This window comes from Pristis pectinata, chromosome 4, assembly GCF_009764475.1.
Source record: "Pristis pectinata isolate sPriPec2 chromosome 4, sPriPec2.1.pri, whole genome shotgun sequence".
NCBI lineage: Eukaryota > Metazoa > Chordata > Chondrichthyes > Rhinopristiformes > Pristidae > Pristis > Pristis pectinata.
Window position 1 is genome coordinate 103,602,378 of NC_067408.1, and position 144,179 is coordinate 103,746,556.

Genomic DNA, 144,179 nt, shown 5'->3' on the forward strand with positions numbered 1-144,179 from the left:
TGTCACAATCTATTTTATTCCCTATCCATCCTCTCCTTTCTCTGCCTGACAATTATCAGTAATTGAACCAGGCCTTTTAACATCTTGGTGATACATTAGACCTAAGACTGAGCTTCAGACCCCATAAGACCACTGAATTCCACCACGGTAATTCAGTTGACTATGCAGACGCAACCCTAGCCCCCGTCCCCACCCCAGCTCATCCACGACTGATTCCTTTGTCTCTACTATTGCTACCTTTGGACTTGACTAATCCGTTGCAACACTGATCGGCTTTCCTCAGAATTTTGAAATAATTCTGAACTTTGATGCCCCTGTCTGAACCGTCCAAGCTGTAGTCAAGCATCTTTTATAGTGTTTGATAAATTACACTGGCTTTTGGTTAAGCAAACCCTTGGTTCAAATCCCACCTTGGTCTCACCCTCCCATGCCTGTGTGATAAGAGATTATTACACAGTCCTGTAAAACCCCAAAATATCTGCATTCCTCCAGTTCTGATTTCTTAAGCATTCCTACTTTTAATGCTCCACCATCAAAAGGCCAGACTTTCAACTGGTAAGACCCTGAGCTCTTGGATTCCCTCTCAAAATCTTTCCACCTTCCACTCAACCTTTAAGACATCACTTAAAACCAGCCTCCTTGCCCATCATCTCAAATAAATATTATCTTTTCCTTTCCCACCATCCAAGGACTCAAACAGTTCTTCCAGGTGAAGCAGTGACCTATTTCCTCCTCTTCCCATCCAGTGTACTGCATTTGGCGTTCAGAATATGGACTTCCTCAACCAGACATAGCCACACCACCCCCCCACCTACTTCCCCTTTCACCATTCTGAAGGGACTGTTTCTTTGAACTCCTTGGTCCCCCCAGTCACTCCAAACCAAACACCAATTGGGCATTCACTTTGTGGAGCACCTTGTCTGCAGAGGCAACCATAAGTGTCCAGTTGCCTGCCTCTCTAATTCTCCAAACTACTCTCACTATGAACTACCTGTCTGTGGTCTCCTGCAATGCAAGAGTCCTTGAGCACAGAAACAGGACCCATGGCCCACTGTGTCCATGCCAACCATCATGGACCCAGTCACACTAATCCCATTCTTCCATCAATGCCCCCAGATTCTACCCCTCACCAGCACACTAGGGACAATTTACAGTGGCCCATTGATCTTTGGGGAATAGCACCTCACCTTCTGACTGGGCATGTTGCAGCTTTTTGGACTAAGTATTAAATTCTCCAAATTTAGGTAACTTATTTCTCTATTTGTACTGGATGGTTTTCCATAGGTCATCCATCCATAATATTAACTCAGTTTTTCTCTCTCCACAAAGTCGACTTGATGTAGGCATTTGCTACAACTCAATATTTTACATCTCTCACGTTCCTTTTTTATGTTCTCTCCAATTTCCCTCATTAATCTATCAATCAGATGGCTCTATCAACAGCTTATCACTATGCCAACCCTGCCCTCACCCAATAACAGATATTCCCTTAGTCTTAACTCTCATTTCTCCATCCTCTCTCCAACTTAAAGCTGGTTGTTTTCTCTCGTTCTTAAATCTGACAAAGGGTTTTTGATCTGAAACATTAGCTTTGTTTCTCCCTCCATAGATGCTGCCTGTTTCCAACATTTCCTCTTTTCCTTTCACTGGACAAATGAGTCAGGAGGACTACACGGGTAAAGTGAGTCAGGCTGAAGCTTTCTAGTGTTTTTCCGGAGTAAACAAGCAGAAGTTATTTTGGTGAAGGATTAGTCTGGGAGCCGTAGTATCCACTTCAGTTGGATGCGATAGATTTATTCAACCATTACAATGTCATTTGCTGCCTTGGCCAGCCTTTCCTTTCAGCTTAAAATTAAATTTAAGATTGACAATGTTAAATTCTATCATTTCATGATCATTCCTATCCAAAAGGTCCTTTACTGAACCATCTTCTCTGGTATAAAAAATGCCTGTCCGGTCAGTGGCTCCCCAAAATATCATCCTAAAAAATTATCCCAAATGCAATACATTCCTGTTCCAAAATTGCTTTTCCTGCTTTCGACTGAAGGCCCCTGGGGCTATTGCACTACGCTTGTTAATGCTTCTCTAGTAAGTAAGTTGTAGAAATTTGTGATATTGTTCAGCAATTTTCTTCTATTACACCTCAGGTGTTGTTCTATGCACTCACCTGTCCACCTCGGTTTCTCCCCTCCCATCTGGTCCCAGCTATCATCTACCAGCATCTCTTCTCTACCCCCCCCCCCCCAACCCCCATTGTACTGATATATATTGGCAGTCTTTCCTCTTCCTTCTGTCCTGATGCACGGTCTCAATCTGAAATGTCAACATACATCTTTTTTTCCTCCACAGATGCTTCTTCACCCACTGCGTTCCTCCAGCCTTCTGGTTTTTATGCAGTCTCATTTTTCTTCATTTCACTAAATGATATGTGGACAGATTTGAGTTAGGAAACAATTATGTGACATTCCCTAAGGCATTGTAGGTGCAGCTGTTGCAAGTGTCTCATGAAGGTACATGCTGTTACCAAACATTTCAATTAAATATAGAACACATGCATTGCTCTTGAAATAGTTTCTAAATTACAAATCATGAAAATTTAAGAATGAAACCCCTCTGCAACTTAAAATACACGTTTTTAACTTTTCAAATTCTGATGGTCTTTTGACCTGAAATATTAACTCTTTCTCTCTTCACAGATGTTTCCTGACACACAAGCATCACCAATATTTTCTGCTTTTATTTCAGATATCCATAATCTGCAGGTTTTTTTAAGCAAGTCAATTAAAATACTTTTATATTAGCTTAACCCTCATGCTGGCTAGCAGCAATCTTGGCCTAAAGCACATTTCCTGAGGCTTGTGAAAATTTGTCTCCTTAACCATGTGCTTTAAGTGAAACCAGTATATTTGTTTTGGTGTTGCCTCTAACAGTGAAACTCATGGCCTGAGTTTCAAATCATGAGTTGAATCAAAGTCATAAATCTGATACATGTTTCTCTTAGCTCTTGCATACTCCAGTAAGTCTTGTGTTTTTGCATACATGTACTCACACTGATATTCTTTTGCACACCGTAACCTAAAGAATTACATAGCTCTGCATGGCATTGAAAGTGATGAATAAGCTCACTTCCTATTTTGTTTTCAAGCTTCTCTCACTGCTAAATATCAGAACGGCAAAATTAAATCATGAAATACCGGCAAAGGAAGAAGGAGTAATTCTGGTATCTTTCCTTCTCTCTAGAGAGAGGGGAGACAAAACATTGGCTTAATGCCTCATTCAAAGGATGGCATTTCTAACAGCACAACATTCAAGGATAATGTTAGATACCAGCCGTAGATTTTAAATATTGATTGCCCTCGCAATGCCATGAATTGAGTAGGAAGGTATAATTTTTTTAGTCTGTAAAATAACATTTTCATTCCCTCTGGGTTTAAAAGAGAAAAGAAACTGTTAGCATTCCTAATCTTAATTGTGAGAGAACTCCACAGCCAGCTTTCAGAGCAAGCAGCCTTCCCACACAAAGATGACTCTCATAACCCTGGCTCCAAGTTTTAAAGAAAGAACTTGCACAGAAATGGCACTGTTTCCTTGATATGATGCAACAGGTTCATAGCCAATGACATGTTTTAAAAATATAGTCAAAATTAAGCAAACACAGAAGCTAATGGGAGCACAGCACAATCCCAGTGCATTCATCCAGGGTAATTTGTCGGAGCAAGATTAGTTAAGGGGTAGATATTGGCCGAAGCACTGGGGAGAGCTGTTGCCCTGGGGTCTTTAGGTCCACTTGAAAGCATAGATGCACCTTTGATTTAACAGTTCATCTGAAAGATGACACCCCTGAAGATACAACGAACCCTTCATAGCAGCGTAGATTTTTGTGCTGAAGCTTTGGAAGGAAAGAGATACGTGGTTGAACCATCAGAAGTTGTGTCCGCTGAACCGTGGTTGAAACTACTACAGCTAAGAGTGGGGATGGTAGGCAGGAGTCACCCAGATTTCGGTTACCAAACTTTATATGAAGTTAGGTGATCTTCCTCGCAAAGTAGGAAACGGTTGTTTTCTTCATTAAAATCCAGTGCACGCAGAAAAAGCACACAGAACTTCCCCAATACATTTCGTGTACACTCAGGTCTAGAGGCCCCAGGAGCAGGATTAGAAAACAAACCTCAAGGCTGCAAGCCTACGTCAAATCACTATTAGAGCTCAACGTCCTTTGTGCTGTCCCTCAGCATCAAGGGCGACTTGTTTCCACTCCAATTCATCATCAATTGTACACTGAAGTATACAAAAGAACATTCCTTACACTAAACATCCACAAAATAAAAGTCCTCTGCTGTGCAACACCAGTCACCCCAACAATAAAGTTTGCAATGAGACCCTGGGAAACGAGAACCACTTCCCATATTTTGGGAATTACCTCTTAGAGAAGGCAGTCATTGGTAATGAAATTCACCATCCCCTTCAGACTTCCAGCACAGCCTATGGCCATCTGAGCTCAAGAGTGTTTGAAGATCCTGACCTCCAACCCAGCAAAAAATTCACGTCGTACAGGGCAGCAGCAATCCCTGCAAAAGCCGAGATGCAAAATGCGTGTTTTCTTCTTGAATGCATCAAGTTCTGGTTTTGTGTAACACCCACAGTGAAAGGAACATTCAGAATGCGACTGAGAACCTTGAGGCCATGCGTCAGGAGCACAGAGATCCTGGATAAAGGACGGAGCAAAAACACCTCTGCATAAACTACCCAGCTGCCTGCCCCATCAGCCACCCCCTTGTCCCATTTATGGAAGTGTCTACAGAGTCCACATTGACCTCATTAACCAGCTCAGAACCCAGAAAACTGGTGCGGAAGCAAGACACCCTTCATGGTCCAGCGATTCCCAAGTATAAGTGCGGATTTGCATTTCATCAAGGAAGCTCCGAGCACATCCTTGAATCATTTTCTCTGTCCACACGATAATCTGGAATAGATAGGGGATTGGCAGGCAATACAATTGCAACAGCTGTAGAGGGGGCTTACCTGTTGTCTGTCACAGGGAAGGCCATCACTAAGGTATTCCTCAACCACTTCTTCCTCCCAGTGGCAGTGTGGATTCAATCCATATAGCTACACAATGGATGTGATTGTCCCCTACCAAACTCAAGGAATAGCATCAACTATATGTGCCTTTTTCAATCCCACAGAAGACTTTGCCTCTATAAATTGAGAGGTACTGTGGAACATTCCTGTCAAATCTGACCACCGACAGAAAATCATTCAATTCATCTTATGCCTGTGACAAGATGGGATACAAGCCAAAATCTTACCAATAGGTCCAGAACAGACCCAATCCCAGACCCAGCCTTGGTGAAGGGTCTTGACCAAAAATGTCGACTGTTTCTTTGCCTCCATAGATGTTGCCCGACCTGCTGAGTTCTTCCAGCACATTGTGTGTGTTGTGCTAATCCCAGAGTTGACTGGTCTCAATCAATGCTATGCCATTGTTCCAACACTATTCTCAATCTTTCTCACCAGGTTACTGCACCTCACTTCCATCAAGCTTCCCACTAGGAGCGGATCTAACAAACAGGACAAAGAAACTAGTCAATCGATGTCATCTCCACTCCAGAACCAAGGTCACCCAAACTTCACTTATCGAGTTGCAGTATGCAGACAGTGCTGACGTACGTGAAGGGCAAGCTTCAATTCATCATCGATTGTACATTGAAGCAATATAAAAGAAGGTGCCTTTCACTAAACATCCACAAAATAGAAGTCCCCTACCAACTTGCCCCTGCTGTACAACGCTAGTCACCTCGACAATAAAATTTGCAATGAGACCCTGGGAAACGAGAACCACTTCCCATACCTTGGGAATTACCTCTTAGAGATGGTAGTCCTTGATAATGAAATTCACCATCACCTTAAGACTTCCAGCATAGCCTATGGCCACCTGAGCTCAAGAGTGTTTGAAGATCCTGACCTCCAACCCAGCACAAAGTTCACGGTGTACAGAGCAGCAGTAATCCCTGCAAAAGCCAAGTTGCGAAATGTGTGTTTTCTTCTTGAATGCATTCAGTTCTGGTTTTGTGTAACACCCACCGTGCTAGCATCCAAGGATAGGACACTAGCTTGGAAAACTGGACTGGTTGTGGAAATTCCTCTTTGGAAGCTTTTGAGCTTGAAATGAACACTACTGAAAGATCCAATGCTAATCCAAGATTGCCAAATACCTACCATTAAGTAGACAAGCAGTTGGCATCTGTCCTTCTCCACAGATATCTCACATATTTTTGGAAAACTAAAAATTAATTGCTTATTTTGCCATCGGTTCAAATGGGATGAGGAACAAGAGATGACTAAAAAAAATTGTCCAACTCACATTGGTTAGGGACCTTTAAGCCTGACTTTTTTTTGCTTAGGGAATTAATACCCAAGATTGGACTCAAATGTAATGCGATGATATACAACCTTCAGTAAGAATGTGTTAATCACAGAATCGTTTTCCTTTGTCATACATTTAGCAGTAGGGGTTATGGAAGGGGAAGTTACTGAAAGGAAGGCTAAGAGGGCGGCACGGTAGCGTAGCGGTCAGCGCGACGCTATTACAGCGCCAGCAATCGGGGTTCACTTCCTGTCGCTGTCTGTAAGGAGTTTGTACATTCTCCTGTGTCTGCGTGGCTTTCCTCCGGGTGCTCCGGTTTCCTCCCACGTTCCAAAGACGTACGGGTAGGTTAATATGGGTTTAAAATGGGCAGCGCGGACTCGTTGGGCCGGAAGGGCCTGTTACCACACTGTAAATAAAAAAGGCTCATGGTTGGTCACATGGGTGATGTATACTCTTGGAACATTGAGGCAAATGCTGTAGCAAAGAAATAGGATTTAAACAAGAATTTGATAATGGTCTAAATCGAGAAAGAAAGCATGACTTCAGATAAGTGTGAGGTGTTGCATTTTGGAAAGACAAATCAGGGTAGGACTTGCACAGTCAACAGTAGGGCCCTGGGTGTGTTGTAGAACAGAGGGACCTAAGAGTACAAGTATATGGTTCCCTGAAAGTAGTGTTGCAGGTAGACAGGGTGGTAAAGAAGGCTTTCGGCATGCAGGGCTTCATCAGTTATGGCACTGAATATAGAAGTTGGGATGTTATGTTGCAGTTGTACAAGACATTGGTAAGGCTGCATTTGGAATATTATGTTCAGCTTTGGTCACCCTACTAGAGGAAAGATGCTATTAAGCTGGAAAGAGTGCAGGGGAGATTTACGAGGATGTTGCCAGGGTTCGAGGGACTGAGTTATGGAGAGAGGTTGAGCAGGTTGGGATTCTTTTCATTGGAGCATAGGAGAATGAGGGGCATAGATGGGGTCAATGCACAGTCTTTTTTCTGGGAATCAGGAACTAGAGGGCATAGGTTTAAGCTGAGAGGGGAGAGATTTAATAGGAGCCTGAGAATCAACTATTTCACCCAAAAGGGTGGTCAGTATATGGAATGAGCTGCCACAGGAAGTGGTTGAGGCAGGTACATTAATGACTTTTAAAAGGTACTTTGACCAGTACAGAGAGATATGGGCCAAACATGGTCAAATGGGACCAACTTAGATGGGAATCTTAGTCGGCATGGACCAGTTGGGCCAAAGGGCCCGTTACCGTGCTGTATGACTCTATTATTAAAACAAATGGAATAAATTCAGAAGGCTTGGGTGAAATCAGTGATAAGAAAATACTGTCCCTGAACATAGGAAATACAAGATACTCAGAAATGAAACTCTTGGTAGGAATTTCAAAGCTAAATCAAAATCCTTAGGACAAGAATATCAATGCTATGGGAAGAAGTGGATGGTGAACAGGATGAAAACAAGAATTTTAGACAGGAGAAAGCAAAAAAAGAAAGAATGGAGACAAGCTGCAACTATTTTGAGACGTAACTGAATTACAACGCTGACGTGGCAAATTTCGAGAAGGACTGGCTGATGAAAGGGAAGAAAGTGATCAGCTATTTACAGACTGCATTGATTTAAAGATAGCCTTCATGTTGTTGCTAGGCAAGGAATCTGGAGCATGAGCTGATCGCCCTGTGTGTGAGCGAGAGAGTGAATGGCTGCAGAAGAAGTTACAGAGACACAGGGTTTCTGTTTGCGAATAGATTTAGTGTTAATGATCATCAGGGAAGCAACTCCTGCCGTGGGGAAGAGACTGTCACCCACCTCTTTGCAGATGGTAGATTTACTAAGAGGATGTGAAGGAAGATGCAAGGGTCCGTGTCCCGGTTTATCCCCAGCAGGTGCGCAACAGAGGACTCTCTGATCTACAGGCTGTTCCCAGGGACACACACACCGAGACAGACATCGAGTGCTGCTGGAAAGTCATCAACTCAGTGAAAGGCGTCCTTTGGTCTGCCCGAAACTTGTTGGTCTTCCGGCACAGCGAGATGTCCATAAGGGAATGCTGCCGACTGACACGGTCCCGGCTGCAGGAGTACAGGCTGAGGGATGCACTGAAGCTCGGTGCAGCCAATGGTAAAGCTCCATGGAGAAGGACCACCATCTAGGGTCCTTCTGCTACCGCACATGGAGGGGCTGAGTCGGGTGGGGAAGCCCCTCAAGCAATGACAGGGTGCATCACCCTAGGGTGCCACATAAGTGGTAATGGTGTTATGATTTTTTTCTTTTAAAAAGTTACACTACTGAATGTAATAACCATGAATGTAGAAGTTTTGCAGATTTTTCCTTTATGTATATTTTAATATGAATAAAGTCTATTTCTGAAATTAAAGAAGCACCTCCTATACAACAGGATGTTCACCCTACGAGTTAATGGCAGGGAGATCCATCAGTACATTTGTTAGTAGCAACTCTGACTGGGGGTATGAGAAGGAAGTACAGTAACTCAGGATATATTTGTACAGAATCTGAAAGGACATTTGGGGGAACTTTATAAACAAAGTACAGGGAATGTTGCTGGGAAACATAAAACCATTATGGAAATGAATTATGGAAAAGGTAATGGTGTTCAGACCACTGCCTAAGAGATTAAAAGCTAGTCCAATGATTTATGCTGTGCAATGACCCAAAAGGATAAAATAGATTCACATCAGGTAAAACTGCCTAAACCTCAAAAGATGCAAGAGAGAGTAAAAGGGACTGTTCTGAGCGTGGTTGATTAAATGGTGGCAGTACTGCCACCAGCCTTTCAGGGAGCAGGTAGGAGAAGTGACTGGAGGCGGTGTATGTGCCAGGGAGACGTATACAAATTTTGTAAACAAATTAGTAGTTAATATGGTCGAACAGATCTGTGCAACCCGAATTCATCTTGAGCTAGTTGGAAATGTGTGAATGCTCTGAGTTTAAGTGTCAAAGCTTTAATTCACTGTGGAAATATGTATTGATTTTGAGGTTCTGCCATTTTCTCAAAAATAACTGGTTTTGATTTAGTTACAGTGCTTCTGTCTTCTAAAATGCTAATGAGCAGCCAGAAATGGAAACTTTGTCTCAAAGAATGGAAATGTATGGGATTGAAAAGTATTTGCTTCCAAAATGAAAGTGAAGAGTTCTGCTGAGTACGGATTAGAACAATTGCTACAAAAGCTGGATAACTGGGTTTGGGCAATAGGCATTTTTTGAATTTTTTTTTTCCTGAAAACATGTTAGTATAAAGTGGAATAAAACGAGGATGAACACAGGGAACTGTGAAATAATAGTTAAAGTTGTTGGGCGATTATCTGCAATTGTTGATTCAGTATTGACTCCTGAGGGCTGCTTTATGCCTAGGCTGTTCCTTGACTTTATGTTGAACTTCATCTGAAAAATGTAAGAGGCCAAAGACAGGTTAGAATGGGAGCGTGAAAGTTAAAGTGATGGGCAACTGGAATCTGTGTCACCCTAGCGGACTGAAGGAAGGTGCGCTGTAAAATGGTCACCTAATAACACCCACAAATATGCAAAGATACAAACCAGGAGAAGGAGTAAACTACTCAACCCCAGAGCCTGCCTCATCATTTAATAAGATTTTTGCTGATCTGATCATGACCTCAACTCCACATTCTTGTCTCATCTGGTAACCTTTCACTCACTTGCTTATCTAAAATGTTCAGACCCTGCTTCTATCGCTTATTGAGTAAGAGTTCCAAAAGCTCACATCAACCTGAACAGTGCCCTGCATCATCATAGTTTTGCTATGACAGTTAGTAAGCCTGCTATTCCCTGGTTTCCATCTCTATTTGAATATAGTTACCAGGACTTTATCCAACTACTCTAAAACTTAGTTAAGGCTTCTACCTCCTGCCCATTTCACGCAGTGAGCTACAGACCCCAATCTACACAGAGAATGTTTCCCCTGTACCAATTATCATAAAACTATGTCCCCTGGTTACTGGCCCCTCTTTGTAGGGATACGTAGGATATTCATGTTCACCATGTCTAGGCAGGTTATATATTTTTAGAAATTGGCAATAAATGCTGACCTTGCTAATGGCCACATCCTGTAAAGAAAAAAAGAAAGAATACCTGAATGTAATCTTTAATCAGCCTCCATCGTACCAGAGGAAAACAAACAGTCGACCTTTCCACACCAGCATTCCTCGAGGCTGCCAACATCCTTGGAAATGTCCCAGGAAATCTTCTCTGCACCTTCTCCAGCACATCACATCCATCTAGTAGTGGGGTGGCCCCACCCATACACAGTACTCCAGCTGTGGGCCAAGGAATGAACTTCAAGAGAATGGAGCCCATGCTAGAGCTAGCATGGGCTCCTCTTGAATTTCATTCCATGGTCAATAATGGCAAATATCTTGCATGCCAACTTATCATCTTATCTACCCATTTGCTACCCTCAGGGATCTGTTCCTCTATTATTATCCATTGCCTTGGCTGTCCTCTCCAAATGCATACCCCAGACTTCATGGAATGAATTCCATTTAAAACCATGAGATATAGGAGCAGAGTTATGCCATTGGCCCATCGAGTATTTCCCTCTCAACCCCATTCTCCTCCCTTCTCTCAGTAATCTTTTATGCCCTTACTAATCAAAAACTTATCAACTTCTGCTTTAAATATACCCAATGGCATGGCCTCCACAGCCATCTGTGGCAATGAATTCCACAGATTCACCACCCTCTGGCTAAAGAAATTACTCCTCATCTCTGTTTTAAAGGGACATCCTTCTATTCTGAAGCTATACCCTCTGGTCCTAGACTCTCCCACTACTGGAAACATCCTCTTCACGTCCACTCTATTCAGGTTTTTCAATATTCAGTAGGTTTCAGTGAGATCCCCCCCTCATCCTTCTAAACTCCAGTGAGTACAGGCCCAGAGCCATCAAATGCTCCTCATACATTAACCCTTTCATTTCTGGGATCATTCTTGTAAACCTCCTCTGGACCCTCTCCAATGCCAGCACATCCTTCCTTAGATATGCGGCTGAAAACTGCTCACAATACTCCAAATGTGGTCTGACCAATGCCTTTTAAAGTTTCAGCATTACATCCTTGCTTTCATATCCTAGTCCTCTTGAAATGAATGCTAACATTGCATTTGCCTTCCTTACTACTGACTCAACCTGCAAGCTAACCTTTAGGGAATCCTGCACTAGGACTCCCAAGTCCATTTGCACCTCCGATTTCTGAACTTGGTCCCCATCTAGAAAATAGTCAACACCCTATTCCTTCTACCAAGTGCATGACCTTACACCTCCCTACGCTGTATTCCATCTGCCATTTCTTTGCCCATTCTCCCAACCTGTCCAAGTCCTTCTGCAGACTCCCTGCTTCCTCAACACTACCTGCCCCTCCACCTATCTTTGCATCATCCACAAACTTGGCCACAAATCCCTCAGTTCCATCATCGAGATCATTAGCATATAACGTGAAAAGTAGTGGACCCAACACCAACCCCTGCGGGACACCACTAGTCACCAGCAGCCAACCAGAAAAGGCCCCCTTTATTCCCACACTTTGCCTTCTGCCAGTCAGCTAATCTTCTATCTATCCTAGTACCTTTCCTGTAATACCATGGGCTCCTATCTTGTTTAGCAGCCTCATGTGCGGCACCTTGTCAAAGGCCTTCTGAAAATCCAAGTAAACAACATCCACTGAGTCTCCTTTGTCTATCCTGCCTGTTACTTCCTCAAAGAATTCCAACAGATTTGTCAGGCAAGATCTCCCCTTAAGGAAACCATGCTGACTTCGGCCTATTTTATCATGAGCTTCCAAGTACCCCCAAAACCTTATCCTTCATAATGTACTCTAACATCTTACCAACCACTGAAGTCAGGCTAACTGGCCTACAATTTCCTGTCTTTTGCCTCCCTCCCTTCTTAAAGAGTGGAGTGACATTTATGATTTTCCAGTCCTCTGGAACCATTCCTGACTCTAGTGATTCTTGAAAGAGCACTTCTAATGCCTCCACAATCTCTTCAGCTACCTCTTTCAGAACCCTGGGGTGTAGTCCATCCAGTCCAGGTAACTTACCTGCCTTCAGACTTTCACCTTCTCCTTAGTAATAGCAACTACACTCACTTCTGCCCCTGACTTTCTCAAATTTCTGACATGTTGCTGGTCTCTTGCACACTGAAGACTGATGCAAAATACTTATTTAGTCCATCCGCCATTTCTTTGTTCCCCATTATCTCTCCACTGTCATTTTCCAGAGGTCCAATGTCTACTGTTGCCTCTCTTTTACTCTTTATATATCTGAGAAAAATCTTTTGTATCCTCTTTTATATTACTGGCTAGTTTACCTTCATATTTCATCTTCTCTCCTTTTTAGTTGCCTTCTGTTTATCACACCTTCGCCCAGCTATGGAGTCTATTGATCTCCCCATGCAGATGAGACTTTCCTCCTCACTACTAAACACTACCAATTTTGATACCATCTGCAAACTTCTTAATCATGGCATCCACAGTTAAATCCAAAATCAGTGACACAACTATGAGGAGCCTGTCTCAGCACCACATACATCTCCCCACCCCATCACTGAAGCTTCCATTGACAAATCCTTTTCGCTCTCCACCACTGAGCCAATCTTGGGTTCCATGAATATAAACATATGAAATATGAACAGGAGTAGGCCATAGAGGTCCTCGTGTCCTACCATTCAGTAAAGACCAATCAGATCATTCCACTTGGCTATCTGTTTTCCAATAACTCTGGATTGCTCTGTAGTCCAAAAATCTACCTTAGCAATATAAACACTGACTCCACACCCTTAGTTCCCTGGACAGAGAACACCCATTTTCACAATCTCTGGCAGAACTTATTCATTCTCATCTCAGTCTTAAATGGGTGACCCTTTACCCTGAGTCAATGTACCCTAGTTTGAGATTCTCCCACCAGGAGAAATGACTGTTCAGCATCTCCCCGCTAAATTTACATGTTAAATCACTTCTCATTCTAAATTCCAGAGAGAATCATCCCGTCTACTCAGTCTTTCATGATAAGACAACCCTCTCTGTTCGGGCAACAAAGTGAACCTTCTCTGCACTGCCTTGAAGGTAATTTTAACCTTCCTTAAATTAGGAAACCAAAGAATGTACGTATATAGTACTCCAAATATTTTCTCACTTAAGCCCTGTTGCGAGACTTTAGTGTTGTACTCCACCCTTTTGCAATTAAGACCAGCATTCTATTTGCCTTTTTCAGTACTTGCCATACCTGCATGGTAACTTTTTGTTCCTTCATTGAGCTACCCAAATCTTCCTGAACATTATGTAAAATTCTGGTTTTCTATTCATTCCCCCAAAGTGGAAAGCCTTACAGGTGCTTTTATTTTCCTGATCAGTCTGCCATGGAGAACTTCATCAAGCACCTTGCTGAAATCCATGTAGTCCACATCAAACACTTCACCCTCCTTGCAACTCCCTCAATCCAGTCAACCAAGTTATGACCTTCTCTGAGCAAATTCATATTGCTTCGAATGCTGATTTTTTTTTTGTCCATCCCTAATTTCCTTGCTGACTTCCAGTTAAAAACTGGTCATGAAACTTGGATACGTGCCTCACATTTAAAATCTCCCAAGCATCCTGTCACCAGTGCCAAAAATTATTTGAGCTCCAGTGACCTGGTTGCATAGAAGTGCAAAAGCCAATTTTTCCAAAGTGTGCAATTTCATCCAGAATTGATTGCTAGTGCAATCTCCCACAGGTAAAACCACTTCCACGTGTGATTTGTGCATTAAAAACAAATGTGCAAAGGGATCCAATTTCTAGGTCACTGGGTCTCTATACAGTTTGGGTTGCACCCTGAGTATTGTCTGAGTGAACAAGATCAGGGGTGCTTACAGTCACAGCTAAAGATCATTCTTGGGAACGTGAACATTTAGCTGACCCTGAGACCACTCAGACCTAGAGTCCAACTTGGAGCATGTGCGCGCGCACACACACACGCACACACACAGAGCTACAACATTTACTGCACATGTGTGGCTCTGGTGGTTGAGGGGAACACAGTATGATCTTCCAGACATTTGCCCATGTGCAGACTCTTATGTTTCATCCTAGCATGTGTTTCAGTACCTCACAACATAGACCACACCAACCTTCCACCTGCTTAACCTTCACAACACAGAGCCACACACACACACACAAAGTTATTGGAATAGCATTATTGATCATCCAGAAAGGGTTCTTTTTTTGTTGTATAAACTCATCTGTTTCTCAGGGATCTTCCAGCCTTACCTGCAGTGGACCAAACATGCCTCCTGACCACCAAAGCGATTGACTCTTAAATTACTCGAGAATGCAGGTAGATACCTAAACTTACACAGGTTATGCAAGCATTCACCTTTTTTTTTCCCCCCAAAGAATATTTTATTTTTACACAGTATGCTGTAATGATCTGGAGTGCTTTGAGATGAAGATTATAGCAGATTCAACAGTAATGTACAAAAGAGATTTGGATAGATATATGAAAAGGGTATATTTGCAGGGCAGTGGGGCAAGTGGCTTCTTTCTGTGCAAGAACATTTCATGGCCCATCCACAAGAGTGCAGCTGAAGCAGTAAAAGGCCACCCTGACCAGTAGGAGCAGAGCAGATTGGTGGCAGGAGCACACCACATACGAGGATGGATTTGGGGTTAGTGGGGATGAGATCCTAGTGTCAGGGTTGAGAGAATTGGCTGAGAGATGTATACTGCATGGGTGGAGATTGGTGCGGACTAGGGGTTGTTTGGTAGCTTTTCACACTGGGCCCAGGACTTCTTCATAAGGAGGTGTACTCTTTCCTTACTAGAGAACTGGAACAAGTGTTACCTGCCACCTGGACCAAAACAGAGCCACAAAAGAGAGAAAGGGAGAAAGAGAAGAGAAAGGGACGCTTACATTTTCACAATGCTGGGATGCTTTTGAGTACTGTTGGATTATTATCATTGTTGGACAGCAAGCTCCCACAAATAGCAAAGCCAGATGGTAATTTTTTTGTGACATTAATTCAGGGCCAAATATTGGTCAAGATACAGATTAGGACAGGGATCTGAAAGCTTGGTCAAAGACTTTAAACAAGGCAAGAGAGGGAGAGGGGTGCACAAGTTTATTCAGATAAAAGATCAGCCATGATAGTATTGAATGATGGAACAGGCTGAAAAAGATCTGAATTGCCTAGTCCCTCTATTCTTCTGTGTTGATGGGGGACTTCCAGAACTTTGGACAGCAAAAATCTTTTGTATTTTAGGGCTCATAATGAGGGTCTGGGTATCCCTAAGTTGACTACCCAAATCCCCATTGCATTTATTAGAAAGTAAGAAGGCTTTAGAAGGGCTAGGGACACATGTCCATGTGTCCTTTATATATGCAGGATTTGATTTATAGAATACAATTTCTAGGTACAAGGAAATGAAGTATCTCAAGGATCATAGTGGCAGGATGTTGATACATCTCTTGAAGACATTAGTAACATAAGGATAGGGGTTAATGTTAGTTGAAGGGAGGAGGAATTCTTCCAGTATGGTAGCCTCCTGGCACAGAGAATTGGTGGTGTTTATATTAAGGGTGATCCTAGCTTCAATGGGTGGATTAAGAGGTTTGACTTGTTTTCTCCTACCTTAGGGAGGTGAAGGTATGACTGCCAATAACGAAGCAAGGAAAATAAAAGTCAGCACTGCACACAAAGCCAGTATTGCAGGAGTATGGAAATCTAACAAAGCTGTAGTGACAGGAGAGGGAGGGATTGTCTGAACACATTTTGCCCAAAATCACATTGAAAGAGGCGGATAATTGACAGGGATTAAAGTGATTGGGTTTTCTACAACAGTCCTGGTCATGGCAGCTTTCCCGCATTATCCTGGTTACTGTTTCGACATCGTCAGTAGTTGTCAAAAGCCTGGTAGTTCGGGCCAGTGGGCTGAGTAGTGAAGCTGTGGCCCCGCCGGGTGTACACCGTCATCATAACTGCAGATATTACCACGAGCATCAGGCAGAGGAGAATTCCGAGACCCACCACTGCCCTCAGCGCCGAGATATTTTCATCCAGCTCCACCACAGGTTCATCATCTGTTAGAAGATAAAAGCACAGACGTTCTTCTTAAGCAGTTTAATTACTTTGATATCATTATGGGCTAGAAAACTGTCCTTGAAGTAGTTAGTGAGGAATTTACTGGGGCTACAACAATGTATTGGTTAATGGTACAGAACTGGTGAAATAGTGCTTTATTCACAATTGTTCTGCTCTTTTCTCCCCATAACATCTAGCATCACCTGAAAATATAGACATCCATAGTCTCATGCAAAAGAATTCATTACAGAAGGAGCCATTCGCCCCATTGAGTTTTGGCCAGCAGTTTGCACAGCAATCCAGTCAAACTAGATAATGGGAACTGGAAAATGCTAATTGAAGTATAAATATTGGAATGATAGCACGGTTACCTCCATTACTTGTGATGCAGCATCTTTTACATTGTGCAGGGTTTTAGTTTAATGTCACATCAAAAGGATGGTGTCCTCTGGTAATGCAGCACTCCCTCTGGATTGCAATGGGAGCCTTGGTGGGGCTGAAGAAGTACTTAAACCCTCAATTTTTCAAGATTGCTACCAATGCAGCTTCAGTCCACACAACAGTAAATGCACTCCAGGTCAAATCAGCTGCTTCTTAAATTTACAATCAGTTCTTAGCCCTGATTTCACCATCCTCAATGTCAGTTTCCATCCAGATCCCCGAAATTATTGCAAACTATATTTGCTGAAATGAAGAAGCCTAGTGTTATGTAAAGAGAGACCTCTTCAATTCCTAATATCAGATTAAGTGGCACATATCAGGATCATCTGTTAATATTTTTGTGAAGTATCTTCACTGCAATAAAGATTCTGGCTAAAGGAAAAATTATTTTATCACTGAAGTGAGTGTTTTTGAAGCTCCTGCAGTTCCAATCCAAATATATGTCATTGCTACATCATGTCTGCATAATGTTTGACAATGGATCTTGCACGTCAAAGCCGATATAATTGCAGAGTTACATGGAATCAGTGACAAAACACCTACTTCCTCAATCATGGCAAACAATGCATATCTCAGTTTTTGGCTTGCATTGCTGGTAGATGGTTTGGATTATTTTGACATCATTAAGTGTTTAACTTGATTAGGCAGCAAAGGTCATCATTGTTCACTCACCCGTGTGCTGCCTTTGACTGAAATGTTTTGGGCAATACAGAAATCGCCATCACTTACCGTTGCGGTATCTGCGATACAGGGGCCCAAGTGACACAGTCCTCTCTGCAACAACTTCAGCACCCTCGATTGAATGCAAGCCACTGCACGACTGGTTAAAGAAGACAAACATGAATTAATGAGAATCAGTGTCAGCTCCATTCAGGAAGCTTGACTCTGTCTAAGACAAACAGCATAATTGATGGGTATTCCCTCCACCACTGGCATACCGTGGCCGTGGTATCCACAAATGCACTGCAGCTATTTGCCATGACTACTTTGACAACCCCTTCCAAACTCATAATCCTATCCACAAGGTTTCCCTCCAAGTCACATACCACTCTGACTGGAAATATATTGGATAAAAAGGGTGGAGGGCAGGGATTAGCGTGTTCCTTCAGAGTCAGTAGAGATTTGTTGGATTGACTAGCCTGTAAAAATTCTTTGACTACGAGTAGCGTCCCATTGACTAGTTTAAAACTTCACATTTCAGCCTAGGTGCAGGAAGTGTGAAAATGCATGCAGTAACCCACCAAGCTAACTTCAACAGGACCCCCCTAAACCTGCAGCCTCTCCCATCTAGAGGGACAATCAGAACACCATTTCCTGCATAATTCTGTAGTACCAGACAGACTGCAGCTCATCATTTGGGAGATTAGCATTTTACTTCCAGACTACTTAAATTATCTAAATTGAATTCTACAGTTGAAGTGGGATTTGAATTCACGCCTTCCTAACTGTGATCTTTAGTCCAGGCCTCTCCATGTATTTAACTGCACTGCTATCACTCCCCAGTATGAAGATTTCCACATGAAGAACTAGCTTTAGTATAGTAGCTTTCATAGCCAAAGGTTTTTCACAGCCATTGAGGTACTTTTGAAATCTAACCACTGTTACAAGGCTGCCAACTTGCACACAAGATCACACAAAGAGTTTTGAGTAGATTATGGTCTAGAAAACCACCTGCCCAGCAGAGGATCAGTACAGGCTCATTGTGTGGCATGACAGCAACCACTTGATTATTGGCCCACCACATCAAATTCTGCAGGATTCAAGACCCAAGTGGGCCAAAGTTGTCCAAAATGACAGCTATGGTTTCAACTATCCAAATCGATCAAGCCCCAGTCCATTATAGCAACTGAGTAGCAAACATCAACTAATTTAGAGCCTAACATGGAGGCAGTGGAAACCGAGACTGTGTATATTGTTTGATTGCAAGAAAAGTCAATGTGCCATTTGCAGATTGTCATGTCATGTAATGAAATGGCCAAAGGAAATAAAGTCATTCATTGCCTTTACTCTAGATTAATAGAACTGGACCTACCGGCTGGCAAATGGACCCATTCAGTTCCAAGCAGACCTGAGTCTGGCAGTGTATATAGACAAAAGGCATGCTAATGAGTGAAAACACTTTCAGAGTAAAATTTGCACTAGTGGAGTTTCCATTTTCAGACATTTTTATCTGTGATCCTGGAACTGGGCATCTGTAATGGGAAAAAGCAAGAGAATGTATTAAGAATTAAGCAGTTAAAATTTATTTAATAAGACTCGTTAGTGCCGGTCCTGAACCTCAGTTATTCGACAAATTCATAAGTTCTGCAGTGGTGAAGAGGAGGAAATGGATCTTGTCATTTTCATTGAAGAATAGATTGCCTTGAGATACATGGATAAGACAAATCACATGTACACAACCTGGGGTATGTCAAGTGGACTGATTCCTGTGGCCATACAATGACCATATTTGCTCTCATTGCTCAGAAGGAAAATAGCAGGGATATTTCCTGTCCTCAACATCGTACTGATGATGTGTGCTGAACCGGGCGCCTGGATGGACAATTTAGTCAAAGCAGGCACACACACTATATCCATTGGGCAAAGTGTCTGAGAACAGTCCATCTGGGAAGAGGAGAATATTCCAGGGGACCTTGTCTACACCAGACAGGAGTCACTGCCTTTAAGTTGGAAGAGGATGGTGAGTTGGACACAGGAAAGAGGGAAAATTAGAACTTCAAATACAATAAACAGATTACATTTCAGTGTATGATGAATTCATACCTTGATTTTATACATAAAAGATAATCAGTGGTTTTTCACAGAAAACCCCACATTAATCTTCAAAACCAGGCTACCTGGCATAATTTGAGCACTCCTTCCATCTTCTTTCCCAAACTCCAACCAATATCATCCAATAAAACTGATTTCCATCTCTCTCCATCCTCCATACATCTTCACTTACCCAGTTTTGATAATTGTATACAAAGAGTCGCTAGTTGCGTTGTTGCTTGGTGTTGCCCAGCACTCTGCAAGGATCAACTTGGCTCTGTTGTCTGCTGTATCAATTGATACTTGTATGGACACTTCATCTTCAGGGTCCAGAAGGGGGTCTTCCAATAATGTCTGGTTTCCATTGAAGGTTTCAATGCTGGCCATGTAGTTTTCAGTTCCTTCCAGGCTCATTCGATTCCTCCTTGAAACAAAATATTTGAATTGTTAAGAGCCTACAACAGAAGCAAAGTTTTAACAAGTGTTCTGATTCTAGATGAATGTATGAAGTCAGCTATGTTTCCACAGGACCACCAGGTCAAGGAGACACAGGGTCAAATTGACAAAAAGCAAACTTGATTCAGGAATATTTTCTTCAAATGCCTTGAGAGACATATTGACAATAATAAATGGATGGAATTAAATACAAGGGGTAGAAATTCAGCCTCATTGAGTACATCTAAACATGCAGTTTAGGAGAGGCTGCATGTTGTACTCTGCTTTGAAATTTGAAGTCAATAAACAATTTACAACTGATATTATAATCGAGCCATAGAGTCAGAGAGTTACACAGCATGGAAAATAGGCCCCTCATCCCAACTCATCCATGCCAAGCAAGATGCCTAACTGAGATAGTCCTATTTGCCTGCATTTGGTCCATGTCCCTCTAAACCTTTGCTATCCATGTACCTGTCAAATGTCTTTTAAACGCCGTAAGTGCTTACAACTACATTGAGCGCTTATGAGTGAAGACAAAGTTCTGCTCCAGCTGCTTTGAGGATCTACTACTACTACTTATTGACTACAGCTCCACCTTCAATACCATAACTCCAAGCAAACTCAAACTCATCAAACTCCAAGACCTGGGTCTCAACACCTCCTTTTGAAACTAGATCCTTGACTTCCTGACCAAGAGACCACAATCAGTGAGGATAGGCAGCAACAGCTCCACCACAATTATCCCCAACACTGATACCCCACAAGGTTGTGTTCACAGCCCCCTACTTTACTCGTTATACACTCATGACTGTGTGGCCAGATTCTGCTCCAACTCCATCTACAAGTTTGCAAATGACACTACCATAGTGGGCCAGATCTCAAATAATGACGAGTCAGAGTACAGGAAGGAGATAGAGAGCCTAGTGGCAAGGTGTCATGACAACAACCTTTCCCTCAATATCAGCAAAACAAATGAGCTGGTCATTGACTTCAGGAAGTGGGGCGGTGCACATGCTCCTGTCTACATCAATGCTGCTGAGGTTGAGAGCTTCAAGTTCCTCGGTGTAAACATCACCAATAGCCTGTCCTAATCCAACCACATAGACGCCATGGCCAAGAAAGTGCACCAGTACCTCTACTTCCTTAGGAGGCCAAGGAAATTCACCGCATTGACCCTCACCAATTTTTATAAATGCATCGTAGAAAGCTAATGCATCACGGATCTATAATGGCAACTGCTCTGCCCAAGACTGCAGGAAACCGCAGAGTTGTGGACATAGCTTAGCACATCGTGAAAACCAGCCTTCCCTCCATGGTCTGTGTCTACAGATCACTGCCTCAGTAAAGCAGTCAAGATAATCAAAGAGCCCTCCCACCTTCCGTTGCACAAAATTCAGCATTATTGTGTGGGAGAAAGTGAAAAGGATTCACTTCTACATCCACATCAGTCCTACCACCATTCCTCCCCTACCTCAACCGCATTCCTACACCAGCAGCCACCTCACCATACACGAACAACCTGATCTCAGAAACCCGCTGGACTGGCAGCCTCGAAAATAAACAAACATTTTTGAAGAATGCAGTTGCTGGAAGTCTGAAATAAAAACAGAAAATGCCAGAGATACTTAGCAGGTCAGTCAACATCAATGAAAAGAGAAAAATAGTTAATGTTTCAGATTGCAGATCCTTCACATTTCAGGTGGAAATTTTCAACAGAAACATTAACTCAGTTTCCCTCTCCATCGATGCTGCCTGGCCTGCTGAGTGCTTCCAGCGTACGAAGACACAAGAGGCTGCAGGTGCTGGAAACCTGGAGCAAAAAACGAGCTGCTGGAGGAACTCAGCAAGTCAGGCAGCATCTGTGGAGGGAAATGGACAGTCGATGTTTCTTTCAGACCAGATGAAGGGTCTTAACCTGGGTCCATTTCCCTCCACAGATCCTGCTTGACTCACCAAGTTCCTCCAGCAGCGCATTTTTTTTCCCCAGCATGTTCTAATTTTATTTAGAACAGGCAGTCTCATTCATCAGGTACCACTGAGATACTGGACGGCAGTACTACAATTGCCAGGGTGTCTCAGTGGTACCTGAGGGAGTAGTGAACAGCCTACTGTTGGACTTTCTAGAGGTAAAGGCTCAACGTCTGCTCATAGACCTTTGCTCATTTCCTTGACCAGCCTGCTTCTTGATGGCAAGGACCACAGCAGAAGTTCACCCAACATTACTAGTGAGCATTAGTCCAGGAAGATGGGTTAGGGCTATCATGGCATTTAGAAAGGATGGCAGTTCTGTGCAGACTCCAAGGAAGAACAAAAATTCTTCCTTTATTTTATAGGGTGAATTGGAATAAAGTGAGAAGAAACTGATATAGATTATAAACAACTGCACATACCTGACTGATAGATTGGCCTGATTCTGTGCTGTAAACTTTATACACTTCCATGTGATTATAAAATAAGATACACGAGATATCTTTATTAGTCACATGTACATCGAAACACACAGTGAAATGCATCTTTCACGTAGTGTGTTCTGGGGGCAGCCCGCAAATGTCGCCACGCTTCTGGCGCCAACACAGCATGCCCACAACTTCCTAACCTGTACGCCTTTGGAATGTGGGAAGAAACCGGAGCACCCAGAGGAAACCCACACAGACACGGGGAGAATGTACAAACTCCTTACAGACAGCGGCCAGAATTGAACCCGGGTCGCTGGCGCAGTAAAACGTTATGCTAACACTACACTACGTGCCTGCCCAGTAACTGCTCAGAAAATCTGAGTTCATTGAAGTTTTCTACCATCCCCATCTTTATCACACTCTGCAACTACCTAATTGTTCACCTATTTATCCTTCTTTCTCCAAAAGTTAGCCAAAAGATTTTGCATTAATATTAAGGCAATTTATGAGAGGTTATTGTCTGATTTCATTTCAGCCTCAGTGGATGAAAGCTGATAGACAAGCCTAATTTAGCACGAGCCCCTTAACTCAGATTGAAACAGGACACCTTACCCATTTGGAGCATAGCCAGCAGGAAGTAAGAGGCTGTTGTCAAACGTGCAATTTACAGGGACCTCAAGGTTACCATCAGCAGAGACTGTGCTCGATGAAACAATGTTCTGTAGTGTTGTTTTCACAACTGTGTGAGTGTCATTCTGGAATAAATAATTACAACCATCAAACAGTTGTCAACAAATAAAAGAACATCACTTAATTTAACACATTTGCAGAAATTAAATGTCACAAGGCACCTCATGGGAGAATAATCAAAGGGAATTTGATACCAACCCACATAAGTAGAACAAGTGATCAAGGATTTGATCAAAAGCACATGGTACAAGGCAGAGAGGGAGATGCAGGGAATTTTAGGGAAAGAATTCCTAGGTGTAGACTCTAGAGATCTGCAGCATGGACACCAGTGTGGTGGAACTAAGAATATGCTAAATACCAGAATTAGGAAAATTCGCAGCTTTTATAAGGCATTTTTAGGACAATAAGAGCCTATTGGTTTGACTGCTTGGGGGCCAGAATAATGATAGAAACTTGTTGAATTTCCCACACAATTCAAGCCAGCAACAATGTGATTCTAAGCTTTGTTTTATTCTCTCCCATTCTCTCATCTGGGCAGCAGTACAAAGCTTGGTTCCAGGAACAACACTGATGAACATTCATGAGAGAAGTCCTCAATGAAGATTGATGGCTCAGGAAGGAGCTACGTCCATTTCCAAATCCAACTGAAATTCAATTTCAGCAGGTGTCACTGGGAAGCTGAACCTTCGGATCTCCTTTTTGTTCCTTGGCTTGGGAATACCAGACTAATTACGCCATCCACTCAAGTTGAGGTTGTAGGCCTGGATTTTGTGATCATAATGATAGCAAATTTATTTGTTTAGAAGTTACTTTCTGAAACTGGCAGTGACTTCCAGATTTCTGTCCATACTTAGTTTAACACCAAAATCCCAAAGCTGCAACTGGTGAATCAGTACACTTCCAGAGGCTACACTGTCTCTTTCATTGCAATTATGTCAAAATCCCTTGTACTGACATGAATTAAGCTATCAAGCTATTGCAGCCATTAGACCTGCAGCTAAATTCTTTGGAAATCTTATTTTTAATTATGAGGTCCAAATGAATATTTAAGTGTTCTAAACCTGAATAAGACATAAAAAAATTTTGTGGTCTTAAAAAAAATACTTTTATGCATGCTGTTTGAAATTTCAGAACATGAATATTTCAAAATGTAGGGGATCAGATTTTAAATGTTTACTTTTAATATTTCAGTTTCTATTTAGATTCTATGTTTTATCTTTAGTTAATGCTCTATAAAAGGTTTTGAAAATTAGTTTAAAATTGTGCTTTTTCCCTATGATTTTCTGTCTGGGAATTCTTCACTGTGATTGGCTACTTAGAGAGCGTGATGTCACAGCTGCCAGGCATTTTCTTGAACTCACCTAATAACAATAGGTATTGCAAAAGGGGAAGTTCTCAACTTGATATGTTAGGGTCAAAAGGTTTTCTGAGTAGTATTTATGGCTTGAAATACATTTAAATATTCACTTGGATCTCATGTCATTAAAGAGATATTCAATTACAGAGATCACTAGATCTTGGCAAGAGACTTTCTTCAACAGCAGCAGCAAGGGCTGTTGCTTCACCATTTTAATCATTTTCTTGGCTCTTGTGTACACAGAAGGTCTGTTTTTGAGTAAATACCAAGGGAAAACTTCTTTGGCACTTACGTTGGAAATTTGAGTTCCGCACTCAGTCCATCCGACCTTTAAGGCAACATGGGTCAAGTTTCCGAAGCTCCTATTGCAGTGCGAGTTCCCCAGATAAAGCGATGATGCTGGTATCTGCCTCGCTTCCAAAAATGATCGCTCCATTATGACAGAGATCTCATGGAGGTTACAGTTTATCATGATTGATTCAGCAGCTGCTGTAGTTGTGATCGGGTTGGCCACTATGGGTTCTACATTGAACATTGGAAGTGGACATAGAAAGTTGAAGACAGTTAGCCAAAGTATTTACACAGGTATCCTGTCAACTTCAAGCTTGGTTATGTTGTGTAGAAATAGGCTGGCTGTCTTCAAAGATCCAGTGGTGTGCTGCAGGGATGGGTGATTGGTCCTCTGATGTTTATCATATATATTAATGATTTGGATGAGAATGTAAGTGGCAAGATGACTAAGTTTGCAGATGACAGAGGGCAGGCACCGTAGTGTAGCGGTTAGCGTAACGCTATTACAACGCCAGCAACCCGGGTTCAATTCCAGCTGCTGTCTAGGAGTTTGTATGTTCTCTCAGTGTCTGCGTGGGTTTCCTCCAGGTGCTCCGGTTTCCTCCCAAATTCCAAAGACGTACAGGTTAGGAAGTTGTGGGCATGGTATGTTGGTGCCGGAAGCGTGGCCACCCCCAGAACACTCTACGCAAAAGATGCATTTCACTGTGTGTTTCAATGTACAGGTGACTAATAAAGAGATCTTATCTTAAAATTGGATGTATAGTTGGATCGTGAAGGTTGTCCAAGGTTTCAACAGGATATAGATCAACTGCAAAGGTGTACAAGAGAATGGCAGATGGAATTTAACCAGACAACTGTGAAGTGATACATTTTGGGAAGTTAAACCAGGGCAGGATATATACAATGAACGGCAGGGCCCTGGGGTAGGGCGTTGCTGGACAGAGAGACCTTGGAGTACAAGTGCATAGTTCCTTGAATAAGGGTGGTGAATAAGGCATACGGCATGCTTACCTTCACTGGCCAAGGTATTGAGTACAAGAGTTAGGTCGCCACGCTATAGTCGTACAAAACATTGGTTAAGTCGCACTTGGAGTATTGTGTGCAGTTCTGGTTGCCACACTACAGGAAAGATGTGATTAAGCTAGGGAGGGTGCAGAAGAGATTCACAAGGATGTTGTCTGGCTTGGAGGGTTTGAGTTTAAGGAGATCAGACAGAAGCTCAGAGTTAACATGACAGAGGTATATAAAATTATGAAAGGCATAGATAGGGTAAATAGCCAGAGCCTGTTTCCCATGGGAGGGTATCTAAAACTAAAGGGCATGGGTTTAACAGCCAACAATAAATCTACTGGTGTGTCCTTTTAACACTGCAGACATCATTCCTTAATTTGTAATGAGCCATTTGGCAGCTAATTACTTTTAAGCAAACTCAAACAGATTAAAGGTCAGAGTGGCTTTCTTTCATTTGATTTATGAAGCTGTGCTTGTGGGTAACAGAGTGCTGCAGCAAGTAAAGATGCTGGCTCAGTTCTAGTGACCTAGGTTCAATCCTGACTTCAGGTGCTGTCGGTGTGGAGTTTGGATCTTCTCCCTGTGACCATGTGGGTTTCCCTCATGTACTCTGGTTTCCTTCCATATTCCAGCCTTCTGGTTAGTAGGTTAATTAGACAGTATAAATTGGCCCTAACGCAGAGGTGGAGTCTCATTAAAAGTCCATCTGGTTCAATAATTTCCACCAGGGAAGGAAGGAAGTTATTAAGAATAATTTAAAGGAAATTAATAGAATGGGATTGCTCTGATGATCGGATGAAATGACCTGTCATCAACAAATATATTCTTATGCCAGAGACAGGTGTTAGTGACATTGGAAAGGATTCATCGTTTATCTCTATAAAAGCTGGACAAATTTTTACAACCATAATATTATGGCAGTGAAACTTTGACACACACAGATCTAAGAATTAATCTAATGTCTGAAAACTAATCCTAATGCTGCTGATAGTGAGTTTAGAGGTGGACCATATTGTAACACCAAAGTGTCAAAAAATTATCATCTCCAACAAGAGAGAATCACCTGCCCTTGATATTCAATGACATTACCATTGCTGAGTTCCCCATGATCAACATCCTGGAGGTCACCATTGACCAGAAACTTGATTGCACCAGCCACATAAATACTGTGGCCATGAGAACAGATCAGAGGCTGGGTATCCGATAACAATCAACTCACTTCCTGATAGCCTATAGCCTTTTCATGAGGCATATGTCAGGAACCTAATCGCCATATGCCTGGATGAGTGCCACACCAACAACGCTCAAGAATCTTGGCACCATCAGGGAAAAGTAGCTCACCAACATCCTGCTCATTCATAACCCTTCACCACCAGCACACCAGTCACACTGCACAGCCTTTGCTCACCTAACCTACCCCTACAGCACCTTCCAAATGGTGACATCTGTCACCAAAAAAAACAATGGCAGCAGCACTTGGAAACACTACCATTGGCAGCTTCCTCCCTACTTTGCTGTGTTATGACCTGGAAGTATATTGCAATTCTTTCATTAACAAAAGTCTTGTAACTCCTTACTCAACAGCACTGTAGGAGTACTACCACCAGAAGAGCTGCAGCTTTTTAAAGCAGGCAGCTCCCCACCAACTTCTCTCAAAGACAATTAAGGGATGGACAATAAATACTGTCCTTACCAGTGATGCCCAGGTGCTGAAAAATTGTTACTCTTTTAAAAAAAAGGGCAGAAATTAATGAATAATGTCCCCTCTCACAGCTGACTAACGTGGTCAACTTCAGTTGAAAATGATGATCAGTAACAGGGAAATGAAAATAAAACAGAAAGCTGTTCATGCACCAAATGGATTTGCTGAAAGTTATTGAACCTGATGGATTTTTAATGACAATCCTTGCCTTTCATGGATGCCATTACCGATACAAGCGTTTTATTGCCGATTTACTTAACCACTTGAATTATGTGATTCAGCTATGATGTGGGATTTGAATTCATGTTGTGAGACCAATGGTCTATGTGCTAGTCTAAGTGTAGCCTGCCTGCTATTATTAATGACCAGAACAAATGAAATGAAACAACTGCTTAGAATTGTTAAAGTGTCTCACTGTTTCAGGACAAAAACATTTACCTCTGCAGTTTCTGCCAGGTTGAACAGGGTTTGCATCTACAAAACTGTCAGAGCAACTACAGGTGTAGGACCCCTCTGTGTTGATGCACTTTGCATTGAATGAACAGTCATTGTCTTCAAGTGAGGCACACTCATTGTAATCTGTGATGAAAAGGCGAGAAGAAAATGATTGTATAACCCACCATTATTTACCATTGGTACTCTTACACCTATAAAATTGTAGAAATAAATATAAAGTCACAAAAATGTTGCAAATATGTTAGAAATGCATGTACTATACTGAAATCAGGCTTAATCCTAGGGTAAATCATACCCCTGTATGAATGTTGGGTAGAGGGAATCCCTGTTCCCCTGTGCCTCAGCATCTATCCAAATCACCAGAACAGACAGGCAGGACCTTTGTTTCAACATCTTATGCCAATAATTTCACATGTACATCCATTTCAATTGACATTTTGTTCATAAACTTAATGACATTGTTGTTTAGAATTAATAGGCTGAACACAATATTGTCAGTGATTCCACTGCATTATCCTGGATTAATATGTCATGGAAGCACAGTGTCTGTTCACTCATCACAAGCCCATGAAGCACACAAACTGGCTCGTCGTTTCCTATATTACTATTATGCATACATATCAGAAGTACTTTAGGACATGCCTAAGCATGTTGCAGTCAATAATCTCCTAACATAAATGTGGGCTATAAAAATCAAAACCTCTCTTTGTTGCAATGCATTGCTGAGGAGGCAAGTTAGATCTTGAGACAAAGGACTGCAGATGCTGAAATCTAGATGAAAAACATGATGATGCTGGATGAACTCAAGCATCATCCAGAGTTCCTCCAACAACATCCTGTTTTTCATGAAGTTAGATCTTGTTTTGAGCATTCCAATCACACAGTACAACATGCAACATTTGAGTTGGACCACCATAAAAATGACTTGTATTTGAATAATCCAAATTCCTTCCCCTACAATCCATCCAAAAGATGAATTTGTGAAAGCGCACATGGAATGGGGAAGTAGTGACACAGTTCTGGGCATACGTTAGAAATGCGTGTACTGTACTGAAATCAGGCTTAATCCTAGGGTAATTCATACCTCTGTGGATAGATTCTTGGATTGCCCCTGCAGCTAAGATCAATTTGTGAGGGCATTTCCCTAATGGAGGGAGCAAGACGGCTTTAAATCATCTGCCAAAATGCCTCCAAAGAAGCACTTCAGCTGTCTAATTTCTCACAGAGAGAATGGTTTTGATACCATACTTGTACATGTTAAGATTCAGTGTCCTATCTTGGCACCTCACCCCCATTGTTTAATGAAACATTATCTTTTCCCAGGTGCTGTCTGACCTGTTGAGTATTTTCTGTTTTTATTTCTAATTTCCAGCATTTGCTATCTTCTGCTTTCCCATTACCTGAAATGTCTGTGCTGTCAGGATCAAAAATAAAAACTGAGCCATCCTCTAATGAAGCCACAAGGTCCCAGATAATTTCGGAAACATCGGCCGCCAGCTCTTCATCAAAGACCACTTGAAAGTCCACATTCACACTTCCTTCTTGGAGTGATTTAACCACAATCTTGAATTTCCCAGAAGCTAAAAGGTTGGCAGTGTAGTTGGGTAAAGATTTCAAGATCTGTAATCATAAACAAAGTACATCAGTTTCAAACAAACAATACTTTTTTGACTCCTAAAAGTACAGAATGTGGCCAATATACTGAGAGTGTGCTAAACTGTTAAAGTTACCAGCTTCGTTTTCTGACCGAGTGATATTATTCAATCAATATCACTAAAAATGATTATCTCATCATTACCACCTTGAAACTTTGTGGGGACTTGCAATGTACAGATTGCCAATCCTCCTACTTATGCAATACACTTAAGTGACTGTTTTTGAATGACGCCTTTGAAGTGAAGGACACTTTTGAATTGACTACACTTCATTCTCTGTAAAGCTGTTTGAGATGTCCTGAGGCAATCAGTCCCATCTCTTCCTTCATTTCAATTGGAAACAGAACCATTTTCCTATTTCCTTGTGCTTTCTGAACACTTGGCTCTGCCAGTGAGGTACAGCGTGACATTAAAGGTGGTGTTAATTCCAACCTCTTACCAATACAATCCATCAGTTATGTACCTTTCTATTCCGCCTTCTAATGTGAGTGCTAATTCATATCAAACTACACGTGGCTGATCTTTCATCTCATTTCTTAGCCTTCTTTTGAGGTTAAACCTATCAAGCATATAGAATATTAAAAAAGAGACTTCTTGCTTTTCTACCAAGTCCTTCATGACCTCAGGATGACAAAAACACAAATACAAACAATGAAGTACTTTGGTAATGTCATCACTGTTGTAATTAATCAAGCTCCTAACAAAAAAATAGCAATGTGGTAAATGACCATAATAGTTTGTGATTTTGGTTGGGGGATAACTTGGAAAAACTATATGCACCGAATTCAAAAAGAGCCATGAGACCTTTTAGATCCACCAGAGGGAGGAACAAGACATCAGTCTGAGCCCATTCACACAAGCCTTTGGTCCATCATCTCTGCACCAACATCCGTCTATGTTAATACCATATTTTCCCCTCTTGCATCCCCATGAACTTCACCCCCACCCTTCTGTCACCCACCTTCACCAGAGGTAATTTACAGTAACCAACCAGCATATCTTTAGAATGTGGAAGGAAACTAGAGCACCAGGAGAATGGTCAGAGAACATGCAAACTCCACACAGACAGTAAAAAGCAAATCCAGTACAAACAGACAAGACTACTGCGAAATATCATCATACCTCTGCAACAAATTGCTCTGTAAAGGCCTTGAACTGATCACTGCTGCTGTTTCCCAGCCCTTCGTTGAACATTAAATTCATTATCCTCACTCGCCCTTCCATGATACGTGCAGCTATGGGATGGTACAAAAAGTCAGTAAGTACTTACAATGCTGACTCTCAATTTGGACTGGTTAGTTGGATAGAAAATTGGCAAGCTGCATTGAGCCTGGAGAACAGTGAGGCAATGTATTTGGGGGAAGGCAAACAAGTTAAGGGAATACACAATAACTGGAAGGATACTGGGAACAGGGGGATCCTCAAACGTGTGTCCATGGGTTCCTGAATGTAGCAGGATGGATAAATAAAGTAGTCAGAAGGAAAACAAGTTACTTTCCTTGTTGGGCCAAGATCAAGGGAGATCATGCGAAACTGTTTAAAAACACTAATTCAGCCACAGTCAGAGGACTCAGTCCAGTTCTGGTCTCAGCAGTACAAAAAAGATGCAATAGAACTAGAGACAGTGCAATTAAGAGAGACATAAGAAAAGATTGACTAGACTGTGGTTTCTTTCTTTAGAACAGAAAAGCCTGAGGTGAGATTTAATTGAGGTGCATATAATTATCAGAGGTCAGATTCAGTAAATGAAAAAAGACTTATTTCTGGAAGAAGTGAAGTGAATAACAAGTGGGTATAAATTTACAGTGATTAGTTGGAGGAACTTATGGAGAAATGTTTCACCCAAAGTATCAATGGAGCAACAACCTGCAGGAAGAACTCAGCATCCTGATGCAGGGTTTCAACCCAAAACGTCAACAATTTCTTTCCTCCCACAGATGCTGCTCAACCTGCTGAGTTCTTCCAGCAGATTGTTTGTTGCTCTGGATTCCAGCATCTGCAGTCTCTTGTGTCTCCAAAATATTGTTTGACCCTGAAACTCACTGAAAGGGCAGTGGAGAGAGAAACCCTCATCACACTTGAAAACTATCCATCTAGGCGAGCTCTCGATAAGACCTAGCCTGTAAGGCAACAGGTTGAAAGTCTCAATAGTTTTCTCAGGCCAGCATGGACATAATGGGCCAAATGGCCTCATTCTGAGGCACAAATTTTCCGTATGATTAAGTCTGTCAATGTCTGGAGACCCAAGTGCATTTGTTTTGATTAAACAGAATTAAAATTTTAGGTTTATTCACTAGAATTGAGTTAGCCTGAAGTGAGACTGCATAAAAGCAATGCTATGTGTGAACCAAGGGACTGTAAAACCTGCATAATTTCTCCCAAGTATGAAGGAATTAGGGTTGGAAATAAAAAAAACTGCAGACATTGGGTTGGGCCTCTGGCAAACACAAACGAATGAAGACCCGGTATTATAATCTGTCCTCACTGGATTCTTCTGCCAATTATCATGAATATCACAGTATAATCAGGAAGTGTCAGCTAGAGTCTTTAAGGAATTAGAAAGACAAAGAAAAATGATAATTGCAGGAAAATCACTTCTATGGGAACATAACACTTTGTACCTGTTTTGACTTCTTGTACTTTAGCTTTGCCCTCTGTCCCACAGAGCCAAGATACAACCCTCACAGTGTACAGCACTCCAGCCTCCAAGTTTGACACGGTCCAGTTTTGTTCCTTGGTTTTTGCCTCAACCACTATACGATTATCCTTCCAAAGTTGCACAAGAAACTCTTGGTTGATTGCAGCATCGGCTTCCCAAATGACCTTCAGACTGTTGCTCGTGACATTAATAACAATGAGGCTTTTGATCAATGATGGAACTAGGGGATAAAAATGGTAATTGGTTAATTATTGTCACATGTACTAAGATACAATGAAAACCTTTAGTTTGCATGCCATCCAGACAGATCATTCCATATGTAAAGTACATTGAGGTAGTACAAAAGGTTAAATAATAAACAATGCAGAATATAGTGTTACAGAGAAAGTACAGTGCTGATAGGCAAAATAAAGTGCAAGGACCATGGCAAGGAAAATGGAGAGATCAAGAGTTCATTGTTATCATACAAGAGGTCCATTCAAAAGTCATAACAGCAGGATAGAAGCCATCCTTGACCCTGGTGGTACGCGTCCTCAAGCTTTTACATCTTCTGCATGATGGGAGAGGCGAGAAGAGAGAATGACTGGGGTGGGAGGGGTCCTTGATTATACTGGCTGCTTTCCCAATGTAGCAGGAAGGAGGGGAGACTGGTTTTTGTGATGGTATGACATGTTTACTGAAATAAAAATTTGTCAAAGGATTTTTATTTAAATTCTCTTGATAATTTTCCCTAAGGTACAGCAACATGAAATGTATTCAAATCTAACTAGTGGGAAACAGCTGAGCTTACCACAAGCTGTGGATGTTTGTGTGGAAGATGAAGTAAATACTTGCACAGAGTTGGGTATGAACAGATCCAAGTCATCAGATAAGGACGTTCCTGTCACAGTCGTGGTTGGACTAAGAGCTGTAAGACCAGGAAGATGATTAGTTCTCCAACTCTATCAAACAATTAGCGTCATACATTACAGAAACAGACCCTTCAGCCCAACTGGTCCACGCCAGACAAGATGCCCACCTAAGCTAGTCACAATTAACTAGCTCCATGCATATACCATTTGTCAAGCTTTCACCTGATTTGCTATCTATTGACCTTTAGTACAATGTGGTTAAATTACTCGCATTCAAATCCCATCATGGCAACTGTGGAGCATAAATTGGGTTAATAATCTGGCATTTACAAAAACAAACTAATCATTTAGAAATGAAAATCAAAAATTGCAGATGCTGGGAAATTGGGAAAAAAAACAACAGAAAATGCTGGAAACACTCAGCAGGTCAGGCAGTATCTGTGGAAGGAGGAGCAGAGTTAATGTTTCAGGTCAAAGACTGCTTGGCATTCCCTACTGCTCAACATCCTGCAGCTTTTACATTGCTGTGTTTTCCTCTAACTGCCCTCATCACAATGCTCTTTAATATCTTTACTTGTACTGCTTCTCTTTAACTGCCCCCTTTGATCTATCAACTAAATTACTTCAAAAGATTATCCCACAGCAACCCTGACCTCAACCGATCAGAGATGTTCCCTTTGTTCTACCAACCCCTCCTCGACTCTCTCTGTTACTTAACTTGTTTTCTCTCTTTTCCACTTCTAGCCTGGAACATTAATTCAGTATTTTTTCCCCACAGATGCTGCCTGAGCATTTACAGCATTTTATTTTAGTCATTTTGTAATGATGACCATAGGAACCATCAGATCTCTTCACTGGTCTGTATGTGACTCCAGACGCACCAACGTAGTTGATGATCACATACCCTCTGACCTGACCTGACCTGACCTGACAAACCACTCATTTTAGCGACAGCCACTACGTTGAAACAGATGGAATAGAATCGGATGGACCACCTGGTGTTGACCTGGGCACATGTTTCTTCTTCAGGAACATCAGGGGATTGATGTCTAAATTGAGAGAACTTTCCCTACAGGATTTAGTAAGTGCCATTGATTTTTTTTTCCACCCTGACCCAGAAGCAATTTTTCAGGGCCGGACAGTCAGGCAATAGCCATCTCCAAGAAGAAAATCTAGCAACCTACCCAGGATATTCAATGGCATTATCATCACTGATTCTCTCATTATCAACATCCTGAGAATCACCATTGATGAGAAACTCAAATAGATCAGTTTGAAGGCTAGTATCCTGACGTGGGTTACATCCCTAAGCCTTCCCACCATCTACACATAATGAGAGTAATGGAATACTCTCCATTTGCCTGGATGACTACAGCTGCAGAAACATTGAAGAAGCTTGACTCCATCCAGAACATTCTCTTTGGTAATCCATCCACCAGCCATTACCAGTGCACTGTGGCTGTAGTGTATACCATCTATGACATGCACTGCAGTTACTCACCCAGGCTACTCTGACAATACCATCCAAATCCTAGATCTCTACCACCAAGAGACTGGAAAGGCTGGGTCTGTTCTCCTTGAACCAGAGGAGGTTAAGAGGTGCAACAAACAATGTGCTGGAGGAACTCAGCAGGTGGAGCAGCATCTGTGGGAGGAAAGAAATTGTCGACGTTTCGGGTCAAAACCCTGCATCAAGACTGAGAGTGGAGATGGCCGGCATAGAGAGAGAAGGGGAGTGGCAAGAAAGGAGTCCGAGGCAATTGGTGGACTGAGGAGGGGTGTAAGATGACAGCCAGGTAGTGCCAGGTAGGGGAGGTGTGTGGGGGTGGAGTTGGGATACTGGGCAAGTGAATGAAAGATGGGGGGGGGGGGGGGGTGGAAGGGGGAGAAGAGAGAAAAAGAAAAACAACAGATGGTGCAAGGTGGGCAGGGAGGGGAGTGTGAAGATGGGAGACGGCTGCCGGAGGGAGATAAGCAGGAACACAAAGGGCTCCCGGTGCTGGACTTGGCTAAGTAAAGGATGTGAGAATGGGAACCATTAGGGGACAGTTGAAATTAGATGGAGGGTGAGGGGTGAAACCTGGAGAAAAGTGGGTGGATGGAAACCAGGAGGGGGAAGGGGGACAAAAATGGCATGACTGGAGGATAGGGAGAGTGGGGAAAGGGGAAAAATAAAGGGAAAAAAGAAAAGGGGGGGGGGGGGTTACCTAAAATTGGTAAACTCAATATTCATGCCATTGGGTTGTAGACTACCCAGGCAGAATACAAGGTGTTGCTCCTCCAGTTTGCGTTGGGCTTCATCCTGGCAGTGGAGAAGGCCAAGGATGGACAGGTCAGTGTGGTAATGGGAAGGGGAGACGGAATGGTCTGCAACTGGGAGCTCGGGATGGGCATTACGGACTGAGCGTAGGTGTTCTGCGAAATGGTCGCTGAGTCTGTGCTTGGTCTTGCTGATGTAGAGGAGGCCACATCGGGAGCACCAAATGCAGCAGATGAGGTTGGAGGAGGTGCACGTGAACCTTTGCCTCACCTGGAAGGGCTGTTCAGGTCCCTGGATGGTGGTGAGGGAGGAGGCGGAAGGCCAAGTGTTACATCCACTGCGAGGGCAGGGAAAAGTGCCAGGGGTCAGGGAGGGATGGGTGTGGAGGGATGAGCAGACTAGGGAGTCATGGAGAGAGTGGTCCCTGTGGAAGGCGGAAAGGGGTGGGGAGGAGAAGTGGCCGGTGGTGGGATCTCTTTGCAGCTGGCGGAAATGACGAAGGATGATGTACTGGATGCGGAGGCTCATAGGGTGAAAGGTAAGGACCAGGGGAACTCGATCTCTGTTCTGTCTGGGAGGAGGCAGGATGAGAGCAGAAGTACAAGACACAGAGGAAATGTGAGATCGGGCTCTATCAACCACAGCAGAAGGGAAGCCATGCTTCCTGATAAAGGACATTTCAGATGTCCTGGAACTTCACCATCCTCTTCACCCACAGGTCTCCCAGCTCCATCCACCCACTTCATACACAGGTTTCTCCCACCGTCCCCTCCCCACCTCGTTTCAACTCTCCTTCACCTCTCCCCTAATGGTTCCCATTCTCACCTCCTTTACCTATCCAAGTCCAGCACTGGGAGCCCTTTGTGTTCCTGCTCATCCTACCCTCACACTCTCCTCCCCATCCACCTTGCTCCATCTGTTGTTTTTTCCTTTCTCCTCTTTCCGTCTGCCTCCAGCTATCGTTCACCTGCCACAGTCTCCCAACTCCGCCCCCACTCACCTCCCCTACCTGGCCCGACCTGCCTGTCATCTTACACCCCTCCTCAGTCCACCAATCGCCTCAGGCTCCTTTATTGGTGCTCCCCTTCTCTCTGTGCCGGACATCTCCCCTCTGAGTCCTGATGCAGGGTTTTGACCCAATACGTCGACAATTCCTTTCCACCCAAGAATGCTGCTCAACCTGCTGAGTTCCTCCAGCAGATTGTTTGTTGTTCCAGATTCCAGCATCAGCAGTCTCTCGTGTCTCTGAGGTTAAGAAGGGATATGATTATGGTATATACAGTTATGAGGAATACAGATAGGATACACTGCAGGAAACTTTTCCCCATATCAGAGGTGGATAAAACTAGAAGACATAGATTTAGGGTATAGGGTAAGAGGGGATCTGAGGGGGACCTTTTTCACCTAGAGAGTGGCGAGTACCTGGAAGTGACTGTCGGAGAGAGTGGTGGAAGCAGAATCACTGATAGCATTTAAGAAGTGTCTGGATGAGCACTTGAATCACCTAGGCATAGAAGTCCATGGGCTAAGTGCTGGAAGATGGGATTACTACAAGTGGGTGCCCACTGGTCAGTGTGGACGTGATGGGCCAAATGGCCTGCCTCCATGCTGTATGACTATGACCAAGTAGGACAAGGACTACAGCCACATGGGAACACCACTTCTATGATCCCCTTTAAGTCACCCACCATAAATGACATTGCCAGTCTGTCATTGTCACTGGGTATTTGAACTCATTCCCCAGCAGCACTTATTCCCCAAAGGACTACAGCAGTTCAAGTAGTCAACTCAGTTCTTCTGAAAAACCATTAGGATGAGCAATAACACTGGCCTTGCCTGCAATAAACACTGGCCTGGCCTTCCCAGATCACTTGGGAAAATGAATAACTATATATTTGAAGAGTCCCATGGCTGGGTTACTATTGACAAAACCAATATGGGCTCTCCCGCTCAAGGATACCTATCAAGATTAAAAACAGTACTTGTAAAGGGATGGGTAAGCGCTGTGACATCTTTGGTTATCCATTACCAGGGAGGAAAACAGCCTCACCTATGACACAAAGCAACTCAACTAATCTCACCTTGGATTGACCAAGTCCTGGGTCAGCATTGAAGGATGACTGTGACACCATTGAAGGTACCCAGACAGTCACAGTGCCTTGGGACTCAAAGCTTGACTGTATGTAAAGGCTACATTTGTTTCAATGTGGTTGATTCATATATGGTGTCTGAGATGGCCTACCAAGCAGTTTTGTTCAAAGGTGATTCCTGCTAACCATGCCACCCATATCCCGAGAGTGAATGATTAAAATGAATCAGAATCCTTGTGTTATTACCTGTTCTCACATTTTGCTCCACAGTAATGCTCTCTTGCTCGCACACTCTGGACACCACGGTTACAGTGTACTCAGTCCCAGGCTCTAGTCCTGATGTGATCCACTCCAGTTCCTGTGTCTCCGTCTCACTCACGATGATATTATCCTTCCACACCTTCACGACATAGGTCTGCTCTTCACTTGTATCTGTTGTCCAAGTTACTTGAAAGCCATCACTGGTGATACTGGATACAGCCAAATTGGTGACTGCAGATGGAGCTGTTACCAAATTAAAGAACCGGTTAATTAGCACCTTATAGCAGCAGTGTTTATTGCCCATTCCAACTGTCAGGACCAAAGAATGAAGGGAGTTACAGTTTCCTTAATTTGTTTGAGGGAAGGCCAGATTTATTGCCCATTCCAACTTACCTTGAGATGGTGGTGATGCTTTCCCTTTGAACAGCATTCCTATAGGTTTGGATTTAGATAAAGCATTCCAGGTTATTGACCCATTAAAGATGAAAGAATGCTACAGGTCCAATGCAGAATTTTGACACGTGCAGAATTTTGATCCAGTGGTGATCTATCCAATTCATACATAGCTTAAATTTATCTCAGATCATGGGGTTTCCCCTGAATGCACTGAAACAGGCTACAGAGAGAACTTAGGTTTTCTAAGAACACTGAATGACTGACAGCTACTTTGAGATAAGAACCAAAAGCTACAGATCAACATTTTTGCTTTGTACTTCAAGTAGTTAGATCTGAAATGCACTGCCAGTAACAGTAGTGGAAGCAGATTCAATTCTGGTATACAAAGGGGTGCTAGATAAGTACTTGAAAGGTAAAAGGGGAGAGGGCAGGAGAATGGGCATCATTGATTGTTCTTGCTTAGAACCAGTACACACTGGGCAAGCCAAATCGCCTCTGCATGCTGTAACTTTTGTGTGGTATCTGTGAATTACACATGCACAGAATTACTAAAGCTGCTTCTGGGCAATGACAGTAAATACAGACAAATTCACCAACTTTACCGCTGCAGAAATGTGAGCCATGATACAAACACAGGTTCTACAGCAACAGTTATTATTATCAAAACTAACAAAAGTTATCACATACTATTTTAAGGTTGTTCTGTTTACATCTCGAAACCTAACAACAGAACTGTATGAACACACCAGCACACAATTAAGCACTCAAAGTGAATCCATGCATCAGTGAAATTCAGGGGCAGAAACATACAGCATAACGGCACGTCCGGGTATGGAAAATCCGCTGCAAATCCAGGCCTATTCAAGTAGACAGTCATAGAAGAGACAAAATCCATGGCAGACCGTTTTGTTCTGATGTTTGTGGTTTCTGCTGATTAAAAAAAAAGTTTTACCATTCACTCCAAGGCAAATGAGGGTGGAGGAGCTTGTAATCAACCACATCAATATTTGTGGGGCTTCCCTCCAAGTCCTGCCTATAATGTATTAATGAACATTCACCTGCTAATCTTTTACCACTAGAGCAGTCCAAGGGACTTGCAGAAACTCACAAATCCCATAAATATGTACAAAAAAATCTTGATTTTAACCATTCTATTATGTTTATCCATAACTATGAGTCCTACCCACTCCAGCTTTAACATAATTGCTCGATGTGTTCAACTATCAACTGGAGCTGAAGTAAAGAGGAACAGCCAGTCAAGATTGCACTGTCCTCTCATTGAATACATGGAAAATTTGAGCAGCGTGTTTAGCAGGCAGCCAATCCACTGCCATGCATTTTGCACTTCCCCCTAAACTGAGAGCTCAGCCCACAAGTTTATCCTTGCCAGAACACCTTGCAGGTTTGTTCAGCTCTTTTGTACCTTGTGATTTGTTTGCTCTTCTGGATGAGGAATGACACTGCTGGGAAAAAGGAACATTTTGTGTGAGCCAGCCAGTGCCATAGAAAAGGTAGACACATAGAAATTCATGGTACAGGAGGAGGGATTCAGCCCACTGTGGCACCGCTGCATGCAAATGGAATTTCGGTTAATCCTAGTTCATAGTCCATAATCCTGCAAATTATAGCTCCTCAAATACTCAAACAGGTACTTGTTTTAAAAAAAGTAGTAGTAAGAATTTCTTCCACCACTGCCCTTTCAGGCATCCTTTCCTCATTGCTATAGTTCACCTACCCCGACAGTATGCTCAGTCTCTTCTGCACCCTCTCTTGTGCTATCATAACCACAAGTGATTAATTGTGGCCCAGTTAAGCCTCTTATCACCATAACTTAACTTCACAATATGCCTCAACTTCACAATCACATGCTCATAAGTAGAAATTTTCCAACAACCACATTGAGGACTTTGAGAATGAGACTGCCAATTTGGGATTAACAGCAATTAGTGAACTAAGGCCCATTTAGTGCTATTACCTGTTTTTACATTCAGCTCAGTGGCAATGCCATCTTGCTCACAAGATCTCGAGGCGACGCTCACAGTGTATTCAGTCCCAGGTTCCAACCCTGATATAGTTAAAGCCAGCTCCAGGGTTTCTGTTTCCTTCACAACACTATCATTCTTTAACAGCTGGACAATAAATGTCTGCTCTTCGTAGTTATCGGTTGTCCAGGTTATGTGAAAACTCTTGGTGGTGATATTGAAAACTGTCAAGTTTATAATGGGTGAAGGAGCCGCTGGGAAGATAAATAGACAGTCATTACACAAAATGCCTGTCAGGAACAAAATGCATTTGAAAGACAACTTTCCAAAAAAGCAATTACACAAGCATTTGAAACTATGACTATAAATGTTCTCTAAAGAACAAAGCAGATAAAAGTAGCCCAAGTTATAATAACACCACTAATTGACGGCCAGTCAATAGTCACAAAGAGGAGAATACTAAAAAACTTTACAGTAATAAATTAGCAAGTATAAATCAATTCTTTTTGCAAGGCAGGTGATTTTGAAGTAGATGATTGTGATGAAAGAAAAGCAAGCACGTAGTATTGTAATATAGTGATCATGTTACAGAGTCAGTGATCTAGAGAGCTAGACTAATGAATTCAAGATGCAGTCCAAATTCCATCATGGCAGCTGATGAATTTCGATCTCATCCATTAAATAAATCTGGGATGGGGGTGGAGGAACCCAGCATCAATAATAGTGACCAACAAACCATTGAAGTTGTAAAAATCCATTGAATTTGTTAATCTTTAGGGAGGAAAATTTGCTGATCTGACCCAGTCTGTCCATTTGTGACCATGGCCAAGAAAGCTCACCAGTGCCTCTACTTCCTCAGAAGGCTAAGGAAATTCAGTATGTCCCCATTGATCTTCACTAATTATTTTTATAGATGCACCATAGAAAGCATGCTATCCAGATGCATCACAGCTTGGTTTGGCAACTGCTCTGCCCGTGACCGCAAGAAATTGCAGAGAGTTGTGGACACAGCTCAATCCATCACAAAGACCAGCCTCCCCTCCATGGACTATGTCTACACTTCTCACTGCCTCAGAAAAGCAGCGAACATAATCAAAGACCCCACCCACCCCAGACATTATCTCATCAGGCAGAAGATACAAAAGCTTGAAAGCATGCACCACCAGGCTCAAGGACAGCTTCTATCCTGCTGTTAGAAGACTCTTGAGTGGACCTCTTGTATGATAAAGATGAAATCTTGACCTCACAATCTACCTCAGCATGGCCTTTGCACCTTATTGTCCACCCGCACTGCAATTTCTCTGTAAATCTAACACGATATTCTGCATTCTGTTATTGCTTTCTCATTATACTACCCTGATGTACTTATGTTTTGAAATGATCTGTAGGGATGGCATGCAAAACAAAGTTTTTTTCACCGCATCTCAGTACATGTGACAATAATGAACCAACTACCAGACCAACAGCAAGATAGTTGACTGTTAACGGTCCCATCAAATGATTCCAGCATTCTAGTCAGATCAGGGGAAATTTGGTGTAGGCAATAAATGTTCTCTTTGAAAGCAATGCTCATGTGGTATATGAATAAAAAATGTAATGTTTATACATGATTCCCAAAATTCAATACAGTAATTATAAAGCTATTGTTCCACCAGAATTCATGAGGTCTAAAACCATTGCATAACAATACCAATATCACCCTGACTGAGACTGCAAAGAGGTGGTTAAGATTGTAGAACAGTACAGCACAGGAACAGGCCCTTCGGCCCATAATGTTGTGCTAAACTAATTAAACTGGTAATTAAAAGCCAACTAAACTAGTCCCATCTGCCTACACAAATGGTTCCATACTTGTTTTATATTATAGTTGCATCAATCACAATGACCAGGTGCTAGTCCTGTTTTCTTGTCGAATTACTCCATTGGCTGTAGCGATTTACAGAATCTCCCAAACTCTTGAAAGTTGCTGTATAAATACAAGTCTTCCTGTTCGTGCAGCACAATCTTATTTCCTGATTAAACCGAGCATGCAACTCTCCAGCATTAGATTAGAAGAAAGCTGTTGGATTTAGGTTCACAGGCAAGTCAGCTATTTTTAGACAAGAGTTCTTTTTGTGAAGGGCAAATTGTTGATTGAGGGCAGGTTTAGCTATGGGGATGTTTCTTTTCAGCTGGGGTGTGGTAAGGCACTCAATAAATGAGCATGATAGATCAAAATCCTTTGTTGCAAGATAAACCATTTATTTGTGAAGTATAATTGCCTCAGAGACACCGATCTTTATGGACAATATCACTGCAAAGGAAAGAAAAGTTCTGTTGAAGATCTCTGAAATAAAAATAACTCAAAGGCATTTAAAGAATTAATCCTGCACATTTCTATTGAGCATAACTTTAAATCCATGTAAAACTTGCACTTTATTAATAGGAAAATACAGACTGGTATTTGATGTGATGATATTAAATGCAGTTCTGCCTAGAAATTGGAAGTTAAAAAATGCACATGCTGAAAATCTGAAACAAACAGAAAATACTGGAAGCACCCAATATCTGTGGAAAGCGAAACAGAGTTAATGTTTCAGGTCAAAGACCCCTTTTGTCAGAACCAGAAATTGGATTGTATCCGTCTTTGGTGTGCTACATTTACCACTAATGCCTAATTGGGTCTCCTGCAAAAAATTATGGAATTGGACAAAATCCAGTTTGAAATTATTAAGATGGTTTACATCTAAAAATAAGTATTAAAGGAAGACACACAAAGCACTGAAGGAACTCAGCAGGTCAAGCAGCATCAATGGAAGGAAATGGACACTTGATGTTTTGGGTCGAGACCCTTCATCCAGCAAGCATTCCAGAGAGGAAATAGGAATAAATGGGGCTTAGAGCCAGATATTGGAGCTGGCGCAGTGTTGTGGGATAAAGGACTTGAAACCAGAGGTGACAGGCTCAAAACCAAACGACTGTTAATAACAAGATAAAATGGAGAACAGTAAGGGAACTAGAGGTGGTTGCCCTGCAGGTAATCACAATAATTTGTGACCAAAGATTGACTGAGAGACAAATGGACCAGGTGAAAAATATGGCAAAAAAAAACCTGAAGAATCTAGTGCAATAGTAGAAATTTTCAATGTAGCTTTCACCGTGTGGCTTGCAGTTCCAGCACTAATTGCAAATGTTCATAGCGGACTTTTTCCACTGCACTTAAATACATGATGATAATTCTGAATCAGAGTTCACAAGACACAATGTGGTCAGGAAGCACATTTCAGATACTGAATCAATTAGTATAGCTTCAAAGCAGGTTGAAATTATTTGGAGATGCAAGAGACTCTTGTTGCTGGAATGAGAGAAAAAAAAGTGCAGGAAGAACAGAGATGGTCAAACAGCATCTGTGGAGGCAAAGGTATGGTCAAAAAGATTTCAGGTCTGTCCTGATGCAGGGTCTCGACCCAAAACGTCAACCATCCCTTTGCCTCCACAGATGCTGCTTGACCCACTGAGTTCTTCAGGCAGTTTTTTTTCACTTTGAAATTATTTGGTTACTATGAATTACCCGATTCCCACTATTTTCCAATGCTGCTCTCAGGTGATTTGGATTGCTGAGAATACCCATTTCAATACACTGTAGCATGTTACATTGTTAAAGTATAGTGCCCCATTAAGCCTCCCATCAGTATCCAAAAGTTATCTTGAGCTACAGTGTCAATACAGGAAAATAATGAAATGTTGTCAGAATAGCGAGTGCTTAGCACTTACAGCATGGAGGAACTTCTGTATATGCAAAGCCCAGGGGGAATCCAGAAGTGTTTGGATAGATGGTCATTGTGGACACAACCCCAGTACTAGACTGTTGCGAACTGGATGTATAACTGAGAGCATCCAGGAGGGCTTCTGTCAACAAAAATAAACAGGTAAATTCAACATGGGTTACAAACGCAGACTTAATGAAGGTTTACCATCAAACACTTTAATTAGTGACATATGAATTTACTAAAATTGGCCTATTGTAGATCTGCTCTAATATACATCCCAGAGATAAAACGTTAGGTCCCTAAAGATAACTGATTACATTTCATTTTTGATCTACATTCACTAGTCCACCTGGTACACAAGCCCTCAGAGAAAGCAATCCCACCACACCTTCTGCCTCATTTCCTCCCTACCCCAGCTTCTAGGGTACCCCCACTGTTGAACTCATCTGGTCCCAGGGAGTACATAAGGAAGGTTACCTTCAACCTCCATCGCAAATTAACATTTCATCCAAATCCAGGGGTCTCAAACCCATACCATCTTGTTCCATGCCAAATGTCCAGATCCTAATCATCTGCTCAGCTCCATATCTAGATTTTTCAATATCTGTATCACATTCATCCCTCATTTTCCTTTACCCAATGAAGAGGAATTTGGCTCCAAGGGTCTCCCATCATAACTATTCTACTGTCATAATTTTCATTCATATCTGCTCTCTTTTCAGCACAAAGCCCATTTGAAGGAACAGGGCTCAAGTTGATAGCTGCTCCATAACTTAAACCCATGAAGATTTTTCCTTGTTAGGTTATTATGTCTATTAATGTTTTAAAATGATTATAATTCTCCAAACACAAATATCAGGGGAAAATCATCATGGAGGTATTCAGTTAAAGGGCACGTGTTCATCTAGGCATGGTAGGGGAATGCCAGTGAGGAATCGTGGATCCAGGCAGCTGATCCCATAGGTCTACATCCCTTTTCCAATGTTCTGCATCTGGAAGCTGAGCATTCCCTAAGGACAGAGGAGTAAAATCTCCCCTCATCCAGTAGATGCCAGGGCCAATTTGGCTCTCAATAGAAGTGTGGATCTCCCTTGAGAAAACTGCTGCAAGATTCCATTCTTTTTGGCTAGTGTGCAATTTTCCAATTTCATGTAATTTTTTTGGGAGTGGATATACACTGCAGAGAATGTGCATGGTTATGGGACTAATTGGTTCTGTCTTTCAAATAGGATAGCACAGATGTCAAGTGCTGAATGGGCGTCTGTGCTATAGGACTCTATCCAAGTTATATCATCAATTTGCATTAACCTCAATCACATTTTGAACAGGATCTGTGTCTGAAGCTACTTTAGTCGTCTTGTATGTCAGCTGTGGCTTAGATGATGGCAGTTTCATCCCTGAACCAAGAAGTCCCATGCTCAAGTCACACTCCAGCAACTTGAACATGGACATCTAGACTGACATTCCAGTCCATTACTCAGGGAAGGTTTTACAATTGGAGGTAACGTCTTCTGGATGAGTTCTTAAAAGGAGTTTTATATTTTCTCTGTCAAGTAGACATAGAATATTCCCATGATGCCATTTCAATTTAGAGCATTGGAGCTCTATCGGGTATCCTGACTAATATTTATACTTCTGTAGCGACTCACCGTCCGAGCAAGCAAACTAGCTCAGCGATCGGGTCGTGCGTCGTCAGAGCGGCAAGGCCCAAGATGGCGCTGGGCCTTAGTCTTCCCCGAGCGACGGAGAGAACCTGCGCGTGGGAAAAGTTTGATGATGTAGTGCATACGTCATTTCCGTTTTCGGTGGGCGGGAACCATTCCTCTTAAAAGGCCCACGCAAGGTGGGAAAATAAGTCAGTTTTTGTTCTGCAACTCATCGACTAGTGTCTTACTTTTGCATTGTGGTAGCAGCCGCTACACTTCAATCTAATGTGTCTAAGTAAACTCATCTGGTCATTATAATTTTGATACCTGTGGGAGCTTACTGTGTACAAAGTAACTGCTGTGTTTCCTGCATTATACTCATGACTGAACTTCAGAAATATTTCCCTTCTTACAAGTCACTTTGTGAGGTTGGATATGGTCTTTTCCTTTTAACCTTACGGCAATGTCACCGTTCTTGATCATGCAAGAAATTGTCACACCAAAGAACTTTGAATAAAATAATATCCAAAAGAAGAAGTGGTATTAAGGTTGAAAGAACATTAAAAACAATGTAACCTTTATGAAAGGTCACATCAGATGTTTGAATGTCAAACATAGATTTGATGCATTTACTGCATTATCTAAGAACTAGTATGATCTGCCCACTTCCAGGAGTGGAGACAAGAGATTCTGCAGATGCTGGAATCTGGAGCAATACACAGAAAGTGCTGGAGGAACTCAGCAGGTCAGGCAGCATCTATGGAGGGAAATAAACAGCTGACATTTCGGGCCAAGACCCTTCAGCAGAACTGGAAGGGAAGAGGGCAGAAGCCAGAATAAGGTGGTGACTTCCGTCTTATTCTGGCTTCTACCCTCTTCCCTTCCAGTCCTGATGAAGGGTCTCGGCCCGAAACATCGACTGTTTATTTCCCTCCGTGGATGCTGTCTGACCTGCTGAGTTCCTCCAGCACTTTCTGTGTATAGAAACAGGAGTGAGCTATTTTGCGCCTCAAACCTGTTCCATTATTCAGTGGCTGAAAACTTAACCTTAATGTTCTTGTCCTATCTGCCTTAACATGTTTGATTAACAAAAATCTATTAATCACAGATTTAGAGTTAACAATTGACCTAGCATTGATGGCCATTTGTAGAAAAGAATTTCAAGCTTGGACCATGCTGAGGTGTTTCCTACCTTCCATTCCTGAAAGGATGTCTCTTATTTTTGAGATCATGACTTCTTGTTCTAGACCCTCCCAGCCAGCAAAACAATTTCTCAAATTCAGTCTATCATGTAAAATTCAACCAAACGCCTTCACCTTCCAAATTCCAGGTAATACAACCAAACTTCATGCAATCTCTTGTCCCCATTTAATCCTTGGAGCCCAGATATCACTCTGGTAAATCTAAGCTGATCTTCACCCTGGACTAGTATACCCTTGCTTGAGTGTAGTAGCCAGAAGTGTACATTGTGCTCCAGGTAGGGTTTAACCAGGGTTTGTATAGCTGTAACATAACTTCCACCCACCCTGTACTCCAGTAGTTAAGTTTCCCAGTCCTTTTGCTTCTACCTGTTTTTACACTCATTTCTGTGGCAGCACTCTCCTCTTCACAGGCTCTGGAGACTACGCTTACAGTATACTTGGTCTCAGGCTCCAAACCAGACACTGTCCATTCCAGCTCTGTAGTCTCCATTTCCGTTACAATGCTCTCATTCTTCAACACCTGAACATTAAACGTCTGATCTTCGTAAGTGTCTGTTGTCCATGTCAGGTGGAAACTGCCAGTGGTCACATTGGAAACAGTTAAATTTATCACCGGGGTAGGGTCTGTTGGAAACACGTTATAAAAAGAGTCACCACAAGACAATTGCAAACTGTACTTATCCAAGGGAGAACTCTTGGACACTAATACATGGCATGGATGCAGTCAAGCAATCACGCTACAGAATTATTAGTTTAAATTATACTAGTACTTACTCTAAAATTACTTTCCTATTGATTTCTAGACAAATGTTTTTACAGACAGCATAAGAACACTGCAAGAGGGTTATTAACCAAAGGAAACAGATTTATGCAAATTGGCCAGGGGCAAGGATGAGATGAAGAGAACTGTTTTACATAACAGGTTGCAATGAAATGGAATCCAGTTTCAAAGTTCAATAACTGAGAAAGAATGAGGCTCAATATTTAAAACAGAAGATATTTCAGAGATTTGATTCTCTCATGATATGATTCATACATGAATGGTTGAATGGACCATTCAAAGAGAGAGAGGGAGGGAGGGATAGACGCAAGTAATCAGTGGTTCTCTGACCAGAGAGTTTCTGCAACTTGACAGTATAAAATTCAGAGAATTTTACTGACCAAGACCTCTACATAACAGAGTGCTCAAGCAGCATTTAAATAAATGAAGTCATCAGCTCTTGGTCTTCTCAACCCTGAAGTCCAGATTCTAATGGAAACCCAGGCAACAAACAGCAGTACTTTACAGTTGCCAACAATTGCTTGAGCCAAGAGATTTGGGGTAAAGTTTTACAAGTGGAGAAAGAGACTAAGAGTGTAGCCTTCATATACTGATGAAGTTCGAAGCTTAAAAGGGTGACAAGTGTCAGTACGTGATTTATATGAATGGATTTCACAACTGGACTTTAGGATAAGCATCACCATTGATACCCATGTACTGCGTTGAATGGGTTTGAAGTTCGGTGTGCATTAGATTTTCTTGGGGGTTCTCTTGATTAATTGTCTCAACTTTGGTGAAATTTCTGGAGAAATGGCTTTTGACTGTGCAGTAGAAAAAAAAAATCAGGAGAAACCTGTGGAAATTAAACTACTAATTACTTCAGCCATTGTTGCTGTGTGAGCAATGACTGGCTTTCATAAAATTTGACTGCACAGAAAGAGGAAATTCAGCCCATCCATCCTATACTGGCTTTTTGAAAAAAAAATCCAATTAGTCCTTTCCTTTCCCCAAAGCCCTGCAAATTTACTTTCCTTTTTGACATTGTGATTTATCTTATCTTCTCTCTTGTGATATATTAACAAATCAGCTTTTGGTACTCTTTCAGGCAGTGCACCCCACAGGACTGATGTAGAAGTACAGTAGTAGAGTAAAGATAAAGAGACAAGAGACCACAAATGCTGGGATCTGGAGCAAAAAAAAAGCTGCTGGAGGAATTCAGCGGGTAAAGGTACAACTATTACATACAGCATGGAGGAACTTCCGAATAGTGAAAACCAGGTGAGAACGTAGAGTTGTTCAGGTAGACGGCTACTGTAGAAATAACTCTGGTGCTGGACTGAATTGAACTTTCTGTAGAAGCTGGTCCATTAAAGCTGGTGCCTGTTAAGAAATAACAAATGGTAACCTAGCCAACAAGTAATGAAAGCTTGCTCACCTCCAGACTTGACTGTTCCAACACATTCCTACCTAGTGCCTTGTTGTACTCTCTGAAAACTAAGTCATCCAAAACTCTGCCCTTGCACTCTTTCAGACATTCATGACCCCTGTGCTTGCTCACCTATGTGGACTCCCAGATAAGAAAAACCTCAAATCAAAACCCCCCAGTGCTCTCATTCCTTCCAATCTCCAGTCACCATCAGACTTGCAACCCTTAAAAAAATCTGTCCTCTTCAAACATGATTGTTTTCAGATGCCAAGTCCCAAGTTCTAGAACACCCTCCCCAAAACGTGCATCTCTACTTCTCTTTCCTCTTTCAAGTCAATCCTTATACCTTATCTTTGCCCAAGCCCTTAGTAATAGAACATTACAGCACAGTACAGGTCCTTTGGCCCACAATGTTGTGCCGACAATATTGTAATCTCCCTATTGTAGCCTGGAAACTATTTTTGTTTGATGCTGCCACCATGAGGCATCAAGCAACAGTTTGCAATATTAAATAGGAGTTGTTGAGATCATAGAGAGCTATACCCATCGTATGTTTTCTTGCAACATTGAAGGAGGAGATTTAGGCCCATCAAGTTTATGCCAGTTCACACAGCAATCCCATTCCCCCATTAATTTTCCCTCAACCTATGTTTCCCCATATTTCAAATAATTCCCCCCCAGATTCTACCACTCACAATGCAATTTACAGTGGACAATCAGCTTACCAACCCACACACTTTTTTGAGGCATGGGAGGAATCCGGAGCAGTTACAGGGAAACGTGCAGACTCCAGACAGAAGTCAGGATTGAACCCGGGTCACTGGAGCTATGAGGCAACAGCTCTACCAGCTGTACTACTGTGCCACCATGTCATGGGACAATTCCAAAAAACTGAATTATGGTTAAGAATAACATTGGCCGTAAATGCTTTGAACATATTTAATTTTTAAGCATTATCTGCAAGGGTTGCCCTGCAGAGAGGTAAACTGTTCTCAAGGCAATTAGGGATGGGCAATTAAATGCCGGCCCAACCTGTGAAGCCCATGCTCCTTGAATGAATACTGTAAAAAATGTTTGTTCCCCAGTATGGGAAATGGAGATCTTACAATATTGACAACAACTGGCAGTTTTAAAGTCTAAAAAGACAAAACTCAATGAAGATGAAAGAAATTGACATCCATCACATTATATATCACGTCACGATGACACTGTCTCATTTTTTGGCAGCCCATTCATAATTTGCAGGTCTTTTTTCAAACTTTGTCAGAATTAGAAGGTTATCTCAGCCAACATTGACCAAGAAAACAAACTTGCATTTATATAGCACTATTCACCTCCCTTGGAGAACATCACAAAACACTCTCAAAATCAGTAAGGTGTTTCTGAAATATAGTCTGTACAAAATGCAACACACAGTTTGTGCACAACTAGCCATCACAGACAATAACATGATAAGAACCTTATAATCCGTTTTCAAAATGTGATAGATAAACATTGGCCATAATATTTTCTGTGCTCCTTAAATACCATACGCATCCCATACCTTACACTTACAACGATGCAGGAGGCGGCAATTTGGCCCATCAGTATGAATAATATGATTCTCCCTCTCTTTATTTCCCTGTACCTTATTCCCTTTCACACATGCCCATCAACTCCCCTTTGATTCTTTTTCTCTTAACCTATACTATGGGGTAGTTTTACAGCAGCCAACTAATCTACAGGAATGTTTTGGTACGTGGGAAGAAACCAGAGCAATTGGAGGAAACCCACAAGGTCAGCGAGAACGCGAAAACCCTCACAGACAGCACCTGAGGTCAGGATAGAACCTGGGTCCCTGGAGCTGTGAGACAGCACCACTAAATGCTGCATCACTGCCTTCTGGCATATACCTGAGTGGGCTGATATGATCCTGGTTTAATATCTCATTTATAAGTGTCTCTTCCTTAGTCTTGCACTGAAGTTTCAACCAAAATTATCATGCTCAAGTCTTCAGAGTTGGATTTGCCCCAACAAACTACTAACTTGGTGGCAATATTTCAGAGCAGATACCTTGCCATATTGATAAAATATCAATAAACAAACAGCAATATCATGGGCATATCTTCCATGGAAGCAGAAATGATGATAAGCTTTTGCTCATCTGTACTGAAGAATTGAAAAGCACATTACCAACGCATGGGTATTATTGCATTGCATTCACACAGAGCTCCATTACAAAGTCCCAGAAACATTTTCCAGCTGTTGTACTTTTACCTGTTTTCACTCTCAGCTTTGTGGCAGTGCTGTCTTCTTCACGGGCTCTGCAGACGATGCTCAAAGTGTACTCAGTCTCTGGCTCCAGTCCTGACACGGTCCACTCCAATTCCAAGGTCTCCGTTTCATTCACAATGCTATCATTCTTCAGGAGCTGCACAATAAATGCCTGCTCGTAATAGGTCTCTGTCGTCCAAGTCACAAGGAAACTGGTGCCAGTGACCTCAAAGACAGTCAGGTTAGTGACTGGAGAAGGAGCTGTCAAAAAGACAAATTAGAGAGATGATCAGTCAGTATAAATGAAAAACACAATGATGCTGGAGGAACACAGCAGGCCAGGCAGCATCCATGGAGAAAAGCAAGTGGTCAACATTTTGGGTCAGGACCCTTCTTGAGGACTGAAGACAGGAAAAGGAGAAGCCCAATATATAGGAGAGAAAAGCAGAGCAGTGATAGGTGGACAAAAGAGGGGAGGTGGGGTGGGCACAGGGTGGTGAAAGGTAGATGCAGGTAAGAGATAGTGATAGGCAGGTGCGGTGGGGGAGGGGAGAGCAGATCCACCAGGGGATGGGTCAAAGGCAAGGAGAGAAAGGAAAAAAAGGGCTAGGAAAGGGAAGAGGAGATAGACATCAGTCAGTATAACCCAGCTAAATGGTCAACCATACAAGGCTGAGGTTACTTCACATCCCCCATTTTAACGCCATCAAGGAGCAAATATTCACAAAAACGCATCAAGGGAAATAATAAAGGTCAGTGATAGTAAGATTCCCTCAAGTAGATATGTCAAGAAACAAAGTATACTTCCCTTCTTCACCTAAAAAATTAACTCCACTTGATTCCCAATTCACACTCAATAAGGAATAGCTAATGAGCCTGATGGTGCCCAGATTACTAGTGGCATTTCTCACCCCTGTGGTTTTACCTGTTATTACGTTCAGCTCAATGGGCATGCTCTCTTGTTCACAGGCTCTGGATATGACACTGATGTGGTACTCTGTGCTGGCTTCCAATCCCGAAACGCTCCATTCCATTTCTTGTGTCTTTGTCTCATTGACTATGCTCTTGTCTTTTAACACCTGAACAATATATACCTGCTCCTCAGCAGTATCTGTGCTCCATGTGCCTTGAAAGCCTCTGCTGGTAACATTGGAAATGGTCAAATTGACAACTGGGGAAGGACCTGTTCAAAAATGCGTTAATACGTTAGTACATGAGCACTACATACCTACAAGATCCAGATAGAAACAGAGAAGTATGTTTCATTAGGAAGGTAATTTATCATGAAAAAAATGCAGACATTGTTGTATGGAATTCTAGTCATTTCAAGTGACCATTGGAGAACTAGTCTAAATTAAAAGCATTTAAAGACTGATAATGCTATGGTTCTGCAATTCTTTGCAGAACAATACTCTCAGGCAATAACTCTTTATTGTTGCCTTTGACTTGCTTCACAGCACTCCCACTTCAAGACTCAACCCATAGGCATGAGCAAAGAAGTCCAGGATGGTTCTCTAGTCCAGAACAGTAGGGGTGCTCCTCTGGTGAAGATGCAACCTTTCAGGGGAGGTACACTGAGGTGCTCTCTAGATGAAGGTAGATGCAAAAGGTTCATTGGCTCTGTTTAATGGAATTAACTGGGTGGCCTGTCCAATATTTATCCCTCTGCTGCCATCACAAAAACAGATCATCTAATTCTTATCATGTTTTTGGTTTATCTTGTGCAAATAAAAAAGCTGTTTTGCTCCTTACATTACGATAGTAATTACAAAAAGTTTTCCAACTTCATTGGTACGTTGCAAGGTCCCTGAGCATTTTGTTACACAAATACAGATCTCTTTCTTTTCCATGATTAAAGAAGCAGGATTGAGTGGCTGAGTGCATGGGGTGTGATGCACACCAACAATTCTCCCAACCCACATGGTGAGCCATCAGTGACAGACTTACAGCCAAGGCATTGGAAGCACTTTGAGTAACGAGGCAGGACAGTCTCCAGGCTGTTCTTGCTCAGAAACAGCAATAACACCAGGTGCATCATCTTGGTTACTCTGGCAAGTAACTTGAATATTAAGGAGAGGAAGAACAGGGTCGTCTCTTCCAGGATGCAGATATCACCAACAAGGCAAGGATATTGTTACTGTTCAAGAGCAGGCAGTGGTTTCTGCAGTCTGTATCGTACACTCCCAAAGAACTGTTAGATAAGGAGTTGCATGATATTTGTCCAATAAAGATGAAACATCAATACATGTCCAAATCAATGTTATGTGACCTGGAGGGGCACTGGGAGATGGTGGTGTGTGCTTGCTACTGCTCTCTTCAACCCTTCAAATGGTACAGGTCACTGGCTTTTCTGCTTGGGGCTCACTTCTTCCCAACAATAGAATGTGCCAGACACATGTGGAGCCACCAAATCCCTCAGATTCCCACCTTAGAGTTATCATTGAGTCTCTGCTGGACTTCTGCTGGTGACAACCTCCTTCATTTACAGTTTAAGTCTCTTTCTGCATGAGGAGTTTGCATCTCCCCAATCAGCAGCAAGGAATCTGCGTAGAGTAAATCTGCCTATACTTACATGTAATTGAACAAGAAAGGTATACAGTAATGTACTTATTACATTACTAGCAAATCACACATAGCCATTTTTCATTTAAAATCCAACAAAATAAATGCTATTCTGTATGAATCACAGAATAGATGAGCATGAAGTGGGATGTCATGTCAGACAGAATCTCAAGCCTGCTCCACTTTCAACACTTGTGGTGAATCTCTTCCACTCTCCTACTATGCCCCAAACCTCATTGTATCTGGCATTTCGCTTCTGCACTCTGACATTAATGTCCATGGTTCTAAACTTACCTTTGTTAAAACAGATTGAAAACAATGAGCATTTTCCTGACAATGCACTCAAACACGATTGCAACCTTCAAATCTAGGCCAAAGAGCCAACCGTTACAGCAAACAATTGGAACACACAGTATCAATAAAACTATAGACTGAGTAGATACAATGAAGATCACATACCACAGTGAGGAGTTTCTGAATATGGAAAGCTGGCTGGAAATTCAGGGCCATTCACATAGGTGATCATGGCAGAGGCAAATACAGTAGAAGATTGTTCCTGAGCACTTGCTGGAGTTAGCACAGTGGTAGTACTTTCTGTCAAAATAAAACAGATGAGTAATTTTGTATTTTACCCTTCCATCATTGCACTGGGAAGACAATAGCGGGTTTTCTTTTTGAACTGCAGATGGTAGCAGTTTGATATATTGAGGTGCAAGAAATATAGACAAAATGAATATAGAGGCCAAGTAATATATTGTATATGTATCTTTTCACTGTAGTCATGATTGATAAGTCTATTGGGAAAAAAACATCTAATGTCTCAGACCAAGTAATTACCAGATTAACCAACTTAATGCTTGAGGACACCGGGACACCTCGAGTCCAGAGAAGAGCAAATCCAAGGGCTAATAGACCAGGACTTGGTTTTGTGGGATCTATTATTAAGGCTTGAAGGGAGGAAACTGTAGGTGTCCCTGAGCCAAGCCTTGACCACCTTTTTCCTATTACTTACAAATATTATTCTGTGCCCTGGCCCACCTTAAAAATGGTTTAAATTTGAGGCATACCTTCACAGGATCTACCAGGCCAGGCTGGATTCACATCTCTGTAACTGTCGCTGCAGATGCACACGTAGGATCCCTCAGTGTTTTTGCACATTGCATGAGGCGAGCAATCATTGTAAATAGGGGAGGTGCATTCATTAACATCTGAAGGGATAGCAATTTATACGCAACTTAATACAATAGAATTTTATCACCAATACAAATTAAACATGACTAGCACAGACACAACCAATCGCAACCATCCATCAGTCTTGGAGGGTAGGTAACGAAACAGTCATCAAGGTAGAAAAACAAAGGACTGCAGATGCTGGAATCTAGATGAATTTGTTTCATCAGGGTAGATTCAAGGTTAATTCCAGCAGAAATGGAAAAAAAAAACAAATCAGGGTTTTTTCAAAATAATAATCCAACACTAGTATTAGATAAATCAAAAATCAAAACCACTTTTTCTATGCCATGACTGCACACTTGGACGCACATGGTAGGGTTGGATCGTATGGGCAAGTATCATGTTTTATTGTCAAGTTCACTGCTTATATTCATAGTTGAGGAATGGCCATCTGAACCCAAAGTTTCAGAGACAATTCGTCCTGAGGAACCAAACACCAGCGCAAGACTAGCCTTCAGGTGAAAAGTTCAGGAAAGATTGACTTTCATTTTCTCTTAAAACTTTAAGGGGGAGAGAGAAAAAACAAGGGGGCATTAAAAAGCTGTGAAATGCAGGTGAACATTCTGCTGAACCTGAAGCCAAAAGGAGAATGCTGGAAATGCCCATCACATAAGGAAGTGCTGCTGGGGAAAAAATTGAGTTAATATTATAAATGGAATAACATATTTATTAAGCAATTGGCGCTGTAAAAATGGAATCACCATGGCAACTCTGACCTCATCCTATCAGAGATATTCCCTTTGTCCTCTCCATCCTCCCCCACCCTCTCTGCAGCTTACACCTAGCTTGGTTACTCACTTTCCCAATTCAAATGAAAGGTCTGACTCTTAACAATAATTCTGTTTTGCTTTCTGCTGATGTTGCCTGAGCTGTTTACAGCAAGTTCTACCTTTCTTTAGGAAAATTCAGTCCAATCTTTATGGAATTGCAGGCACGGTCCAGGTGGAATTTGGCATTATTTTTAAAAAATGGCAATCCCCTACCATCCATATTGCAACCACACCCAAGACCAATGAACAGAGATTTTGCAAATTAGGTCATTAAAGTGAATGGCCTTTCCTCTAAGTTTTGGTCTTGGGATGCAAGAACATTGCACTTGCTCCAAAATTTCCTAGGCCAGCCACATCAGCTACAACTGAGAGGGCAGATAACCTAATCTACTCCCAGGGTTACTGCAACACCAAGGCAGTCTTGAATCCCAAGCCATTCTATACATTCATCAAGAGCAAGAGTTTAACTGCAGAGAGGGTAAGACCACTCAAGGATAAAGGAGGAACATGAGCTTGAAGGCGGATGATATGGGAGAAGTCCTAAATGAGCATTTCGTGTCAGTATTTACCAGGAGAAGGATGTGAAGGATAGTAAGATCAGTGTGAAAAATGCTAATATGCTAGGGCATTTTGAGATAAAGAAAGAGGTGGTGTTGGGTCTCTTGAAGAACGCTAAGGTGGATAAACCCCCAGGGCCTGATGGAATATACCCCAAGTTATTGAGAGAAGCAAGAGATGAGATTGCTGGGGCCTTGACCAAGATCTTTGTGTCCTCTCTAACAACAGGCGAGGTCCCCAAGGACTGGCATGCAGCCATTGTTGTTCCTTTGTTCAAGGAGGGAAATTGGGATAATCCTGGAAATTACAGGCCAGTGAGTCTCATGTCAGTAGGATGGAAGCTATTAAAAGGATTTTTAGGGATAGGATTTATGAACATTTGGAAAAACATGGCCTATCAGGGACAGTCAGCATGGCTTTGTGCAGGGCAGGTCACGTCTTACTAATTTGATTGAGTTTTTCGAGGAGGTGACAAAGGTAATTGATGAAGGTAGAGCTGTGGATGTTATTTACATGGACTTTAATAGGGTATTTGACAAGGTGCGTCATGGTAGGCATCCAGAAGATTAAGATGCATGGGTTCCATGGTGGACTTGGCCATTTGGATTCAGAAGTGGCTTACCCATAGAAGACAGAGGGTAGTGGTCAATGGGACTTATTCTTGCTGGAGGTCCACCACTAATGGTGTTCCTCAGGGATCCGTACTGGGACCAGTGCTGTTTATATATGACTCGGATAAAAACATGGATGTGTGGGTTAGTAAACTCGCAGACGATACAAAGATCGGTGGCATTGTGGATAGTGTAAAAATTGCCAAAGGATACAGTGGGATATAGATCAGTTGCAGATATGGGCAGGAAGATGGCAGATGGAGTTTAATTTGTCCAAGTGCGAGGTGTTGCACTTTGGGAGATCAAATGTAAAGGGACACATCCTGGCAGGACCCAAGTCCACAGCTCCCTGAAAGTGGCTGCACAAGTTGATAGGGTGGTAAAGGCAGCATATGGCATGCTTGCCTTTATTAGTCAAGTCTTTAAATTCAAGAGTCAGGAAATTATGCTGCAGCTTTATAAAACTCTGATTAGGCTGCATCTTGAGTATTGTGTTCATTTCTGGTTGCCACATTATAGGATGGATGTGGAGGCTTTGGAGAAGGTGCAGAAGAGGTTTGCCAGGATGCTGCCTGGATTGGAGGGCATGTGCTATGGGGAGAGTTTGGACAAACTTGGGTTGCTTTCTCTGGAGTGGCGGAGGCTGAGGGAACAGCTGATAGAAGTTTATATGATTACGAGAGGTATAAATAGAGTAGATAGCTGGTGTCTTTTTCCCCCACAGTCAAAATGTCTAACAGTAGGGGGCATGCATTTAAGGTGAGAGGGGGTAAGTTCAAAGGAAATGTGTACGACAAGTTTGTTTATTGAGGCAAATACATTAGAGATGTTTAAGAGGCTCTACACATGAATGTGTAGAGAATGGAGGGATATAGACATTGTGTAGCCAGAATGGATTAGTTAGGCATTTAGTTACTAGTTTAATTAAGTTAGCACAACATTATGGGCTGAAGGACCTGTTCCTGTGCTGTACGGTTCTATAGCTACATATTGAGTACTTTAACATAGATTGTAAAAAAAGGTCATTCTACCTTCTAGGAACATAGGCTCCAAGTTCAATCATCTGAGGACTTCACCTACCTGAAATAGAGGTACTGTTGTGATTGAATTCAAAGACAGAGCTGTTGTAAAGAGAGGAGATCAAAGCAGAGGATGCATTCCAGATATTCAGCTGAATTCCCGGATCAATAACAATTTCAAAGTTCACCACAATGCTCCCATAGCTGAGAGATTTTATACGGGCCAGAATTTTCCTACTTTTGTACCATTGATGAATTGTTGGTGGAAGGGATCGTTCAATCTGAAAAGAAAGAATTATAAGATCTTTCATAGCTAGTCACCACTTCTTCATTGTGTGTAATTGTATGATTTTTCTGTGTGATGTTCCCATTCAGTACCTAGTTTGGAAAAAGGTACATGATGTTCAAGAGTTTCATATACTTCAAGTTGCATCGTGGATTCAATCGGTGATTTGCAGGATACCATCAAAAAAGGATCATGAAAGCTATTAAGAGTTTTGTGAAATCCCAGCTGATTTCCCTTATAGTTCAGGGAAGGGAACCTACTCTAGCTTTCGTGTGGCTCTGGCCATTACTCAGAACTGAAGACAAGTGCTGATTTTTTGATGTCACCCACACCTCCAAAACAAAACACAAACTATATTTCTTTTCATGTCTTTATTCACAAGCTATGGATATTTATGTCAAATACCCTCTGAACTGTGGAGACTGTTAAGAGTCAACCAGTCATTAATGAGTGTAGAGTCACATGCAATCAAAAGCCTTTGTTCACTTCAGAGATAAATAACCAATAAAATTGTTCAACAAAAAGCAAAATGCATTGTAACTTTAATGCTCCCATCATGTTTCTTCCATAATGATAGAAACCGTGTCAAGGAGATTGACCTTTAATTCCTGAAGGCTGCAGGACAATTCTGAAGAAAAGAAAGCATTAATGGTGGGATTTAATTCAAATCTCTGGATTACAATTCCAGTACCACATAAGCATTTCACTCTCATACACACATCAGCAAACAGAAAAGGCACTCAGATTCATTTGCCACAATATTCTCATCATAAGATCTTTCTTCTTGAAGTCCAGAGTGGCTTAAAACACATTTCCCTCAGATGAAAGATAAGTGAACCAGTTCATTCCACAACTCCATCCACTCCCAAAAATGTGTTATAGCTTGTATCAAGCTTTCTTACCTCTTGATGCCAGAGCTGTAGGAATTTCCTAAATTGGCTGCTGCTGGTGTTGCTTAGAGTTTCACTGAAATTATAGTTCTGGATTATCACCTGTCCATTCAACAACAGTGCAGCTGCAAAGCATTTAGAAAGTGTTTACTCAGTTAAAATCCTGTCATTACTTCCATTCTCAAATACTGTTTATTCCATCCATAAGTGACCAGTTATCCCCTCCAATTTTGGCACTAGGGCTTTTTGGATTGAGTTGGGTTATCTCAGTTTAAACAGTTGTGAAAAATCCCAATTAATAAACTTGGATTAAAAGATGATGCCTGATACCAACTGGAGAGTTTAGTGACACCTCTGGTCACCCAATGGGTTGCACTGAGCTGTTAGCCAATCAGCCTCATTGTGTCAGTGAGTGCCACTCCATCAGCCAATGAGCTGCACCATGCCATCCAAAGTGCTGCATTACATCAACCAATGAGCTGTGCTGCTGGATTATGCTATAATCCAAAAATTTGTGCTGTATTAACAAGTAAAATGGCGTTTTTGTCAGCCGTGAACTTGTGTCACCCTGAGTTGCAGTATGTTCGACAAAGAGTTGGAGGTGAGGAGAGACTAATGGTAAACAAAAGTTTGTATCAGAGAAAGCAGGGTAAACAATGTTTATTCCTAAAGTCTCACAACAAGCCAAATTCAACATTATTGCATCAACTTAATTACTTCATCTACTAAAATTTACATAACAGACAAGGTGTCATGCCTGTACTCGTCAAAAAGAGCTACCCAGCCCAATCCCATCTGGCACTGACCCGACAGCCGTGCATGTCACAGCTCTACAAGTACACATCCAAGTACTGTTTGAGTGCAATGAGTGTTTCTGTCTCTACTGCTCTGTCAACCACAAGTTCCAGATTCCTTCCACCCCCTGGGTGAAAGATATTTTCCTCATCTCTCCTTTAATGCTTCTACCAATTACTTTCAATCTCTCTTCCCTGGGTTTTGACTGTCAACCATGAGACCAATCTTTGTAACATCTGCAAACTTCTTTCTTATGTCCCCTGCATTTGAGTCTAATCCATTGATCCATACTACAAAAAGCAAGGGACTGTAGACTGAGCCTGGCAACACCCTTTCAATCACAAATACATCAGTCTTTGCTTCCTGTCACAAAGCTAGTTTTGGACCCAATTTGCCACATTCCCTTGGATTCCATTGGCTGTTACTTTCTTCAATACTCTGCTAGCTGTGCTAAGATCCACATAAACAAAAAGTTGCACTGCTCTGATCAACCATCCTTTTTACCTTCTCAATTAATTCAATCAGATGAGATATAATCTTCATTTAACAAATCCAAGCTGATTAATTTGTGCCTTTATGTATGAAGCTTTGTTCTGAATGGATTCAATAATCGTCCTATCATCATCGTTAATCAAACTGGCCTGTATTTACTTCCTCAGCCTACTTTGATTGTTAATCAATGGTATAACATTAGCAGTCATCCAATTCTTTGGCACTTCTGCTGTAGTCAGGAACGATCGAAAAGTTATATTCAGAGCCTCTGCCATTCCTTCCCTTACTTCTTTCAATAGCCTGACGTGTATTTCATCTAGGCCTAGTAATTTATCCATTTTCAGTGATGCGGAGCCCCTTAATACTTCTCCTTCTCGAATTAAAAGGAAGGTAATTTCCCCAGCAAAGTACATTGAGGGAGTATCATTACAGACAAATAGTACAAAATCAGATCCAGTCATTTACAGCAGTGCAGTCTTTAGGTGTGAATGATATGGAACTAACTTATCAGTTCTATTCTGTATGCCGAGGGTGGTAAGAATATATTCAGCCAATTCTAATTGTTAAATTCTTAATCTTTTTAGAAAGTTGTATATGAAGGCATCTGATAAGGGCAATAACAGCCCACCTAGGATGCTCTCCATAATGAAATGATCTGCTTGATACATTATAGAACAACCTGCATTTTAAGTGAACCGGCAGAGGGCTATTTGATCCATGGAACTTCACATGGACAAGAGTCAATCCTTCACAGATAAGAGAGTACTAGAGAAAGAATACCCGGAACAAAAATGGCCAATTTCAACAGACTTCCTTTCAGTCAGCTGACAAGCTGCAGGGTATTGTGGTGACCAAGCCTACAAATGTTTTCCCAGGCAATGCTTTTACCTGTTTTTACTTTTATCTCTTTGGTAAAGTTGTTTCCACAAGATTGCCAGTAGACTTCCACAGTGTATAGGACCGCAGGCTCCAAAGCCGGCACTGTCCAATTCATTTCTTGTGTCTCTATTTCATTCACTGTGATATCCTCCCTCAGCACCCGCACTGTGACTGTTTGGTTCTTGCTTGTATCTCGTGCCCAAGTGACTTGGAAACTGACGCCGGTGACATTGACGATCGTCAGGTTTGTAACTGAAACAGGAGCTGTTGAAAACATATTGGGTTAGCACAACAAGAACACATCTGTGTCCCATTCACCTTCACTGTGCACTATTACAGTGCTGATCACTACACTGCTTAGACATAACTCAAGACTGGTGATTACTAACCACATTAAGTTAGAGGTGTGAGTCAGGAGCAGTCAGTGCCAATTTCTGTTAACTTTATAAAATACAGAAGAAATAGTAGATGATGGTGACAATAACAAGCAGAATTGCCCCCTATAGGTTTCCATAACTGTAGTATATATGTTTATGTGGTGCCTTTAGTAAAATGTCACAAGATGTTTCCCAAGAATATAGTCTGACTTTGTTTGACCATGTCAAATCAGGGGATATTGAATTAGCAAAGAGGTAAATTATAAGGAATGTAGGGTGGCACGGTAGCGTAGCGGTTAGCACGATGCTATTACAGCACCAGCGATCGGGGTTCGATTCCCGTCGCTGCCTGTAAGGAGTTTGTACGTTCTCCCTGTGTCTGTGTGGGTTTCCTCTGGGTGCTCCAGTTTCCTCCCACATTCTAAAAGACGTACGGATAAGTCAATTTGGATTTAAAATGGGCAGTGCGGACTCGTTGGGCCGGAAGGGCCTGTTACCACCCTGTAAATAAAATTTAATTTTAAAATTAAGATGTTTAGGAGGATAATTGAAGGGTTTAGAATCTGGGAGGCTGCAGGAATGATAGACCATTTGAAATCAGGGATGTATAGGAAGCCAGAACTGAAAAACACAGAAATTTCAGAGGATGACTAAGTCTTTCATTGCACCTGTCTATACATGTACTTGTGCTTACAGTATGACAATAAACTCAACTTTGACTTGGGAGTGCCGGAAGGGGTTACATAGATAGAAAGGTGCAAGGCTTTGAATGCATGCATGGGGACCTCAGCTTCGAGGTGTAGCAGGACCAGAATCCAATATATGGCAGCAAACCCTCGAGTAATGGGTAAAAAGGACTTGGGGCAACCTTTGATCCTTGCATAGTTTTGGACCAGCTAAAATTTGTAGAGGATGCAATTTAACAGCTTGCATGTCCGCCAGAGAAACTTGTGAAGCATTTGGAGAGAATTAGCAGAATCCAAACAGAATTCTAAGTACAGGTCCAAACCTGCAGACTTCACTACAGACATAATGACAGACTACTGCAGCAACTGAAGTGAAAATGGTTTGCACTGGTTTTCATCAAGTATTTGTTAAGTTACCGTATAAGAGGCAATAACTTCTTATGAAGAGACACTCAAGAAAATTTTAAAGCCGGCATCATTTATGAAGTGACCTAATGAAAGACTCTGAAAAAGTAAATAGTGGTGGTTGTGCCCAGAGGTCAGTGGGATAATAATGGGAAAGCACAACTTAACGGTAATCTTAATGGATGTACTTTGTATTTTCTATGTGGAATTAATAAAAAATATTGTAAAAGAAAGAAAAAAGTTCCAAGTAAGCTTGGAAATTCCATTTATTCTCATAATAAGTGCTTATAATGTGGAGTTCTTCACCTCAAGTATTGCCATAAGAATATGAGAAGGAGTTAGAGAGTTGCTTAAAAATATTGAAATTCGGAGTGAGCACGAATTAAACTAGTATGAGGAAGATGTTGGTGCAAGTTGTGCGGCATGGTCACATGTTGGAGCCTTTTATTACTCTCCTTTACTATGAGGGCATCACCTTGTGATCAACACTGGCCCAGGAACAACAGCAGAAGTTCACCATTGTTGTATTCAAAGAAAATATCCTTTTCCTGCAAAGCAGTGCCACAGGGGAAGGGATTTATAGAACATAGAACAGTACAGCACCGAACTGGCCCTTCAGCGCACAATGTTGTGCTGACATAGCTATTCCCTCCTCCGTTATAGTGGTGATTCCAGAGTAACTCTCTTACCTTTAATTATTTAACCACAGGCACTGGATAAGTCAGACCTGTCAGTAATTATGCAGAAGTTACTGTGTGGATAATGAAAGTGTACAAACTGAATGAATCAGTTCATGTCAGTCATCACAAACCAATAACTGTCAGCAATTATACAACAGGAACAGGCTGTACAATGGCACAGCAGGTAGAGCTGCTGGCTCACAGCTCAGTGCCCAGGTTCAATCCTGACCTCCGGCGCTGTCTGGATGGAGTTGCAAGCTCTTCCCATGAGCACATGGGTTTCCTCTGGTTGCTTCAGTTTCCTCCCACGTCCCAAAAATTGTGTGAGTTGGTAGGTTAATTGGCCACTGTAAATTCCCCCAGGAGTGTAGATTAATTGTAGAACTCGGGGGGAGGGAGGGGAGAGGGGTTGCGGGTGGAGTGGAGAAATTGGGCACAATAAAATGGGTTATGAAAGAACCCATTTTTAGTGTAAAAATGGATGCTTGATGGTTGACACGGATTCAGTGCACTGAAGAACCTGTTTCCATGCTGTATCTCTCCATGACTCATGACTCCATGAGTAATTGGATGAGCTGGCAGGTATTAGCCATGATACATCAGGAGCTCTATCGGTGGCATTTGCCATATCATAGACCACCAACCTATAAGTCACCACCTGCCACTGACACTACAGAAGAGATTCAGTAGGTTAGTTCTAGCAATCATGATAGAAGGATGAACCTTGAGAGGCATCCCAGATAAGTGACAATATAGATGAAGAATTACTTTACAAGGTGTGGCCCATTGGGTTAGGATGCTCAATACGGCTGGAAAATCTAGAGCAGTGGACTGAAACACAGGCTGACTTTCCTTCCAATGCGCACACCAGCCTGGACTTCCAATGGGAAAGAGATCCTCAGAATTGTGAGTGTACTTTGTTGGAAGCAGTTACTGGAAAAGCCTTGGGGGGGTGGGGGGGAAGGTACATACAACATAAGGGTGATTCAGTTGATGGGATGTTAGGTCTTGATCTTTCTAGATCCGTGATGATCGGGGTTGCAGTACTTGAGATGGATTCAGGAATCAGAACTGCCGTGGTCACTTCTGCAAAATAAACAGGGTTTTGTAAAAGATTAATTTTTAAATTTTCTGTGAAGTGATAAAACAAAGCACCTGATAAATCATTAGAAATTTAGCAGAGACTACAGAGCAAGGATCTGTTTAATCCGGCTCTGCTCTGAGTCAGTGGGCTGTAGGTTCACAACCTCCAGGTCAACACTCTAGTACAGGACAGGGAGAAGTGTTATTTGAGCCTGTGAAGAGCTTCTAAGTAAACATCCTCTCCTCCAGTAAAGACCAACTAATCCCATCTCCAATACCTCACCCACCTTTGCCCCTGCTCCTGTTCATCTGTTGATGAATCTCTTGTCAATGGCTTTGTTACCTCATTGTTCTCTCAGCTCACCTCCTACTTTCTTACATCTGAAATAATTTAAAACCTACTTCCTTAAGTGCACCCAGCTTGCAGACAAACTCTGGCCAGTGATCCAGCAACCAATTAATTTTAAAATTCCCACTCTGGTTAAAATTGTCATCCCACTCCCTAATCAGACCATAAACTTTCACTGCTCTCCATCAGTCTAAGCTCCTCCAGCCCTACATCTCTCTCTGAGATCTCAACACTCCTCCATTTCTGGTCTCCTATGATACCTGATTTTAAATCTTCCACCATTGTGGCCATGCCTTTAGCTGCCTTGGACCTAACCTCTGGAATTCCCTCTTTGGAACCTATCGCTTTGATCAACTCTCTAATATCTCTGCACCTGGTTCAGAATCACAGATTGTTCAACAATGAAGTAAATCTGTTGCTGGACTCCACATGGTCTTCTGAGATTAAGCCCAATCTTTTTATCTTTCAGGTCCTATGCCAGTCAGACTCTGGTGCATGATTTGAGATCCTCATAAATTTCATATTTGATAGCAAGCCTCTATATTGCTATTTGATTTAATCTCTTTATCTTTTATCATCCATGGAACCTCTAAAGCTCTACTGAAACCATTATCACCAATAGCTTGTCCTGGTTCAACCACTTTGACACCACAGCCAAGAAAGCTCACCAGTGCCTCTACTTCTTCAGGAGGCTAAAGAAGTTTGACATGTCCCCTTTGACACTCACCAATTTTTATTGATGCACAATAGAAAGCTTCCTATCTGGATGCATCATGGCTTAGAATGGCAACTGCTCTGCCCGGGACCACAAGAAACTGCAGAGAATCGTGGACACAGCTCAGCACATCATGGAAACCAGCCTCCCCTCCATGGACTCCGCCTATACTCCTTGCTGCCTCGGTAAAGCTGCCAGAATAATCAAAGAACCCTCCCACTCAGGACATTCACTCTTCTCCCCTCTCCCATCAGGCAGAAGATACAAAGACTGAAAGCATGTACCACCAGGCTCAAGGCCAGCTTCTACCCCACTGTTATAAGACTATTGAACAGTTCCCTAGTACGATAAGATGGACTCTTGACCTACAGTATAGACTACGTCCATTCAGCCCATCATGACTGTACACTGCAATTACTCAGGTTTCTTCAGCCACACCTTTGGTCTGTACCATCTGGAAGGACAAGAGGTAAAGGTGGATGGGAACACCACTGCCTGAAGATTCTCCTGCAAGTCACACTATCTTGACTTTGAAATATATTCTGATTCCTTCATTGTCAGTGTGGCAAAGTGGAGTGTGTTCACCGAATATTGCAAACCGTTACCTACCAAATATTGAAAGGCCTGGATAGAGTGGACGTGGAGAGGATGTTTCCAGTAGTGGGAGAGTCTAGGAACAGAGGGCACAGCCTCAAAATAGAAGGGCATTCTTTTAGAACAGAGATGAGGAGGAATTTCTTTAGCCAGAGGGCGGTGAATCTGTGGAATTCTTTGCCACAGACGGCTGTGGAGGCCAAGTCATTGAGTATATTTAAAACGGAGATTGATCAGTTCTTGATTAGTAAGGGCATCAAAGTTACTGGGAGAAGACAGAAGAATGGGGTTGAGAGGGAAAAATAAACCAGCCATGATTGAATGGCGGAGCAGACTCGATCGGCCAAACGGCCAAACTCTGCTCCTCTGTCTTATGGTTACTTCACAGACTGTGGTGGTTCACAAAGGCAGCCCACCACAACCTTCTCAAGCCAATAAGGAGTAGGCAGTTAATGCTGTCTACGCCATCACTGCTCATGTCACAAGTACAATTTAAAGAAGTCCTTAGCACACACACCCTGACCTTGGTTACACATAAAGGAGGAACACTTGCACTCCAGAGTTATCTGGAGGTACCACTACCTCTGCAGTCTCTGCCTCGTCCAGAAGGATCTCTGTCGGTGAAGCCACTCTGACATTTGCAGTTGTGAGACCCATCCGTGTTTGAACAGGTAGCTCTTAGAGAACAGGAATTCAGCTCCTCATGTTCACATTCATTGATATCTGCAGAGAGATTACGTTAAACCAATGCAAGAATTAAGCGGATAGAAGACCAAAACTTAGAGATGTTTTCATGTCTCCCTGCTTTTATTGCAATTGAAATATTTATTCCATTGGGGAAACCTAACCATGGAAATGCCTACAGTTGGTAGAAGAACATTTTCCCTGCCAGTTCCCTTCCTCATTCAGGGGCACCAGTTCCTTACAGGCAGCACCTCTTCATGCAATGGCCAGTGGAGATCTAGAGCTGTCACTCCTTAAAAAAACTCTGGAGACAGGGAATGAAATGAAAATTCCAAACCTAGACTGAGGAATTATTGAAAAAAAACAGGAAGTGTTTTGATGATTCTTCATCAGAGGAACCGGAGGATTTTGGTTGAATAGGAGCATCAATGGATGAGGAACTCAACTGAAGGCAAATGGAGTAGACGTATGAACCAGCAGTGACTGAACTGAATAGCAGAGCAAGACATGAGGGAATGGAGGCTATGCCTCTTATTTATTTACTAAAACATAGCTGAAGGTAATTCAGCCCGTCGGATCCATGCCAGTCCCCAGCACTACAAACCCATATTGACAACAGGTCATATTCCCCCTTTCAATATTTCTCTATACACCTACAACTTTATTCTATCTCACATGTCCATCAACTCCCCCTTTATTCCTTTGTCATTTACCTACACTAAGGGGTAATTTACATTAGCCGATCAACCTATCAGCATGGCTTTGGGATATAGGAGCCAACCTAATGGAAACAGGGAAAAGATGCAAACTCATAAACTGTGGAACCACAGCCAAGAATGCTCACCACCGCCTTTACTTCCTCAGAAAGCTAACGAAATTCAGCATGTCCCCGCTGACCCTCACCAATTTTTTCTCGATGCACCATAGAAAGCATCCTATCCGGATAGACCACAGCTTGGTATGGCGCTGCTCTGCCCGAGACCACAAGAAACTGCAGAGAGTTGTGGACACAGCTCAGTCCAGCACGAAAACCAGCATCACCTCCATCGATTCTGTCTACAGCTTCCGCTGCCTTGGAAAAGCCGCCAACATAATCAAAGACAGCTCCTACCCCAGACATTCTCTCTTCTCCCCTCTCTCATTGGGCAGAAGATACAAAAGCTTGAAAACACGCACCACCAGGCTCAAAGACAGCTTCTATCCTGTTGTTATAAGACTCTTGAAAGGACTTCTTGTACAATAAAGATGTACTCTTGACCTCACAATCTACCTCATCATGGCCCTTGCACATTATTGTCTACCCGCACTGCACTTTCTCTCACACTGTAATTGTAACACAATATTCTGCATTTTGTAATTGCTCTTACTATTATACTACCTTGATGTGCTTATGTTTTGGAATGATCTGTATGGCTGGCATGCTAAACAAAGTTTTTCTCTGCATCTTGGTACATGTGACACTAATAAATTAAGTACCATTTACCAATTACCTGAATCCCTGAGGCTGTGAAGTATTAAGTAATAAGATATCTGTGTAATGTTCAATCCTTTAACTGCTAGCTGGCCTTTGTGACAACCATTCAGATGAGCTTGGACAGCAGGTGCAAGCATCATCAAACAAGCTAATCAAGCAACTTCCCTCCTTCCAAGAATTTGGGAACAGAATTTTAGGATAAGCAGTTGGCCATTTAGCATGGGGAGGAAGTTGAAACTTCTTAACTCAGAGTCCTGAATCTTCAGATTTTCTTCCCTTGAGGTCTGTGGATGATCAGCCATTGAACACATTCAAGGTTGAGATCTATACCTTTCTGAGAATGCAAGGATTTATGAAGGCTGGCAAGAAAGTGGATAAGGTAGATCTTACTGAATTTAATGACCTTACACTGACCACATAAGAAGTAGGGTCTACTTCTGGCAATATTTCTCATACAGTCACAGAGCAGGAACCTAATCAATTTCTGCCTTCCAGACCCAAGGATAGTATCCCTACTCTTACACCAATTTAGATTGACTACATGATATCAAATGGGGATCAGATCTGGGATCTCTCTGGCATGTATGGCTCTACTAGAAAAAGACTGGGTCACCATGTAAGTCATCCAAAAATGTTTCTCTACCATTCTCCCTGCGAAAAATTTCAAGAATGGATATGGAAGATGCTCTCTTCATACCATCTGATTCAACGGGGAGGAAAACACATTGAGACATTTTAATTTGCACTCCTGGGTTAGAGAAAGATCACTTCATCTGAGTTTATGATCTTGAATGGTATGTGGTTGCTGGGCTTATGCAAATGTGTGCAGCCCCCACAGTCAAATAACCCTACCTGCGCATGCACACAAGTGTTTGAATGCAGAAGAAAAACAATGGAAAAGTAGGAAAGAATGTGGGAAAATTGATTGCTTGCAACAGTAATACGTGCCCTCCTTCAAAACAGTTGTGGAAAAGTGACCTTTGATACCAAAATGCAAATGAGAAATTTTAAGTCTTGGCAGAGCCAAGTACTTTATTCTTAAAATGGCCCTGACCCATCACAATCATTAGAACCTCCTCCAACCCTGAAAGCCTTTGAGATCTTGGGAGTTCTCTAATTAAGGCTTCCTGTACATCCTCTATTTCCATTGTGCCATCATTAGCCGCCAAACCCTTAGCTTTTGAAATCCCTGCTTAAATCCTCTTTAAAACCTAATCTTAGCCAATCTTTTAGTCATCTGCCTACATAATTCTTTTTTTCTGGAGACACAAGAGACTGCAGATTTTGCAGTCTGGAGCAGCAAAGAATCTGCTGGAGGAACTCAGCAGGTCAAGCAGCATCTGTGGCAGGAAAGGGATTGTCGACGTTTCGGGTCAAAACTCCATGTCAGGACCGAGAGTGGAGAGTGGAGACTCTTTTCCTGGCTCTGTCATTGTTTTGTTGAATAACATATCTGCAAATTACCTACTGCAAAAGTTTCATCGAAGAATGAAGAGATGTGATCAAATTTCAACACTACTGTTTTCTTTGTTTCCTTACCTTTGTTTCACAACAGTTAAAATTAATTTTTAGAGAAAATAGAAACACAAAAAAAGGAGCAGGAGTAGGCCATACAGCCCTTTGACCCTGCTGACATTCAGCATGATCAATGCTGATCATCCAGTTTCCTGTTAATTCCCTATGTCCCTTGAATTGTCTAGCCCAAGAACAATATCTAACTCCTTCTTGAATATATTTTCTGATTTGTCCTCAACTCCATTCTGAGGTGGAGAATTCCACAGGTTCCCCATTTTTTGGGAGAAGTGATTTCTCCTCATCTCTGGCTTAAATGGTTTACCCCTTATCCTCAGACTTTGGCCCCTCATCCTGGACTTTCTGCCATCTGGAACATTCTTCCTACTTCTACTTTGTCCATCCCTGTTAGAATTGTGTGTGTTTCTATGTTCCCCTCTCATTCTTCCAAGTTCCAGCAAAGATGAGCTTCATCAAGTCATCATACATCCATCCTGCCATCCCAAGAAGCAGTCTTCACTGCAATCCCTCCAAAGAAAAATTAACTCCCTCCATAGCTACATCAAAACGGTCTTTATATATCAACATAAAACATAGTGAAATTTACCTTTAGTTTCCAAGTGACAAATTTCATCAATGTTTATCAGAACCTTCTGTAGCTCTTTAGATATATTCCCCAATGTTGTAGGAGGTCTGGTGCCGAGCAGGAGCTTTGACAGGGTTTTGTTCCCTCCATCTGATTGGGTGTGGAGGTGATAGATGGAGCAGTTCACTGAGTGCAGAGCACCAATCACCTGTAGAGAACGCAGATGTGTCAGCAGCAAATCTACTTTGTTAGGAGTTTGAGGAGATTTGGTATGTCACCATTGACTCTTACAAATTTCCACAGACCTACAGTGGAGAGTATTCTGACTAGTTGCATCACTGCCTGATATGGAGGCTCCAATGCACAGGATCAAAAGAGGCTGCAGAGCGTTGCAGACTCAGCCAGCTCCATCATGGGCACAACCCTCCTCACCATTAAAGACAACTTCAAGAGGCAGTGCCTCAAGAAGGTGCATCACTTACCATACTCAAGATGGTAAGGATCCTCACCATCTGGGTCATGCCCCCTTCTCATTACTACCATCAGGGAGGAGGTACAGGAGCCTGAAGTCCACACTCAATGATTCAGGAACAGCTTCTTCCCTTCCATCATCAGATTTCCGACCAGTCCATGAACCCATGAACACTACCTTGCTATTCCTTTTCTTTGCACTATTTACTTATATCTGTAATTTATAGTAATTTTATGTCTTTGCACTGGACTGCTGCTGCTAAACAACAAATATCACATCATCCAAATCAGTGATCATAAATCTGATTCTGATTCTTATAGAACAGCTGCTTTATTACCACTTTGTAATAAATGTGTGCACTGTCTCTACTATCTTGAAGGAAAATTAATTAATTCAGGCAATGCATCACATGGGTTGAATTTGCCTATAGAATTCAGCTACGCCCTTATATTAGTTTAGGTCTCACCCGCTGAACTACATGCTGAGAATTTGCAACATGTTGATAGAAAACACTGTTCTGAAACCAAGAATGTCAATTGTAGCACAGTGTTACACAGGGATGGTTCTGTGACCCTTACAATAGAAGTTCTCGTACTCTATGGGCTTTTCACAAGAGTGGCTCTCTCCACTGTTTTACAGTTTTTAGAGAAATTTAAAAGCCTTGAAGCAATTCCTGGACCATGAAGCCCTGTAACCATGCATTGCTGAGATTTCATATAATTACACAGGGAATTGGTTCTCCAACCCTGCCCCTGGTGTTGGATTTCAGACTCTATTGACTTGATTCCAAGTCTGGAGATTGGGAAGAAAGCTTTTGTACTCTTTACTTATTTTAATTATTTCTTAGTGTTCTAATGATTTCTGTAAATTTGATTTGTTTTAATTTTTTAATGTTTCAATAATATATGTATTTTTTAAATTAATTCCAGCAATCTTAAAAGTTTTTTTTAAAATTTCCATAAAAACTGAAGAAGTCTCACAGAGCTTGATGGGTATTTTGGCGCCAAAGATGAAGGGATACGTCAGCTGAGACCCACTTGTTACTAAGGCCTCAGTACCTCTCACAGGAACCCACTGGTGATGTCATTGAGCAGGGTGAGCTGCCAATCACTTTGAAGAGTTTTCACAAATTGCAAACCAGAAAGTAGAAAGCTCCAATTTTCAAATAACATAGTGTGAGATAAAGAGATGGAAACTGAAATATTATAGATAACCTTCCTAAATTAGTTATTTTTTTTAATTATTTAAAAACAGTGTAATGGAAATAACTTATCAGGGAAGTAAAATACATAGATTCTTCAAGACCGGAGAGTTTATTTTACAGTTTTCATAGTTCAATACACGGCTAATATCTGACAATGCTCAGATACATGCCATCGAACAAGACTTCTTTTCAAGGGCTTTTACAATTTAGTGCGTAAGAAATCGAAGTTCATGTCAATTCAACGATTTCAAAGGATTTCCATCAATAAAGCCTTCGACACTGGAAAATTGAGTTATCTGGATTTTCATTGTTAATTGTACTTGTGTTTACTCTGGAACTTGCTGTCTAAGTGCTGACAGTTTCACTAGCACCTCAAAAAATCAGGGCTAATAGTTCTTTGTTCTTTTAGTGGGCATGTCCCAGACCCTAAGGGATCTCAGCCTAAATTGTTAGTCTTTGTGGAAGGCTGGGTTAGAATTGAAATAACATATATAAAGACAATTAAAATTTGTAATAAAATAGCGATGAATAAACAGTTGACATACCACTGAATACAAGAATCTCAGATGATTCATCAGATCCACTTTGGTCTGCTCAAAATCCTGTTTCACTTCAATCAACAAATTGAAGTACCCTTCATCCGCTGCAACGAGACAAATCGAGAAGCATCATAAACTGTACACACTCAGTCAATGAACCAGCAACATTCTGATAAAGGATGTCAACTGCATGAGTGAAACTACTTCTTCATGGTCTTTATTTTGATGTTTAGCCCTTTGTTTATATGTTCCTTTGATTTCTTTTTAGCTTTCCTATTGACAATATTTTCTGTAAGAATTATTTTGTAGAATATTACTCTGCAGGTGTGTGTGGGTGAATCTTTGTATCTGCTAAATTGTTTGAACCCCAGTAAAGTTTCATTAAAATATCTGGAAAGTTAACACTGAACATGCCCAGCACCTTTTCACGCAGGTTGCTCCTTCACATCAGTTTCAAGAGAAAAAAAAGCCACAATCAGAGACAAGTCTGCAATAGCGGAAGAGGTAGTCTGTGGTGTTCCGTTGTTGAGGAAGAGTTAGGGTTGTGCAGCTTTGGCATCACATGGTTACCAATTCATTAGAAAATTCTGGGAACCCTTTTTAGTTTATAGTTACAGCATGGAAGGAGGACATTGCACATGTGCAGGTACTATGTCCCCAGGTAAACAATATCCAGAGAGTAAACCTGCCCTTGCCACTGGAACAGTTCTCCTGGCAGTGTCAAGGTTAACTGCAGGTGATAAACTTATGACCTCTTCTGGATGTACAGGGAGCTAAGGCATAATCGCACTTCACCGAACTCCCTCAGTCCCTGCTCCCTGAACTTCACCACTGCAGCATCATATGAGCCTAGCTGGAGCCTGTCGAGTGTCAGGATAAGTTAAATTCAGAAATTCCCAATTACGTCACAACTCAAGAACAACCAAGTTGAAAAGCTTGGTTAAAGCAGCCATGTCATTATGGTTTTGTCTCTTGGTTTCCAATACATAATAAGCAAAAATAGTTGCTTATTATGTTCTACATGAAAGCATACATCAGCACCACAGTGACGTGTTCTCATTGCTTGAACAACACCATGTTACCCGATGGTACCAAGTTATTACCAAGCTTTGGAGTTTTTATCCCATGGTACCAAGAGAATGAAAAATGAAAATATTTGCCAAAAATGTTTAAACAAAGAGGGTGCCTTTCTCCATGGGTGTAATACGGATCCTTGTCATGTTTACTGCACTCTCGGTCCCCACTGACAAATGAGTGACTAAGTCACGGGGCAGATTCCACTGAGACACTGTCTGATTTCTGTTAATTAGCAGAGCTGCCGACCTTTGCGAGTAATTGGTGCAGTTGACTGGTCGAACACTGTCTTGTGATACAAAGTGAAGGTAGATTCTGCAGATGAAATGCACCCCACCCAAATCAAAAAAAACTGACCCAGAAATGAGTAAATATAATTAAAGGGGAGTGTTTTCAAGAAACCACTGTTAACAAACATTTTTTTACCTAGAGAAGATCCAAGCAGCATTTTTCATCACAGTGACATCTATGCAAGTAGCATAATTGTGGAGTTCTGATATATTTGAAATGGATTATTGCCTTAATTATTAAATTCAAATGCATGCAGTGCTGATAATCTTATTATCATAATTCCAGTGATCTGCAGGATTCCAGTTCAAGGCATAGTAACTAAGATGTATTATGACTACAAAAGGAGCACGTTCAAGCAGCCAGCCCCTTATCAGCTTTTTTGTCGGCACTGTTTTAACTAGTTCCACTCATTTGTTCTTTTTCCTACAAATTGTATCCAGTTCCCTTTGGCGGATACCATTGAGACCATCTCCAAGTCACAGCTTGCTGTAAACCATTCTCTCCTTATCTTTCCAATGGCCCAATTGCCAATTATACTAAATACTTTGTTTTCACATGGCAGATTCACACTCCTGAGTTATCACAAGAACACAAGACAATTTGGGAGAATTCCTGAAGACAATCTGGGAGATTATCCTCAAGACAATTTGGGAGAAATTGGAGAAATAGCAGAATGAATGAGAGAGAGACAATGCATTGACTGTATCAGTATAATGCCGTACTTGCTGGAATTGGTGAGGTGCACACTGATTCCCCGCTGATGATGCAACACTTCTGCAGTCCTGGACAGTCAGTGTCCCATCTACAAGTGCGGTTCCCCGTTGCATTCTCCTTGTTGGGGCACATTCCTGGATGTGAAGCAAACGCCTTGGTCCCATTCAGAGCTGGGGAAGTGAAACAAACAATAATCATTGATGTTTAATGTCCTGATACTAAACTGTGTAATTTATACAGCATAAACACAAGGTCCATTTGTGGTAAATTCCAATGTCCACTAGATCAATAAGGTTGTTAAACCATTGATTTCAAATGGATTAATGCCCTAAACAAAATAATGAAATAAAGAATTCTGTTCAAGTACTTGAGATTCTCCTAATCTAATTGTCAAAGATAATGATCTGTGCAGCAATATTTTAATATTTTAAGTAATATTTCAGTGCCTTTGCAAATGCTCCTTCTCCATTTTGAGGGATCACAGGCCAAGGATTCCCAGGAGTCAGGGGAGATGTTGGGCTTTTTCCAGGAGGATTTGAGAACTTTCTTTCCTCTGTCCACCAGGGGACCTCTTCCCGTTGCAAAACTCAGTGCCTGTTTTGGGAGTGTGATGACAGGCACATGAACAATGTGTCCTGACCAGTGTAGACGAATGAGTGGCGATTAGCTTCTCAGTGCTGAGGCTGCTGGCCTGGGAGAGTGCATTAACTTTGAGGTGCCTTCTGCAGGTAGTCCAAGTCCTTGAAGCAGGGATCACTGCTGCTCAGTAAGCCATGTGTTTTGTGCCGGCTTATAATAGTAATTTACCCTCTGCAAATGTGTGGTTCGCAAAGCACTGGCAGCATCACTGCCAGGGAGGTCCCACGAGATGCAATGGACCATGCTTACAACCAGGCAGCCGGCAGCGGAAATTCAGGCCCCAGCCATGGACCTCCCTGATGTTCTCCTGACGGCGTGTGCAGCTAGAAGGTTTTTTCCTTGCTTCCAAATGTCTCTGATGATCAGGGACACCTGGAAACTATTGAAAAAAAATTAAGTGCAGCTAGTCCTGCTATAATGCGTGTGTCCATAGCATGAATTGATCATAACGCGATTGATAGATTAGAGAACACTATCCGTATTACGTGAGCATTGGTTATAGCATGACCACAGCTAGGAAAACCTGTGCTCGACACATATGTGCTCTAAACCATTCCTATCCATGTACCTATTCAAATATCTTTTAAACATTATAATTGTACCTGCCTATATCACTTCCTCTGACAGCTCGTTCCTTTTCCCTACCACCTTCTGTGTGGAAAAACTTGTCCCTCAGATCCTCTTTTAATTTTTCCCCTCTCACCTTAAACCTTCTATTATGCCCTCTAATTTTAGACTCCCCTACCCTGGGAAAACAAAGCTGTGACCATTCACCTCATCTGGGCCCTTCATGATTTTGTAAACTTCTATAAGGTCACCTCTCAGCCTCCAGGATTCACTCCAGGGAAAACCGGTCCAGCCTATCCAATCCCTTCTTATAACTCAAGCCCTCCAGTCCAGGCAACATCTTTGTGAATTTTTTTCTGCACCTTCTCTAGCTTAATCACATCCTTCCTAAAGCACAGCAACCAGAATTGCACACAAGACTCCAAGTGTGGGCTAACCAATGTTCTGTCCAACTGTATATGATGCCCCATCTCCTATACTTAATGGCATGGCCAGTGAAGGCAAGCATGCCGTACGCCTGCCTCACCACTCTGTCTACCTATATCGCTACTTTCAGGAAACTATGTCCACCATGTCTCTCAACATTCCCCCAGGGCCCTGTCATTCATTATGTATGTCCTGCCTTGGTTTAACCTCTCAAAATGCATCACTTTGCACTTGTCTAGGTTATGTTCCATCTGCCATTCCCTTGCCCACTTTTTGAATTGATCAATATCCTGTAGAAAACCTTAGACAACCTTCTTCACTGTCCACTATACCATTAATTTTGGTGTCATCAGCAATGAGACCAGTGGGCACATGAGAATGCCACCATTTCCAGGTTCTCTTCAGAAACAGGTTATCCTGACCATGGAATTCATTAAGACACTGAAGCTCTGCCCCTAACAATACTGTGGGAATCCCTTCACCGCACACAGTTGAGCAAGATGCCTCATCACCATCACTATCTCAAGATCAATGAAATTTGACAATAAATACTGGCCCTGTGTGTGACATCCACATCCAAAGAAAAAGTGAAAAAACACCTGAAGCCATTGGATAGGATCCTTACAGGTGGCACACATACTAACTTACCTCATTTCTGTAAACTCGAGTCAATGTCCCTGACTTGTACCACCTTATATTACATAACTAGACGATGTGTTACATGGTAGACATGCACTTATTTAGTTCTCTTGTACTTACGCAGTACACAGTAATGCCCTTGTTGCTCAAATCCCTTGCAGCAGCCAAACTGGGTTTCAGTTGTTTCCACAATGGTTGTACGATAGAGTGTTTTAAAGATCTGCTTTGGGCAAACTTTCCATGGCTGCCAACCTCCACAGGATTCATGCGTGGTGAATGATTTTACGTAGGACACAGTCTTTGTCATATTCCGCTTTACAGAGTATGGACACAAGTTGTATGAGGATTGAGAAAGTCCATTGTCTGGAAAAGAATACAGAGACCAAGAAGATTCATTAGATGAATGGATCACTTTTTAGAAATAGAAAGTTTGAAACTAAACGTGTTATTGCATTGAGGTGAAGTTAGAACAACATAAACATAGAACATGAAACAGTACAGCAAAGGAATAGGCCCTTTGGCCCACAATGTTGTGCCGAACTAATTAAATTAGTAATCAAATGCCCAACTAAACTAATCCCTTCTGCCTACACAATGTCCATATCCCTTCATTTCCCTCACATTCATGTGCCTATCTAAAAGCCTCTTGAACGCCTCTATCATATTTGCCTCCACCACCACCCCTGGCAGTGCATTTCCATCAATCAATACTTTAATAAACCTGCAGTTTTAAAACAAATCAAGCTAGTGTTCACCTGAGCTAAAAGAAAGCAAAATGCATTTGTTTTTTCCAAGTAGAGAAGGCCACATTATAAACATTAAGGGCACTGCACTAAATAGGGAGAAGTGCAAGGATATCGGTATTGATATTGGTTTATTATTGTCACTTGTACCGAGGTACAGTGAAAAACTTGTCTTGCATACCGTTCATACAGATCAATTCATTAAACAGTGCATTGAGGTAGTACAGGGTAAAAACAATAACAGAATACAGAATAAAGTGTCACAGCTACAGGAAAGTGCATTGCAGGTAGACAATAAGGTGCAAGGTCAAACAAGGTAGATTATGAGGTCAAGAGTCCATCTCATCGTATAAGGGAACTGTTCAATAGTCTTATCACCGTGGGATAGAAGCTGTCCTTGAACCTGGTGGTATGTGCCCTCAGACTCCTGTAACTTCTTCATGATGTGAGAGGGGAGAAGAGAGAATGACCTGGGTGGGTAGGGTCTTTGATTATGCTGGCTGCTTCACCAAGGCAGTGAGAGATATAGACAGAGTCTACGGAGGGGAGGCTGGTTTCTGTGATGCACTGGGCTGTGTTCACAACTCTCCGCAGTTTCTTGCGGTCCTAGGCAGAGCAGTTGCCATACCAAGCTGTGCTGCATCCAGATAGGATGCTTTCTATGGTGCATCAATAAAAGTTGGTGAGTGTCAAAGGGATATGATTCCCTATGTCCCCACATTCCACCAGAGAACCTTCACATTCAATGGATCATCTTCCTTAAATTCCATGCCATCACCAGACACATTCCACTCCCCTTTCAGCACTTCAAAGAAACATTCCCTCTTGGATTGACCTGCTGAGTTCCTCCAGCATTTTGTGTGTGTTGTTCCCTCTTGAATGCTATGGTTCAGTTCTTCATCTCCACCAATACCTACAGCCCTTCTAGTGGCACCTTCCTATACAACCACAGCAGAAACAAAATCTGCCCTTTCTCCTCTTCCCTTTCCACCAAGGCTCCTTCCCAGTGAAGCAGCAAATCACTTGCACTTCTTCCAAGTTAGTTCATCGCCATCAGGCCTCACAAAATGGTACCTTTGGGGAAACCAAGTGCAGAATGGGTGAATGCTTTGCATAGGACTATCATTCGCTTCCCTGGCAACTTCCTGCCATAAGTTCCACCTCTTTTAAGACATAATACGCTGGCAATGGAGGCAGTCCACAAAAGGACTCAGCTAATCCCCTGTATGAGAAAGTTGTCCAGTCATGATTGGTTAAAAAAGTTACGACTGTGTACTTTGGAGCTTAGAAGAAAAAGAGGGTGATCTTATTGAAACAAGTGGGGAAAGACATTTTTAATATTATTTCAACTGTATTGAATATTGATTTACAACCTCATCCTATTACTGCAATTTTTGGGTTACCAATGATGGATTCTGGCCATTTATCCACTTCAGCTTGTCATAGGATTGCATTTGTTACATTAATGGACAAGAGATCCATCCTATTTAAGTGGAAGGATCCTATACCTCTGACCACATTTCAATGGTTTTCTCAAACTATAACAAGTTTAAACTTAAAAATTAGGAGTGGTATTGTTGATCCTTCGCTTAAATTTGAGGAAGTTTGGAGTCCATTTATTCAGTATTTCCATATGATATAAGCAGACCTTTCTTGAACCCCTCTCAATAACCTTTGAATATAGAGGAGCGGAGCTAATGACATAATAATGTTTTTTTTAACCGAAGAAATAACAGTCCAGCTTTTGTTTTGAAGTTTTTGGTTTGCTTTTGTTTATTATTATTCTTTTTAATTTGCGGTTCTCTTTTCATACAATTACATTTCTTTTCAAATTCTTTTGTATCATGCTCACTTCGTAAGAGACTGGGAGATTCAGATTGTATATTTTACTCCCTGTGAGTGTATGTCAACTGTTATTTGCTATCCCGATCTCTTCGCACCATGTGTATAATTACTAATGTTATGTATATTAATTTGAAATTTAATTTGAAATTTAATAAAAAGATTGAAAAAGAAAGAAACAGGTGAGTTCCTAAGGGGGCATAAGAGGGTAAAGATGTTTCTACCAGTGGAAGAATTTTGAATGAGGGGACATGGTTACAAGATAGGGTGGCACGGTAGCATAGCGGTTAGTGCAACGCTATTACAGCGCCAGTGATCGGGGTTCGATTCCCGTCGCTGTCTGTAAGGAGTTTGTACGTTCTCCCGTGTCTGCGTGGGTTTCCTCCGGGTGCTCCGGTTTCCTCCCACATTCCAAAGACGCACAGGTAGGTTAATTTGGGTTTAAAATGGGCTGCGCGGACTCATTGGGCCGGAAGGGCCTGTTACCACGCTGTAAATAAAAATTTTTAGAAAAAGATGAAGGGTTGGTTATTCAATACTGAGGTGCATTGGAATCTCTTGCAGAGGCTGGTGAATCTCTGGAATTTCTCCCACAGAGTTTTGGAGGTTGAATCACTGGAAGTATTTAAAGAGGAGGTGGATAGATTTTTGAAAGTTGGGGAAACTGAGGGCTGTGTGGAACTGGTAAAGAAGAAGGATTGAAACCTGGAATAGGTCAGCCAAGGTCAAACTGAATGGCGGGGCAGACTTGCGGGTTCAGATGGCCTACTCTTGCTCTTATTTTCTTCTGTATTATTGTGTTACTTTGTCAGCAGTCTTTCTCTAGTTTTTTTTTACTCATTTTTAATGTGTTGAACAATGGAACCACTTCTCTTTTTGTGGGATGTCTTATAATATTCTAGCCACTTAATTTTGAGGGAGGTCTTGCTGAAACATCCCAGGGTTGTGGTGACTAAAATCCCAGTTTGGGTCTGCATGCTTGGAGTTTGTTTGGTATTCTGCCTATGACTGAGGAGAGATGCAAATAACCACTGAAGTACCGTTCAGTGTGAGCGGCATTACTAGAAGCTGTTCTTTTCTGTGAGATAACGAAGTCAATTGTATTAGAAACAGTCACCAGAAACATATTTTAAGCTTTGCACAACTATTGATGTTGTATGAGCAAGCTGGATACCAGAAAAGAGCAAAGGATACACAACTTCTTTCACCAAGATGTGCATCCATATCAATAACTCATATTGGTTCACATGGAGACATGAACAAAATTGGTTACTGCCATGTTAATGCAATTTGTGTCAGAGCAACTCTTGTTTTTTGGACATTTGTTCCAGTGTGATACTCTCCCAGATGACATCAATAATAGTTCAACCACCCTCTATTTGTCTCCAGTGTAATTTTCCACCTCACTGGTCTGAAACAAAAACAATTCTTGCGCACTCAGGAAAACCAGCTTTTATTACCCCTGTTTCCAAACTACTTAAAGGACCAGAACTCAGCTGACTATTCACAGCAATCTGCAGGCTCAGGTCCCACTATACACAGCACAACTTTCAATGGCTGTTTTGCTCATACCTGACTTCCAATAGAAAGGTCTCTGGATGGCATGGAGGTGAAGCCAAGGCATTACAGGCAACCACGTGGACCAGTTTCGAGGAAGAGTAGAAGGTCCCATCACCCAAGACCCTCTCCACACTGAGCTTGCAGGGACTTCTGTACATTTTGCTGAGGAACAAAGTCCATACAGACTGGGTAGACTTCACCAACGCTGTGCTCACTGAGAAATGTGGTCTCTTGCAATCTTAACTATAGGCTTGCATGAGTGTCTGGACAATTTCTGAAGGTCAAGGTCACAATCAATCTCTGCTTTCTAGCCTTAGAACCGGACTACTTTCCTGACCATTTTCAAGACCATTTGTATTTAAACCTCTTCCTAGCCATTCTTCAAGAATGACCTTTGGAAAGCAGTCTGATATGACAATACGTTTTTCCCACTGACTCCTGCAGTGCGCAGCATTCTAAATAAGAAGAACTTTCACTTCTTAAGAGAATTTTTTAATTATTCATTGTGGGTCTCATTGGTAACATGTCTGCCCCAAGTAAATTTGAACCAAGATGCTGACTAGGTTATTTCAGACAGTCATTACAAGTCAACCAACTTTTTGTGGGTCTGGAAAATAACAGATCGACTGGGTTTCAACAGCAGATTTGCAAAACCATTGAAGCAGATGTGTTTTCATAACAATCTGCTAGTTTCATGGTCACCATACCAGTTTTTTTTAATTTACAGATTTATTTTATTAAGTAACTGAATTCAAATTTTCCAGCTGACATGATAGGATTTGAAGTTTTTCTGTCCTCTGGATGCATCAAAAATGCAGTAACACATCAGGCTATTGTACTCTCAAAATCCATTCTCATTTATTGCAGTTACCATGATTTTGTGATATTGCTGAAAAAAATCTTTGAACATACATTGCTTCATATGTGTACTGTGTATATATAGATAGATAGATAGATAGATAGATAGATAGATAGATAGATAGATAGATAGATAGATAGATATAGATATATACAGATATACGTGTGTGTGTGTTTATTTATATGTCTATATATATATATAACACAACTTTACACCATTTCTATAATACCACTTCATGAAATATACTTGTGCTTTCTTATAACCCTACAATGAAATGGAACCATTATGTATTTTACAGCAGGCAGTCATCAGATTAATTCAAATCCTCATTTACCTCCAACATTTTTGTGAGAGGGAAAAGACTTATCATCTCTGAAGACGGGTTTGGATTCTCCTGAGACCAGACTCATTGTCTGAGAGGAATGTCGAAGAACATTTCTGAAGGACAGCTTAGTGATTGCAGTTTTCTGCTTCCCCACCCACCCTCCACTCCTCAGAGGTGGAGAAAGAAAGAGTTGATACAGGGAGCTGAATCTTCAGGGACCCAGGCTATACCGGCATGGGTGTGAGGGCCTTTATTCATCCAAAATACATAAACAACTCAAAATTAAATATACGGTATCAATCAGTTAATTGAATTTTGCCTTGGTAGATCTCAATTACTTCAATGTGATTGCAGAAAATGTTAGCTGCTTATTAACAGAAAATCCTTGCCAATATTACATTGGGAATTCAGCAATAACATTCTGAAGCTCTCGGTTAAGATAGATTTTCCTGATCCACTAGGGAAATTAGGAGCAGGAGCTGCAGGCTGTTCTTCTACTCTGTGGAGCTGGTGGCTTGCGTGCCCAAAACCCACAGTTACGCACACCTGTGCAAGAGGTGGGTTGATATTCCTATATAGATATTCCCTAATGATGGGCCTGCATGAGCCAGTGCAAGGTTTAGATAAGATAAGATCTTTATTAGTCACATGTACATCGAAACACACAGTGAAATACATCTTTTGCGTAGTGATTTTGGGGGGCAGCCCGCAAGTGTCGCCACGCTTCCAGTGCCTACATAGCATGCCCATAACTTCCTAACCTGTACGTCCTTGGAATGTGGGAGGAAACCGGAGCACCCGGAGGAAACCCACACAGACACGGGGAGAACGTACAAACTCCTTACAGACAGTGGCCGGATTTGAACCCGAGTCGCTGGCGCTGTAAAGCATTGTGATAACCACTATGCTACCGTGCCGTGCAGTAGGTAGGAAAAGGAATTTTTTATCTCCCCTAACACTCCACCTATCAGCTGATCAGTCTGAATCCCATCCAAGCTTAATGCCAGCGATCACGTTGGCTCTTTAAAATCCATCAGCCCCAACAAATGCATGCATCCTTGATGTCTCATTGTGCTTTAATTCTACCCTCACACTCTGGCTTTAACCATGAGCATTGCCAATGGAGTTAGAAATAAAGCTGCATAAAGAAATTGCCTTCCATCAAAAGTATTTTCAAAGGCAAGATTTTGCATTCAGTTATAAATGTATAAAAATGAAATTGGATCTACTCACAGCTATAAAATTCAGCCTCCTGCCCTAAAGTTGCTGTTACAAACAGAGCCAGGGTCGCGGTTAATATCTTATCCATTACATGTACTGCAATATTCTGAAATATTCCACACTTCTCTCAGGCTGTCCAGGTTGTTGTCTGCTGTCACACTGCCGTGCAAGATTCTCCCAACCCTTTTGTGCTTCTTTTCTAGTTGCCTGGGCTGCTCCTCTCCCTGCTCTTTCTGACATCCAAAGATGAACTGCTTTGCAAGGCTGCTGGTCGTTCACCTGGGAGGCTTCCACCTGCGCTCTCTCTCATTACTCACTGCTCTGGCTCTTCCCCTTCCAGCTCTGATACACACACAGACTCCTCCCACTGCCTCCCAAATCTCCAACGGTGCTGTGTTCCAATCAATGCCACGAACATTTATTGCTCCTCGGCTAAAGCCATGTGTGCCTGGAATCTCCCCTCTGAACATGTTTTAAAACTGAACGCAAAATTGCACCCTGTTCTTTCAGCTATATTGAAATGCACTGAAGTTCCGTCTCAGTCTCAGCAGAATGGATATAAGTCCATGGAAACAATTGGAGCTTATGGAAAAGTCATTCCCATGGCATTTTAATCCTTCCAGCCTCATAATATAAAGTGTAGCTCAATCAACCATGATCCTATTAAATGGTGGAACAGGCTTGAGGGCCAAGTGACCTCATCCTGGTTCTGATGCATTTGTTCGTATGATCAACCATCATTAATTTACCTTGGGTTCAGGAAACTACAATTGCAGAAGCTTTACAGTTTTCAATTCTTAATGTGATTTATATTTCGGGAAGTAATTTTAATCCAATCTCCCCAACAGCGAACTGACTGGGACCAGTCTGTTGCCAGTTTTACATCCCAGCTGAATTTAAGTCAATTGAGGGCACGTTGTGTTTTTCTCTCTCCTTAGGTTCTGTCTGACCTGCTGAGTATTTCTAACATTTTCTGTTTTTATTATTGAGAGCATGATTGTCCGTTTGTACAACCAGTGCCCCAAACAAACCCAAGGATTTGCTGCCTGGCCAATTAAGAATCAATAAAATGCATTAAAAGTAGCAAAACATTCAGAGCTGTTATCGCTACCTAAACCAATGAGCTGTAGAGAGAGGAACTAACTTACATAACTCTCCAAGACTGTTAGCACACTTTCTGGAAGATATGACTGTGATTCTTGTTCTGTTTATCCATATAAAGTGATGTAGGTACTGAACTGCCATTCTGTGCAACTCAACTCGTTCAATGGAAGTGATCTGGAACCAGAAGAGAAGGGGTTTGTAATATTCAAAGCAAATCTTCCTTTCAGTTTATTTTATTTCAAATATAATCTTCCCCCCAAAAGATATAAACTTATGTTTTGCTTTAATTCTTTTAAAAAATATCATAGAACACTCCCTGAAAAGAATATTACACAGTCAGGGAGTCAGAATTGGCTTTGCTTTATTCAGTTAAGGGTCGTGGGTGCACATCCCCAATTGCCCTTGAGGTGGTGGTACCACTGTTGTCCTTCTGGTGATGTTACACCCTCAATGCTATTGGGTCAGCATCCCAAGGATTTCAATCCAATAACAAAGAACAGGTCACAGAGTGGTACAGCACAGAATCAGACCCTTTGGCCCATCAAGTCCACGCTGACCTTCGTATTTATCTATACTAATCCCACTTACCCACATTCAGCCCTTAACCTTCTATGCCTTGGTGATTCAAATGTTATTTAGATACTTCTGAAATGTTGCAAGTGTATCTGCCTCCACCATCTCCTCAGGAAGCATGTTCCAGATTCCAACCACTTTGTGTGTGAAAAAATACCCCTCAACAACAATATGTTAAGATAGTGTGTAGCTTGTGGGGGGGGATCTTTGCAACTGTTGCTATGCATCTGTTGCCCTCTTCTTATTCAGTAGCAGAGGTGGCAGGTCCAAGAATGGTTGTTAAAGATTATTTTTATCCCAACCTTTGATCCAAATAATTTTAGAACCGATGATGTCACAGTCTCTCCACATCGGCGCTCAATGAACCTGAAATCTAGCTGATGAACCCGTTCGTCTCTTCCCTGGGGTATACAGTGCACATGGTCCCATTCAACCCTGCTCTCCAAGCTCAGCAACGTAGGCCGATCATTAACGCAGGAGAATGAAAACAAATGGCATGGTAACGCCTCACATGGGAACTGGGAACAGGAACGGTGACAGAACCGATACCACCAAAACAGAAAGACCAGAAAGAGAGTTTGAAATTAGCAAATAAATGTTTGCAACTTACTGACTGATGACATTTCCTCATCTCAGTGCTAATGGTTGACTCCTAATCCAAAAAATCAGCTTAACAGAAGTAAAAAGAGAAAAAGCAATGGAGGTGTGCCTTGAATGTAGGAATTCAGAGATTGAAGGGTGAAGAGTACAGTTTCTGCAAACTCAATTGACATCTGTATAAATCTCAATAAGTAACATACATAATTATATGTTCCAGACTGACAAGAAGACAGAACAAATCAACAACAGAAACCTGTCATAAGCCAGGCAAGGATGGTAAGCCTAACTAACTGGACCCTAGAGATCTAAGCTATACAAGTTGCTCCAGTGTTTAATAGTTGAAAGTCCCAGTGTTAGAACAGCACTGATAAAAAAAATAACCTTAGAGATGGATCTTCCTGCAAGAATCAACAAATCACGAATCATGGGAATCTATTCTATTCTTCTAAGAGAGCAGACTAGGCCTTAATTCTTGGTCTTATTCAATAAGCAGTGGCTACAGAAGTACAGAACTGCATTGGCTGTATGTGAAGATTAATGCGCTCACATCTCTGAAGTGCGACAAACCTACAACCTTCCATCTCAAAGGTGAGAGTTCAAGCTATTGACACACAGCTTAGAGTCCTCCTACAACTCTACACCAAAGGGCTGGAATCAGTGAAAAAAAGCATATACTTGGTAATAGGATATAGGTGGAAGGTTGCTTTTGTGATTGGAAGCCTACAACCAGCAATGTACCACAGGGATCAGTACCAGGACTCTTACTATTTCTTATATACATTAACAATGTAGACATGAATGTCAGAGGTATGAATAGTAAGTTTGCAGCACACAAATTGGTGTTGATAGTGAGAAGGGTAGATTTAGGCTCCAGAATGACATTGATCAGCTGGTGAATTGGGTGGAGCAATGGGAGATGGAATTTAATCCTGATGTGTGTGAGGTGATGCAATTTAGGAAGTCTAGTAAAGGTATGGCATACTCCTAGGGTAGATAGTAGCACATTTTTCCTCATAGCAGCGGTGTCTATAACCAGAAGGCATAGGTTTAGAGTAAGGGTCTAGAAGGTTTAGAAGGGATCTGAGGAGAAATATTTTCACCCAGAGGCTAATTGGAACCTGGAACTTGAGCGGGTGAAGGAGGCAGGAGCTCTCACAACATTTAAGAAGTTTCTGGATGCACACATAGATCACCGTACATAGAAGGCCGTGAACCAAGCGCTTGCAAATGAAATTAGTATGGATGGGTACTGGAAGATCAACACGGACATGGTGGGCTGATGGGCCTATTTCTGTGACTCTCTGTGACTCGCTATGACTCAAAGCATTGGGATTGTGGGTGGGGAGTGAGTGGGAAGGGGAATGCTGATGAAAGCAACAATATAGAGGTCCAGATAACACAATCAGAAAATACAGTGAAGTCAAGCACTCTGGAATGCCATGGACTAATGACTAAATGATTGCATTATGATTTGTGTTTACAAATTTTTGCATATGAAGAATATATTTGTATCAAAGTAAATAATGGTGAGTGGTAAATTTGGATTTTTACACGTACCAAGGTCGAGAGAAAATCTTTGTTTTGCATGCCATCTGTACAGATCATTTCATCACATCAACGCATTGAGGCAGTACAAGGGAAAACAATCACAGAGAGCAAAATGAAGTGTTACAGTTACAGAGAAAGTGCAGTGCAGGCAGACAATAAAGTGCAAGGCCATAACAATTTTTTTTTGCTGAAGCCACTACTTGTGACAAAATATTCAAAGGGACAAATCATCCTAAAGTCAGTCTGCTATGTGGACTCACTGTCCCTAGCCCCCAACTGCAAACACTTTTTCCTCATAGAGTCATGGAGTCATAGGTGCAGAGAACCAGGCCCTTCAGCCCAGCACGTCCATGTGTCCCTCTAGTGACTGGCATGAAATTCATCAACTGAGTGGCAGAAGGTGCAAGACAGTTTTACCATGTAAAATATATCCCCACAAGATCAGCAGGAGGAAAGAAAATGACTGATTGAAGCAAAAGTAAAAGGAAGCCAAGACTACAATCATTACTGCTAGTCATTAACCATGTATTTGGATAAGATAAGATATCGTTATCAGTCACACGTACATTGAAACACACAGTGAAATGCATCTTTTGCATAGAATGTTCTAGCGACAGCCCACGAGTGTCGCCACACTTCCGGCGCCAACATAGCATGCCCACAACTTCCTAACCTGTACATCTGTGGAATGTGGGAGGAAACCGGAGCACCCAGAGGAAACCCATGCAGTCACGGTGAGAACATGCAACAACAACAACACCGGAATTGAAGCCGGGTCACTGGCGCTGTAATAGCATTAAGCTAACTGCTACACTACCGTGCCTGCCTCAGCAAACAGTGAATGTGTAGGATCCCTGATGAAAATCTGAAACCTAGTTAAAGTTATTAATAAAACTGATATCCCATGAAGACTGAGATTGGCCAGTGGACAAGCCCGAATGGAACAAAATCCATTACCAGCCTAGTCCAGAAGTGGTACATTCGAGAATATCAGCCGCCACACCAGCAACTTCAGAGGTAATGCTGGTTGCAACTTCTGTAACCTCAAGAGTAAAAGGCAGCATGTCACCAACACAGCACGCCAACTCATCACACCAACTCATCACAGGCAGGAATAACATTGTTCAAGTCCACAAAACTGAGATGCAACATTTTACCCCCTGAGCCATATTGTGAACGATGAAACAAAAAATAATAAAGTTCAAGTTTTAAATAAGTCATCAATTGGACAAAAGCAAACGCTAGCGTACCCCGTTTTCTGTAGAAAGCATACCTCGCACTGATGACCTCCGGCCAGTTGTAGTGAGCACATCAGCAAACTTCCACGTTGAAGCATGGGAGTACAGAATGCACTGGAAGTCAACCACAGGCAGAGCAGACCTTCCCCTCCAGCCCTGGAGTAACCATGAAGTCTAGGGATATTCAGTAACGTCCTAAGCTGAAGGGCCATGTATGCTTCATATCTAGCCACCCAGCTTTATGCCATCCATTGCATTGTATCTCTTGGCAGAACTTGACCTGAAATCTGAAAATAAACATGGTGTAAGGCACTGATTTGAATTTTAACATATAATTAAAACATCAGAAGTCTGCAAACAATGAAAGGTAACAGCATTAGCACAGATATTAATCCAGCAACAACTGTAGCAGCTGCTTTCTGTTTACATGCTGCAGTGATTCCTACTTCTGCTTGTTGCTTAGTATATGTTCACAAAGGGCATTTGGAACAAAAGTACCACAGCTGAGACATAAAACCCCTGTATTTTCTCCTGATGGGGGCCTGGAGGAATTTAAGAGGTGAATTGCATTCTAAGCAGAAATCTTTAAAAGGAGAGTGATGATTTAAATGAGCAGGCAGAAAATTGATGAATGCTATTGGATTAACAAAACTGGGCAGGCAAAACTAAGCAAACCTGAATGGGAGGATATGACAAATCAATGCAAGGCTAAAGGGATGGTACAGGAGGGAGAGCTTCAGATTTTAGGATCACTGACACAGTTTCTTAGGGAGGTGGGACCTATACAAGCAGGATGGGTTGCACCTGAACCTAGACAGGACTAACGTCCTTGCAGGGAGGTTCGTTCGTGATGTTGGATGTGATAGGAGGTGATGGAGTATCCATATGGTCGATGTAGTTGACATGGACTTCAGTAATGGTGATTCAAGTTCACATCCAGATACTTCTTAAACATTGTGAGAGCACCTGCCTCCTTCACCTACTCAGGTTTCAGATTCCAGCCACCCTCTGGGTGAAAATGCTTTTCCTCAGGTCCCCTCTAAACCTTTTAACCACTTACCCTAAACCTACGCCTTCTGGTTATAGACACCTCTGCTATGACAAAAATTTTGCTACTATCTATCCTAGGTTTGACAAGTTCCACATGCTTGGCTGGTTCAAAAGGTTAACACCCATGGAATCTAAGGCAAGTATGCAAATTGAATCCAGAGCTGGCTTGCTAATAGGAGATTGAGGGTGATGGTAGAAGGCTGTTTTTATGATTGGAAGGCTATAACTAGTGGTGTACACAGCAATCAGTTCTAGGACCCTTACTATTTCTTATATACATTAATAACTTAGAAATGAATGTAGAAGGTATGAAAAGTAAGTTTGCATGACATGAAATTGGAGGTGTTGTTGATAGTGAGGGGGGGGTAGTCTTAGGCTACAGAACGATATTGATCAGCTGGTGAACTGGGTGAAGCAAAGGGAGATGGAACTGAATCCTGATGAGTGCAAGGTGATGCACTTTGGGAAGTCTAGTAAGAGTAGGAATGCCCATGATTGGTAGGCTCCTAGGATAGATAGTAGCAACATTTTTGTCATAGCAGAGGTGTCTATGACCAGAAAGTGTAGGTTTACGGTAAGTGGTTAAAAGGTTTAGAGGGGATCCGAGGAAAAACATTTTCACCCAGAGGGTGGTTGGAATCTGAAACCCGAGTGGGTGAAGGAGACAGGTGCTCTCACAATGTTTAAGAAGTATCTGGATGTGCATTTGAATCACCATGAGTTTGGATTTTGTGTAACTCACTTCTGGATACCCATCATTTTTACATGTAAATAAAATGAACTCTTTGATTAGGTTCCAGTCCATCAACTTGCTAAGTTTTACAATATTCTATTATTGTAATATTCTATTATTGAGCAGTTAACAGTTAACATTTCACGCTGAAGTCCTTTAATCAGAACTGAGAAAAGTTGGAAATTAAACAAGTTTAACACTGCAGAGGAAGTGGGGGAGTGGTGAGAGAACAATAGGGATGGAAGCACAAGAGAAACTGAGTGAAATACTGAGTATTTCCTACACTTTCTGTTTTCATTGCAGATTTCCAGCCATGCAACTTTGTGGTCAGTTTCTATATTGAATAGAGGCATCTTATCTATTGTACATAGAACTGAGACCTGAGAGGTAACTTCTTTACACAGAGGGTAGAGGGTACCTGGAATGAGCTGCCAGAGGAAGTGGTCGAGGTGGGAACAATTGCAATATTTAAGAGGCATTTGGATAGGTACATGGAGGGCAGGGGCTTTGAGGGTTATGGGCTGAATGCGGGCAATTGGGACTAGCCGGGAGGATGCTGTGGTCGACATGGACCAGTTGGGCCGAAGGGCCTGTTTACGTGCTGTATTAGTCCATGACTCTGTAAGCTCTTGGATATTGCACAGCACTTGCAGAGCTGTGAAGGCCCATTAAATCTAAGTACAGTCAGCCACTCTTTCTACAGGTAAAGCTACAAGTTGTGACATCTTTCACTGAGGGAAATTTCCACTCAATCCAGCATTGGATGGCAGACAGTTCAGAGATGATTGGAAAGGTTCATGGGACATTGCAGTGAGGTAGAGCTGGGTATTGTCAGTGTACACATGAAAATCAATGTCGTCCTTTTGGATACTATTACAAAGGAGAAGTATGCAGACGACAAATAGGAGGGGGGTGGGTGGAGAGTGAGAAGCCAGTGCTGGCGGCTACGCCAGGATTGATAAAAATGGAACTAAGTGATTATAGTCACACCCAGCTGAGTGACGGTGGAGAGACACTGGAGGAAGATGGCAAGATAGACCATGTCAAAGGCTGCAGACTAATTGAGAAGACAAGCAAGGAAAGATTATTGTTGACTTAAGCACAGAGAATAACATTAGTGACTTTAATCAGAAACATTCTGGTTCTTTGACAGTGGTGGAATCATCTACAACAAGGACAATATGGTGGTAAATGCACCAAGGCTGATTTGAAGGACTATGTGACTTCTTACTATTCTATAAACTATTTGAACCAGTCTGAGCAGATCAGATGGGAAATTGGGAAAATTCTCAAATGCTCACATAGGACTTCTGTACCATAAGAGATAGAAGCAGGAGTAGGCTATTCTACCTTTTGTACCCCTTCTACCATTCAATAAGATCATGGCTGACCTTTTATCTCAACAACACTTCCCTGCACTAATCCCTTGATTCCTTTCATATCGACAAGTTTATCAATTTCTGTCTTGAACATGCTCAGGACCGAACCTCCCTGGCTCTGTTGGGTAGGGAATAACAAGGAGACACAACCTTCTAGCTGAACAAGGTTTTATTTGTCTCTACTCTTTAGTGGACCCCCTATTTTGAGACCAAGATCCTTGGTTCTAGACACCCCACCCAGAGGAAATGTCAACTCCATGTCCACATATCAAGTCCTGTAAGAACAAAAATTAGATCCTTCTCGACTCAGTCCTCAACAGCCAATCCCTTATTCTGCCACAGATTTAGAATGTCACACACACACTGAGCTAGTCCTCCCCTTGAAAACATTCCCAGGAATTCTTCTTGGCTCCTTGCCATCCTCTATTATACATTCCCTGTTTTAGTGGTTTGGGATCAGCATCCATGTATGATGAGCTATCTGGTAAACAAACCTTCATTTGTTAACAGGCCCTTCTTTCCTATACAGTTCATCTCCCCTTTGACTGGATTTACCTGAGAAGAATCAAAGGTTATGGGGATCAGACAGTAAAGTGTTGAGTGAAAGATCACATTGGCCATGAACTTATTGATTGGTGGAGCAAGATTGAGGGGTCCATTGGCCGACTCTGCTCCTATTTCTTCTGCACTTAAACGAAGAATTAATCTAATGCAGTTTTGGGTTGAAAAAGGTTCAAATAAAGTTACAGAAATATACAATTGCTTCCCAAACAAGTCTGTGCATGCTCATTGTAGAAGGGACAGGTCCCACTGCACCTTATTAACTTGTTTGTGAAGTAATTTATTATTAGAATTCAGGGCAGTAGAAATTTCAGAACCATTAGTGGTGAACTCACTTGAAGCAATTATCAAAATTTAACAAATTAATGCAAGCAACGGGTAAATATAACCACAGTAAATACTTGGAGGGGAATAAGATTAGACTAAAGTGATCATGGGTTTTGCAGGTTTTGTTTAAGATTGGATTGCATTTTTTTTGTTAGTGTGTCTGTTAGTCATCAATTCACATGTAAAAGTGCAGAGTGTCGGTATAATGCAGACTTCAGAGGTAGTCTTCTGTGTATTCTTTGCCTCCACCACCTTTGATGGCAAAGTATTCTCCTGTTTTGCCCCTCCATTTAAACCTCCTTCAATTTTAATTGCTTAAATACTACCAGTCAAGTAGGGTCTGTAGGGTCCCTGTGCTCTTCAGTTCTCTCCCTAAGCCTTTTTATCTTATTCTCATTTCCATAAGTCCCTTCCTAAAGCTGATCTTATTGATCAGTTGAAATAGTAAAGGCTTAGGTGGTACTGTGTTGAATTCTGTTCTCCAACACTCCCGTGAAGTATCCTGGGACATTACTAGAGCTATAGAATCATACAGCACAGAACCAGACCCATTGGAACAGCACGTCCATCTATACTAATCCCATTATCCCCGCACTTGGTCTGTCACCCTCTATGCCTTGCCAATTCAAGTGCTCATCCAGATACTTCTTAAATATTCTGAGAGTACCTGCTTCTACCACCCACTCAGACAGTGCGTTCCAGTGTGTTATGTAGATACATGTTGTATTGTTGCCCAGACAGCTGCAAGAAACTTGGATCCTGACACTACTATGTGTATAAACTAATGTTAAGGAAGCTAATATTTTCATTCATCCTTGTTCCTGGAATGAACTAAAACTTTGTATTCAGCCTGGTCCACTATTTAATAAGGTCATGACTGATTGCTTACATTAAGTCACTTTACCATCTGATCCCCATATGCTATGAGTGCCTTTGTGTTCAAAGGTCCATCAGTCTCTGCCACAAAAATGCTTAAGAACTGAGCCCTGTGGGGTAGAGGACTCCAAAGACGTAGGTTTCAAGTAAGGGATAGGACGATTATTGGGGATTTGGCCAAGACCTTTTTCACCCATAGGACAGTTGAAATCAGCAACATATTGGTTGAGCGGGTGGTGTAGGCAGAGGCTCTCATAACATTTAAGTAGTGTCTAGATGAGCACTTGAATTGCCAAGGTTTAGAAGGCCATACACTAAGTGCTGGAAAATGGGATTAGTATAGAACATACAACATAGAATATTACAGCACAGTACAGGCTCTTTGGCCCACGATGTTGTTCTGACATTTTATCCTGCTCCAAGATCTGTCTAACCATTCCCTCTCACATAGCCCTCCATTTTTCTAACATTGATGTGGCTATCTAAGAGTCTCTTAAATGTCCCTAATGTATCTGCCTCCACAACCTCTGCCGGCAGTGCATTCCACGCGCCCACCACTCTCTGCGTAAAAAATTTACCTCCAACATCCCTCTCATACCTTCCTCCAATCACCTTAAAATTATGTCCCATCATTTTAGCCATTTTCACCCTGAGAAATAATCTCTGAATGTCCACTCGATCTATGCCTCTTAAGATATCTTTATTAGTCACATGTACATCAAAACACACAGTGAAATGCATCTTTTTGTGTAGAGTGTTCTGGGGGCAGCCCGCAAGTGTCGCCACGCTTCTGGTGCCAACATAGCATGCCCACAACTTCCTAACCCGTACCTCTTTGGAATGTGGGAGGAAACCGGAGCACCCAGAGGAAAGTCACGCAGACACGGGGAGAACATACAAACTCCTTACAGACAGCGGCCGGAATTAACCCAGGTCGCTGCCGCTGTAATAGCATTACGCTAACTGCTACACTACCGTGTATGTTCTATTAAATGCCAATGAATATACTGCAATTTTATTCAGTCTCTCCTCTGAGGACAAACACCCTTCATCCGAGGACTCAATCTGGTGATTTCAGGCCACACTGTGACACCAATGCAGGTCTCTTTTTCCTTAGGTGTGGAGACAAAACTTGCACAACTTACTCCAGCTGTGGTCTCGCCAAAGTTCTGCACAACTTCAGAAAGTCTCCCCCCTTCCTTTTGTAGTCCAACCCCCTTGCAATAAAGGCCTACTTACTATTGCTTTGTTTACCTACATTTTTAATTTGTACATCTTGTGAACCTGCCCACTGTTCCCCCCCCTACATCAACTTGCACTGCAGTACCAGAGCTTAAAAATAATTCAGCCTTTCTATTTTTCTAGCTTTCCATGTTGCAAATGTCAGTTCCAGGGTGGAAATGTCAAATATTAGAGGGGATAGCTTTAAGGTAAGAGGATAAGGTAAGGAGATTTATGAGGTAAGTTTTTTTATACGGAGGGTGGTAGGTGCCTGGAATGCGCTGCCACAAGAGGTGGTGGAAACAGATATGATAGAAACGGTTAAGAGACATTTAGACAGACACATGAACAGGCAGGGAATGGGGGGATATAGCAGGCAACTGCAGTTTCATGGTTGGCATGGATACTCTGACCAAAAGGGACTGTTCCTGTGCTATACTGTTCTATGTTCTATTCTTCCTCTCTAACATTTTCCTTCATTATACTCTTTTGCAAAATTCTTAAAACCTCACTTTTCCTCCTAGCTATGTGACATCAGCAAACTTAGGTAAATACCACTTGGTCTTTTCACCTGTGATCAATATAACAGTGCAGGCCCAGCACTGATCCCCCTGCATCCCACTACTAATTGTCTTTCAACCTGATATGAACATTTAATCCTACTCTATTTACGGTCCTTTAGACAATTCTCTACCCTAATATCTCACCTCAATGCCATGATCCCTTTTGATGTAACCTCCTGATTGTCCATAAACTTAGATTATCCAGAAACAAGACATCTACTCCCTCTAGTGTCCACATGAGCACAATGCATGCATTACAGAATCAGAATCAGGTTTATTATCAGACATACGTGGTGAAATTTGTTGTTTTGCAGCAGCAGTACAGTTAAAGACATAAAGACATAAAAATTACTATAAGTTACAAAATTAAATAAATAGTGCAACAGAGGAATAATGAGGTAGTGTTCATAGGTTCATGATAGCGGAGGGGAAGAAGCTGTTCCTGATATGTTGAGTGTGGGTCTTCAAGCTCCTGTAACTCCTCCCTGATGGTAGTAACTTGAAGAGAGCATGTCCCAGGTGGTGAGGGTCCTTAATGATGGATGTTGCTTATTTGAGGCACTGCATCTTGAAGATGTCCTCAATGGTAGGGAGGGCTGTGCCCTTGATGGAGCTGGCTGAGCCTACGACCCTCTGCAGCCTCTTTCGATCCTGCATGTTGGAGCCTCCATACCAGGTGGCGATGCAACCAGTCAGAATGCTCTCACTGTACATCGGTAGAAATTTGCAAGAGCCTTTGGTGACGTACCAAATCTCCTCAAACTCCTAATGAAGTAGAGCTGCTGGTGTGCACTCTTAATGAGAACCATTACCACAGAACCCATCTCTACAGATTTATTGATCGTGTTACTGCCTCTGAACTTTACCTCTCTTATAAAGAGAGAGCGGCTGGTCTCCAGACAAGTCAGTGTATTTCCTTGCACTTCCTGCAATTGGATCTCCTTGGAGAGGTCATCAAACAGGAGAACAATCATGATGAGCAGCAATTGCATGGATGAGTCACCAGTTATTTCTGCTAGATCAACAACAGCATTCATCTACATAGAGTCCTTTATGTAGGAAAATGTCCCAAAATGCTCTACAGGAACAAAATTGGACCAAAAAAATCTCAAATATTAAGATGTGTGATAAAAATATTCCTTGAAGAGATAATTTGGTAAATTGGTTTATTATTGTCACAAGTATCGAGGTGCAGTGAAAAACTTTGTTTCGCATGCCATCTGTACAGATCATTTCATTACAACAGTGCATTGAGGTAGTACAAGGGAAAACAAGGGGCAAACAAAGTGGTACAAGGGGTAAGTTTAAGGGAGGTGTTTAAAGGAGAAGGAAAAGGTGAAGCGATTGGGGGGGGGGGGAGAATTCCAGGCCTCAGGGCCTCTGTCACTGAAGACACAGCCCCAAATGGTGGGCCAAAGGAGGTTGGATATACACAAAGCTGAGGTAGGAGAACCACAGAGATTTCAGAGGATTGTCGAGCTGGAATAAAGGGTTATTCATGGAGGTATTTTAAAACTCTGTTAACTTTTGGGAAACGTAGGACCAAAATACCAAAAGGGAATAGGACAACCTGGCTGAGAAATTCTAGTGTGCCCCTTTAAATGCACAAGAGCAGTGGCGTCCTGTTCTGGTTGTGGGCCCCACAGCTGCAAGCTTCAACAATGCCAGGAGCTTTGGGCTACTGAAAAGCTGCTGCATTTCCTCGCTAACGTTCCTGAGCTGGGTCTTTGGCATCTGAGATGCAAGAAATGCAACTCGTACTGGGACACGCCCAGTCAAATTTCCAGAGTGATGCTACCCAAAAATAGGCATCATCACATTTACTCTGTGGTAAGTACATTTTCATATTCCAAATAGGTCCTGGAATTAGGTCAGCAATCAGGTAAGTAGGTGGTAGAAGGGGGAAATAGAGATCCGCTGAGTGGCTGCGCTTGGGGGAAAGTGAAGATTGTAGCCACCATTGTGGGTCTTGGGATTCGTGGACCTTACCCTTACAGAGCTGTGGGCTTCAGAGTCTCAAAGGTCAGGATCTGACTCGACCAATAGTTAATTGTAGTTTTGTGGGTGAGATCAGAAAGGGTCAGGGGGAATGGTCAAAGGAAAATGGTGGGTGCTGATGAAGTTGATACAGTGCCAGAGGGAAGAGTTCAACAGTTCAAAGGTAAGTATGAGACTTGACGTACTGGTGTCCCAAATGGAGCAGTGCCCAGGAAATGATGCAATCTAATGCACATCAGAAGACTATGACACACTGAGAAATGCAAAACCAACTTTCTGGAGTAATGCAAAACAGTCATGATCCCATTCCACTCCATGGTAAGTACAGCCTATTTTCTTGGCATTTGATTGTTATTTTGCTAAGTCAACCTGACAAGAGTTTTATTACTGATCTGAGGCATTTGGTCAGAGTTGACCACACTGAGTTTTTTTCAAAAGTAATGTTCTTTACATTGACAGAGCTTTGTTACTTGAAGCAAGAGAACCAGAAGGCTTAGCATTACTCAGTGTCTTGTTGAATGATGAGTTTTCCTACTGGTCACATCTTTGGGTTTAATTGTCATATGTCTGCTGATGGAGATTGCGTGCTTCAGAACTGTTCCCCTCCGGTTCCCTGCCCAACTACTTATATAGAAACCGTGGTGGATCTTCAGTAGTTTATTCACACATCACAGCTAAATGAATTCTTGCCTTCGCCCAATGATCATGCATGTGTTCTTCCCAGTGGTAGTCATTGCAATCTAGACTGGGAGCCCCATCCAACTTTTGCCATCAACTCCCAACTGCCTCCCTGGTTGAGATCAACCGATTCAACACAGACCAAGATCCAACCTAAAACCTTTCTGACGTTAATAATTTCTTCAACAGCTGAGCCTCCAGTCATAAACAAATGAAAAAAGTGTTTGAAAAACACATTCTTGTGAAAACAATTACTATTGAACTACTAAAATAGAAGGTACATCAGTGCAAAAACAAAAAATAATAAATTGTACATTGAACCAAAAAAAATCTTATTTTGCATCAAAGCTTTGCATGCAAGGAATATATTTTTATGACAATCATGTATTCCCACTGGGAAATAATGTTCAGATGCATCAACAACAAGGCTTATATATTGAGGACCCACAAGCAATCTGCTGAAGGAACTCAGCAGGTCAAGCAGCATCTATGAGGGGAAAGGAATTGTCAATGTTTCAGGTCAAATCCCTGCGTCAGGACTGAGAGTGGAGAGGGGAGATAGAGAGTATAAAGAGGAGAGGGGGTGGGGTAAGACAAGAGCCCAAGGCGATTGGTGGACTCAGGATGGGTGAAAGCTGATGAGCAGATCGACCCAGGTAGGGGAGGGGGTGGAGTTGGAAGACAGGGACAGGTGGCTGACAGACGGAGACAGACAACAAAAGAGGCAAGTGGATCCAGGTGGGGAGAGAGGAGGGTGAAGGTGGAGACAGCTAGGAGGGTGGTAAGCAGGAAAGTTCAACATTCATGCCATTGGATTGTAGACTACCCAGGCAGAATGCAAGGTGTTGTTCCTCTAGTCTGCATTGGGCCTCACCCTAGCAATGGACAAGGTCGAGGATGGACAGGCTGGTGTGGGAATAGGAAGGGGAATTAAAATGGCTTGCAAACTGAGAGCTCAGGATGGTCATTCTGGACAGAGCGTAGGCGCTCTGTGAAATGGTTGCTTAGACTGTGCTTGGTCTCGCCAATGTAGAGGAGGCCACATCAGAAAAACTGAATGCAGTAGAAGAGGTTGGAGGATGTGCACGTGAATCTTTGCCTCACCTCGAAGGGCCCTTTAGGTCCCTGGAATGGTGGTGAGGGAGGAAGTGTAAGAACAAATGTTGCAGCTCCTACTGTTGCAAGGGAAAGTGCCAGGGATCAGGGAAGGGGTGGGTGGGGAGGGATGAGTGGACCGGGGAGTCATGGAAGGAGTGATCCCTGCAGAAGGTGGAAGGGGGTTGGGAGGAGAAGATGTGCTAGTGGTGGGATCTCATTGCAGCTGGCAGAAATGACAAAGAATGATGTGCTGGATGTGGAAGCTAGTAGGGTGAAAGGTGAGGACTAGTGGAACTCCATCTCTGTTCTGTCTGGAGGGAGGTGGGGTGAACGCAGAAGTCTGAGAAACAGGTAATACAAGAGGTGGGGTCCATCAACCTCATGTTTCCTGGAAAAGGAGGACATTGCAGACGTCCTGGAATGGAAGACCTCGTCTTGAGAGCAGATGCAGTGGAGGTGGAGAAATTGGGAAAAATCCATGGCGTCCTTACAAGAGAGGGTGGGAAGAGGTGTAGTCTAGGCAGCTGTGGGAGTCACTGGGTTTATAGTAAATGTCAGTGAGTAGTTTGTTACCTGAGATAGAGACAGAGAAAAGGGAGAGAAGTGGCAAAGTGACGCAAGTAATTTTAAGATAGGGGTGCAAGTTAGTAGCGGAAGTGATAAAATTGGTGAGTTCTGCACGGGTGCAGGAAGTGGCACCAATGCAATCATCAATGTAAGTGGAGAAAGAATTGGGGAGTATTTGGAATAGGGACTGTTCCATGTAGCTAATGAAGAGACAGGCATAGCTAGGACCCATGCGAGCGCCATATATCAAGGACTTTGCTGTCTTCAGTGGAGTGGAGGAAGTTGGGAGGGATTCATCTTGTGCAAGCTTCCACAGACTCAGACATAAAGCCGAAGAAGTAAAAGAGAGAAAGACCTGAAAGGGATTGGCATATAAAAATAATGTTAATGTTAACACATCAGAAGATTGAGAGATGAAAGAAAAAGTTGTGTGGAATAGGACGGAGGCATCAGAGTTATAGATGGTTGGGGCTTGAATGTGGTAGAGCTGTGGAGGCCAATAAAGTAAATGTGAAATCAAACCATAAGATGGTAGAGGTATGGGTGAGGGTTTCATGGTGGAGGTGATGGGGGAGCCAAGGAGGACAATGCCTGATCAGACATCAGGATTAAAAATAACTTGCAAAATGTTTAGGGTTGAGATGAAGAAAAGGTCAATGGATCTGGAACATGGGTTAAAGATGGTCGAAGCTGATTCGAAAAATTATTCTGAAAAGCTGTTGGATGTGATTTTAAGAATGAGGAGCTAAAGTAAAAAAAAAACTAAATACTGTGTTCAATCTGAAGCCAGTGTCTTGAATTTGAATAAAACAAACTCCAACAGCTGACCAAAGAATTAATACGTACCAACAAAAGTGGTCCATCAGATGTTGAAAATAGCCTCAGAGCTCTGGAAAAGGCTTCTCACGTTGCTCAAAAAGCAGCCAGCTGGAAAACTGGGAAAATTCAGCAAAAGGTGGACTAGGGCATTGATAAGGAAGGGGAAAGTTCAATATAAGAGTAGTGTAGCAAAAACTATGGAAGCGGCCAGTAAAAAGGGAAATATTAGCTAAAGTTAATGTGGGTCCTTTTTCATACAAACTAAGGCAAGAAAATTATAATCACATTAAATTCAATGGAATTAAATTTAATTTGGCATCATGGTCTTCACAAACATCATGGGCCTGTTCCTGTGCTATACTGTTCTATGTTCTTTTTTTAGTAAATAAGTAAAAGGCAGAGAAATTAAACAAATATTTTGATTATCTTCACAAAAGAATACACCAAAAACTTTCTGGAAATAGTGGAGAACTAGAGGTGGAAAGTGAACGAGGAGCTCAAAGTAATTAGCATTAGTAACAAAATTAGTACTGGAGAAAATAATTGGGCTGAAAAGCAATAATTCTCAGGGATCCGATGCCCTGTGTTGAAGAGTTTTGGAGGAAGTGGCAATGGTGAGAGTGGTTGTCATCTTCCAAAACTCTTTGGACTTGTAGAACGATTCCCATAAATTGGAAGGTAACAAATGTTACCCAATTACTTAAGAAAGGATGAAACTATAGTCCAGTCAACCTGACAAAAGCAGTATGAAATATATTGGAATCTACAATTAAGGAAGTGATAACAGGAAACATAGGAAATAATAATGATTGGCTGAGTCAGCATGGATTTGGGAAAGGAAAACCATGTTTGACAAATCTGCTGGAATTTCCTGAGGTTTTAATTATCAAAACCAATAAGGGCAAACCTGTTGATGGACTTATTGGGACTTTAAAAAGGCCTTCTATAAGTTACCACACACGAGGTTATTAAACAGAATTAGTGTGTATAGCACTGGGGGCAATAGACCGGCATGGCTGGAAAATTGATTAACAGTCAGAAAACAGAAAGCAGGAATAAGTAGATAATTTTTGAATTGAGAGGCTTTAACTAGTGAGGTTCCACAGGAATCAGTGCTGGGGCCCTAGCTGTTTGTCTTAAAGGAGAACAGGTGCTTTATATCCAAGTTTGCTGATGATTTAAAGCTTGATGGCTGTGTAGGCTCTGAGGAGGATACGGCATGTTTCAGGGAATCCAGAAGGCTAAGTGAATGTGCAAGGGCATGGCAGATGGCACATAATGTGGAAAAGTGAGGCCATCTACTGGTAGGTTGAGCGAGCTGGGGCTTTTCTCTTTGGAGAGAAGGAGGATGAGAGGTGACTTGATAGAGGTGTACAAGATGATAAGAGGCGTACAAGATGATAAGAGGCATAGGTCGAGTGGACAGTCAGAGACTTTTTCCCAGGGTGACAATGGCTAACACAAGGGGGTATAATTTTAAGGTGATTGGAGGAAGATATAAGGGGGATGTCAGGGGTAAGTTTTTTTTACACAGAGAGTGGTGGGTGCATGAAATGCACTGCCAGCAGAGGTTATGGGGGCAGATACATTAGGGGCATTCAAGAGACTCTTGGATAGACACATGAATGATAGAGAAATGGAGGGTTATGTAGGAGGGAAGGGCTAGATAGATCTTAGAGCAGGATAAAATGTCGGCACAACATTGTGGGCCAAAGGGCCTGTACTGTGCTGTAATGTTCTATGTAGAAAAAAATAGAAATGTGAGTATTCTTAAATTAATGAGACTGAGAGGTATAGGTGTTTATAGGGATCTGGGTGCCCTTGCAAATGGATCACTGAAAATTAACATGCAAGCAATTAGAAAGGCAAACATTATGCTGGTTCTTTTTGCAAGAGGGTTTGAGACTGAGAGTGGAGAAGTCTTGCTCCAATTAAATAGTGACTAGGTTAGACTGCATCTAGAATATTGTGTATAGGTCTGACCTCTCTACCTAAAGACACATATCCTTGTAACAGAGGGAGTAGAGCAAAGGTTTATCAGATGGATCTCTAGGATGGTGGGTTTGAGGAGAGATTATGCAGAGTTGTCCTGTACTCTCATGAGTTTTCAAGAATGAGAAGTCATCTTATTAAAACATACAAAGTTCTTAACATGAAGCTGTAGGGATAGAATTTCCTGGCTGGGGTAGCTAGAACCAGGAACTACAGTCTCAAAATAACCCTGGTGCAGGGTTTCGACTCGAAACGTTGAAAATTCTGTTCCCCCTTGCATCCTTCACCCGCACCCACCCACAGATGGTACTCAATCTGCTGAGTTCCTCCAGCAGATTGTTTATTGCTCCAGATTCCAGCACCTATAGTCTCATCTCAAAATAAGGAGTCAGCCCTTCAGGACAAAAAAGAAAATAAATTTCTTTATTCAAAGGGTGGTCAGTCTTTAGAAGTCTGTACCCAAGAGAGCTGCAGAGGCTTATTCACTGAATATTTCCAGCACAGAGGTTGGTAGATTTTTAGATGTTATGTGAATTAAGGCATATGTAGTGTTGGAAAATGGCAGTGATATAAGATCATGGATGATCTTTTATTGAATGGTAGAGCAGGCATAAAGGGCCAATGGTCTACTCTTGCTTTTATTTGTTATATTCTTATGTTAAGTAAAAACCTCACTGCTGTTTGTGTGCACAAGCTGGCTGTATGTATTTCTGACATGGCTTCATTTAAGAAAGGCTTTGTCGGGTGTGACCTTAGGCCACACTTGGAGTACTGTGTCCAGTTCTGGTCGCCTCATTATAGGAAGGATGTGGAGGCGTGGGAAAGGGTGCAGCGGAGATTTACCAGGATGCTGCTTGGATTAGAGTGTATGGATTATGAGGAGAGACTAAAGGAACTAGGGCTGTTCTCATTGGAGAGAAGGAGGATGAGGGGAGATGTGATAGAGGTATACAAGGTATTGAGAGGAATAGATAGAGTGGACAGCCAGCACCTCTTTCCCAGGGCACCAATGCTCAAAACAAGAGGACATGGCTTTAAGGTAATGGGTGGGAAGTTCGAGGGAGATGTCAGAGGGAGGTTTTTCACCCAGAGAGTGGTTGGTGCATGGAATGCACTGCCTGGGCTGGTGGTGGAGGCTGATACATTGGACAAGTTCAATATGGAGGAATTTAAGATAGAGGGACATGTGGGAGGAAGGGGTTAGATAGTCTTAGCTGTGGTTTGAAGGGTGGCACAACATGGTGGGCCAAAGGGCCTGTATTGTGCTGTATTGTTCTATGGTTCTATGGTTCTAAAACACTTTGGGATTTCCTGAGGACATATTAGGCACTATTTAAATGCAAATCTTTATTTTTTATATACATGACAACCAACTTGAAACATGGTGATTTATAAACAATAAGGAAGTTTTTATTTCCATTATGGAAAAAAAAACAAAGTTTTTGCTATCAAAAGTCACCAATTTTAAAACCCTTCCTTCTCCCAGTGAGAATCATCTCCCGAATATCAACACCAAATAATCTGATCATTATTAAATTATTATCGGATTTTGCTGTCTTCAAATTGATTGCTGCACTTTTTACAATGGTGGCTACATCTCAAAAAAAAATTATTATTTGCTGTAAAGCACTTTAAGATGTCCTGAGGGTGTCAAAGACATTGTGAAAATGCCAGTCTTTCCTTTCCCTTTACTTACTTTCATTGCTGGTGTATGCAAATCACTGCCTTTGTAACCTACATAGAAACAAAATGACTACCTTTCAAAAAGTACTTCGTTGGCTGTGGATCACTCTTAAGATGTCCCAAGGGCCTGAAAGGCACTATATTATTACAAGTCCGCTCTTTTATTGCTGTTTTGAAGATATTTTGATGTGATTGTTCCCAGATTGCTGAGTGCTACAACTGCTTCCAGGACATTAAATTAACAGGGTCCATTGATGACTGTCTTCTGAAAATATTCCTCTTCTTGAGGACTCTGGCAGCGTAAGTCGCATCAGAAATGCGCCGATACATAAATCGTAGGAAACCAATTATCATAATCACCAGCAGTATAGCACCAACTGTTATGAGAATCACCACCATCATGCTAGGTTCTAGTGTAAAAACACAGAAAACTTGTTACATCACACAATATTGGTGCACAAAGGAATGCTCAGTGTTTAACTCATAGCATTAAAAAAAAGCCATACAGGCCAATATTCCAAATTGACTCTCAGGAAGAGTTAGCCTAGATTCTACATGCTATACTGCTTGAAGTTTCCTTTCCCAAATGCAAAACTATTTCTTTGTCAAAGCTACTTTGGATTCCTCTTTCCCTGTTGTTTCTGGTTTGGTATTTGATGTCTTTATTGTTCCTTTCTTTACAATCTTAACCTGGTTCTCTCTCCAAAGATGCCATCTAACCTGCTGAGTGTTTTGAGCATTTCTGTTTTTATTTTAAATTGATGCCTTCTAGCTGCTGAGCCACTAACTACTGGAAAAAGCTTTAATCCATTTACCTCAGAAAAACCTCTCAGATTTAAACAACTGTCTGTTCTCCTCAGTCCTGCTTTTCTAGTAAACAAGGGGCCACAGGTGCTATGACCAGGCAAAACACATACTGGAAAATGAAAAGGTGCCAGTCAGAACTAAGACCAGCAGGTAGAGAAGGTGGGTGGATGTAGACCCAGCCTGGGCATGGAGGTCAGGTCAGCATCAGGATTGGGTCAGGGGTCAGGTTGGGAATCAGGACAAGGGCTGAATGTAAGGGGGGTGGGGGGCTTTCAGGTTGTGGATCAGGATTGGGGCCCAAGGATCAAGGCCACGGATTGGACTAATAATCCAGACTGAAAACTGGGGGTCAGGTGATGATCAGGGCCCGAGGGTTGGGATGAGGTTCAGGGCCTGGGCTCTACATTGGAGATCAGGAATCAGGGACAAGGGGTCAAGTGAATGATCAGGATTTGGTTTGTTAGGGTTGGCATCAATCACTGTGTAAGGAAGTAGATTGGTGGCTTGGGTGTCAGGACTTTTCCAAGGATAGAAGATGAGTATGGGGCACAGTTGTCCAGTCAATGAGCAGCAATAGACAACATGAACTGTCAATACTCCCAAGGGATACATTATGGCAAATGGCATTGTTTGATATGTGAAAACCTTATCGAAAGCACATAGCTCAAACCGTGAAATGCCCAGTGAAGCCTCTGGAGTGATGCAAAACAATCTAGAAATGGTTACTCTGTTATTGTTTCACTCCGATCAAAGTTCATTTTAAATTGTGTGGCACCAAAATGAATAGTATTATGGGATCAGATTTCTAGGCCGTATATTTTTCAGTGTTTCCTTGATCAATATCCTCCATTAATTACTCAAAAATTTCTATCAAATTTGTCTTTACTAATTCTATGCTGTTCATTCTCAATTAACCTTTTTGTTTTAGATGATTATTAATTTAGTCCCATATCAACATTCCCCAGAAGCTTACCCCAATTTGTATTGACGAGCTCATGTTTCCTCAATTTATTTCTTTGTACTATTTTGGCAACTGAATAAATATAGCACTGACTCAAAGATTAATGGTAGGAAAACCATGGCTGGGTGATTGCACATTGCCCTACCCAGCCACGTTTTGCATAAGCATGCAAAATAAACTTTATGTTGTGGGGAACAGCAGCAGAAGTGGTTATATCGTTGGAGAAGTAATCCAGAGCCGAAGACTAATGTGATGAAGCCTTAAGATCAAAGCCCAGGGAAGGTTGAGAATTTAAATTTAACCTTATAACTTAAAGTGACCATATGATTATTGAATGGCAATGAAAACTCAGCTGGTTTCTGATTGCCCCATAAGAAGGATATAGAGTCATGGAGTACTACAGCACAGAAACAGGCCCTTCAGCCCATCTAGTCCACGCCAACCTGACCTTCTGCCTAGTCCCATCTACCTGCACCCGGACCATATCCCTCTAAGCCCCTCCCATCCATGTACCTATCCAAACTTCTCTTAAATCTTACAATTGAACCCGCATCTACCACTTCTGCTGGCAGCTCATTCCACACTCGCACCACCCTGAGTGAAGAAGTTTCCCCTCAGGTTCCCCTTAAATATTTCACCTTTCACCCTGAGCCCATGTCCTCTATTTCTAGCCTCACCAAACCTTAGGGGAAAAAACCTGTATGTATTCACCCTATCTATACCCCTCATAATTTTGTATACCTCTATAAGATCTCCCCTCATTCTCCTGCACTCCAGGGAATAAAGTCCTAACCTATTCAACCTTTCCCAATAGCTCAGGCCCTCAAGTCCCAGCAACATACCTGTAAATTTTCTCTGCACTCTTTCAAGCTTCTTGATATCTTTACTGTAGGTAGGTAACCAGAACTGCATGTAATACTCCAAATTCGGCCTCACCAATCTCTTGTGCAACTTCAACATAACATCCCAACTCTTGTACTCAGTGCCCTGATTTATGAAGGCCAAAGTGCCAAAAGCTCTCTTTACAATCCAATCTACCTGTGACGCCACTTTCAGCCATGGCACCATGGCTATCTACCATCCTTAACTGGTTAGCCATATATGAGACACCAGTGGATGTGACAAAGTGGATGGTGAATCTGCATAAAGCTAAGTTATACCAATGGGTAGCCCATCACTACCTTTCAATGAAAGCTGGCATTGCCACCTACATCTCATCCAACAAATGAATAAGCATAAGGAAAAACAGGAGATTAACTCATTCTCCTGAATAATGAATTGTGATTACAATTAGAAGCTTGACTAAAGTTGGTTCTGGAGTGCAGATGATGTAGGTTGAACATTTTCCAATCTGTCCTGTAGGTTAGCTTCACTCCAGAGGTGCAGCATTGCAAGGAGAAAAATTGAGAGAAGTATTGGAGAAATGACACATCAATACTTGACATTAGTCAGTACTGAGACTGGCTCTGTTGCAGGCCCACTGCTCAAGATCACCAGTCACATGCCATCATGAAGAGACATAACATGGAGGCAAATTTGAGTAGAAAGTTCTCTCTTAATTAACAGAGTGGAAGACTTTTGTGAGGTCAAAAAAGCCATACATGTGCTTCCCAAATTTCTGAACCCAAGATCTTATTGTTTTACAAGTGGTTTATGGCCTTTTTGACCTCTCGTCCATCAGGGATAGCAGTGAGGCTGGACTGCTGTGAGCTGAAATGAAGGGCGCAAATGTCAAGGATTGAATCACAGCTGAGGAGTTCTTCAAAATGTTCCTTCTAGCAAACACTGACTGTCTCTCTCTCCTTGGTACATTCACCTTCATTCTTGGCTCTACTTGGGGCAAATGGGAAATAGAACATAGAACACTACAGCACAGTACAGGCCCTTCGGCCCACAATGTTGCGCCGACATTTTATCCTGCTCTAAGATCTATCTAACCCTTCCCTCCCACATAGCCCCCTATTTTTCTATCATTCATGTGTCTATCTAAGAGTCTCTCAAATGTCCCTAATGTATCTGTCCCCACAACCTCTGCCGGCAGTGCGTTCCATGCACCCACCATTCTGTGTAAAAAAACTTACCCCTGACATCCCCTTTATACCTTCCTCCAATCACCTTAAAATTATGTCCCCTTGTGTTAGCCATTGTCACACTGGGAAAAAGTCTCTGACTGTCCTCTCGATCTATGCCTCTTTTCATCTTGTACACCTCCATCAAATCACCTCTCATCCTCCTTCTCTCCAAAGAGAAAAGCCCTAGCTTGCTCGACCTATCCTCATAAGACATGCTCTCCAATCCAGGCAACATCCTGGTACCTTATTGTTCAATGTACCTTGCCTCCACTCCAGAACAGTCAACCTCTGGTACATGACCACCCAAAATGGAAAAGGAGCATATGGAATATCATTGAAAACCTTGAACCTACAGTATTGAGAATCCACAGCTGCAGCAGAAAAAGCGCACCACATCTCAAACCACCAACTTACCCACCTATTAACCAGGCCCTCTCACCCCCGCATCCCCAATCTATGGTCTGTAGGATACAGACCTAATGCAGGAAAGGCAGATTAGTGTAGATAGGCAAAAAGGTCAGCATGGACATGACAGGTTGAAAGGCCAGTTTCTGTCCTGTACGACCCTAAGACTTTAAGTCTGCAGGTCCCATCAGCCACTATAGAACTGAAGTGGAAGCAAGTCATCCACTATCCTAAAGAAGAAGAAAAGGGAATCTGAAGTAACATGAAGATAAATATAAGATTGTATTTTCCTCCTTTTGTTCCTCCTTTCCTATCCTGTCCCATTTAGGTACAGTTTTTTGATGGTAGCAAGTGTTAATATATGAAACAAATAGTGTACTAATCATTCCCAAAACTAACCCTGTTTTGGTTTGCTCCTGAGATCCAGGCGAGTACATTGTCCAGGAGTGATAGGTATCCGGAATTATGCATAATGCTTCTCCTCTTGAGGGAGTAACCATGGACCGTGCATCACTCACCAACTGCATTTGTGGTTTTAGGTAGCTCATCCACGACAAATAATTATAAATGAGATTCACCATCACATAAAGAGGAAGGAATGTAAGTAACAAGAAAATATCATTGATATGTACCATCTTTCTTACTCTCATCTTCAGCCATCCTTTCCATAACTATGATTGGCCCAATCTCAAAGTAGTTCTCCTGGAGAGAGTTTGAATTTGGAACAAAGATTTTTTCCAGCTTCTGGAAGAAAACAAAAATCATGAGGCAACTCAAAACAGAAGGCTACCGTTCCAGATTGATAACATATGTACGTTAAATTGAAAGGTAATGAACAGGTTCAGGATGGACAGAATTAAGAAATAATTATTCATGCCATCATGCTTCTGGGAGTATTCTACACGTCACAAATGAGTGGGGAGGATATAAAAGAGCAAATACACAGTGAAGATACAAAAAGATGCAGAAAGTAGAAGTAATAATAGAGGACCTTTTTCCCCAGGGCAGGGGAATCTAGAATTAGAGGGCCTAGGGTTAAGGTAAAGGGGGAAAAATTTAGAGGAGATCTAAATTTTTCCCCCTTTACCTTAACCCTATGGGTAAGCTTTTCACACAGAGGGTGGTGGTTATCTGATATAAACTGCCAAAAGAGGTGGTGGAAGCTGATACAATTACAATATTTTAAAGGAATTTGGATAGGTGCTTGGACAGGATAGTAAAGAGGGATACAAGTCTGATGCAAGCAAATAGTCATACAGTCATAGAGTTGTAAAGCACAGAATTGGCCCTTTAGCCCACCTCGTCAATGCCTGCTGTGATCTATGCTAATCCCATTTGACCACATTAGGCCCATATCCCTCTAATCCTTTCCTATTCAATTACCTGTCCAAATGCCTTTTAAACATTGTAATTGTAGCTGCAAATTGTATATGGGATTGGCATAGAGAAGCATGACAGTTGGTATGGAGAAGGTGGGATAAAAAGGCCTGTTGCTGTGCTGTACGATTCTAAGAAAAGATTTACTAGGATGCTTCCAGGAATTAGGGATTTACACAGGTAGACTGGAGAAGCTACTGTTGTTCTGTTTGGACTGATGAGGTGATTATGATGGTGCTCAAAATCACAAAGGATGAAAACAAATTAGATAAAGAGAAATAATTCTCACTGGGGGAAGAATTGAGAACCGGACGCCATAGATTTGAAGCAATTTGCAAACAAACTAAGGGTAACGTGAGGCAAACATTTTCTTGCAGCACAGTCTGGAATTCATGGCGTAAAGACTGATGGAAGTAGGTTCAATTGTCCTTATCCAAAAGGAATTGGGTAGTTAGTTCAGGAAGGAAAACAACAGTGGAACTACAGGCTAAGAGTTGGAGAATGGAACTGTTTGAATTACTCTGCAAGGAACCAGAACAGATCCGATAGGCTGAATGGTGCCTTTGCCTGCTATAAATATTCTACTATTCAATGATTCAGTTGATTTCAAAGAATTTGAACTGAAAATGCTGGAATTATTCAGTAAATAGAATAACCAATTTATTGTTTTAGGTTTTGCTAAAGAGATGCTACCTGACGCCAACATTTCAGATTTCCAGCATCTGCAGTATTTTTCTTATATAAGTTTTGAAGTATTTTGAAAGATAAGAGCTCCCTCTTGGAGTCACTCCAGTTTCTGCTCTACCTGGTTCCTTTGGTTCAGATGTGAGATGGACCTGATCATATAAAGGTTGTCGGTATTTTATTTTCTAGGGCAATACAGCAGTACAGCTAGTAGAGCCGGTGCCTCACAGTGCCAGAGACCAGGGTCAATCCCAACTTACTGCATTGTCTGTGTGGAGGTTGTACATTCTTCCTGTGATTGCTTTTCTTCCTCACACTTCCCCAAGATGTGCAAGTTAGTCAGTTAATTGGCCACTGTAAATTGTCTCTATTGTGTGGGTGAGTGGGAGATTCTGGCGGGAGGTTATTGAGAACGTAGAGAGAACATGAAATAGGATTAGTGTATGGGTGAATGGGTGCTCCGTGCAGACTTGGTGGGTTTAAGGCCTTTTACTGTACTGCATCTCTCTGTGGCGCTATGACCTTCTAACTTGTTGCTCAGAACCATCAGTCAAGAAGCAAGAAAGTGTGATTCTAAGCATGTGATTCCCTTTTGCTTTATTACAATGCAAAAACGTTGATGGTCCTTAATTTAGCAACGTGTGCAAATTGAAACAACTTAACAACATAAGACACAGGAACAGAAACAGGCCATTCAACAACATCTACAACCTCAAACAACATTTCCCTGCCCCTCCCCATACCTCTTGGCCCCTTTAATATCCAAAAGTCAGGTTGAAGACCATTCATTAACTGTTTCTCTTTCCACAGATGCTGCCTAACCTGCTGCGTGTTTCCAACAGTTCTTTAACAACCTTCCCTTAACAAATCTGACTAACCTTGATTAATCCGTACCTTTCTAAATGAAGGTTTATACTGTTCCTCAGTATTGATTCAATAATTCACCCGCCATCAGAGTTAAGCTAACTGGCCTGTAATTATAAAGTTTGTCCCTTCCTCCCTTTTTAGACAAGAATACAACTTTAGCTGTTTTCCAATCATCTGGGACCAGCCTTGCAGTTGAGGAAGACAGAAAAAAGATGGTCAGAGCCTTTGCAATTTCCTCTTGCTGCTTAACAGAGCCAGGAATATATTTCACAGTTATCTGGTGTTTTCTCCAAAGACCTTGAAGCCCCTGTCATTTTCATAAATTACCATTGACTCAGGGTCAAACAGCTCCCAGATTCTAGATGAAAATCAGGGGTCTCTGATCTGAAACATTAACTCTATTTCTCTTTCCACAGATACTGCCTGGCCTGCTGATGTTTCCACTGTTTTTCGTTTCTGTCCCAATTCCCAGCTGCCCAAGTGCTTCTGAATACTACAGCACATGAAGAAAGAAATTCAATCTCACCTTCAGTTACAATTGGTGAGGAAGTGCTAAGCATGATGTAATTTTCCCTTAAGATCTTGGCATTACAAAAGTAAAATTGACCGGGAAACTTGCAGACAATGGATGAGTGAAATATTAAACTCGAGTCTGATGCTTCCATATTGCATTTACACAAACCAAAGTCTAGTCCACCATGTGAGCTCACACGTTTTTTTTTCCATATTTCCTTATAACATAGTTGGAGAACATTCAGCCCATTGAGTCCATGCTGGCTGTCAGAGCAATAGCAACCCCATTTCCCCAATAATTTTCCTGTAACCTACTGTTTCACATGCGCTCATTAGCATTCTCCTGATTTTCCAACCACCCACCTACACGAGGAGCAATTTAGCACGTCTTGGGAATGTGGGAGTAAACCAAAGCCACCAGGGAAAACCCTTGCATTTAAAAAGGAGAATGTGCAAACTCCACACAGACAGCACTGGAGGTCGTAATGGAACCTGAGTTGCTGGAGCTGTGAGATAGCTGACTACCTGCGCTGCACTCTGTGCCAGACGTCAGCAACGTTGAACTAAGCCATAAGAAATAGAAGCAGGGAGTAGGTCTCCAGGCTACTCGTGCCTTCTCCAGTATTCAACAAGATAATAAGAGAAATAAAGGGAGAGTGGATGAAATTAGCACTGGTTTTAATGTCTGGCACAATTAATTTTCATCTATAATGAAGTAAAGGTATAAATTAATTAGGCTGCATGTTAATTACAAATAACTTCATAAGTAATATTATTCCTGGTTAGTTTGTAGCAAAATAGGGAAGACTTGATGTGTGAGCAAATTTAGAGTTTGCCAGAAGTACTGAGCAAAAGTTATAGCACAGTGTGGGAGGTCAGTTTGCCCATTATGAAATCATCATGAGCGTGTTCCCAATTCTACAGTAAACACACAAACGAGAGCAGCACTACTCCTTGAGCACTATTGACTAATTGTGTGTTTTACTCACATTTCTGGTGCAGCCACAATGTTTTTCAGAACATATCTGCAACTCGCATATAAAGAGAGTGAAATTCTTTGGTATCGATGAATTGACAGAAAGCAACACAAACGAGGAATTTCCATTGTGAAAACTAGATAATCCATTGACGGTAGGACACCTAGTGGAGGGATTAAAATAGCCACAATATTCAGAATCAAGATTTATTACCACTGACATACGACGTGAAATTTGTTGTTTTCCAGCAGCCATACAGTGCAAAGGTAAAAATCTATTCATTACAAAAAATAAATAAACAGTGCAAAAAAAAGGAATAGTGAGGTGGCGTTCATGGATCATTCAGAAATATGATGGCAGAGAGGAAGAAGCTGTTCCTGAATCGTTGAGGGTAAAAGTACAAGGGATTCTTTATTTTGCAATATTTCTCCTCAATTAAGAAGGCAAATGGTACTTTGGCCTTTATTGCAAGAGGATTTGAGTACTAGAGACGCCTCACTCCAAGTATACAGAGCCCTGGCAAAACCACATCTGCAATATTGTGTATGGGTATGGTGTCCCTAACTAAAGAAGGATATACTTTCAATAGAAAAGTGCATCAAATGTTCATCAGATTGATTCCTAGAAAAGTAGGTTTGACCCTTGAGGAGATAGTAATCAGTCTAGCCTATACTATCTAGAATAAAAGGTGATGACCTTAACACAAAGAAAGTTATTATGGGGCTTTGACAGGGTAAATGCAAGAATATTTCTCCTGGCTGAGCTGTCTAAAATTAGGGTTCACAGTCTCAAAATAAGGGAACGGCCATTCAGGACAAAAATGAAAAAAAAATTTCACTAAAAGAATAAATCCTTGTAATTTTCCACCCAAGAGGTTCAGTTGCTAAGTATACTCAAGGCTGAGGTTGACAGCTTTGTAGATATTAAGGAAATCAAGCAATAAGAGGATATTGCAGGAAAATGGCACTGTGATAAAAGATCAGTCATGATCTTATTGAATGATGGACCATGCACAAAGGTCTGAGTAGCCTACTCCTGCTTATCTTTAAATGTCCTTATGATCTCTTCTGAAGGACTTAATGTCAAGATCCTGTGAGCAGGTGCCCTTGTGAACCTTGACTCACAGGCATCACGGTCAAGCCTAGCCATATCTTAAAGGTAGCAACCTTAGTTAAGTAGTGAGAATCTTGCCTTTGAGTCAGAAGGCCTGATTTCAAGTCCCACCCTGGAGTGCTGAATTGACAGAGGAGCTATTCTTCAGATTAAGTTTTGAACTAAATTCTTGTCTTCCTGTAAATATTCCTTGTCCAGGTATTCTTGTGGCACTGGTTATAAGTAAGGAAATCTTTTTTACTTAAATCTTTTTTACCAGTAAATGTTAATGAAGGATGCAATGAAGATACTTTCATTGAATCTCAAGGGGAGAACTACCTGCCAAACTAATTAAACTAGTAATTAAATGCCTAACTAATCTCTTCTGCCTACCCAATGCCCAGATCCCTCCATTCTCTGCATATCCATGTGCCTATCTAAGAGATTCTTAAATGCCTCTATTATGTCTGCCTCCACTACCGCCCTTGACAGCACATTCCAGGCACCCACCACACTACATGCAAAAAAAACTTGCCCCGCAAATCTCCTTTGAATTTACCCCCTCTCACATTAATACATGCCCTCTAGTATTAGACATTTCAACCCTGGGAAAAAGATACCAGCTGTCTACTCTATCCATGCCTCACATAATCTTACAAACTTCCATCAGTTCTCTCCTCAGCCTCCAACACTCCAGAGAAAACAACCCAAGTTTGTCCAGCCTCTCCTTACAGCACATGCCCCCTAATCCAGGCAGCATCCTGGTAAACCTCTTCTGCAGCCTCTCCAAAGTCTCCACCTCCTTCTTATAATGAGGCGACCAGAACTGAATGCAATACTTCAGTAGCGGCCTAACCAGAGTTTGATAAAGCTGCAACCTAACTTCCAGACCCTTGAACTCAAGTGCCTTGACTAATAAAGGCAAGCACGCCATAGGCCTTCTTTACCACCCTATCAGCCTGTGCAGCCACTTTCAGGGAGCTATGGACTTGGACCCCAAGATCCCTCTGTACATCAACCATGTGAATGAACAATATATATGAGCATCTTTCCTTACCCATCCTCAATGAGTTTGGTCCTTCCAGAATCTTGTGATACTGACACAACCTCACAGCTCTTCAGAAAAAGTTTAGGGTTACTGGCCAGCCTGGTCTGGATGCTCACATTCACATTTAGACTTCCATTTGCGTAAACTGCCAAGGACTTTCGATGATGCATCAGGATTCCTCTCAAACTTTCAAACTTTTCAAATGCATGGAATTGTTCTTTATGCAATTGTGTATAGCCAACCAGGAAAGACCCTTTGAATCCATCCACTCTATCAATTAATTTGAATCTGCAAGATATTAAATATGCATCAATGTGTGGCAGAAAAAAACTCCAGGCTTCAGTCACCATGTTGTCTTGCTAATACAACAAAAACAGTACGTGTTTCTATAAATTAAAAGCAAAATCTGCAGATGCTGAAAAGTCTGAAATAAAAACTGAAAATTTGGGAAATGTTCAGTAGGTCAGGCATCATCTGTGGAATCTGAATTAACGTTTCAGGTTAACAATATCTTTTCAGAAGCTTCACAGTATCTCTAATGAAGTAAATTGTTCCACAGTTCTTCAGTCACTCACACGCGCGCGTACACACACACACACACACACACACACACACACACACACACACACACACACAATATTAAGGATACATGAACATGTGCCTTTCCAAAAGCCAGCAGATTTAGATTCCTGCATTTGGTTCTGTTGCCACCTTTTTCCAACGAGCTGTGACAGTTTACCTTACTTATAATTAATTTTTATATCAGGAGCTGTACTTACATCATCTGCTCTTTGGGAGAAACTGAGAACTGGCAGACTGTGATGTTAGGTCCCTCCAAAACCAAGTGCAAAACTTCTTTGTTTTTCCAATCCAGCCACAGATCTATGACATCAGTGATGTTCTGTAACATGGTGAGGTGAGGAAGTAAAAGGTGTTTTAGTATTATTCCTATTAACTGATTAATAGATCCATTTGCTACAGAGGTTTTCTCAGATTTGATGCAGGGTCTTGACCCAAAATGTCAACAATTCCTCTCCCCCCTACAGATGCTGCTCAACAGTTCCGCCAGCAGTTTGTTTTTTGCTCCAGATTCCAGCATCTGCAATCTCTCATGTCTCCAGAAAATTTCCTTCATTGTTGTAGCCACAAGTGCATTTGAGATTCATGGGATTATATAACTGATATGGTACAGAAAGATCACTATCCATTCCAGCACCTTGCACATAATTTTGCAAACCATTTTCCCTCAAATGTTTATCCAATTTGCTTTTGAAAGCCCTGATTGACTCTAACCTTTAAGGCAGTGAGTTGCCAATCAAAATCACTCTGCATAAAAAAAGTACCTTGCATGTACCTTGAGACTTTTGTTCATCACTTTGAATCCATGTCCGTTAGCCCTTGAACCATTTGCTAATTGGAACAACTTCTCCCTACCTAAGCTCATCATGATCTTGTACACCTCTATCAAATCTCCTTGGCAATTAGAGAAGGAATATTTAGTGAGAGTACTGCATAAATAGAAGAGTTCTAATTTTATAACAGCTTTCACAAACTTAGAACATCCTAAAAGATTTTATAAGTCAGTGAAGTCTTGAAGAGTTGGCACTGCTATAATTTACAAAATATAGACACCAAGATGCTTTATGATAGTGACCATACTTTCAGTGCTGTTTTAGGGTTGAATATTAGACCCTAAGAATGATGAACACAATGAACCTGATGAACACAAAGACAGTGTAACGTCCACCTGGAATGTGGGTGGGGCTGCAGTTTAACAACCATCTGAAGTTCAGTAGCTCTGACAGTATGGCACCTCCTCAGAAACTGAACCTCCGACCCCCTGAACTGAGGCAAACCACTGCCACTGAGCTATATTTACAAAATTCCTGGTGGAGAGTCAAGCTTGCATAGAGATCAAACGGGAGAATCAAACTACCTTTGACTGTTACTGCTTGCTACCACTATGACTTAGCTACACTGACTGCAGGTTCATGGTCCGGGTCTCCTTTGTAACAAGGAATCCTCTCAATTTTCAATACAAGATTTTTTTTAAAAAGCATTTCCATGACATTTCCCTTCCCCTTGGACATACTTCTCTGGAAACAGCATCACTTAAAAGCCACAAGATGCAGGGCTATTTACATGAGCTATATCCTGATCTATGAGAATGGACAGGAGAAAATTACGGTGAATAGAAACTTCAGAGGAACGTAAAATGCGATCATCCTTTATTGTATCCAAGATGTGAGGCTGGCTGCAGAGTGAAAACATATTCCCATATCAGTCTATCTTTAATGTCAATAACAATATAAAAGATCATTTATTGGAAATTGGAGATAAATAATAAACTCTCAAATGTGCAAAAAAAAGGCAGAGGCCACACAAAAAAAAAGTATAATGAAAGTGATTCAGACCATTACTAAAGAATGATTCTGACTGGCCTGTCAACTTGGAAAGAACCCATCAGAATTTGGACCAGAATATAAATCCTTTCAATCTTTCACACACCATTTTCCAAGAAGGATATTTGATAAAACAAACATTCCAGTGTTTTGTGCAAGCATGCTTCTTATTTTCCACTTACCAGACACAAATCCCTCACATGCAGAATTCCAGATGTGTCGGCTGTGCTTCTATTGAAAGAGCATCCTGTATTATTTGCAAAGTCTAGAAACTGAGCCATTTTTTCAAGATCCAAAGCAAGAGGTCCTGGAATCACAACCTGGGTTCCTCCACATGAGCTTGTATCATTGGACACACATGTAAGTCTGTCACCATTCAACCCATTTAAACAGGTACATTTGTTCATCCCATCAGTGGCATAACAATTGTAGACACAAATGTTTTTCTCACATGGTATAAAGTCTGTAACAGGAACAAAACAATAAAGTAAGAAAAGTGGAATTGATGTTTTAAGCAATTAAAACAGGAAGGACTGATATTACCAGATTAATATTACTGTGTTAACAAAATTGAAAGTCTCATGTTAACTGGACCAAGTGTTGCTCTACATCTGCCAAATTTGAAAGGGCAAAAATAAATCGAATTCTTGAACTTTTAGATTAGACATTCCCATCCAAAGAAAAATGGAGGAACAAGGCCCAGTTAGTACAGATTGGCCCTGACCTATGCAGGGAATATTCTTCCGCTCAAAACATATTGGTTTCCTGGTTATTTGTATGGTTCAAAGAGAATTCCCCGGTGGTTTGTCGGTAAATGAGTGCAAAACGTATCAGTGCTCCCATAACAGAATGTGATTTTAGATTTGGCTCCATCAATAGTGGGAAGAGGCTCTGCTGCTTGTTCTAATAATGCCTTTACTAGATTGGGAGGAAGGTTTGGGTATGGGCAGTTTGAAGTTGTATCTGCGTGCATTAATAGGGATCTATCACCTCTGATCAGGCTGTCTCTGTCCCCACGAAAGGGATGATTTTTAACCCCTGCTGACTGTCATCTAGGTTGAGCAAAGCATCAAATCCTCCTCAGTGCAAGGCCCAGGACATTTTAACTTAGTCTCCTGCCTGCATCTGATACGAAAAGCTCACTGGATGGACAATAGTAGTCAAACTTTGGGGTTTACGATGCCCACAGTTTTCTTCCAAACCTGGCAGAGCCTTCCCACTCCCTCCAGCCACACAAGGATACAATCTTTTTTAAGATCTAACATTATGAATATAAGAAATAGCAGGATAAGACTCCACGACCCAAACCTTCAAGAAGGTCATGGTTGATTCTTTATCTCATGTGTAAGTTTTATAGGAAGTTGAATATATTTTGACATAAAAGATGGGGCATAGATAGCATAGTCAAAAGTATTTTTTTTTCCCCATAGCAGAGGTGTTTGTAGAGGCATAGGTTTACGGTAAGTAGAAAGAGGCTTAGAGAGAATCAAAGAAATAATTATTTCACCAAGAAGGTGGTTGGAGTTTAGAATGCATTGCCCATGAGGGTGATGGAGGCATGATTCTCAGAACATTTCAGAAGTATCTGGATGAGCCCTTGAATTGCTAAAGCATAGAAGGCTATGGACCAAATGCTGGTAAATGGGATTAACAGAGATGGGTACTTGATGGATAGAGTGGGCCAGAGGATCTGCTTTTAAAAGTCTAACTTTCAAGATATGTCCATGATTGTCTGTGCAACCAAAAATTGAGTTCAATTTGTAAACGTTCCTCAATAGTGTAATCTTGTAGCTTTTGCGCTATGCTGTGACTCGAAAGGACCGAGGACCGATCAGGAGAAGCTGGTACTTAACCCAGCAAACAGTGCACAGAAAACACAAACATAAATGTTTTTTGGGAATAACTTGCAATTAAAATTCCCAATTCTTCTGCACTGGTTCCATGATAATACCACATTACACCACAGTACTGGTGTAAAAAAGGACAATTCTACCCCCTACCTTCAATGTTTCCATGCAACATTAAGAGACAATCCTGGGACCTCTGCAATTGGTTTACAGCAGACTTTAGTACAGAGTTCATGCTGGCAAGGGTCATGTTCTCCACAAGGTGAGTTAGGAGGATCAAGTTAACAATCAAGCTATCCTTTCTAAATTCTTCCAGTACCACAGTGAATCTTAGTGTACGGTTCAACATTACTTCTGCAGCTTCAGTCAGCAGCTGAGGTAACTGGTAGATAGAAAAAGACAATGTTTAGAATTGGAATAAATTAACACATCACCTGTCTTAAAGGAAAGAAAGATCATTGGCCTGAAATGTTAGTTCTGCTTTTCTCTCTCCAGTATTCCCTGATTTTTTTTCTTGTATCAATGTCTAGGTCACATACTGGGCAGAGAAGTTTGCCTAAAGTTGTATAGTGTAATCCAGCAGATCTGCACATTGGTGGCAGCCTTGGCTTATTTGGTTGTCCTGAAGCCACTCACTAAGAAGGTTGTAGGTTCAAGTCATACCTCTCACTGCCTTGGTGAAGGAGCCAGCATAATCAAAGACCTCACCCACCTGGATCATTCTCTCTTCTCCCCTCTCCCATCAGACAGAAGATACAGAAGCCTGAAAGCACATACCACCAGGCTCAAGGACAGCTTCTATCCTCCCTCTGTAACTGGATCCTTGACTTTCTAACCAACAGACCGTAATCAGTGAGGATAGACAGCAATACCTCCAGCACGATTATTCTCAACACCGGTGCCCCACAAGGCTGTGTCTTCAACCCTCTACTCTACTCCCTATACACTCATGACTGTGTGGCCAGATTCTGCTCTAACTCCATCTACAAGTTTGCAGATGATACCACCGTTGTAGGCCGTATCTCAAACAGTGATGAGTCGGAGTATAGGTAGGAGATAGAGAGCTTAGTGGAATGGTGTCATGACATCAACCTTGCCCTCAATGTCAACAAAAGAGCTGGTCATTGACTTCAGGAAAGGGGGTGGTGTACATGCATCTGTCTACATCAATGGTGCTGAGGTCAAGAGGGTTGAGAGCTTCAAGTTCCTGGGAGTGAACATCACCAACAGCCTGTCCTGGTCAAATCACATAGATGCCATGGCCAAGAAAGCTCACCAGCGCCTCTATTTCCTCAAGAAGCTAAAGAAATTCAGTTTGTCCCCTTTGACTCTTACCAACTTTTACCAATGCACCATAGAAAGCATCCTATCTGGATGTATCACGGCTTGGTACAGCAACTGCTCTGCCCAGGACCGCAAGAAATTGCAGAGAGTTGTGGACACAGCCCAGCACATCATGGACACCAGCCTCCCCTCCTTGGACTCTGTCTTTACCTCTCGCTGTCTTGGTGAAGCAGCCAGCATAATCAAAGAACCCACCCACCCGGGACATTCTCTCTTCTCTCCTCTTCCATCAGGTAGAAGATACAGGAGCCTGAGGGCACGTACCACCAGACTTAAGGACAGTTTCTACCCCACTGTGATAAGACTATTGAACAGTTCCTTTATACAATGAGATGGACTATGACATCACGATCTACCTTGTTGTGACCTTTCACGTTATCGCACTGCACTTTCTCTGTAGCTGTGACACTTTACTCTGTACTGTTATTGTTTTTACCTGTACTACATCAATGCACTCTGTACTGACTCAATGTAACTGCACTGTGTAATGAATTGACCTGTACGATTGGTTTGTAAGACAAGCTTTTCACTGTACCTCGGTACAAGTGACAATGATAAACCAATACCAATACCACTGTGATAAGATTATTGAACAGTTCCCTTATACAATGAGATGGACTCTTGACCTCACAATCTACCTTGTTATGACCTTGCACCTTATTGTCTACCTGCAATGCACTTCTCTGTAGCTGTGACACTTTACTTTGTATTCTGTTATTGTTTTTACCCTGTACTACCTCAATGCACAGTGTAATTAATTGATCTGTACGAACTGTATGCAAGACAAGTTTTTCACTGTACCTCGGTACAAGTGACAATATTAAACTAATACCAATACCAATGCTTTACTGGTTGAACCAGCAGTAAGAAGCTGCAGAGAGTAGTGGACTCAGTCCAATATATCACGGGCACATCCCTCCCCACCATCAGTAGTATCTACACGAGGCACTGTCTCAAGAAGGCAACATCTATTAGCAAAGATCCCCACCATCCGGGCCATAATGTGTTCTTGCAGCTACCATCAGAGATGAGGTACAGAAGCCTGAAGTCCCACACCACCAGGTTCAAGAATAGCTACTTCCCTTTACCCATTCGGCTTTTGAACCAGCCTCCACAACCCTAATCTCCACCTCAGTATGCAACACTATGACCACTTAGCATTACAATGAACATTGTTTTTTCTATTCTAATATTGTTCTTTCTTGTAAAAAAATTGTGTATAATTTATGTTTAATTTATGCTTTTCTTGTGAATGTTGTGTTTCTGATACTCTGTTCCTGTGATGCTGCAGGAGTATATTTGTCATTGCACCTGTATATGTGTGTACTTGTGCATATGACAATAAACTCAACTTTGATTTTTTTTTGATAAAAGATTCAACACAGTATTCAAAGAAGGACGAGGAAAATCTATTGGAAAATGATCATCTAATCATTAACTCATTGCCATTTTGTGGGAATTATCTGCGTACAAGCTGATTGCGACAGTATCTTCAACAGTGACCACACTTCAAGAAAAAAAATTGGCACATTCAAAAAACATTACATAAATGCAAGTTGTATCCTCATTTCATTATATTTCTAACCTGAATGAAACCTGACCTGGGCCATCAAGATGTTCTCCAGTTTCCTGTAATTGATGCTGGTTTCGTTGATGAGCTCTCTGCAAGAGGTCCAGTTAGTGATCGAAAGAGAACCTCTGAATGCACTAAAAGCTGGAAAATAAGACAAATTAACACATGGACTTCGCATTCTCCCTGCCTTCAGGAATTAGTGGGACAATGTGCAAGTAAACAGTACCCTGCAGTAACCGGAATGATGCTGATGTGCCCCTTTCACTTTGAAGGGGTGGATGATGAGTTCTCCACTGAGTCTCTACTTGCTGCCACCTACAGGAAGTCCAACAAGAGCATTTCAGTTGCTTCTGAGATGTGTGGCTTCACACAACAGAGCCTGAAAATGCTACATTTTAAATGGCACCATCAAGTTTACAATTGCTTCAAAAGTGCAACGCTGGTCTAATGTTACAAAATATGGTGCAGATCCACCTTAAACCTGAATGCTACTTAGTCATGCTAATTAATTCCAAACTTTCATGGGGAGGAATTATTCCTCTTGGTGTGCAAAGAACAGCCTTAAACATATTCATTTTAAAACATTCATTATTTTACAACACATAACAGTCTGCTCCCTCAGTTGAACATAAAGAGTTTCATGGCACACTGTTTTTTTTATTTACAGCGTGGTAACAGGCCCTTCTGGCCCAATGAGTCCACGCCGCCCATTTTAAACCCATATTAACCTACCCGTACGTCTTTGGAATGTGGGAGGAAACCGGAGCACCCGGAGGAAACCCACGCAGACATGGGAGAACATACAAACTCCTTACAGACAGCAACGAGAATTGAACCCCAATCACTGGCGCTGTAATAGTGTCGCGCTAACCGCTACGCTACCGTGCTGTGCAGTGTTCTGAAGAACACTGAGGAAGTTCACCATGGAGTCCTAGATTAAATATGTATTATATATGTCCATCAATAACATCAGAAAAACAAATTATCAGATCGATTTCATATCGCCATTGCGGGAACTTGCTGTGTAAAAATTGGCTGCCTTTTTACGTTACAATGGTGACTACATTTCAAAAGGCATTTTTAATTGGCTGTAAAGTGCTTCAGGACAGCCTGAGATTGTGCTGGGTACTAAATGGGAGGTGCCATATAAACGCAAATCTTTCTTGCTACAGCCAAAAGAATAATTAGTCTCCACAGTCCTTCCCCACTAAAAGTGAACATGATTTTGCCACTCAAATTTTTTTTCATGCATTGTGGCCAGAATCAGAATCAGGTTTATTATCACTGTCTTATATGATGAGAAATTTGTTGTTTTGCAGCAGCAGTACAGTGCAAAGACATAAAATTACTATAAATTACACAATAAATAAATAGTGCAAAAAAAAGAAACAATGAGGTGGTGTTCATGAACTGTTCAGAAACCTGATGGTGGAGGGGAAAAAGCTGTTCCTGCCACTGCTGTTTATTATTGTCAATGACTTTGGATGCAGCAGGGATTGCAGTCCACTATAATCATTACAAACCCTCAGCTTGAATCTGTCTGTACCACCCCATAACCTGTTTTAGCACTCAGCACCCCAAAACCTATCTTGGTGTGAAGGTACAACAACTTCCATTTATATGGTGCCTTTTAGCATGGCTCAGGGACTGGCATAACAGTAAAGAATTGGTTCAGGGCCACATTAACTGATATTAGGGCAAATGACCATTCTCTAGGATAGATTTATCAAAGAGGGGGCTTAAAGCAGAAAGGAGAGTTGGAGAGGTTTTAGGGTGGGAAATGCAGGATTTAGGGCCTCAGCAGTAGCAAGAGTCACAGCAGGTTGGAGTATTAAATTTGGGAATGAGTAAGAGATTAGAATTGGAGGAGATATCATTTACTGATAGTGGATGATCACAAGAGATATTCAGCATACTTGCTTCTGTGTTACTGGAGGCTGCTGTACCTGTCGTCATCTCCCGCAATTCAGGTGATTCAGTTGGAACAGTGGTTACTCTCCTCTCTTCTAATTGGCTCACTGACTGGGTGTCCCAGTTAGGATTGACTGTGCTATTGTCTGCCCAGGTAGAAGTTACTGAGTGGTTCTCTCTTGACATCTCAGAAGGTGTCAGTGTTAGTTCATTGATAACATTTTTCAAGCTAACTGTTGTCTGGATCACTTCAGTGTCTGCATTTGATCTCCATGTTTTCTGCCTCTCATAATGCATGGGGACACTCTCGCTTTGTTCATCGCATAGGTACAGAATCTTTCCTGCAAAAGAACAATTAACAGTAAGTCTTTGCCTCTGCTCAACATACAGCACCTAATCTCAATTACAAGTCAATTACCCATTTTACCTCCAACTTCAGCATCACACAAATATTCACTGGTGCCAGTAAAGTTCCAGAGAGCTTGATGAAACCAATCAAGACTGTAATTCTGATTCAGCCCAAAAATAAAGTGAAGGATCGGGTACTGGCTGATTCCAAAGGTTGAATTTAGGCAGAGGACGTGGACATTTGCATCAGAAATATTGAGCGCAGCCGTGAACTGTAACACAAAATTATAGTGTATGAGGAATTGTTTTGATAAAGATAACGCTAATTGCTACTGTTTCTGTTATAATTACAGAACGCTGGTGGGTCCAAATAGGATTGTAAAAATGAGGACTGTCATAGGATTTGTGACACAGGGTCCCCCATTTGGCCTGATGTGTTTGACCCAGCCATAAAAGAGAAATACAATCCAATTCTACTCAGTCGGCAGCCTAGCAAGTTATGGCTCAGATATCTGTCAAAAATACTGAGGTTTCCACCTCCGTTCTCCATATAAAAAAAAGCTTTCCTCGGCTCTGGGTGGCACAGCGGTACAGCTAGTAGAGTCGATGCCTCATGGCACCAGAGACCCTGGTGCCATCCTGACCTCTGGTACTGTCTGTGCGGATGTTCTCCCTGTGCTCCGGTTTCCTCACAATGATGTGTGCGTTGATAGGTTAATAGGTCAATGTAAATTGCCCTTAGTGTGTAGTTGAGCGGTAAAATCTGGGGGGGAGTTGATGAGAATGTGGAGGAGAATAAAATGGGATTAGTTTAGAATTAGTGTAAGTGGGCAATTGATGATCAGCATGGACTCAGTGGGCCCAAGGGCCTGTTTCTGTGCTGCATCTCTCTTTGACTCCCCTCTGATGCTTCTGTCAATAAACTTAAAATCTATATTGCCTAATCTTTGAACCTTGGTTAAGACAAACAGGCCCTTCCTCATTACCCTGTATAGGCATCTCATACACCAATTAAATCTCCCCAGACCTCAATTTTATCCTCAGCCTCTTTGTCCAAAGAAAACGACCACAGCTCACTATCTTTTTCTCATAACTGTAATTCTCAAATCCTGGTAACATTCCTATAAACTTCCTGCAAGCTGAACCCCACGCTTGCTGGAAGAGTTTGCTTAGAGCATGGAATTGGCTTCCAAACGAGATTCTTCAGATCTCTTGAGCAGCTGAAGAGCATATTGTCATGGGTTGTTTGCGATAGAATCATATTGCTCTCATAGCTGTTTATTTTTATTTTGAATATGATCATTTACTGGCATTTTCTCTCTTGTTGCTTCAGTCTAATATGAAATATTTTCTGTAAGAGGAAACTGGCACTGCTAACTCTGGGCAACTAATGTTATCATCTCCCTGGGGGATAGGTTATCAGGCTCCCTGGGGACATGTTCATATTTGGTGGTGATCTCACAGAATGCATCTTATTTCTCAGGGCCACTGAGAATAATAAAATAGATACCCAGTGTATGGATGGAGTGTATGCTGAGGCCCTTGATTATGTATCAATATTTGCAGATGGGAACACCACTTGTGGGCTCCCCTCGAAGTTACACACCATAATGGTTTGGAAATATACTGCTGTCCTATCATTGCGACTGCGTTCAAATCCTGAAACACCCAACACAACAGCTCTATGAAAGTACTTTCAACATGAAGTTTCAACTAGCTCGAAGAAGGCAGATCACCACAATCCTCAAGGGTGATTGGGGAAAACAAGAAATCCAAAGGCACTTTAAGGTCAACTAAATACTTTTCAAGTTCTATCACATAGTAATGAAGGAAACATATAAATCAATTTGCATGCAGAAGTGAGATATTGAATAAATAAACTTAACTGTAATGTTACGTGAGGAAGAAATATTGATCACAGGACACCAGCATAACTGCCATGGAATTTTTACATCTACATGTACGAACAGATGGGGCCTCTATTTAACATCTCATTTGGATGCCAAGATATCCACCAGTGCAGCAACACCTCATACAGCTCTGAAGCGTCACCTTAGATTGTTGGGCTTTGATCTCTGGAGTAACACTAAACTACAACCTTCTAACTGAGGGAGCTACTAACTGAGCTTCAGATGACCATCCTAAAGGACATGTCAAGTAACGTAACAATTTCTTCAGAGAGGGTCTCCTATAATGTGTCAAAATGTGTAGGAAATTGCCCAGGGTGCTTCAAAACCTGCAATCACCTGGATAGTGTCAATCACCTGGAGGGGCAGGTAGTGTCGCAGAGGCAGGGAGTCTGCAGAAGGACGTGGACAGGTTGGGAGAATGAGCAAAGAAGTAGCAGGTGGAATACAGCGTAGGGAAATGTTGTTTGTACTTGGTAGGAAGAATAAAGGTGTAGACTATTTTCTAAATGGGGAGAGAATTCAGAAATCGGAGATGCAAAGGAACTTGGGAGTCCCAGTTTGGGATTCCCTTAAGGTTAACTTGCAGGTTGAGTCAGTAGTGAGGAAGGCAAATTCAATGTTAGCATTCGTTTTAAGGGGACTAGAATATAAAAGCGAGGATGTAATGCTGAGGCTTTATTAGGCATTGGTCAAACCACATTTGGAATATTGTAAGCAATTTTGGACCCCGTTTCTAAGGAAAGATATGTTGGCCTTGGAGAGGGTTCAGAGGTGGTTCACAAGAATTATCCCAGGAATTAAAGGCTTAACCTATGAGGAACGTTTGATGTCTCTGGGCCTCTACTCAATGGAGTTCAGAAGGATGAGGGGTGATCTCATTGAAACCTACCGGATACTGAAAGGCCTGGATAGAGTGGATGTGGTGAGGATGTTTCCAGTGGAAGAGTCTAGAGTCCAAGGGCACAGCCTCAGGATAAAGGAATATCCCTTTAAAACTGAGATGAGGAGGAATTTCTTTGGCCAGAGGGTGGTGAATCTGTGGAATTTGTTGCCACAGAGGGCTGTGGAGGCCAAGTCATGGAGCGTACTTAAGGCAGAGATTGATAGGTTCTTGTGTGGTAAAGGAATTAAGGGTCATGGGGAGAAGGCTGGAGAATGGGGTTGAAAAGAAAAATCAGCCGTGATTGAAGGGCAGAGCAGACTCGATGGGCCAAATGGCCTAATTCTTTCTTAAGTGCATATTGACCCGCCATTCAGAAGAAACTGCTTTTGAGCCCAAAGAACAAAAAAGCATCTACATTCAGGAATATGAATTTTTTATCATTCCTTCCAATGACATTATTTGTATGAGTATGTTCCTGGAAAATCTATACTTTTACTACTGGCCTTTTAATGAAGTAATGAGATGAAAAATGTTTGTCTGCAAATGATCTAGTGTCTGATGGGTCAATAACTAGAAGACAAAGATTTAATCTGAATGACAAAAGAGCTAGAAGTGGTACACGGAAATTTTTGTTGTATGCAACAAATTGTTGAGATCTGATATCAATTGTTTGCAGTGTATTTGAAGCAGATTCCTTAGCAACATTCAAAGGACAATCACTTCAATATTTGATGGATAGGTTTTCTGGGAAATGGGAACGAACAGGGGAATAAGGAAAATTGGAAACTCTTTTAAAAGAGGCAGCACACACAAGATAAATGACCTTCTTCTGTCTTTTGCTGAATGCTTCCATGACCTAATTGTAATGAAAATGTTTTCACTAAGTTGGTAAATAGGTTTATTACTGTCACATGTACTGACGTGCAGTGAAAAACTTGTCTTGCATACTGTTCATACAGATCAATTCATGACAACAGTGCGTTGAGGTAGTACAAGGTAAGACACTAACAGAATGAAGAATAAAGTGCTACAGTTACAGAGAAAGTGCAGTGCAGGCAGACAATAAGGTACAAGGTCATAACGAGGTAGATTGTGAGATCAAGATTTAAAGCAGTGTAACGTAACTCGAAAGCAAATAAATGTTAGCAAGAGCTCCATTACCAAAAGATATTAAAAGGTTGCATTGATTACAGAGAGAAAAATAAAGCTGGGACAGAAGGGATGACATCTGTGGGCTAAGATGTGGTGGTGAGGTAACATGCATTTCTCTCTGTCTCCCCACTATTTTTAAAGGGACCATTTAACTTCTAGTTGTTCTGAACTTCATTTAACAATGTTCATGACCAAGGACATTTACAAATAGCCAATGAAATTCCAATCAAATATTGTACTTGACAACAATGCAGTAGCTCATCTCAGCAGACCAATACCCAAGATGCAGCAAAGTGACAATGATAAGACAACCTATTTTAATTTGGTTTGAAGGATAAATTTGGGTAAAAAAAAACAATGGGGTGAACTTCCCTACTCTTCATTGAAATAATGCCACGGGATCTTTTATATCCAACTATGTGAGCAGATAAGGTCTCTGTTTAATGCCCAGTATAAATAACAGCATTCTGATAGTGTGGCATTCTCTCAGGACTGAGGGTACAGTCTGTGGTGACAGCTTCCTACCCATAAAAAGAACAATGATTCTGCTTGGAAGAAGAGCAAGAGATTTCTCCTGAGCCACATTTCTACCTCCCCAATATCTAAAAACAGATTATCTGGTCCTTATCATATTGCAGTTTGTGGGAGTTTGACATATATAAGTTGGCTGTCAAGGTTTCCTCTTCATAGCAGTGAATATGCCTCAAAATACTTCAATGGACGTAAAGCATTTTTGGAAGGCCAAAGGTTGTGAAAGACATTCTATAAATGGAAGCTCTTGACATGCACAATGGTGATGAATCTGTGACTGTGCAAAATAAGTGATAGAGGGTAAAGGTGTGAGAAGAAAAGGATAGTATGAGAGTTTGATAATAGGAACTCCTTCCCCATTTCTGATTCATTCACATAACATGCTGACAGAGGAAGAATAGCAATTTGGACAAGGTACAGAGAGATGTGGTACCTCTCTTGGCACAATGTGATATCCTTGCCACTAATACCATTTATTATAGTCTCTTTACAGTGCTTATGAAGATGATTGATCATTGGCTTTTACAGTGGAGCATCGAAGAGTGTGCAGTCAGTGGTTTTACATACCCAACTCCTGCTGTTCCAAAACCGATCTAAATAATCACAGTTACTGCGGTTGGTGTTCTTCTCAGATGCATTGACCTTCAATTTCATCCATCCCAGATAGTAGTTCATTCCAACTGTAAATGAGAAATCTTAAATAATGTACAGCAAATGAGGCAACCTATAAACTTTAAGTTACACCTTACAGAACCTATTTCGGCACGTTTCAACACAAAAACATGTAACTGGAATTGCCTAAGTACGATGGGCTTACAGGGGTTGTAATTTTTAAAACATGTCCAGGAGAGCTCTAGCAGCCAGTCCATAGTCGGCCCTACTAGAGAAGGTGTAATACCAGATCTAATCTTTGGGAATGTAGCTAAGCAAGTGGAGGGAGTGTCATTGAGTGAACAATTCAGAAGCAGTAAGCTTTAAAGTGATTATGGAGAAGGACAAGGATAGACTGGAAATTATGGTCCTGTACTGGGCAAAGGGTGATTTCAATATGATAAGACAGAATCTGGCAAAAGTGGGCTGGGAGCAAATTGCAAGCAAGTCTACAGGTGACAAGTGGGAGGCGTTCATAGTGAGAGTTCAGGGCCAATGTGTTTCTGTCATGGTGAAGGCCAAGGCAACAAATCCAGGAACCCTAATGTCAAGGGACATCAAGGGCTGGAATAATGGAAAAAGGTAGCTTGTGGCAGGTTTAAAGAATTTAAAATAATAGAACCCCTACAGAAGTATAGGACATGCAGTGTAGGGAAGGTACTTAAGAAAGTCATTAGAGGGGTGAAGTTAGGGCAGGAAATGGCACTGATGGGCAAGATAAGCAAAATTCCAAAGGTTTTATACTAGCTGAAGTGAAAATATAAGTTCCGATGAAAAGTCATTGAAGTAAAGCTTTAATTCTGTTTCTCTCTCCAAAGGTACTGTCTAACCTGCTAAGCATTTCCAGCATTTTCTGTTTTTATCTCATATCCACAGCATTTTGCTTTTCTATTGTGAAGATACCACTACCTTGGAATGGAAAATTTCCTTTGTAAATCAACATTAAACACCCATATTGTAGCTTTACCATGGTGAGAAACAAAATAAGACTCCCTCCACTCCCCTCCATCAATGTTCCACAGTCCCAAATGCACCAACAAGAAGGCTTTTCACTATCCATGCTCACCATTTGTGAGCCCTATATGTGGTTTGTCAATTTAGTGGGAAACTGAAAGCAGCATTGTAGTACAAGCTACCAAGGGCTGTACTGAGATGATCCAATATTACCTTATAGAAGACCACTGCAGCTGACAAGCAGACTTCAATCCCATCAATCTGCTCCCTTAAGTGAAAGGATCTCTTTACATTTTCCAACCCCACATGAATTATGATAATCCTTGAAGAGAAAGTTGTAACTACAAAGGATGCTATCACCAAACATGAAATTTTGGATGCTTGGATGGGGCATCTTGGTCGGAGGGCCTGTTTCCATGCTGTATAACTCGATGACTCTGAAATAAATTCCCAGCAACAGGGTAAAAATTAACTTGCACTACATAGTTTCAATTTTGTTTGACCTGACTCACGTACTTGAGAGTTCACTCACCTTGAATTGGAAATTGGTCACATTTGTAGGAGGTACCATTTGTGCAAGATAGTTCAAATTCCCAGCAAGTAGTGTTCATTTTGCATTCTTCAGGGTGGGTTGGAGGCAAGTCTTCTGTCTTATCACCATCGATCTGGAACAGTCTGATAGAGGTATAATCAGGGCAGTTATCCAAGTCCAGTGAGAAATCATCTGTGAAACAAAATGTAAATCAAGTTAGAAGTATGATGGGAAAGAAAAGCAGTAGGGTATTCTTTTCTGTGGCATTTGTGAGGTTTAAGATAGTATACAGGAGATAATCTTTTAGACAATGTTATTTGCAAGGCTGTTAAATGCACTATTAGAGTCAAGGAATGAAACAGAGATCACTTCAACAGTTAAGAATGGGTTTGATATGCAGTTGAAGGAAAGACAGATGAAAGGATACAGTAACAGAGCAGACACATCAGTTTATGATTGCAATTATGGCTGTTAACAGTTTAGATATTAATAGGATGACCTGTTTCCATAAGTTCTTTGTAATTTTATGTTTGGTCATTGTATATTTATCTCTTCTTTCATTTGGTTCAGTGCACCAAATACAATAGGATTGCAGGTTACTCATTCCAACTGCTGCAACAACACACATTGTGAGTCCAAAGTCTGCCCCAGCACAAAGATTGCAGTACATTGCTTTGAAGTGCTTTGGTTCCATTTATTAAAACACAAATGCATAGGTCAAATTGATTTATTTTCCTGGCAGCAGTGATCTACCCACTAATATTGTTCTATCCTTGGGTGGACCTCCCACTGGTAACTTCCTTTCCAAGATCATCCTGAGCATGGGCAATGTCTCTGCATTCATTTCAGTGAGTGCTCGCCACATATTCCAAATGCCTCTGGAGTTGCAGTTGATGCCTGGGTTTGACTCGTCATATGTTCAGCAGGGAGAGCATAGGTGCATGGGAAGAATTAGAAGTTTACCATTGGCCTCTATGAGGAATTCAGAAGAGAAGTGTGGTCACAGAAACCTTGACAAACAGCATTCAGGTAACTTGGGAGATCTGTGCTTCTGCACACTACCATGTAGGGAAATGTTGGCAATTCTACATGGATTCATCAGCATTTCTCAATAAAATATGGAGCACAGAATTTTAAGCGTAACTATCAAATCATAGAGTTTTACAGCACAACTACCTAATCAGTCCTTGTTCCCTAGTCTAACCTATTGTCTTCTCATTTTATTTTCCCAATCAAATATTTATCCAATTAACTTTGGAAAATTACAAATGAATCTGCTTCCATTATCCTTTCGGGTAATGCATTGCAAATGATAACAACAAACTGTCCTCCTTCTGCCATTGTTATAAAATGCAGATCCTCTAGTTGCTAATCCTTCTGACCATGATGGCTGTCCATATTTAATTTATTAAAACACTTTGTAGTTTTGAAAAACACTTTTAAATTCTTCACTAACATTCTCTACATGAGAAAAAAATTATCTCAGTTGTTTTGTCCCTCCAGAGAACTGAAGTCCTTCATCCTCGGTGCTATTCTAATAAATCTCCTCTGCACGCCCTCCAAGATTTTGGCATGGGTCTTAAAGCTTCAATGCACAGAATCTGACCTAATATTTTTGATGTGAAGCACAACCAGGGACCTACATTGATTTAATTTAATTACCTTGTTCACAGAACATATTAAGTGTTTAAAACATGAAAAATACTTTAGTTCCTTTTTTTTAAACAATGTTAAAATCAGTTTCAACCTGGTGATACTGGTAAAACATCTGACTGTGGCAGATGAGGGCACTACTGTCTTTCACTATAAATAAATTTATTGGTGCTTCCAGGCATATTCCAGTCACCAAGCTTGCAAAATTTTCATCTTTTGGAAAAAAAGATGAAAGGTTGTGGCCTTCCCTTGTTAAATACAATAATCCCAACCAAACTTGTCACCAAACCCTGAGACCTAGGACTCAACACCTCCCTCTGTAACTGGATCCTTGACTTTCTAAAAAACAGACCACAATCAGTGAGGATAGGCAGCAATACCTCCGGCATGATTATTCTCAACACTGGTGCCCCACAAGGCTGCGTCCTCAGCCATCTACTCTACTCCCTATACACTCATGACTGTGTGGCCAGATTCTGCTCTAGCTCCATCTACAAGTTTGCAGATGATACCACCGTTGTAGGCTGTACCTCAAACAGTGATGAGTCGGAGTACAGGAAGGAGATAGAGAGCTTAGTGGAATGGTGTCATGACAACAACCTTGCCCTCAATGTCAACAAAAGAGCTGGTCATTGACTTCAGGAAAGGGGGCGGTGTACATGCACCTGTCTACATCAATGGTGCTGAGGTCAAGAGGGTTGAGAGCTTCAAGTTCCTGGGAATGAACATCAGCAACAGCCTGTCCTGGTCAAATCACATAGATGCCACGGCCAAGAAAGCTCACCAGTGCCTCTACTTCCTCAGGAGGCTAAAGAAATTCAGTTTGTCCCCTTTGACTCTTACCAACTTTTACAGATGCACCATAGAAAGCATCCTATCTGGACATATCACAGCTTGGTACGGCAACTGTTCTGCCCAGGACCGCAAGAAACTGCAGAGAGTTGTGGACACAACCCAGCACATTACGGACACCAGCCTCCCCTCCTTGGACTCTGTCTTTACCTCTCGTTGTCTTGGTAAAGCAGCCAGCATAATCGAAGACCCCACCCACCTGGGACATTCTCTCTTCTCTCCTCTTCCATTGGGTAGAAGATACAGGAGCCTGAAGGTACGTACCACCAAACTTAAGGACAGCCTTTACCCCACTGTGATAAGACTGTTGAACAGTTCCCTTATACAATGAGATGAACTATAACCTTACGATCTACCTTGTTGTGACCTCGCACCTTATTGCACTGCACTTTCTCTGTAGCTGTGACACTTTACTCTGTACTGTTATTGTTTTTACCTGTACTACATCAATGCACTCTGTACTGACTCAATGTAACTGCACCGTGTAATGAATTGACCTGTACGATCGGTTTGTAAGACAAGCTTTTCACTGTACCTCGGTACAAGTGACAATAATAAACCAATACCAAAAATCTATTACACTGATAATCCAATATTTAAATGTTTGGAATATTGTGCAAATGTAAGATGATCTGTCTGTGGAAAAGTGGTGGGATCTCTTTACATTCTGTAACCTTTGATATTGCTTTCAATTTGTTTTTGTGCCTGAGTTTCAATATTCCTATGCTGTAACCAGTCAATACAGTCTATATCATCAGTCTCAGGGCCAGCTGAAGTCCATGACAAAATGTGAGGAGTAACATTCAAATCCATAAGCTTTCAATTGATCACAAACTTTGGATTGGATTCCATCAACTAGTTCTGCCCGAGTGCACAAATTTCAACCTACCTCCATGTGTCAGTAAAACAAAAGAATGTCACCCTTTAATGATCATTCTTTAACGGGTTTTATATGGATGATTAAAGGACCTTTTTGATCTGATCTACAGAATAGAAATTAATAGCAGGTGAGCAAGGGCCTTCTATAAGGCATTCTACTATCTGTTATTTTAACGGAGACATGATTCTTTATCTTTAAATGGTTTATTATTGACAACTATAACTTAAAAGTTGCTTTTAAATTCACAGCAAGTTGAACAGCATTAAAAAACACAAAACACAGGATGATCCTCAAGTGTGATCTTTGCTCAATATTTGGTTTCAAAGTTTGTTTCAATTTATTCAACAATATTCATTACAAAACCATAAAAAAACTTTTGCAGTTGTAATGTCATTAATAATGTTCAGTTCAAATAAGTAGATCATTGTAGAGCTGCAAATCTGATAATCAGTTTGTGAATGCTGAGCTGATTTTGGTTTATTTTGGGTATTCACTTAATTTCCTCCATCTAGTGAGTTTGCTTAACATTCTAAAAGTTTTCCTTGCAATTTGTAAACTTTGATACAAAGATTAGTGGTGTTGTGGATAGTGTAGAAGTTTGCCAAAGGATACAGTGGGACATAGATCATTTGCAGATATGGATGGAGAAATGGCAGATGAAACTTAATCCGAGTAAATGCGAGATGTTGCACTTTGTGAGATCAAATATAAAAGGACAGTACACTCTTAATGGCAAGGCCCTTAACAGTGCTCATGTACAGAGGAACTTGGGGTCCAAGTCCATAGCTCCCCCAGGGTGGCTCCACAGGTTGATAGGGTGGCAAATAAAGCATATGGCATGCTTGCCTTTATTAGTCGAGGAACTTGAGTTCAAGAGTCAGGAAGTTATGTTGCAGGTTTTTCATACTCTAGTTAGGCCACATCTGGAGTATTGCATTCAATTCTGGTTGCCCCATTACAGGAAGGATGTGGAGGCTTTGGAGAGGGTGCAGAAGAGGTTTAATGGATGAACATAAGAAACAGGAGCAGGAGTAAGCCATTTGGCCCATCGAGCCTGGTCCGCCATTCAATAAGATCATGGCTGATCTGGCTGTGGACTCAGATCCACCTACCTGCCTTTTCCCCAAAATTCCCCTACAAAGCAAAAATCTATCTAACTGTGTCTTAAATATATTTAATGAGGTAGCCTCTGGGCAGAGAATTCCACAGATTCACCACTCTCTGGGAAAAGCAGTTTCTCCTCATCTCCGTCCTATATCTATTCCCTTGAATCTTGAGGCTACGTCCCCTAGTTCTAGTCTCAGCTACCAGTAGAAACAACCTTTCTGCCTCTGTCTTATCTATCCCTTTCATAATTTTATGTTTCTATAAGATCCCCTCTCACTCTTCTGAATTCCAGTGAGTATAGTCCCAGGCAACTCCATCTCTCCTCAAAGGCTAACCCCCTCGTATCTGGAATCAACCTGGTGAACCTCCTCTGCCCTGCCTCCAAAGCTAGTATATCCTTCCTCCAGTAAGACCAGGACTGCACGCAGTACTCCAGGTGCAGCCTCACCAGTGCCCTGTACAGTTGCAGCATAACCTCCCTGCTCTTAAATTCCATTTGCCTTCTTGATAACCTGTTGCACTTGCAAACCAACCTTTTGCAATTCATGCACTGGATGTTGCCTGGATTAGGGGGCATGTGCTCTAAGAAGAGGTTGGACAAACTTGGTTGTTTTCTCTGGAGCAGCAGAGGTTCAGGGGAGACCTGATAGAAGTTCATAAGATTATGAGAGACATAAATAGACAGCTGGTATCTTTATCCCAGAGTTGAAATGTCTAATACCAGAGGGCATGCATTTAAGATGAGGGGGGGCAAGTTCACAGGAGATGTGCGGGGCAAGTTTTTTTACACAGAGAGTGGTGGGTGCCGGGAATGCACTGCCAGGGATGGTGGTGGAGACAAATATGATGGAGGTGTTTAAGAGGCTCATAGATAGGCACATGAATGTGCAGAGAATGGAGGGATGTGGACATTGTCTAGGCAGAAGGGATTAGTTTAGTTAGGCATTTAATTACAAATTTAATTAGTTTGGCGCAACATCGTGTGCTGAAAGGCCTGTGATATTTAACAAAGAAAATCAACAGCAACTGATCATTGTGGTATAGTGCATAGATGGTATATAGAGAAAACATAGCCTGCTGTCCTATGATATACTATATTAGGGAAAATCAGCATACACCTGGTATGAACTCAGTGATATAGATGTGGTATGGTGGGGTATATTGAGAGGACGAATATTAGAATATTTTTATTTTAGACTAGATTTTGTTCCACAAGTATAGAAGGGCTGACAGCTGCTGTAAAATTATTTCACCTAATGTTATAAACCTTTATGAACCCGTGGTGTATTGCTGTGGTATGAAAATGAACCGTGCCTCAAGTTTGGTTCCTCATCCAGAAAGAAGAAACTTCCCATTAACTTTTTAATGAGTAATCCATAAAAAAATTAATATTCCATATGATGTAAGAGTCACCTATACTTTGACTTGGTCTGTACCAGCACACAGAAGCTTTCTCCTTGAAAGGCTGCAAACATTTATAGTAAATGTGTAAAGTGACGTAACTTAAAGGACCCCCACCAAAGTGAGAGTCACATATTTGAGTGGATGGAGGGCGGAGGGACTTTGTTCTTGAAGTAATCATGTAGGGTATAGACAAGTTGGGTACAATCCATAATATAATTTTATCCCAAACATGAAATTAAACAACCATGCGATGGCACACAATTGGATTCTGATATTAAATTGTAATATTTTGAATAATTCTAATATGTTAATAGATGCCATCTGAAGTTCTTGGGAGGAATTGATGACCATAATCCTGGTGATTAATTTCCAGCATGATTGATATGAAAATGTGGGTGGCAGAGTGGTGCAGCTGGTACAGCCACTGCTCCACATCACTTTGGACTCAGGTTCAATCTTGACCTCGGGTGCTGTCTCAATGGAGTTTACATGTTCTACCTGTGACTGCATGGTGCTCCGGTTTCCTCCCACATCCCAAAGGTGTGCAGGTTGGTAGGTTGATTGGCTGTAGCAAATTGCCCCTAGTGTGATGGTGAATGATAGAATCTGAGGGAAGCTGATGAGAATTTGGGGAGAATTGTAATAAAAGTAATTAATGTAGATCAGTGTAAATAGATGATTGATAGTCTGTGTGGACTCGGTGGGCAAGAGACCCTTATTCTGTGCTGTATCTCTCAATGACTAACAAAAAAGAATGCATTTATCATCAGTAATAATTAATCCAAGAAATCTACTGCCTGTTTCTGATTAGCAATATAATCTTGGTCAGGAAAAGGTGCAAAGGTGAGTCCTGATAAGACATAACATTGATAATATTAATGGCTGGGTTCATTGATGACTGCATTTCAGATCACTAATTGGATTCCCAGAGAAAAAGTGTTGCATTGAAACTTTGTTTTCAGGTTGAAATCTTTCAAAGAGAAATTATTTTTGCCTCAAGAGGCAGAATAGCCATTAGTTCTTAAGTTACAATAAAAAATAAAGTGGCACAAAATGTTATCAGGAGGGGACAGAATATACAAAAAATAAAATTTAAATAAAATTCCTGAGAATAATTGAAAAGTTGCACACAAATATGCCCATTGATGCACCCTTTTAAGGATGCCAATTTACCCCTAAACTTTCTGTCAATCTCCAAAAGGACATGACAGAGCATAAAAAGAATTTGCAGCTGCAGTAAGCGATCCACACTCACAACTGGTTTTCATAGTAAATCTGGACTTATCTTTTGTGGATCTGCAGTATCATTGTCTTCTAGTGTTGGAAAGGCCTTGCATGTTTATTTCTCACTATGCATGAGTGCCTGAACAAGCTGACCAAAAGAGCAGCTTAAAAAACTTTGAAACACGCATGCCCTGGAACAGAGAGCTCTCAAGTCTATCAAAAACTCTGAATGTTTCCAAATGTTGCTTGCATTCAGAACAATTGAGTACATTCAAAAACTATTAAAAATTTTAAAAAATTAAAATTAAAAAGAAGTAAACTAAAATATTTTAGAACACTAACTGTATAACTAAACGATTAATTCATCATCTAACTTGGTGGGCAGGTTGCTCGGGCAAATTCTCCAAAGTAATTGTTGGGCAATGGCCACACTTTGCACTCTACCGGGGAGCTTAACATAATCGTGCAATCAGGAAATGGCTCACAACGAATTGTCAGCAAGCTTGAAATTCCGTGTTCACATGTCTATTCATAGGAATCCAAAGGAGGGAATTCTGGCAGCTCTGTGTGGAATTACTTATTTTTCCCCTACAAAATCCAGGCAGCCATAAATAAGTACTTGAGAAATTTGCAAAACTCAAACAGCTCTTTAGGGAAAATTAAAAAGTTTTAAACCATCATGCAATACACATCACACAAAGCTTACTTAAAGCAACTGAGGAAGGTTTTCAACTTTTAATGTGATTAAAATGAAGACTAGGAAACACAAAGAAAGTATAGCCCATAAGGCAGATAAACATTAAAAAAAAGACACACAAAAAAGATAATGAAAAATAAAAGTGGCCTGCTGTACCATTATTTTTGGTCTGAATTTTACATCCAAATTGAACTGATATAATTGCAGATGATTCACACTTCAGCCAAGACCAATATATGGTTATCAGACATCAAGAAAATTTGACCATGGTGCAATTATCTCTGCAGTAGATGTAACACAGAATCTTGCTTTTACGGCAAATTTGGTGGTTTTGCTACACGAACCTCCTCATACTCTCCATTTCATATTCAATCACAATCTAGGGCTGGAAATACATAAGAGGCCAGACACCAAGGCAGACTTCATTCATTGAACCAGATGAATTGTTATGAGAATCTAGTTGTTCATTTAATTGATTGAACTTACATTCCCCAGTTACCACGGTGGAATTCAAACACATATTTCATCAATAATCCAAGTCTCTGGATACAAGTCAAGCACCTTAATCACAATGCTATCATAGCCTTCACCTATCAGCATGGGGTCCAAGAATCCTTTCTTTTATGTCCCAGTTATACATGTCTCTGGGTTACTTACTAAAAAAGAACTTGGCTTGAATCCAGTCTAGATCTTTTGGGATGGAGATCTCCTCTTTCTGCTGGTTGTGACAGTTCTACCAAAATCAAGCAGTCCCTATTCCATTGTCAGCATGAAGCCATGAGGCAAAGGTAGCAATAATTCAACATGGGAAGTAAAAGTTACTTGATTTTATATAGCATCACGGTGTCCCTGCTTTACAACAATGGGACAATTTTAATTGCAGTCTCTTAACTGTTCTAACATAGTTCACTTACAAATGTGGCAAAACTTTAAAATTCTAAACATCGTCATAATGTCAAGAATTTTCACATAGCAAGATGTCACAGACATTAATGGGACGATGTCCAGAAAGGCTGCTATGCCATGATGTTTGGTTAAGTGATAAATATTGTTCAGGACTAATGGAATATTAGTTAGTACTGAGGTCTTTCCTTCATTGAGGACACTAGTGCAGTGAGTGAAGATTTATCTGGAGTTAAGGCCCAACATTGAGGTGGACTAGACATGGCTTCACGCTGCTTACATCCCATTATATATTTGATATTGGAATATCAGTGGAATGAATGTCCACTCTTCATTGTGCACATCCTGCAACACATAATATTGTTCTTATGCTCCAGTAAGAATGAGTTTCAATTAGCATTTATATTTAACAAGCTTATTTATAATCAATGCAATGAATGATGCTTGAAATTTAGAGACTGATTATTTCAGATTTCTTGGTTTAAAGGGATGCCCTGAATTTAGAAGGCTAGAATCAATACCCTTGCTGCTTCTCTGTGGGTATATACAATAAGTAATGAAGATAAGTTTCTGTGTCCACATCTAAGGAATGATAAGAGGCAAATGGCTTGATTAGGGAGGACAGACATTATGCAAATATAATCTGTTTTTAGTGATCCTAGTTGACTAACAAATATTAGTCAGTTCACATCCTCCTGAGAGGGCAGATGGTGTCTTGGTTTAACTTCTCACTTGAAGTGCAGCACTCAGAATTGCACTGAAACGTCAGCCTGGATTATATACTTAAGTCTTTGCAGTGTGAGCTGAACCAAAGCAATCTGACTCAGAGGTGGGAGAGCTACAGTCTGACTCAGAAATGAGAAGCTATCACTGTGCCACACCCTATATTTAAATGATGAAACATTAAATCATGATCTTATTTCTCATTCCAGAAGATCAAATGGATATTAAAGAACCCATGTGTCCATTAAAAAACTATCCCTAATATCCTGGAAACCTTCCATGCACACAATATCATTTCACAGGATATGGTCTGATCCAACAGAGGTGGTAGCACATGGTAGTGTATAATACTGGGAAGGAGTGATCCTAAGAATCTGCAACAATAAGTCTGGGGTAATGAAGTCACAGTGAAAGGTCATAAAAACACAAGTATAAGAAAGAATAGGCCATATTGCCCCTTAAACTCTACCATCCAACATTATAGATAATCATTAGAATACAGAACATAGAACAGTGCAATGCAGGACCAGACCCTTCAGCCTATCATGTTTGTACTGACCAATCCCATCTGCCTGCACATGGTCTGTATCCCTCTATTCCCTGCCTGTACATGTGTCTGTCTAAATGCCTCTGAAACATCACTGTTGTATCTGCCTCTACCACCTCCTCTGGCCTTGCACTTCTCCTTTAAACTTCCCCCCCTCATCTTAAACCTATGCCCTCTAGAATTTGACATTTCCACCCTGGGAAAAAGGCTCTCACTATCTACCCTAACTATGCCTCTTATAACTTTATTAATTTCTATCATGTCGCCCCCCCCCCCCCTCAGTCTCCAATGCTCCAGTAAAAACAATCCAAGTTTGTCCAAACCTCTTAAAGTTAATACTCTCCAATCCAGGCAACATCCTGGTAAACCTCTTCTGTACTCTCTGCAAAACCTCCACATACTTCTTATAGCATGACTTCCAGAACTGCACACAATACTCCAAATGTGACCTAACCAAAGTTTTATACAGCTGCAACGTGACTTGCCAGCTTTTAGACTCAATACCCCAACCGATAAAGGCAAGCATGCCATACACCTTCTTTACCGCCCATCCACTTGTGTTGTCACTTTCAGGGGGCAATGGGCCTGCACCCCAAGATTCCTCTGTACATTAATGCTCCTAAAGATCCTGCCATTTACTGGTTGGTAGTAATCAGCAGGAGTTTCCCTTGTCCATTTTGTCCTATCTTGAACCATAGAGTCATACAGCACGCATACTGATCCTTTGGGCCACTGAGTCAATGCCAACCATCAAATACAAACAATCTGCTTGAGGAACTCAGCAGGTCAAGCAGAATCTTTGGGGGGCAAAGGAATTGTCAATGTCTTGCTGATTACTACCAACCACCCTGCTTCAGCGGATGAATCCATAATCCTCCATCTTCAATAAAACTTGGAAGAAGCATTTGGAGCAGAAACTGCAGAGGTTGCATTCTGAGTTAAGGGACTGTCATTGTGACTTAGCTGACCAAGTCCTTTAGGATGTGACTACAGACCGGGTCTGCAACAGGTGCCAAGAGAACCAGCATGAGGGAAAATCCCATTTGACTCATCCTTATTTATCTGTCTGTAGGAAATTAATGTTGCTATCAGGGACTGTTCGTGCAGCAATAGCACTGTCCTACTGGGATAGATTCCAACCAATTCAAGCAGCTTGAAAACAGACATTCATGAAGCACTGTGGAAGATTTCATTCCACTACTATCTGTAACACCACAGCTCAGCAGATCCTTCACTCTACCCTTAACATCGATCCCCCAGGCCAAACCAAGTTCAGAGTATCGAACAACATGTCAGGAGTAACACAGGCATACCCAAAAACAGGATGCCAACATGATGAAGTTATAGCACTGGACTATATGTATGCTTAGCAGCATATCCAATACGCTACAGAGGAAGCCTCGCAATCCCATGACCATTGGATCAGATCACACCTCTGCAATGCTGTCACATTCAGTTATAACGGTGAAGATTTAAACAAGTACTATCCATTAAAATCCCCATTCTCAACTCAAGTCTAGCACAAGTACAAAAGGCAAGGCTAACATATCTGCAACCTCTTCTTCAGGTTCCTGCCATCACAGAAGCCAGTTTTCAGACATTTTGAGCAATGCACACAAAATGCTGGAGGAACTCAGCAGGTCAGACAGCATCACTGGAGGGAAATAAACAGTCGATGTTTCGGGTCGAGACCCTTCATCAGGACTGACCCTCTATAGATGCTGTCTGACTTACTGAGTTCCTCCAGCATTTTGTGTGTGTTGCTCCAGATTTCAGCATCTGCAGAATCTCTTGTGTCTTCAGATGTCTTGATTTGTGATTTGGTCACCACAGCTGCAGTCTTAAGGCTGAAGGCTTGAGCTCTAGATCCTGGAACTGCTCACCTTAAAGCACGATGGGAATGCTTTCACTACCAGACCTGTGCAGGTTCGAGAAAGCCACTCACCACATATCTTCTCAAGGACAATTGCAGATGAACCATTAATGTTAGCTTTGTCTCTAGTGTCTACATTATGTGAATGAGTTAAAATAAAACTGAGCATAGAAAATATTATCTTTTGAATTTATCTCACTGTAACAATAGTGACTGTGCTTCAAAGCAACGCATTGTATATGGGACATTTTGGGGAAATGTCACAAGGAATTATATAAATACAATCTTATTTTTGTTAGTGGGAGAGCGCTGGCACAGAACATTTAACCACATTAGAATAATTAACTAGCATTAAATCAATTCACTGTGTGACCAACTTTGAGATATGCTGGTATGATAATATAAATGTATTATATATCAAAGGAGAGATCAGTCACAGTTGCCATTTGTGCAGTTTTGAAGGGGCAATCCAAAAATTTCTAAACTGCAAACTGCAGATTCAATAGTATATTTTCAAATCATGGAGGGTTTTAAATTTAATTACCTGATCTCATAACGTGAGACACTCATTATTAAAACAAAGTTCTCAAGTAATTTTAATCAGCAATGAAGCAAGTGTTAGAAATTGAGTCATTTTTGTATGAGCTATCCTACAGCTTACCCAGTTTTGAATCTGGAGATGAATGCCACCCTTTAGACAAAGTATTTAGCAAGCTACAGCTTCAGGGCAGTAAACTAGTAGCATATGGCAACGCATGTTTGGAACTGTGGTAGTCTCTACTCCCTGTCTTTTTCCCCAGGGACCCACTGAAAAACACGTTGATTTACCTATCATGTGACATTATTGTTCTGCAGGTTAAACATCATGCCCAGCTGGTACTGCTTATACCTTCCCTACCTTTCATCTCTCAGAGGTTACCTTCCTACCACTGCAATTCAGGTTAAGGAGCTGAATATTAGATAGCAAATTAACAATGACTTAAACAAACGACTCATACATTTTCCTGAAGTGATTTGCTAAATAAATGCTGTGGATCAGAAACCCGTCCTTCAGAGTCATTGAAGAGCCCATTGTTTTACTGTCTGAGAATGCTACATTCTGCTCTTAAGCACAGGACCTAAGCAGCTGTATTTGGGTCCTCAGTTCTTCAATTTGCCATTTTCCCTATTTATCTTTGCTTTATTTTCAAGTTTCATGAGTTCACATATGTTTCATCAGATGGGGTGAATGGATATTCTAAGACAACAAGCTACTGAAGTTGTGTGAAACAGACTGGGTGGACCAAAGGGTCTTTCTCTGCCTGCCGATTTTTTTGTAGGTAGAT

General features: G+C 41.6%; 1 protein-coding gene across 1 annotated transcript; it reads right to left on the reverse strand.

The window, feature by feature from the left end:
- Positions 1-16,272: 16,272 nt before the first annotated feature.
- LOC127569686 (uromodulin-like 1) lies at positions 16,273-115,747 on the reverse strand. The gene is made up of 29 exons (XM_052014486.1): positions 115,733-115,747; positions 114,963-115,241; positions 112,826-112,976; positions 109,040-109,139; positions 74,730-74,891; positions 72,649-72,746; positions 70,449-70,635; positions 66,754-66,894; positions 64,403-64,516; positions 61,292-61,546; positions 59,129-59,241; positions 58,002-58,221; positions 54,817-54,957; positions 54,209-54,343; positions 52,113-52,370; positions 51,191-51,448; positions 47,115-47,372; positions 43,905-44,039; positions 40,145-40,405; positions 37,759-38,016; positions 30,775-30,887; positions 29,398-29,617; positions 27,980-28,120; positions 24,827-25,056; positions 23,100-23,242; positions 19,847-20,077; positions 18,935-19,094; positions 17,632-17,722; positions 16,273-16,460 (listed from the first exon to the last, which is right to left on the reverse strand). The coding sequence occupies exons 1-29, from the start codon at positions 115,735-115,737 to the stop codon at positions 16,273-16,275; spliced, it is 5,046 nt and encodes a 1,681-aa protein (XP_051870446.1). The 5' UTR covers positions 115,738-115,747.
- Between the last annotated feature and the right edge of the window lie 28,432 nt (positions 115,748-144,179).

Excerpts from the sequence above, each read along its gene's own strand:
- LOC127569686 (XM_052014486.1), bottom strand. Across the intron at positions 52,371-54,208 it reads TTCAGAAACTCCTCACTGTG|GTCCTTCCCCAGTTGTCAAT; the intron begins GTATGTGATCTT and ends ATTTTTGAACAG. Across the intron at positions 30,888-37,758 it reads GGAGCAAAATGTGAGAACAG|CTGCACGTATCATGGAAGGG; the intron begins GTAATAACACAA and ends ACCATCCCATAG.